Source organism: Lampris incognitus, chromosome 1, assembly GCF_029633865.1.
Source record: "Lampris incognitus isolate fLamInc1 chromosome 1, fLamInc1.hap2, whole genome shotgun sequence".
NCBI classification, from domain to species: Eukaryota; Metazoa; Chordata; class Actinopteri; order Lampriformes; family Lampridae; genus Lampris; species Lampris incognitus.
Window position 1 is genome coordinate 25,486,377 of NC_079211.1, and position 140,607 is coordinate 25,626,983.

At 44.3% G+C, this 140,607-nt stretch overlaps 1 protein-coding gene and 1 long non-coding RNA gene across 2 annotated transcripts; one reads left to right on the top strand and one right to left on the bottom strand.

Annotated features, from left to right (window-relative positions):
* Positions 1 to 36,847: 36,847 nt before the first annotated feature.
* On the bottom strand, positions 36,848 to 49,499 carry LOC130121705 (uncharacterized). Its single transcript, XR_008811090.1, has 3 exons — positions 49,441 to 49,499; positions 37,150 to 37,286; positions 36,848 to 36,879 (listed from the first exon to the last, which is right to left on the bottom strand). It is a non-coding gene; the product is annotated as an uncharacterized LOC130121705 (long non-coding RNA).
* A 1,007-nt stretch (positions 49,500 to 50,506) lies between these two features.
* On the top strand, positions 50,507 to 117,989 carry LOC130109803 (dedicator of cytokinesis protein 2). The gene is made up of 24 exons (XM_056276781.1): positions 50,507 to 50,684; positions 52,018 to 52,101; positions 52,671 to 52,711; positions 58,891 to 58,946; positions 60,346 to 60,442; positions 61,581 to 61,729; positions 62,150 to 62,285; positions 62,824 to 62,981; positions 64,406 to 64,487; positions 64,808 to 64,943; positions 65,923 to 65,998; positions 66,396 to 66,472; positions 67,607 to 67,857; positions 68,277 to 68,375; positions 69,210 to 69,282; positions 73,167 to 73,270; positions 78,594 to 78,798; positions 95,441 to 95,538; positions 96,031 to 96,120; positions 96,597 to 96,697; positions 104,280 to 104,414; positions 109,238 to 109,346; positions 110,045 to 110,115; positions 117,875 to 117,989. The coding sequence occupies exons 1-24, from the start codon at positions 50,642 to 50,644 to the stop codon at positions 117,987 to 117,989; spliced, it is 2,586 nt and encodes an 861-aa protein (XP_056132756.1). The 5' UTR covers positions 50,507 to 50,641.
* Positions 117,990 to 140,607: the final 22,618 nt, after the last annotated feature.

Consider the following 140,607-nt stretch of genomic DNA (forward strand, 5'->3'; position numbering starts at 1 on the left):
AAATGAGCCAGAAAACTACCTGGATGCATCCGCGATCCCACCACTGGCATCTCACTGACTTGAAGGACCAATCCAACGTCCATGTCACCAAGGCACTCCCGCATGCTGACGACTGTTGGACCGATCACAGGCTGGTCATCTCCAAGCTCCATCTGTGACTCAAACTCAAGCCTAGACACCCTGTCATAACCATCCCGCTAAGGAAAATCAACGTCCGAAAGCTTGAAGATCTCAGCGTAAGAAGAAGCTTCCGGAATAAGGTCACGGAAGCCCTGAAGGATGTTGCCCTCATCGAAAACAACCCCATATCAAACTGGATAAACCTAAAAACGACCCTCCTCGCCGTAGCTGAAACAGAAATGTGTATTCTGAAAAGACATCACCAGGATTGGTTTGATAAGAACAACCAGGAAATGTTCAACCTGATCAGCACAAAGAATCAAGCTCGTCTTTCCTAGGAGAAAGATAGAACGTCCAAGACGAAAGAAGAGCACTAAAAGAAAGTGAAGTCAAACACCCAAGCTCAAATCCGCTCCATGAAGGATGCCTGGTGGCAAAGTAAAGCTCTTGAGATCCAGGGCTATGCAGACCAGAACCACCTCCATGACTTCTTCTCTGCTACCCGTGCCATCTACGGGCCCATCAAGACCGCACCAATACCAATGAAAGAAGAGGACAACGTAACAATTCTGAGTGACGACGTAGCCATCAGTCAACGATGGAAACAACACTTCCACCAGCTCCTCTGCAAACCGTCACAAGCGTCTCCGGACTGCCTTGATGGCTTACCTACTCTGCCACAAAACCGTGGATGTCGGCACCTCCTTCCACCGAGGAGCTTCAAACAGCGATCGCTCAGATGCACAACAACAAGTGGCTGGCCCCGACGGAATCCCTGCAGAACTGTACAAGTATGGAGGACTACCTGTTCAGACGCGACTGTAATCATCATGCAGATCTGGGAAACCCGGACCACTTCAGCTGATTTCAGAGACGCAAACACAATTACCGTTTTCAAAAAAGGGGACCGAGGAGTGTCCGGCAATTACAGAGGAATTTTCCTCCTCTCAACAGCTGGGAAAATTCTGTCGCGGATCCTTCTGAATCGTCTCACCACCCTGGCTGAAGAAGTTCTACCTGAATCCCAAAGCGGTTTTCGATCCCACAGAGGGACCACCGATATGATCTTTGCGGCACAACAGCTCATGGAGAAGGCAAGAGAACAACAGCAGACAATGTTTTTCATATTTTTGGACCTTGACAAAGCATTTGATTCTCTTCCGAGAGCCATTTTGTGGGACGTGCTATCCAAATCTGGATGCCCTGACCACTTCATCCAGCTAAATCGCGCCCTCCATGATGACATGAAAGGCTGTGTCTGTTTCCGTGGAACCCTTTCCGAGCCTTTCCCCATGGATTGTGGAGTAAAGCGAGGCTGTGTTCTAGAGCCTACGTTATTTTCCATATACCTTGCTGCTCTCTTGCAGAAGACAGATCGGTCACGTGATGGTAAAGTCAACATCCATTACCGCTTCGATGGCAACCTGTTCTTAGACTACAAGCCTCCAGCGCTTGAAGTCTAAGAACAAGACATCCACCAATGTCATCATTGAGCTTGAATATGCCGATGATCGACTGTATTGGTATTGGTGCCGATGATCGATATCGACGGTAAAGTCGAGCAATGCAGTCTCTGACGATGAAGAGCCTAATGCTAGTCTTGGGCAGCAGGAGTTGTTAGCTCAGGAAAAAGAGGATGAGGAGGAAAAGGAGGATGAGGGTGTACCTTGTGGCAACGAAGAAGGCACGGATTTACAATTTAACGTTAATGTTACCAGCAGCAGCAGCATACAAGACGAGCTAATGAGCCCAGCTAATCTTACTAACCTTACTAGCAAGGTGTAGCCAACTCTCGCAAGACAAATAAGCAACTGCAGCTTCAGAAACAAGCCCAAAACAAGCCCAATACCGCTATAGCCTGTCATGGCCACAACATATATTAGACTGAAACAATTTAGAGTTTGAAAAACAAAAATAGAATTTATTTTACCAACTCATCCAACAGCAACAAAGTATGCCTACATAGGGAAGTCAGACATTAATTAAATTCAATTCAAATTCTGACATGCCTATTTGTTTGGCAGATCAGAACATTTAAACACAACATTCACATTCAGAATACAAACAGAGCACGAATCTCTGCTTTACAGTACCTACATAAAGCCTTACTTTCATCACCAACCACAGGACGTGTCCAGTCTTAAAGTTCTTTGTCCTTCTCCCAGTCCTTGTTATATATTTTTTCCATACTTGGACCACTTTGTTGGCATTATGGAAATATGATCTCTGACTCTCAGCTGCCTCAGTCATTGACGATTGCAAGGTAAGCAATGGGTGAATTTTTTTTCCCCCTCAGTGAGGGGGGAAGGGGAGTAAGTCATTGGGGTTTGTGGGAGGGCCAACTGCACTGCACGGATTGTATGTGTCCACGTCGAATGTTCCGTGAGCCAACTGCGGACTGGGTAGCCTCGATGCGTAGGCTACGCGCAGGCTGCACCGTAGGCTATGTGAAGGTTCACGCAGAAGCCATGCTGTAAGCAGAGAGTGTCAATCAATGCAGCTGGTGAAAATACACTCTGAATATAAAAACAAGGTCACTTATTATGTTTACAATCAAGTAACCATAGTTTTAAAAACAAGCCCAAAAAGCAACCCGCGACTCATGATTTTTTTCAAGCGACTTAAAAAAAAAAACCCAAAGTCGTGTATAAGCGGACTTGACAATGACTGGTAGGAAACAGTGAAAGACCCCGTTTTGTGGGGAGAAGGGAATGTCAGCAGCGTTCGGGTTCAGGATACTGTTCTTCAAAGACGAGCAGGCGCTTTTCAGAACCGAGCCTCGAAGTACCCAGCTTCGCAGCAGGATGCAGGCATTGGAAGTACAAGATCACTTAAAAATGACCTTGTTAAATACTGTTATTTGATGGCGCCCTTACTCATTGTATTACGGTACATTAGATGCGACGTCGCCACGTTCTCAGTGTGCGACAGTGTGTGTTGTATGAGCTGGTAGGAGAGAGCTAAGACCTGCTGTATTTGCCTGAATAAATATGCCTAACATTAAGGGCTAAAGAGAAGACAGTTAAGCTTTGCTTATCCTCCATACACAAGGAGAAGATTGTGCACCCCAGCTCAACAGGTTATGGGCCCAGGCAGAGTTGGACACAAGCTAGCATTTCGGAAGAAGTTTAACGCTAAGTATTACATGGAACTTCTACAGGCTATGTGGGCCAGCTTGGAGATAAGTGAACTTTTATATCACAGAGTTTCTTAATCTGTGTTTATATTCTCGGAAGAAGTTTTACACGACGTATTATGCGTTAGCCAATTAAGCTAACAAGCTAGCTTAGCAAAGAAAAAGTATAGCAAGCTAGTAGGCCACGGTAAAATTAGCGTGTTGGCAAAATGGCAAGCAGAGCAACAGGAGTCTGCTGATTGCTATCCTGAGCTAATAAGACTGATAGATGATAAAAGCCTATCGCTGATAAGACATGAAGCCGCTGATGATGGCAGGAAGGCTCGGAGACTACTGAAAGAACATTATTCCGGAAAAAGCAAGCCGCGGATAATACATTTATACACGTCGTTGACCAAGCTACGCATGGCGGACAACAAGAGTGTTACCGACTACATAATAAGGGCGGAGAACCTCATTACGGCTCTGAGAGATACAGGCGAGACCATGAGTGATGGACTGACCATAGCCATGATACTAGGCGGGCTACCAGACTCTTTTAAGCCGCTAGCTGTTCACATAACACAAAACGAAGATAACGTTACGTTCTCAGACTTTAAACGAAGACTACGGGTCTATGAAGAGGCGGAGAAAATGAACACGGCAAGATCTACGGATAATGTGATGAAAACACGTGCAAGGCAAGGCCGAGGCCCCACCAAGTGTGGTGTTAAAGGGCACAAGGCAAGAAAATATTTCGAAAAGTGTGGTGCAGTTACTGCAAAAATAATACACACCAAGAATCCCTGTGCAAGAAAAAGGGGGAACAAGATGGTGTCAGAAAAGTCACGGAGGAACAAAATAGAGACCAAGACCATCTCTTCAAGGCCAAGCACACAAAGAACGAGAGACCACCAGACAACGTGAAGATGAAAAGCATCATGGTGGATGCAGGAGCAACATCCCACATCGTGGACGACATCAGCAAGTTTAAAAGATTTGACAACTCATTCCAGCCTGACACCCATTCAGTGGAGTTAGCCAATGGCACCAAGTGCAGTGGAATAGCACGACGAAGAGGAACGGCGATAATATGTCTACTAGACAGCGCCGGATGACAGCACAGCTACAGGATACACTGTACATGCCTTCATACCCACATGACATCTTTTCAGTGGAAAGAGCAACAAACGGAGGGGTGACAAACACTTTCAAGAAAGGGGACAGTCGCATGGTTACCAAGGATGGTAGCAGGTTTGACATCCACGAGAGTGGAATTTTGTATTACTTGCCAACTGTTGAGGAGAGTGTTGACCAATATAAAGGGTGTCATGACATGCAAACTTGGCATGAAATTTTGGGTCATTGTAACTATGAAGATGTACAAAAGTTACAAGGTGTAGTGAAAGAGAGGCAGCAGGAAGTTTAATTTACTTGTCCACATGCACTCGACCAGATATAAGTTCCATGGTCAGTAAACTATCTCAGCACTTTGCTGAACCAACAGAAGACTGGGACACTGTAAAACACATGTTCAGATACCTCAAAGGTACAGCAGAACAGGAGTTATGCTTCAAGAGAAACCACACTAGGTCTAAGAGTGTATAGTGACGCTGACTGGGCATCAGATGCAACAGACAGACGTAGTACATCAGGCTATTGTGTCAGTCTAAGTGAAGGAAGCTCTTTGATCTCATGGAAGACAAGAAAACAACTGACAGTAGCATTATCTACTTGCGAAGCAGAGTACATGTCCTTAGCATCAGCCATACAGGAATGTATCTACCTAGAACAGCTACTCAGAGGTATAGACAAATACCAGTATGCACAAACAAAGGTGTACGAAGACAACCAAGGTACTATAGCCCTAGCCAGAAACCCAGTAAACAGGCAGAGGTGCAAGCCCATTGATATCAAGTACCACTTCATAAGGGAAACTGTAAATAATGGAAAGGTAATCTTGGAATACTGTCCTACTGAGCAAATTATCACTAATGTAATGACAAAGCCAGCCACCAAACTAAAGCTAAAGAGGTTTGCTCAAGACATGTTTGGCACTTAGAAGTGCAAAGAGTGTGTTCTCATTGTCAGGGTAAAGAAGAAGCCTTATTTTTGTTGTTTTTTTTTCCAGGTAATCCAATGAGCTAAGAGCGAGTGGGGGTGTTAAGTACTGTTATTTGATGGCGCCCTTACTCGTTGTATTACGGTACATTCAGATGTGACGTCGCCACGTTCTCAGTGTGCGACAGTGTGTGTTGCAAGTGTGTGACACTGTGTGTTGTATGAGTCGGTAGTAGAGAGCTAAGACCTGCTGTATTTGCCTGAACAAACATGCCTAACATTAAAGGCTAAAGAGAAAACAGTTAAGCTTTGCTTATCCTCCATACGCAAGGAGAAGATTGCGCATCCCAGCTCAACAGACCTCCTTAGTTGGAAGCTACCTAATGGAGAGACTGCTCAGCGTGAGTGGGTGATGTACTCTCAATCTACAGGCAACATTTACTGTTTTGCCTGCAAGTTATTTGGTACTTCCAAAAATTCCTTTGTCGAGGGGTTCTGTGATTGGAAACACTCGGAGCGCATTGGGGAGCACGAGAGGTCGAAAGATCATGTTGTCTGTGTACTGATTCTAATGAGACGGATGAAGGGGATGGGTACTGTGGATTCAGCTCTAGTCTAAGAGATGCAGAGTCAGACGCAGTACTGGAAGGAGGTGTTGAGGCATGTGGTGTCTGTTATCAAATTCATATCAGAAAGAGTCTTGGCTTTTAGGGGTGACAACGAGTTGCTGGGATCAGCACATAACAGAAACTTTCTTGGTATATTGGGGGTTACTTTCCCAATACGATCCTTTCCTGGAAGAGCACATCCAGACACATGGACAAAAAGGGAGAAGCAGTACATCCTATTTGTCCTCCACTATATGCAATGAACTCATTGAAATAATGGGACAGTAAAAGAGATAATAGCAAAAGATATTAAAGATGCCAAATATTTCTCTGTTATCATTGACTCGACACCAGACTTGGTGCATGTTGATCAACTGACCTTCATTTTTTGATTCGTAAATAGAAAGGGTGGGGTGGTTGAGTGCTTTTTGGGTTTTCAGCCTATAGAGAACCACACAGGCAAGGGCCTGGCAGAGAGTGTCAAGGCTGTGGTAAAAGATCTAGGATTGGATCTGTTAAATGGTCGTGGGCAGTCTTACGATAATGCCAGCAACATGTCCCGCAGATATAATGGCCTGCAAGCTCACTTTAAAATAGAGAATCCTGTTATGCACTACATCCCATGTGTGGCACATTCACTAAATTTAGTGGGGGTGAACACAATCGAACACAGCAGCCCACATGCTGGACAGTTTTTTGACTTGCTTCAGTCACTTTATACTTTTTGTTCTGCATCAACTCACCGTTGGGCAAACGTGTTCAGAAACTCTGACGTCACAGTGAGTACCACACTGAAGTCGCTGTCCAACACTCGCTGGAGTTGTCGCACCAATTCAACCAGAGCATTAAGACAAAATTACTCAAAAATCATAGAAGGATTGGGGATGCTTGCTGCTGATGACAGAGAGAAGAGAGCAACACGGCATGAAGCAGAGGCACTGTGCTCAAAGTTAAACCAACTTGAGACTGCTTTTCTGGTGCATTTTTGGGACACAATCCTGTTGTGAAGAGTTTGCGCCTTATGCTTACATTGTAGCAATTAAGAGTGCAACATATGCCTCATGTTTATATTGTAGCGTTGAGAGTGCAACAAAGTCTGACATAGCAGCAAACTCTAAGCTTATGATTAAATTCATTGTTTCATTGTGTACAGTTAAACAAATGTGCAAGCTAGAATGCCCATATTAAAAAATAATTAAACACATAGTTTTACTAAAATATGCCCATATTTCACTAAATTATTTGCTCTGAAACAAACATTTATTTTCTGCTGGTAAGCCGTTGTAAGTGGGAAGAATGCTTCGCAATATGTTTGCGATGCTGTGAGCTGCTAGTCTCACCTCTGTTTGTTTTGTGATTCAAAATTGTGTTGTACTTTGTAGTCGCCATCCGAATCCCATGCAGATTGGCATAGCGTCGACTACCATGTTGGGTATTTGCATTAATTTTACATTTAACAGTGTTTAGTACTGTTTGCGTAGCCTATCTGATGGGGCGGGGGGCCCAATGGATGTGCATGCCCTGGGGCCCCCTGGTGGGTTAATCCGGCCACAATCATGGTGGGATCCTTCAAACATAATATTGGCGACGAAGAATTGGCTGATATTTCTCTTCCACCACCTGCCCCCTTTCTGGCATTGCCTAGCGAGCCTCCCATACCCTGGACTCGCTGGTTACAGTCCTTTGAAACTTACCTCATAGCCTCGGTGCTGAGCTAAGTGAGCGTGGCTCAGAATAAGGCTCTGTTACAGCACTGCTTGGGAGCTGAAGGTCAGCGTGTGCTCAGGACGCTAGGGACCATCACTAACTATGACACAGCTGTGGAGCTTCTGAGCCCCCATTTCGCTGCTCCACAAAGTGCCCGCCTTCAGCGATTTTTATTCCGACAGTGATACCAATTGCCCGGTGAGTCTGTGCAGCAGTATGTAGCGAATGTGTGAGGGCTGGCTAGCTCGTGCAAGTTTGGCGCACTGCAGGGCGAGATGGTCCATGACCAGCTGATTGAACACACCAACAGTGCGAAGATGCATGAGACATTTTCACTTGAACCAGATGATCTATCGCTGTCTAGAGCAATTACCATTGCATTGCAAGTGGAGAGTGCAGCTGAGTGTGCAGCTATGCTAACTACACAGCAAGTGGCCACCCCGAGTCAAGCTGCCCCCTCAGATTGCTCTCTTTACTCAAAGACTTTCCCCCGGGGTGCTTCCCAGCCACAGCGAAGCAGACCCCGACTCCTCGAATGTCATGCACGACAGCGTTCTCAGCCCCGCCCACAACAGCCCTGCAGTAACTGTGGATCTCTGTCTCACACCTCAAGGGCCCAGAACTGTCCAGCCCGTGGCCAGACATGCCATAGCTGCAGTAAGAAAAATAATTTTGTCTAACGTCTGTCGCTCTTCCCCAGCTAGGTCAGAGAGCCACGCCTCCCAGTCTGCACCCGCCATTATTCACAATGTGAGCCCTGGGCCAGTGCCATTCAAATCATGCACAGTCAACCTCAATGATGTGTGCATTCCTCTGCTGTTGAACATCGGCGCCAGCGTGTCGCTTCTGAATGTTGATACTTACAGATAATTTTCAGTTCACTACTGCTGTCTGCACCCTCAGCTGCCCTCTGCGGCTATGGTGACTCCAGAATCGATCTAGTCGGCTCTCTCCAAGTGACTGTCCGCTATGGAACCTAGCTTGTGCCCAGTGTTGTCTTTCATGTTGCCCGCTGAGGGGCCAACCTGATGGGCCTGGACCTGTTCTCTGCTCTGGGGTTCTCCCTCTTCGACACTGGGGGGTCAGTAATCTGACTGTCGCCACAACATGGCAACAAAAATGGCAATCACTGTTTGAGGGTCTGGGCTGCCTCTCTGCCATCGCCAATCAACCTCTCCTCGATCCTTCTGTGGAACCCGTCATTTAGCTACTGCGCTGCATCCCGCTGGCTCTCCATGATGGGGTCTCGGCCGAGCTGCAACAACTGCTGGAAGCTGGCATCATTGAACCAGTGGACGCTTCACCCTGGGTCTCAAACCTTGTGGTGGCTAAGAAGAAGTCAGGGGCCCTGCGTGTCTGTGTCGATCTACATGCAGTGAATAAGGCAGCGATCCCTGGCAAGTATCCACTACACAGCTCAGTTCTATGGCTCTATGGTGTTCTCCAAGCTCGACCTCAGACAGGGATACTTACAGGTGCCTCTCCACCCCAGCAGCAGAAACCTCACAGCCTTCGTGACACATGCAGGAGTGCTTCACTACACCAGGATGCCATTTGGCCTCAGCTCCACCTTGCTTCCAGAAAGTCATGGTCTCTGTGCTTGCTGGCATACTGGGCATAGCCGTATATCTGGACGATAAAGTGCTTTTCTCTACTATTGACCGACTTATTAATCCACCATCTCCAAACCCATCAGAGATGCTGTCCACTGAAAAATGTGAGCAATTCACTACTTTCTTCAACAACAAAATTACTGCCATTAGACAGAACATTTGTGCCTCAAGATCCAGTAATGAACCTACCCTCCAGTTTTCCAGAAATATCACTGGCGCCATGTCTCACTTTGACACTCTAGACCTTAAAAGTCTAGACAATATTGTTAAGCAGGTCAGGTCGTCCACCTGCTGCTTGGATCCTCTCCCCACCACGTTTTTTAAAAATGTTTTTAATTGCTTAGCACATGACATTTTGGAAATTATTAACTACTCTCTTCAGGCAGGTATATTTCCTGCAGCACTTAAGACAGCTGTCGTTAAACCACTTCTGAAAAAGAGTAATCTTGATGCGACAGTTATTGCCAACGACAGGCCGCCTGGGGCGCATGAGGGTGCATGAGGGCCACCTGGGCATTGTGAAGCTAAAACAGCTGCTGCATAAGGAGGAGCCTTGGGTGTGGTCTCAGGCATGCAGTGATGCCGTGCGTGACCTCAAAATGTAACTGACTTCACCACCAGTGTTGGCTCACTTTGACATCTCCAGCCCCACCCTCGTGATCTGTAATGCGTCAGCCACAGCAATAGGGACTGTGCTGTCAGAAAAGCCCATCGCCTTCGTCTCCTGTGCCCTTAACCAGACCGAGCAGCGGTACTCTGTGGGTGAGCATGAGGCATTAGCCTGCATCTGGGCCTGTGAAAAGTGGCACCTATACCTCTATGGCCGCCCCTTCACTCTCTGGACAGATCACCAGGCACTGGCAGCACAGCTGTCCACATCTGGAACAGGCCACAGACACCTAAGGCTACATTGCTGGTCTGACCGCCTCCACCAGTACAACTTTAGCCTGCAGTTCGCCCCAGGCAGAGACAATGTGGCTGACCTGCTCTCTCACACGGTCTCTGCCCCAGCCCTAAACACGGGCACTGACTGTGGAGTAGGACATTATTCAAATACTACACACACCCCTTCAGGCCCCTGTCTCTCTGCAGGAGCTGAAGGAAGCCTCCGAACAGGACCCTGTCCTCTCTCAGCTCTGCACCTACATCCAGAATGGCTGGCCTCACAAGGTCCCAGAGGAGCTGGCTGCATTCTCCTGAGTCAGACAGGAGCTCTCCTGCTGGAACGACATCTGTGTGGCACACAGGCTTTGCACAGTGGTCCCAGGTGCTCTGTGTGCGTGTGTTGACCATGGTGCATGAGGGCCACATGGGCATTGTCAAGCTAAAACAGCGCTGCCAACACCTGGTGTGGTGGCCAGGGATAGACAGAGACATTGAGGCCCTGGTCAAGGACTGCTCTGCCTGCCTCGTGAGTGGCAAGACTGGCCACCAGGCTCCCCCGACCCTGCAACCTCTTGCCTGGCCCCTCTCAGCCGTGGGAACACCTGCAGCTGGACACCTGCGGAGAGATCCATGGGGTTCCCCACCACCAACACGTCTTGGTGGTTGCCTACAACCAACACTCAAAATGGCCTGAGCTCACCACTACTGGCTCTGTGACCTTTCAGGTCATCATCAACTTCCTGGACTCTATCTTCTTCTCCTCTCAGTCATAAATGCCTCAGACTGAGTCAGGGTCCGTAGGCCCCACCGGGACAATAAAATGGCCTCATACTGGTCCTCTCCTCTCCAACTCATCCATCAGCTGGGCTCAGCCACCTATCTCCTCAACGATGGCACTCAGTGGCACTCGAGCCGCCTCCAGAAGGTGCCAGCTGTGCCACACACAGCTGGTGACACCCAAAATCATATCCTCAGCATGGCAGGATGCCCTGGGGCCTCAGGCAGCTCCTACACAGGCCCCAGACATTCCTGGGTCTCAGCTGCCCCTGCCTTCTGTCTCCTCGCCTTGGCCTGCTCAGCCTCATGCCTCCCCGTGACCTGTTCACACATGTTCATCCCCTGGCCACCTAGAGGACTTTGTGTCAACCTTTTCACGTTTGAAACCCTGCCGGGGGGGGGGGGTTATGTCTGCACACTGGGTCATCAGTGCTGCATTTGGGTTAGCACTGTTCTATTGTGCTGCAATCGCTATGTGATGCCTTTATGGTTGTTCTTGAATTGATTGGTTGAGTCTGCAGTAAGAGGTTTTGAAATGGAGAGTAAAACGAACATTGCGTTGATGCTAATATTGTGTCATGGTGTGATCCTTCAAACATAATGCAGAGATTACCCCCAACTTAATTCCGAACCCCCACCTTTAATTCTGCTCCCCCAGTAAGGAGCATGTTTATTCACAATATGAAAAAAGTTATCATTGAAGAATTTTCAGGCTGTGTCCACATCGGGGATGAGTTCAATCCTACACCAATCGAAGCAAAATAAATCCCAGAGTAAACCCTGTTCAACAAAATGTTTTAAATTTCACTTGTGAATCAGGCGCAGTTTTGTCTTTGGGATCTTAGTATTTCTCATGGCAATAACTATATAATGATCACTGAGGTCATTACAAAAAATACCAGCAGCAGAACATTTATGGGAAGCATTAGTCAGGACCAAATCGATGTCGATTTATCAGGGCATTTAAGGTTAGCCCAGGTGGTCGAAGTAATCGGTAAATGAAGAAAACTACATCAACGAAGCCACCACACTGAAATTAATCATCCCTTACTTAGGTATTCCTGGTCACCTGTGTTCAGAGCCTTAGTTTGGTTGGATGGTGTAATATGCGTGGAGGATCTGAAAGGCACTACACTACTGGCCGCCTTACCCTCAGTTTCTTTGACTGGAGCTGTTGTTGATCAAAACACAAGGTATTATTTTCTTCAAGCACCCATTCTGGTATTTTTGTCCCATTGAATAAGCATTTAATGAATGTGAAGCCAGTAGGTAAACATGAAAGGCAAGTGCATGCAAACCGTCTTAACTGTAGAAATTGTACAGTATCATAATATCATCCTTTCTGGAAATCATAGTCAGGCTCACCTTCACATGGTGATATATTCTTGCTTGCACTGGCACTGCTGACGTTGTTTTTGACCAAGCAGGTAAGCTGTCCAGACAGACCTTTCTCCAGAGTAGTACTGCTGTTCTCTCTGTTTCCACAGGGGAGCATGGTGTCCATCAGTTCGTGCCCATCCAGAGTCCAGCTGTAACAGAGGCTGTCTCCTTCAGAGTAACAGGACACCTTCATTTCTCCTTGGGACAGACACTCAGAGGACAGACTGGGAGAGGACACGGGGGCTGCAGGAAATCGACATAAGTAGGAATTAGCATCACTGGACTTTTTGTCAGTCTTTAAAATTTGTTTGGTTAATATGATAGAGCAGCGGTCCACAACCACCGGGCCACGGACTGGCACTGGGCTGCAAATCATTTGCTACCGGGCCATGGAGAAATATGATTCAGGAAAAGAAAAAAAAACCTGAATGATAAACATATAATTGAATATGTTATGAAAAATGTGAAAACATAAAATATGTGCTGTTTAATATCCAAACGTTACTTAAATTTTATGATGCTATCGACTTATAAACCTAACCTATATTCCAGTCTCTGGACAGTCAGTAAGAACATTGTCGGTCCACTGTAAAAAAAAAAAAGGTGGGGACCTGCATAATGGAGGTTCTGCATAATGGAGGTTAATATGACAGAGCAGCAGTGCACAACCACCGGGCCATGGACTGGCACCGGGCCATGGGGAAATGATATGATTCAGAAAAAAAAACCTTGAATGATAAACATATAATTGAATATGTTATGAAAAATATGAAAACATAAAATATGTGCTGTGTTTAATATCCAAACGTTAAGTAAATGTTATGATGCTATCGACTTATAAACCTAACCTATATTCCAGTCTTTGGACAGTCAGTAAGAACATTGTCAGTATTAAAAAAAAAAAAGGTTGGGGACCCGCATGATGGAGGTTGTGGTTCAGGTGTAGTTTTAAGTCCATCATGGCAGTTCTGCTCTGTGGTATTTGTAATGTTTAAACTTCAACCCCTATCCTATAGCAGGAATGTAATGTTTACTTTCTTGGGACTGTTGGAGGGATGTGATGTTCAGTATTAGGGGAATAAACCTTTAAGGACACAGGGAGTTATGGGATAGTAAACAGAGCAGCCACGGGAGCGGGAAGGTAGACGAGAGTCAGTCGAATTATGTGCACGTTATGCATGGAGCGAAATAAACATGCCGAAGTTCCACGGCTAATTCAGAAACGGTGTTATCATCTGTGAGAGTGAAAAGTAGGTCATTACAGTATTATCCATAGTGTTGATTTACTGGTGTCTCTTTTTGTGATAAATATTGAGATGGATAAAGAACTTGTAGCAGCAAACGTACTTCTGCAGATTAACTCATACAAGTTATCAGTGACTAAAAGACTAATGGCTAAGTGAGCTGGAGACCCATACTCCTTTCCACAACATTGATAGCTGGGCGAAGTCATGGTGCACATCAATTTCCATTTATGTTAAAATTTCAGTGTACATCACTATTAAAAAAAAAAGTAAGAAGAAAGAAAGCCACTTTATTTTGGCATTGTGTTCTTACAACAAAAGTGGTTCTCTGCATTTAACCCATCTTATTGTATCGGAGCAGTGGACAGATGCAGCGCCCGCGGACCAACTCCAGTTCTTCTTTCCATTGCCTTGCTCAGGGGCACAGGCAGGAGTATTAACCCTAACATGCATTTCTTTATGATTAAATTTATTTAATCCATTGTTTGTCTCTTGTGAGTATAATTATAAACCAAGAATGAGCCTAAATTTCCTCTGATTTTTAATGATATTAAAAGGTAGCTACTAAATAAGAGTATGTGGGCATTACATTATTACCCTTTTCTCAACCGTTAATTAAAGTCATTTACCTTGGATGAACATCTGTAGTAGTTGTATTTTCACTTCTTTCCCAGTTTATTTATCAAAAACATGACGGTAGTAATCACCGCTGTCATTCCTCATAATGTTACTCAACCTAAATGTTCCATTACTGAGAGTAAAGGACGATCTGTTTTTCAGATCAGTATGAATAATATGGTTATTTTTCACAATAAGTATTGTGAAGCCCATTTTATTCCATTTGTAGAAATGTGTTTGATTGGGTTCAGCCATCAGCCGCAGAACCACCGTCCCTCCCAGGGCTCCATAACACTGAACTGGGCCCTGCCTCACGTCACAGTACATCTCCACACCTGGACATTTTGAAGACAACAAAATTATAACGATGGTCTCAGCCCCGTTCCCATTTACCTTCAGTAAAGTAATGACCAATCTAACATTTTAGGAGCATGGACATTGTTACGGCCACGGGCGTGGCTGTGTCCGTATAGTTGTGTTGTGTTTTGTGTTCCCTTCGGTAGCTAACCCTCACCCTCATTCTACATTCAGGTATCCGCCATGTGCTCATCGCCTAATCAAGCAGTCAACCAATTTCCATCAGCTGTGCAGTCTACTATTTAAACCCCCATATGTCTTAAATTCCCCAGCCAACTAGTTTAGTTTGTGTGTGATTGTAGTTTGTGTTCTGTAGCGACCTTTTGTTGATGTCTTTGTGTCTGTAGCTACTTGTGTTTGTAAAGTCTGGCAAGTTTTCAGTTAAGTTTTGCAGTGTTTCAGTTATGAGTACTTTGAGTTACGTTTAGCCTTTAGTTTGTTTAGTTCTTTTGGGCAAGGGGGTCACGGTAAGATGCCCATGGGCATACACCCCATCACGTAGCTTACCTCCTGTTATACACACTAGGTTAGGAGCGGTTGCCACCCTCTGTATTTAGGTTTGGTGCTTTTGAGCACTGTCAAGTGAGGGGGGGGGGGTTACTTTTATTAGTAGTTTGTTGTTTTGGCAACCATTTGATCCCCTTGTCCTGTCATGGTGTTTAAGTTAATAAATATTTATACACGTTTACTTGTCTCACTGTACACCCTCACCTCACTGTTACCCAGTGCACTAGTTGTTGTCCCTCACCAGACTGAGGGATGTAACAGAAATATACAGATGCTAAATATGAACCTATGGATAAAATAACTATAAATTATTGCTGGATTTGTTGTAACTCTTGGCTTTCCTTGAATGACATGTGACCAGTGACAGCCAATAAGGTTCCAGCGTGGGCACAGTAAACTGCTGTACAAACTTCAAGGGGACAGAAGAAGTCACCAATCTTTGACTACAGGCACAGTCAAGGCACAGTTAACAGAGGTTTTGCTAAACCTCAGCTTAGAATGACAAAGCATCTCCTCACATTCCTATTGTTGGTACATGAATACATATCGATTAAAGACAATTTTGTTTTTCACGTAAACCAACTCAAAATACAGTAAGGAGGAAAGAACTTCCTCTCCCCATGAGGGGAGGAAGTTTAGAAGTTTTTATCATGAATTGTACATTATTTATGGTTTATCAAAATTATGTAAAACTGACATGTTTTTTTCTGTTTTATGTATTATATGATCTTGTTCTTGTTTTTAAAAAAAATTTATTGGGTTTTTAAAGGCAAAATGTAACAAACAAGAACGGAGGGCGCATATAACAGTTCCCCCCCCCATCACATCCCCTTCCCTCCCAACACAGCCCCTTGAAAATAAATAAACACATAAAAATACAAATACAAATAAAAAATACACAGACAACATCAGGAGAAAAAGAGAAAAGAAAAAAAGGGAAGGTACAGACGAGAAAAAGTAAATGAGGCTTGGTCTAAATTAATATAAATGAGAAATTAAAATTTATTTTCAAAATCATTGCTGGTCGTCGGAGGGGAGCCTCTGCAGAGCGGCGAATTATGAAATGAGGGGCTGCCACCTCACAGTAAATTTGTGGGCGCAGCCCCTGAGCCAGAACTTGATTTTTTCAAGTTTTAAAAAGTGGATCACATCACTTAGCCATAGGAAGACCGGGGGGTGACTTCCAGTGAAGAAGAAACCTGCGCCGCGCTAATAAGGATGTGATAGCCACCACGTCCGCATGCTTAGGGGTTAGGGATAAGACATCTTCTGGGATACCGATCTTATCCTTTTTTAACTTTTCTTAACTTATCTTATGGACACACATATTACACAAGCTACAGATGATCTTTCGTACCACTACCATCTTCAGTGTGATTTTTTTGTGATTTAAATTATCTTTTGGTGTTGTGACTGTGCTCTGCTTGACTAGAAATACCTATAGAAATATCATTAATTTAAATGTTTTGTCCCCACAAAGGAGTCAACATTACAGAAATTCAGACATTTCTTTCCAAACATTCGATCCAGCATCAAGCATCATCTATGTGTTGATCTGTATTTATGGTCAAAATGAGTCTTCATATTTATCAATTCAATATGACTTAGTGGTTCAAAACAATACAGCTTATTTCCACACTATACACTCTTAGATAATAGTATGACAAAAAGGGAAACAGCTCACCATTAGTCACTCTAAGTAGGACCACCAACAAACCAAATACAGCTTCCATGTCCTCTAACTGCTCACCCACATGTGGCCCTGTCACCCCTTTCAGACAAAATCCTCTGTTTCTGCTCAGTGGAGAATAACACAACTCTGTCTACATTAATATCAAATGTCTTCTCTTTCATCATCAATGCCAGTGAGAACTAGCATTGCCTGTCCAATGGCTGAATATGCAGAAGTGGTCTATCTGTAGCTGCAGAGGTGAGAAAAGAAGAAGAGTTTCACTTCCCTTTTAATGTACAGCCTAATGATCTATATTTGGTTATGAGATGAATTAAGTGGCATGGGGCACTGTTGTTGAAAGTAGGAAAAAGAGTATTTGTGGTGCGCAGCTTCATCTTCAAAGATGCTACTGTGCTCTTATTTGGAAACAGTAGTTAAACCAGTAGGATCTGCATGTTGGATACGTGGACTACAACAAAATCCCAAAAACCACAACAGTTATTTTGAAAGTATTAATATAGGTTGTTTCTATTTTGTTGACGATGTCCAAAGAGATGCAGACCTTATAAACACAAAGTTTTAGTCAACAGAGGGTTTCGGTAAAGTGACTTTGGCAATAATGTATTGTAGCGAATTCGGGGGGCAGCCCGGCCAGACTGTGAACCCGTGGCTCCTGCACCACGGGCAACAACGTTAACTAGTCGACTAAAAGGTCCGACCCGTTAGCCAAGGGCTACCGAGCCTATTCAGCCGTGATTGTTACATTGGAAAAACTGGAACCGGATGAAACCATGGTATCCTACGACGTGACCTCGTTATTCACCTGCATCCCAACTATGGAGGCAACGTGAGGCAACATTTGCTACGGGACGACAGTCTCCACGATAGGACCAACCTCAGCCCAGACCAGATTTGCCAACTACTGGACCTTTGCCTGAACACTACATATTTCCAATTCAGGGCCCAGTTTTACAGACAGAAACACGGCTGTGCAATGGGCTCACCAGTATCACCCATTGTGGCCAACTTATAGTATATGGAAGAGGTAGAACACAGGGCCCTGAACTCCTTCAGAGGAACACCTCCGAACCACTGGTTCAAATATGTGGACGACACATGGGTCAAAATCCAAACACAAGAGGTGCAAGCGTTTACCAAACACATCAACTAAGTGGACAAGAACATTAAGTTCACAAGGGAAGACGTAAAGAACAATAGTTTGCCCTTCTTGGACCGTGACGTCCACATTGGGGAAGACAGGAGCCTCCACATTCGGGTTTACAGGAAACCTACACACACAGACCAATATCTACTTTTCGACTCACACCACCCACTGGAACACAAACTGAGCGTCATCAGAACTTTGCAACACAGAGCTGACAATGTGCCCAGCAGCACTCAGGCCCAACGAGAAGAACACAAACACCTGAGGGGAGCTTTAAAAACCTGCGGCTACCCCAGTTGGACCTTTGTGAAAACTGCAACACGTTCCAGAAAGACCAACCAGGTGAGCGACGAGGAGAAAAGGAACAGAGGGAATAGCACAGTCATCCCGTATGTTTCTGGGGTCTCCGAGAAACTCAGGAGAATTTCCAACAAACACCGCATCCCGGTATACTTCAAACCCAGCAACACACTCCGACAAAGACTGGTTCATCCCAAAGACCGTGTACCACACACCCGGAAAAGCAATCTGGTGTATGCCGTACAACGCAATGAGGATTGCACTGACCTATACATAGGAGAAACCAAAGAACCACTACACAAACGGATGGCACAACACAGAAGGCCAAACTCCTCAGGACAAGACTCAGCAGTGTATCTACACCTAAAGGAGAAGACACACTCCTTCGAGGACAGCAACATACACATTTTGGACAGAGAAGATAGATGGTTTGAAAGAGGGGTGAAGGAAGCCATCTTTGCGAAACTGGAAAATCCTTCCCTCAATAGAGGAGGAGGTCTGCGACACCACCTATCTCCCACTTACAATGCTGTCTGTAATATATGATGTGGTGGAAGCCATGTCTGGTCAGTCAACGATGTTTCTTATTCTGTGGTCTCAATACAAACACAGTAACACAACAGCAAAGTTACAGTGCCGCCTAGCAGTCACACCGAGTAATGCACTTCTTATTCAAATACACTACATCTCCCTTTCTCAAGTTTTTTTTTCTAATACAGATAATGCCTTGGCACTCTAACAAGCCTTCCACAGCGTGTTGTTCTCACAGGACTGTTTGTGGATACAGTATTGTCAGTCACTACTCTTGGACTATGCGGTACAGTGGAACAGTCTGGAGTAGGGCTGGGTGGATCAGCACTTGGCAGAGTGTCTTGCTCCACATGATATGAGTGCTCTGGTGTGATGTCATCACGTGTCCCTGGGAATGAAGTCTCTCTTGTTTTGAGCAGGTGTCTGCGATTTCTCCTGTACATTTATCCACTTGTGGGTTTAACAATGTATGATCTCGGCTGTATATGTTTCTGTACCACAGAGGCTGGTTCCCACTTGTTGCCTTGTCTAATCCTCACATTTTCACCATCTTGGAGGTCAGACAGTGTCCTGGTTCCATGGTCAAAGTATTGTTTCTGTCTTTGTTGTCTATACACGAGGTTGCTCCTGGCATTTTTATAGACAGCTGGCTGCAACAATGTCTTTGTCACAGGTAACTTTGATTTGAGCCTTCTTCCCATGAGCATCTGAGCAGGTGAGAGGCCAACCCTACTCAGTGGCGTGTTCCTGTATTCAAGCAGTGCTAGGTACGGGTCACCAGCGCTGTCCTGTGCTTTTCTCAGCAGGTTTTTTATTGTCTGAACTGTCCCCTCAACTTGCCCATTTGACTGCGGGAAGTTGGGACTTGAGGTGGTGTGTTTGAAACCCCACTCAGCACTGAAGTCCACCATCTCTTGGCTAACTAGCTGTCTGCCATTGTCGGAGAATAACTCATCTGGCACACCATGCCTTGCAAATATAGACTTCAACCCAATGATGACGTGTTTGCTTGTGGTTCCATTCAGTTTGATGATCTCAGGAAACTTTGAAAAGTAATCCACACACAGTAAGTACTCTGCATCATTGAAGTGAAACACACCTATCTTTGCCCATGCTCTCTAAGGCACTGGATGTGACATAAGTGGCTCTCTGGGATTATTGTTCTTGCGTGTGTTACATACAACACACCGATCCATGACTCCTTCTATCTGTTTGGCCTTGCCCGGCCAGTACAGTACATCACGGGCTCGCTCCTTGCACTTAACCATGCCCATATGTGACTCGTGGATTTTCCTGAGCATTTCACTTCTCAATGTGTGTGGTACTACTAACCTTGAGTTCTTGAATATGAGTCCGTCTACATATGACAGCTCTTCCCTAAATGTCCAATACTGTTTGATTTTGTCTGGAAGCTGTCTCTTTTTATCTGGCCATCCTCTCTGAATTGCATTTGCAACCAATATCAACTCAGCATCTTCTTTTGTTGCTTCTTTGAACTCCTGCAACTTTTCCTCTGATACTGGGAGTTGGTGATTTACAAAGTTGACTTCCAGCTCTTCATCAAGGAGTTTCTCATGGTGCTCTTTTAGAAATACTCTGCTTAGAGCATCAGCAATATGCATCTCCTTGCCTGGCTTGTACTTGACCTCAAGTCTGTACTTTTGTAGTCTCATGAGCATTCTTTGTAGTCTGGCTGGCGCGCTGAGGAGCGATTTTTTGAATATCACTTCCAGTGGCTTGTGATCACTTTCTACATGGACATGTCTTCCATATAGATACTGATGGAATTTTTCACAGCCGAACACGGTTGCAAGCAATTCTTTTTCGATTTGTGCATATCGTTTTTGACAGTCAGTTAATGCCCTGGATGCTACCACTATGCTACTGGCTGCCCATCTTGAAGTAGCACTGCTCCCAGACCCTCAGAGCTTGCATCAACAGATAAGGTAACTGGCTGGCTGACATCATAGTACTTGAGTACTGGTGCTTGGCTGATGAGAGCTTTTAGTTTTTCAAAACTCTGTTGTTGCTCTGATCCCCAATGCCATTCCACATTTCCTTCCAACTTCCTCAGAGGAGCACTCAAGTCTGAGAGGTTGGGGATGAATTTAGAGAGGTATTGCAGTAACCCTGTGAACCTCTGGAGGGCGGCTTTGTCCTCTGGTGCAGGCATGTTTTGTATGGCTCTGACCGTGTCAGGATCAGGCTTGAGTCCTTTCTCACTGAGCACATGACCAATGTAACTGATTTCTGTCATCCTTATCTTACATTTACTTTTGTTCAGTTTCAGATTGATGCTTCTCAGGCGGTCCAGCAGTTGTCTCAAATGACGATCATGCTGCTCTATGCTCTCTCCCCAGACCCAGATGTCATCTATTACATTGACTACACCCTCTATCCCTTCTAGATGTCTGACTATGCACCTCTGGAACACTTCAGGTGCTGACGATATACCAAACGGAAGTCTTTTAAACCTGTATCTCCCAAATGGTGTGTTGAATGTACACAGGTGAGAGCTTTCTTCATCCAGTTGGATTTGCCAAAATCCGTGGTTAGCATCTACAACTGAAAAGAATCTGGCATTTGGCATTTCAGCTACCACTTCTTCTACTGTGTGCAGCAGATAATGTTCTCTTTTGATGGCTGTATTCAGGTCCTTTGGGTCGATGCAGATCCGAACTTTGTTAGGTTTTGTTACAGTCACCATACTATTCACCCAATCCGTAGGCTCTGTCTGTTTGGTTATCACACCCAAGTTTTCCATTCTTTTCAGCTCTGTTTCAATTTTGTCTTTTAGGGCAACAGGCACTTTTCTGGGAGCATGAACTACTGGAGTGACATCTGAATTTGTCTCAATGTGGTACACTCCCGGTATGCAACCTAATCCAGTGAATAAATCCTCATATTCACTTAGAATGTCGCTCTGTTTTAAGCACATGCAGTCTTTTGACAAGCCCCATTTCTTCACATGCCTCTCCTCGTAGAATTGCAGGTGCATTGTTCTTTATGACCTCAAACTCCACATCATACTTTTTATCTTTGTACTGACATGTCAACATGATTTTGCCTTTAGCTGGAATGTGGTGGCCTGCATAAGCAACAAGCTTGGGGTGAGATTCGCTCACCTTTTTATCCAATCTCAGTTTTCTGAGGTCTTTCATGGAAATGACGTTGCAATCAGCTCCAATATCCAGCCTGACTTTCAAAATTTTCTTGTTGACAATCAGATCTTCATGCCATTTTTCTTTCTTTGCATCCACCGCATTGATTTGTGAGACCGAGTGGTCTTGTTTTTCTGCTTGGATTGAGCCAATAAAGAATTCTTGATCATCTGCCTCTGCCTTGTTTATATGCTGCACCTTATGGTTGTTTGTGTGCTTACGTGAGTTGCACATTTTTTGCATAATGATTTTTCCTGTGGCAGGCTTTGCACACTTGTCCATAGGCAGGACACTTACACTCACTGGCCACTTTATTAGGTACACCTTGCTAGTACCGGGTTGGACCCCCTTTTGCCTTCAGAACTGCCTTAATCCTTCGTGGCATAGATTCAACAAGGTACTGGAAACATTCCTCAGAGAGTTTGGTCCATATTGACATGATAGCATCACGCAGTTGCTGCAGATTTGTCGCAGCACATCCATGATGCGAATCTCCCGGTCCACCACATCCCAAAGGGGCTCTATTGGATTGAGATCTGGTGACTGTGGAGGCCATTTGAGTACAGTGAATTCATTGTCATGTTCAAGAAACCAATCTGAGATGATTCGAGCTTTATGACATGACGCGTTATCCTGCTGGAAGTAGCCATCAGAAGATGGGAACACTGTGGTCATAAAGGGATGGACATGGTCAGCAACAATACTCAGGTAGGCTGTGGCGTTGACACGATGCTCAATTGGTACTAAGGGGCCCAAAGTGTGCCAAAAAAATATCCCCCACACCATTACACCACCACCACCAGCCTGAACCATTGATACAAGGCAGGATGGATCCATGCTTTCATGTTGTTGATGCCAAATTCTGACCCTACCATCCGAATGTCGCAGCAGAAATTGAGACTCATCAGACCAGGCAACGTTTTTCCAATCTTCTATTGTCCAATTTTGGTGAGCCTGTGCGAATTGTAGCCTCAGTTTCCTGTTCTTAGCTGACAGGAGCGGCACCCGGTGTGGTCTTCTGCTGCTGTAGCCCATCTGCCTCAAGGTTCGATGTGTTGTGCGTTCAGAGATGCTCTTCTGCATACCTCGGTTGTAATGAGTGGTTATTTGAGTTACTGTTGCCTTTCTGTCAGCTCGAACCAGTCTGGCCATTCTCCTCTGACCTCTGGCATCAACAAGGCATTTTTGCCCACAGAACTGCCGCTCACTGGATATTTTCTCTTTTTCGGACCATTCTCTGTAAACCCTAGAGATGGTTGTGCGTGAAAATCCCAGTAGATCAGCAGTTTCTGAAATACTCAGACCAGCCCGTCTGGCACCAACAACCATGCCACGTTCAAAGTCACTTAAATCACCTTTCTTCCCCATTCTGATGCTCGGTTTGAACTGCAGCAGATCGTCTTGACCATGTCTACATGCCTAAATGCATTGAGTTGCTGCCATGTGATTGGCTGATTAGAAATTTGCGTTAACGAGCAGTTGGACAGGTGTGCCTAATAAAGTGGCCGGTGAGTGTATTTGGCTCATGCCAAATACACTCAAATAAACTGCACAAGATGCTCACGCATCTTGTGCAGTTTCCTTGATTTCTCATCTTTACCCTCTGTGCTGTGGCACCACTGTCTTTCTATTTGTCACGTTGTTTTTTCTTGGGGACTTTATTAACAGGAATTTCAACCTCCTCATGTAGACTTTTTAGCTGACTCCGACTCAACTCACTGGCTCTGCAAATGTCTATTGCTTTGTTTAGCGTGAGGTCCGGTTCTCTCAGTAGTCGTCCTCTCACTTGGTCATCCGTGATTCCACACACGATTCTATCTCGTATCAGTGAGTCGGTAAGGTACTCAAACTCGCAGTCTTTCGCTTTATTCTTTAAATCAGTCACATATGCATCAACAGATTCTGATTTTCCTTGCACTCGAGTGAAGAACAAGTGCCTCAAATATGTCACATTTTTCCTTGGCTCACAATGTTGGCGGAATAGCTCTTTCAATATATCATAGTCATCTATGTCTTCATCGAAGTCAAGCGTGTTATATACCTTAATTGCTTCGTCTCCGGCCACATGTAGGAACGTGGCTCTTTTCACTGCATCGGACTTTTCGTCAATTCCGCTGGCGACAAGGAACAGTTCGAATCTCTGGATCCAGACTCTCCAATTTTCCGCTAGATTTCCTTCTAGACTTAATGAGGTCGGAGGTTTCATCTGCTCCATTTTCTTCCTTTCTTTGGTTTCTTCAAGTTTTATTCTGACACCATGTACTATATGATGTGGTGGAAGCCATGTCTAGTCAGTCAACGACGTTTTTTATTCTGTGGTCTCAATACAAACACAGTAACACAACAGCAAAGTTACAGTGCCGCCTAGCAGTCACACCGAGTAATGCACTTCTTATTCAAATACACTACACCGTCCTTTCATCTCTACCCAGGAGACTCAAGAAGCCTAGCCTCCAAGAACAACAGTCGGTCACTAACGGCTCCAACGACTCTCATGACCACTGAACAATGAAGTCGAAACTAACATCCCCCAACGACCGTCGCTGCTAAACAAATGCAAATCAATAGCTCCGATGGCGACGGGCCCGGCTGGACATCGGAGCACAGGAGAGCCACGCATATCAATAGCTCCGATGACGACGGGCGCGGCCATAACATCGGTACACAAAAAAAGCCACGCATATGTATGGCTCTGTTACCGACGGGCGTTGGTAAACATCGGATGACAAAGAGCCATGCATATCAATATCTCCGACAACGACTCCTAGAGGATAAATTCTGAGTCTCATCACCAGCCAGTCAGACTAGCTTGGTCTAGTCAGAAAGGCACGAACTGAGGAAGCCTCTTGGATGAGAGGCGAAACGTCTTCACGGATATATACCAAGTCCAGTTGCACTTGATTCAACTCCTCTGGATAACCATGACCTGGATGAATGAGAACATTCACAGATACATTGCCCCTTCTTTCGGAAAGGGGGTCCCTGCCGGACCTTCGCAGCCGGGGCGAGAACTCGTGTATTCTGCACCGCGGGCGACTACGTTAACCAGTCGACTAAAGGGTCCGACTCGTAAGCCAAGGGCTACCGAGCCTATTCATCCGTGATCGTTACTTTGCCCCCTTCCTTCGGGCCGTCACAGCCATGACGCGAACCTGGGGCTCACGCACCGCAAACGACAACCGCAAGCGACAATCCCACTTCTGACACCAATGTAGCGAATTCGGGGAGGCAGCCCGGCCAGACCGTCACAGCCGGGACGTGAACCCGTAGCTTCCGCACCACGGTCGACAACGTTAACCAGTTGACTAAAGGGTCCGACCCGTTAGCCAAGGGCTATCGAGCCTATTCACCCGTGATCGTTACATTATTGATGATGATCAATCAATGGTCATTTCACTTTATGCACTTGCATACATGAAATGAAACGAAATGCCATTGCCCCCAGCCCACAGTACAACACAAAGACAAAAACACATCCAAAAACTACAAGAACACACATACCCAAACTCACACATACCGAAAAATAAATAAATCAGTCTGGGAACGAACGCCAGCCAGGATGATTGTCGGAACCGCCGGTCTGCATAGGTTAGCAGTTAGCTTAGCCCGCCCTGCTTCCGCGTCCTGTCAGACAGCCCTCAGCGTTTCCTCTTCGAGCGCAGCTCCAGGCAGGGGCCGTGGTCCCCGGGCCACCAAACGAAAAACACCAAGCTCTCCCAGCCGATCCAGCGCCAGCTCCCCCAGCCGGACACCCTCGATACACCTCCCCGCACTCCTCACCACGACATCGAAAACACCAGTCAACGCCGCGTTATTCTAAATCCCACGGCACGTCTAGGCAAGACACGCCCTCGGTGTTATTGGAACTGCCGGTCTGCATGGGCTAGCAGTTAGCTTAGCCTGCCCCGCTTACTCAGCCAATCCAGCACCAGCTCCCCCTGCCATCAAACGAAGACAAAACTTAGACGCAGACTCAGTGCTCGAACTGAGTGACCAGTTATGGGGGGGGGTCCCCTATTTGCAGATGGGAGGGTGTTAAAACGCTAAAATTATGCAGTCTTTTGAAAGGTCTTTTGCCTCAATGCAACCATTTTGTAAATCTGGGAGGAGAGGTGAATATCAGCGTATTTACTCTTCAATATAAGACAGTATGAATGAATGAATGAATGAATGAATGAATGAATGAATGAATGAATGAATGAATGCTCCTTGCACCAGTAGAGAGTGTCTGACTCGCTGGAGTCAGACACTCCTTTCATTTTTGAATCTGAGATAGGAACATGTCCCATATCCCACATTACTAGCATCCGAGAAGTGGTGCAGTTCCATATTGACAGTTTTGCCGAAGTCTTGTGGGAGGTAGCATCTCGGTATTGAGACTTCCTTCAGCTTCTGGAGACCGTTCTTCCATTCCTCCCACCGTGAGTTCAAGTCCTCAGGAAGTGGGTCATGCTATCCGACACCTCTACGGCACAGCTCCTGAAGGATGCACTTTCCGCTTAGGGTGAATGAAGCGACAAACCCCAGTGGATCGTACAAGGAAGCGTTGACTGACAAGATACCACGGTGTGTTGAGGGCCTATCCGTTAAGTCGACATTGAAGCTGAAGGTGTCATGTTCTAGTGACCACTGGATACTGAGTGCACGTTCTGCTGGTGTAGCATTCAGGCCAAGATTGAGTGGTCACTGCTCTTTCTGATGGGTCCACGGAGTTCAGGACTTCTCTTTCATTCAAGTTGAATTTGTGAAGGCGTAGACCTCCTCTTTTGCACAACTCTTGTGCCTAATGACCAGCTTCTTGGCCACTTCTATTGAGGGGACACTTGTTAGACCATCGTCCATGTAGAAGTTCTTCTCAATAAAGGCTGATGCTGTTGGATAGTTCTCTTTGTATTGTCGAGCTAGGTACTTCAGGCCAAAGTTGGCACATCCAGGGGATGAAGCAGCACCCAAAAGGTGGACAGCCATCTGAAACTCTTGTGGTTCTCCTTCCAAATATCTGGTCTCCCACCAGAGGAACTTTAGGTAGTTCTGTAATCCAGGAGAGACAGAGAATTCATGGAACATCTTCTCGATGTCACAGATCACAGCTACAGCTTCTTTCCTGAAGCGATAGAGCACTCCCAATGGGGAGTTGATCAGGTCAGGGCCTGTCAGCAGCAGGTCATTTAAAGAGACACCGTGGAACTTCGCTGAACAATCAAACACGACCCTTATCTTTTCTGGCTTCTTGTGGTGGTACACCCCATGGTGGGGTGTGTACCACACAGTCTGCCCTTCAGGTGTTTTAGGGGGTGGCTCCACATCACCTTTGATCATCACGTCCTCCACACCCGGTGTACTGTCACCCATGAAGGCGGTGAACACAGATGGAAGTCACCGACTTCTCTGTACTAAACTTGAAGTACATAATAAGATAACAGAAGCGAAGCGGACTTTCATTGTGCTGTGATCCGACTTTATTCCAGAGAGAGAGTGCAGAATAAGACGACCTGGAAACAGTGATGCCCAATATATAAACATTGGCGCCCTCTAACGGCACCCTAGGGAAGTGTCCAGAGCAGACACACAAAATACATCACATCTCCTCTCCACTTATTTAGCTCGGAGTTCCCCAAAAAACCTGGATGCTTATTTATATCTCCTGAATAACACCCGAATATTCCTGCAAGAACAACACGGAATACTTTAAAACAGATAACATAACTCAAAACATCCTACTAACACTTGCATTAAAAAAACAGGACTTACACATGTTACACAACCTGGGTGAGCGGTGGTAAACTCACTAACTAACCTAGTGTGGCGAGTGCCCCTTTAACTCAAAGTCCATTACAGATTGAGGCGGTCTGGGGGTTTTCTTTTCTGTGTAGGGTACCTCCTAACAGTTTCTGAGGGAACAGTCTCTGGGGGATCCAAAGGAATTGAATCAAGTGCAACTGGACTTGATTATATATCTGTGAAGACGTTTTGCCTCTCATCCAAGAGGCTTCATCAGTTCGTGCCTTTCTGACTGGACCAAGCTAGTCTGACTGTCTGGTGATGAAACTCAGATATTTAGCCTCTTTGGAGTCGTTATCAGAGCTATTGATGTCAATGGCTCTTTTGTGTTCCGATGTTTAGCAACGACAGTCGTTGGAAGTGTTAGTTTCGATTTCGTTAGTGCTCCGTTCACATTCAAGTCCAGCTGCTCTTGATTCAATTCCTTTGGATAACTATGACCTGGATGAATGAGAACATTCACAGACACGTCTCTGGTGGAGCATCAGCCTCAACTGATACTTCTGTTGGCCCTGGCTGCGTTTGTGGGACTGAGTGACTTTTTGGAGGGGGATCCTGCCTACCCGCTGGCGAAATTGGCACTGGATCTTTTGTGGGGGCAGTAGCAGTTTGCTCCAATGAGGCGGGTTGTGATGGCTCTCCAGGCGTGAGCATTTCCGGGTCACAGGCCCTCATCTGATCTGTGTGGCGTTTCCAGTGTAGCCCTGACCTGACATCTACCATATAGGACACTGGCCCCGCCTGAGACACCACCACACCCACATCCACTTCTCCTCACCCCCGTCTATAATCATGCACCATAACAGGGTTCCCAGGCATGATGTCTTTGTCCTTGGCAAATGGGGCCCTGCGACCCTGCCTGACCCACCACGGCCGCCACACTTGGCTTGATGAGGTCGATCCGGGAGTGGAGCCAACGGCAAAGGAAGAGCATGGCCGGAGACTCATCCGTTGTGGCATGGGGAGCATTTCTATAGCTGAGCAGGAATAAATCCAGTCGATGTCGCATCATGGTCTGCCCCCTGGAAGCTTTCAACGACCGTTTAAGTGTCTGCACAAAACGTTCCGCCAATCCATTTGTGGCTGGGTGAAAGGGTGCAGAGTGCATGTGTGTTACCCCATTCACTTTGAGAAAATCCGCAAAATCACTCGAGGTCAGCTGCGGACCATTGTCACTGACCAAAACCTCAGGCAGGCCATGACAGCTGAACAACTCCCTTAAAGCCTGAACAGTCTTTGAGCTTATGGTGGAATCCAACAGCTCCACTTCCGGCCACTTTGAGTGATCGACCACCACTAGCAACATATGCCCCTCCACCTGCCCAGCAAAATCCACATGTACCCTCTGCTATGGCATGCACGGCCACGAGTAATGACACACTTTGGCCTGCTGTTCAATTTGGGCGTCAATCCCCGGCCACCAGAAGTAGCTGCGAGCAATGCCTTTCATTTTAACCACTCCCAGGTGCCCCGCATGCAGCTCTTTCAGCAGTTGTGCTCTCAACTTTGGGGGTACAATAACCCGATGGCCCCACAGAAGGCACCCTAGAACCATGGTGATCCTCTCTCCTTGAGCAATAGGGCATCAGTGCATCGTCCCATTCCTTGACTACTGGAAACTGCCCTGACAAGACCATGTCCATCACGTGAGAGAGCACCGGGTCATACCTTGTTTCTTTGCGAATTATCTGTGCTGCACACAGGCAGGGAGTCCAGGTGGTGTAACAGCACGGTATCCACAGAACCTGGTTTGTCCTCATGATCCACCTGCAATGGCAGGCGTGAGTGGCCATCTGCATTTCCATGTTCAGCTGCACATTTCCATGTTCAGCTGTCGAACAGAATGCTTTTTCATGCTCTGGGGACCACTCCCACTGTGCCCCTGCATGCAGTAGTTTGCGCAGGGGGCTGAGTGTTGTTGCCATGTTTGGGACGAATCTGCCATAATAATTTATCAGTCCTAGAAAGGGGCAGAGTTGGCTTACATTTGTTGGGGCAGGGGCCTCGGCAATAGCGCTGAGTTTTTCTGGGGATTTGTGGAGGCCTGTGGCGTCGATGATGTGTTCCAGATATCCCAGTGAGTTCCTGAAAAACCTGCACCCGGAGGCCAAAGTTCTCCAAGCGACTCAGCACTGTCTCCAAGTTTTTTAGATGATCAGCATCGTCCCGTGCAGTCACTAAAATGTCTTCCAGAAAACAGTGCACATTGGGAAGCCCCTGAAGAACTTGGTCCATTACTCTTTGGAAGATCGATGGTGCTGACGTTGTTCCAAGTGATGATGGTAAGGCAACTGTGAGAGCCCTCCTGAACCGGCACCTGCAGGTAAGCATGGGAGAGATCCAGTTTGCTGAAACGCTGCCCCCCCCCCGCTAGGGAAACAAACAGATGATGACTGGTTTTTGACTTTTATTTTGTGCTAGACGAGCCTCTGTGAACTCAGTCAGACGTTGGAAAGTGGTATCATCCAGACGCGACCTTAGTCTCTGTAGGATCTGCTCCTCTTTGGCTTTCAAAGCGTCGATGGTAAAATTAGTTTGTCTCAGTCATTCGTTCGACAGCTTTCTCTCTGCATTCTGGAGGATCTTGCTAGCTTGGGGGACCTTGACAGCAGATTTCATTTGCAGGTTTTTATGTGTAGTCCCGCTCTGTTTGCACCTGAGGCTGAATCTGAGGTAGTTCCTTTAGTCTGCCATTTTACGCGCCGTTTGCTGTACTCACGTACAAGTTTAAGGCAATCCTTGCCGAAATTAGTCAAAATTTCTTGACGCATGCACAATAATCTAGGTAAGGAAATCACAGAAAGTTGAATCAGTTTTTCTGGACACAAAGTTTAGTGGGAGAAACGTTTCTTCCGTCATCCAAGTACCAACTGACTGCAGGTATCCCCACCCTTCAGCACAGTTGTTGCATAACGACCGAAACCAACGATCGGTTTCATATGCAAATTTCCGTGGGTCGTGCCGTAATTGTCACGGCAATTTGAATATGAAACAGATCGTTGGCACTCTGTGCTGTCTTTTGTATTATACAGTATGTGCTCCCCGCAATGTCCTCATCTGGGTTTTTTTCCTGCCAAAGTTTTGATATTTTCTTTTTGATTAGTGCTTTGCCTCCCCCTTTTCAGGAAGGTGTGTCAATTATATGCCTCATATTTGGTGATCTTTTAGCCATCCTGTGTGCAAATTCATTGCCCTTTGCTCCTGTAATGGAACGGTTTCCTTTAATTTTGGAGCCTCCCTGCCACTAGGGGCATAGTTCAATTATCTTTAGAGTCTTGCCTTCTAGTGGCATAGTTAAGTGCTGCAGTTTCAGCTACTACCTTTTCCTGTGACAACAAAGAAAATGGTGTATCTGCACTGCAGCTATATTCATGTTCCATCTCATTAGCCATCACCTAGTTTCTACCCCTTTGAGTGGCAATATCTGTAAGTAAAGCTATTATCCATCATTGCTAGAATCTTTATTTTGAAGTATTTTTTACATATTTGCTACAGTTTGTATACTTTTGGTAACATGTATGACAGCACATTTTAATGATGGCATTCAGGCTATACTTTTGATGCTAGTGTAAATACAGTGTTCAATGCAATACCTGATTAGTTACAACTTACATTTTATTCCTGCAAAGAAAAATGTTAGTTTTATACTTACCTTTGTTTCCTGAAAAATAGAGGATTAGTTATCCTAACTCTAACTCTAGATTGAGTAAGCTATTTTGTATCATATACTGATGTATGCTTTTCTGTATGTTTATTTTCAGTTTCATACTTCCTTGTTATTAAATCCCGTCCATATACAACACTGGTCTGTTCCTTGGAGGATATGATGCAAGGGAGAGTTTAGCTGGTTGTAAAAACCTAATATAGGACAAGAGTCGCATTGGGTGTAGCAGTACAGCTCCCACATGAGCAGGTATCCGGTGCCTCTCTTGACCATACTTGTTTAAATACAACTTATTAGGTTAATCGAAAGGCATTTTCTGTCCTTTGGGAAAGCGAATTTAACATGTATTGTCTACTATTCCGTGCACTGTTCCTCTTTCAAATTATTTCGACATTTTGAGTACAAACTTAAAAAAAACACTTATTTTTGGATGACAACAGGTTTTAATTAATGCTGAACATGAGAACTTCCTAATTATAAAGAAAATCTGCTGTACAAACACTTTTGGAGCTCAGCGTTCACCTTTGCTACTCTGTTCTTCATAAACTCGATATTCATTTGTTAATATCCATTTTCAGCACAGCTTTTTCCTCTCCTTTTTATCTAGCGCACGCACGCACGCACGCACGCACGCACGCACGCACACACACACACACACACACACACACACACACACACACACACACACACACACAATGTGCCATTTCCCCTTCTTAAACCCTCCACCATTAACCCCAGAGAGTTGATCCGCTCATCTGGCCACAACGTTTATTGAGAGAAACGTTTCATCACTCATCTAAGTGACCTCTTTAGTCTCAACTGACTGCAGGTATCCCCCACCCTTATAAACAATAAGTTTCATAACGACCGAAAACAACAATCGGTTTCATATGCAAATTGCTGTGACCATTACCTAAAGTTACAAGGGCCATGTGTACTATTCACAGAGGGTCAAAGTCAAGTCAAGTATCTCTATTGTCCCTTACAGGGATATTAGTTTGCAGCCAGTATAGTGTATAAAACTCTCACACAAACAAAACATACAAACACCAAGGCAAAATTGACACATCACTGATGGACAACAAAAAAACAACAGGGCATAGCGAGCAAGGAGAACCAAAAGAGTTCAACTATACAGACCATGGAAACAAGCGATCTGCAGACAACAGGTGACCATTTAACAATTGAATGGCGGTGGGGACAAAGGAGGCCTTGTATATCTCTTAGTCCTAATACAGGGCATCCTCAGCCGACGACCTGAGGGTAACAGCTCAAACTCTGGCCGAAGGGGCGTGTCCTTGACACTCCAGAAGGGAAGTAGCCTATCTGAACACCTTCCTATTATAAAGGTCGTTAAACTGGGCTTAACGTCTCCCTGAAATCTTACTAGCCCATTTGATGAGTCTATCAAGCCTTTTTTATTGGCCAGAGTCAAATTACCAAACCAAGCGATAACACAGTGCATTCAAGCTGTTTCAGTAAAACTTCTATAAAAGAGAGTCATCATTTGGAGCGGGGACATTAAATGTACTTCCCTCAGCGAAAAAGAAAAGTCTTTGTTGGACCTTCTTTGATGTGGAAGCAACATGAGTTTCTAGCACAGTTTGTTTCCGAGAACAACCCCCAGATATTGGTAGCTGTCCACAAGCTCAATGTTAGCACCTTTAATGCTGGTTGGTACAGGACTAAGAGGAGTCTTTCTAAAGCTGATTATCATGTCTTTAGTTTTGTATTAAGTCTGCAGTGTATATTTACCACCAGTTGATAGTCTTTCTCTTTCTTACCGTCTTCCTGTCCATCATGTCTGGCCGCCTCTCTTTGTTTGTCTCTCACTCGCCTATTTTATTTGTTTGTGTTTGTTTTTGTGTGTTTGTGTATCATTCTTACTTCCTTTCTTTCTCACCTCCTTCATTCCTTAATCATTTACTACCATCGCGTCTGTTTCGCTCTCTGAAGGCCTCGCAGCCATTTTAATATTTTGACAGGTGTTTTTTCAGGATGGTGTCTGCTTTGCCTGGCTTTAATTCACCCCATTTGCAGCCGTAGAGATTGAGCTGTCTGTCTGTCGATCTGTCCGTGTATGGGGCAGAAGGAACCTGACAGAAAATGTCAGTATTCTAGCAGTGCCCTATATGGTTAACTGTACTAGTGTAAAAAATAATGAGGAGGCCCATTTTAATAAGCATCAGAAGAGAACTGCTGATTGATGTTCATAAAGTTTTATACATTACATTTACATTTGTGCAATGAGAACTACCTGGTGCAGTGGGGCAGCAAGGGTTTCCCCAAGTAGATTGACATGCTCAGCAACCTGAAGGTTGTCGTTACAGTAAGACACCACTAGAGTGCAATGTCACGTTGGTTGTACGTGCGTTAGACAAAGAGTGGACTGTATTGCTTGTTGCCATACATTGCATTAAAATTGCTTGGTGCCCTCGTAAAATGTTCACTGTCTCCTGTTAATCTTTTACAATCCACATCTTTCGTTAAGCCTGCCCCACTATTCTGTCTAGAAGTTAGAAGTCTCCGATTAGGGACACTGGCTTTCTCTTATAATCTGTTGAGATGAAAGTCAAATAAATCTCAACCTCTCCAATAAAAAAAACCACACACACATACTCCCTCTCACTCACTCACACACAAGTGTAAACTGCATAGATCTTTTTTCTGGATAATGACTTTGGTTAAGGGCAGCATGGTGGCGCAGTGGTTACTGTGGTCACCTCACAGCAAGAAGGTCCTGGGTTCAAGCCAGGGGTAATCCAACCTTGGGAGTCATCCCGGGTCGTCCTCTGTGTGGAATTTGCATGTTCTCCCCGTGTCTGCATGGGTTTCTTCCAGGTGCTCCGGTTTCCTCCCACAGTCCAAAGACATGTAGGTCAGGTGAATCGGCCATACTAAATATTTCCTTGGTGTGAATATGTGTGTTTGTCGGCCCTATGATGGACTGGTGGCCTGTCCAGGGTGTCTCTCCGCCTGCTGCCCAATGACTGGTGGGATAGGCTCCAGCATCCCTGCAACCCAGAGTAGGATAAGCGGTTTGGATAATGGATGGACTTTGGTGAATAACATTGGGTATTGTGGTCTTTGTCGCACAAACATCTTAGCATATCCCTTATCACAGTTATTGAGAACTGAAATGTCTTTCCACCCAATCTTTCCTTTGTTCCATGATAATAATTTTTCTGTATATAATCAACCCTTGTGCATATATCTGAAGATTGTTGTGTTGTAGTGTTGTTATTCTATGTTAAGCACACCGAGAGAGCCACAAAACTAGTCCTACATGGGCAGTAAACATGATTCTGATCAAATTAATAAGAACCGGGGGGGGGGGTCAAAAATGCCATCTATGTGAAGAGGAAACAACCATCCCTGATCTGGGAGTGGGGTGAGTCAGGTGCAATGGTCCGAGAATCGAACCTCGGCGTACCCACACATTATAATCACTTTGTCCCAAGAAAAGTATCCAATAAACACAAAGAACTGCCTGTCCTGTAGGTATGTTCTAAACTAGTTGAGAACTGGGTGAGAGAGTCCGACCCATTTTTCTAATCTCTCTAGCAAAAAGTCATGATCAAAAGTGTTGAAGGCGGCACTGAGATCCTGGAGCACAAGTACAGATCCAGGAGCAGAAGAACAGAGCGATATTGGATGTATCTAATATAAGTGGAAATAAAAGCTGTTGAGGAGCAGATACTGACAGACAACTCTGTGTGATACCTGGCAGTATATAAGCCACGGCCTTCAGTCAATGTCGTAGTGTGTATGTGTGTTTACACCTGAGCCATCACAGCTGGCAACACTGAGGTGGATGTGGAATCATGCCTTTACCCTTTTAAATACATATCTTTATTTGTATTTAGTCTGCAGTGTATATTTACCACCAGTTGATGGTCTTTCTCTTTCTTACCGTCTTCCTGTCAGTTGTGTCTGGTGGCCTCTCCTTGTTTGTCTCTCACTCATGTATTTTATTTGTTTGCGTTTGTTTTTGTCTGTTTGTGTATCATCCATATTTCCTTTCTTGCTCCCTTCATCCCTTATCCATTTACTACCTTCATGTCTGTTTCGCTCCCTGGAGGCCTCGCAGCCATTTGAATATTTTGACAGGTGTTTTTTTCAGGATGGTGTCTCCTTTGCCTGGCTTTGATTCACCCCATTTGCAGCCGTAGAGATTGAGCTGTCTGTCTGTCGATCTGTCCGTGTGTGGAGCAGAAGGAACCTGACAGAATATTTCAGTATTCTAGCAGTGCCCTATGTGGTTAACTGTACTAGTGTAACAGACATAATGAGGGGGCCCATTTTAATAATCATCAGAAGATGACTGTTGATTGATGTTCATAAAGTGTATACATTACATTTACATTTGTGCAGTGAGAACTACCTAGTGCGGTGGGGCAGCAAAGGTTTCCCCAAGGAGATTGACGTGCTCAACCTGAAGGTTGTCGTTACAGTAAGTCACCACTAGAGGGCATTGTCACGTTGGTTGTACGTGTGTTCGACAAAACGAGTGGACTGGCCCTGTGATGGACTTGCGGCCTGTCCAGGGTGTGCCCCCCGCCCAGTGACTGCTGGGATAGGCTCCAGCATCCCCGCGACCCTGAGAGCAGGATAAGTGGTTTGGTTAATGGATGGATGGATGTATTGCTTGTTGCCATAAATTGCATTAAATTGGCTTGTTGTACTCATAACATTTTCACTGTCTCCTGTTAATTTTCTACAATCCACACCTTTCGTTAAGCCTGCCCCACCATTCTGTCTAGCAGTTAAAAGTCTCCGATAAATGACCCCGGCTCTCTTATCATCTGTCGAGGGGGTTAAATAAATCTATTAAATAAATCTATCTACACACACACACACACACACACACACACACACACACACACACACACACACGCACACAAACAAACGTGTACTCTCTCTTTCTCCCTCACACTCACTCACATATACTTACAATAGGTTTTCATTTGAGATTATAGAGAGAGAATTTACAAAAATTGAGAAATTGTGTTCATCAAGGTGATCGGCTATAATTATCAAGGGCGAGAGTAAAGCTATTGCATGAGGCGGCATACTTTGATGAGCCAGTCATGGCTTTATACCATTCTTTATTATAACAAAACTTTTGATAAACATCTCATGTAAATACAGACTGCAAAAACAGACGCACTCTAATAATTACTTGAGGACAAAGGATCTCCCAGATTTCTTTTCAAAATTATAAACAGAAATTATAAACGCGTAAGATAAACACGTAATATCTATGTGGATGGACAATGTTTTGTTCCCTCTAAGCAGTGGCAGCTGCTGACCAAAAGTTTTGGTGCAGCAACCACCCAATCAACCTCCCCATTATACTTTTAAAAAATCCATCACCATATGTGTAAAAACAACAAATCATTAAGTAGATAAATCCCAGCATATTAGTCAAAAGGCATGCCTGACATAACAATCTCTGTTCTTTGATGTAGGCATTTCCATTTGACACAATAATTTAAAAAACAGTCAATCAAACAGACGTTTCAGGTTAGGAGTTACTTGGACTTCTGACAGTAGTGGAATATCTGACAGGGAGGACAGCACAAGGAAGGGTCTGCTGGTCTTCTGGCGCTTCTGTGCTGCAAATAGAGACATAAAACCTATAGATTAGTTCAAGTAGACAACTCTTCATCTTAGATAGATTAGAAGCATAATAAAATTAAGTCACCCTGATGAAGGCCAGTGCTGCCGCAATGCTTTGCTGTGTTTTGTACATTTTCACTTGAATCATGCATTAGCACATTAATAAAGGCTTTTTAATTTTTTCTCCCTCAAGAGTGCCTTGGTCACTTCTTTCTTTTTTTCTTTTGCATAATACAATTAATTTGAATTAATAATACTTACCAATGGTAAGAGCTGTTGGTTCTCTGCTAGGATAATGCTGAGAGCAATGGGAGGGGACTGAGCTGGTCTTGACGTTTGTTTCACATGAGATTGGAGGGCTGAGCTGGACTGGACTGTACTGCAAACAGAAGTGTAGCCTGAAAAACATAAACCCCACATATGTTCATGACATTTTATTCAAAATATGTGACTAATATAACAGTCTCTGTCCAAATAGGCATTTCTATTTGATGCAACAATTAAAAACACAAACAAAAACAGACATTTCAGGTTAATGGACAAGGACTTGGACTTCTGACAGCAGTGAATTATCTGACAGGGAGCAGGGCAGAGGAAAGGGTCTGCTATTTTCTGGTGATTCTGTGCTGGAAATGGAGACATAAAACACAGATTAGTTCAAGTGAACAAATATCCAAGTTTGAATATTTGAAGCATAATAAAATGAATTTGAAACAATAATACTTACCAATGGTCTTGCTTTCACGGACTTGAGAGAGCCTAGTATGACAGAAGAGGGTAAAGCTGGCTGGACATGAGAGAGCTGGGCATGACAGAGGAAGGCAAATCTGGCTGGACATGAGAGAGCTGGGCATGACAGAGGAGGGCTGTGCTGGCTGGACATGAGCGAGCTGGGCATGACGGAGGGCTGTGCTGTCTGGACATGAGAGAGCTGGGCATGACAGAGGAGGGCTGTGCTAGCTGGACATGAGAGAGCTGGGCATGACAGAGGAGGGCTGTGCTGGCTGGACATGAGCGAGCTGGGCATGACGGAGGGCTGTGCTGTCTGGACATGAGAGAGCTGGGCATGACAGAGGAGGGCTGTGCTGACTGGACATGAGAGAGCTGGGCATGACAGAGAAGAGCTGTGCTGACTGGACATGAGACAGCTTGGTATGACAGGAGGGCTGACTTGGACCTTACCGTGCTGCAGAACAAATCCAATATACACTTTCTTTCTCTCCCTATTCACTTTCCAATCCCGACGCTGTCTCATCTCCGAATGGCATCCTTTCTCACCGATGTTTTTCCTTATCATCCTGAAGATCAGTCTTATTTACTACTACTACTACTTTCGGCTGCTCCCGTTAGGGGTCGCCACAGCGGATCATCCGTTTCCATTTCTTCCTGTCTTCTGCGTCTTCCTCTGTCACACCAGCCACCTGCATGTCTTCCCTCACCACATCCATAAACCTCCTCTTTGGCCTTCCTCTTCTCCTCTTCCCTGGCAGCTCCATATTCAGCATCCTTCTCCCAATATACTCAGCATCTCTCCTCCACACATGTCCAAGCCATCTCAATCTTGCCTCTCTTGCTTTGTATCAGTCTTATTTACTACAAAATGGAAAATACAGAAAATCTAATTAATACAGTAATAAAGGAAAGCTAGTCTCAACTGACCTGGAACACACCTATAGGAAAAATTTTTGGTCTTTAAACTTGTTTCATCTCTCATCAAAACTCAGGTAGTTGTAGTTATATGTAATAACTGCAATGAATTTTAAATAGTCATACTTATCAATTAAAATAGGGATCGTTTGGCCGCTAAATTGGGAGAAAAAGGGAAAAATCAGGAATAAATTTAGAAAAAAAATAGTCATACTTATCAAGAAATACAAAATCAGAATAGCATACAAGCAATTACATGAAATCTCACTCTCACCTTGTAGATGAATTCTATCCTCCTGTTTTTCTTGGTGAAGTGGTCAATCACTCTGTCATACCAGCAAGGATTTTTTTTCCATTGACTTGATTATGCTCCTTTCAATTGCTAGCACTGCTAAATTTTGAAGTCAGTTTTGAAGTCATTCCTGTCATTTTCTGTCTCAATGAATTTACCAACCACTGTTCTGCCAACGAGATTATTGAGTATAGATTACAGAGTATAGATTATGACTAATTGATGACTTAATTGATTATGGCTAATGACTATTGCAAACTGTTCTCTTCTCTAACATGTCTTTTCTCTCTCTCTCTGAATGATGTCTTCTCCTTTCTCTTTTTCTGTGTTTGAATGGTGTAATGTGAGTCTCTCTTGCATGCATGTGCAGTTGGTTCTCCTTCCAGGTCTTCGTGGTGATGGTGGTCGCCATTTGGATGCTGCCTGCCCTTTCTCTCCTCACATAAGTTTTTCTTTTTTTACATGATGATGCTGGTTGCGTGGCTTGGGTCCTGGACTGTTCCGTTGGCATGTGGACACTGCTTGGCATCCTGTGCATCATGTTCTTCATAAATTTTATGTCCATTATAATTCTGGTATCCTCTTTCAATGTTGTATTATGTAAATTGCATGAACACAACATCCATTGCACGCTGTCCGTCTTGGGAGAGAGATCCCTCCTCTGTTGCTCTCCCTGAGGTGTTTTCCTATTTTTTCTCCCTGTTAAAGGGGTTTTTTAGGGAGTTGTTCCTTATCCGATGAGAGGGTCTAAGGACAAGATGTTGTGTTGCTGTTAAGCCCACTGAGGCAAATTTGTAATTTGTGATATTGGGCTATACAAATAAAATTGATTTGATTTGATTTGATTCCTGTCCCATGGTATTCCTTGTGTATGTCTTTAGATGCTTCAGAAATGAAAAGCTCATCTCCACATCAGCTGATGTTACTCCAATTGTTGCAATTAAGCACATGAGCTGATAAGCCTGTGGCATTGCCCTGTCCAGCTCAGTAGTTTAAAAAAAATGCTGTGAGGTCACAGCTTGCCTTTGTTGGTATGAAGGTCCCTGTCTGAGTACAGAACTTGCAATTCTTCCTTCAACCTGTCTGAATAAAAGAAATGCCCATAGCCTTTCTTTAGACACTCAAATGGGAAATCTCTCGCCATGTCATCCAACTTCACTGGATCGAGCAGCTCAAGGAAGTGTGTCTTATTCATGTTTAACATAACGCTGGGTGAGCTGGTCAATCAAGTTGTTCAAGACAGCTGTATACACATCCCTAGAATGCTGTCTGGGCTCTTGAGCATTCCCTCTACGTCATCTTTTCCTGGGATGATGCTCTGGCTCCTCTGTCATGCCAGCAGCTTTTGCACAGATGGCTTGGAATGATGCCTCAGACTTCTTCTCCTTTTCAAAGGAGAGAAGAGACTCAATCCTTGATTTGTAAAAAGACAACATCTGCTGCTTTCTGTTGCACAATATCAAAAACCACAGCTGTCTAACAAAAAATCTGCTCATATGTCAGCAGCATGAAAACAAAATCGAAATCTTCCAAGGTTCTGATGAACCCATTTGCAGCACTGGTTGTTTCCTCATCTGTCACTCTGTCCGATTCAAGCATGCTCTCTTTAACTGCCATAAATATTATTTATAGGCTCAAGGGAGCCTATAAGAAGGTTTGTGGATTTTCTATGCAGTCGTGAATCTGCCATGGCTCACAATGAGAGTCTAAATGTTCTCAATGATGGCATTGAGAATCAGAAACTGACTGCCAAACTACCTGACTGGTTGAGTACCAGATGGAACCAAAATGCCACGATATACCAACTGGAATACCGGAGGTTCCCAAACTTCAGCTATTTTGTGACGTTCCTAACAATGGAAGCTAGTATTGTGTGTAATCCCATAACATCCTACCATGCACTACGGCAAAGTGAACCTGACAAAGCCAAAATGAGCCAAAATGTAGTTGTCTCCAAGAAACAAACTGTAGGTGCCAAGATCTTCACGATCAACACCAGTGAACGGAACATAGTCATATGTGCGTTTTGTAAGAAGATAGGACATCCCTTGCACAAGTGTCACAAATTCATTGAAAAGCCAGTTGCTGACCGAGTCAAGTTTATTCAGAGTGAGAAACTGTGTTTCAGCTGTTTGAGTCCTGGCCATCATTCCAAGAGTTGTGGTAACCGGATGGTCTGTGACACCTGCTCAAAGTGTCACCCCACATGCCTACATGAAAATCGCTCAAAACCAGAACAAGAACCAAAAAGAGAACAATCTAAGGAAATACGTAACAGTAAGTAAAGAAAGCCAAAGTCAACGCTACAACAGGATGTCACCAATGAAACCACATCCAACAGAGTTGTACAAGATGGCAATAATACTCAGACTTCGACAATAATACCTGTCTATGTTTCAACTCAGAGTGATTCAAGCAAGGAAGTACTTGTCTACGCTCTACTAGATTCACAAAGCAACTCCTCATTCAGTGGCAGATGCTTTAGACACAAACACAGAAGAAGTAAAGCTGAAACTGTCAACAATGTCATCAAAAAGGACGATTGTACACTGCAAAAGACTCAAAGGCCTACAAATAGGAGGGCTATTCTCTAAGAAGATCACAGTGCCGACAGTTTACACTCGTGAATACATCCCTGCTAATCGGACACACATCCCAACTCCAGAGACTGCAAGGCATGGGCTCATTTGGAGCATCTAGCAGAACACATTGCTCCACAAATGGAATGTGAGATTGGTCTGCTGATTGGGTATTATTGCCCACAAGCTCTAATGCCTTGAGAGGTTGTGTGTGGGGAGGAAACCCAACCCTTTGCCCAGAAAACTGATTTAGGTTGGAGCATAGTGAGTTATGGTGACCCATGTGGACATGAAGGTGATGCAACTTGAAGTAAGTCATCGCATCATTGTAAGGCAAGTCACACCTAGAACCAAACCACCAGTCAAGCTCAAAGGTGAAGTTCACTACGTCTGCAAGACTCGGATCAAAGAAATGTTCTCTCCAGATGAGATAATCAAGCTGCTGGAATCCGATTTCAGTGAAAGAGTTGGAGAAGAGATGACTATCTCTCAGGAAGATCTCCACTTCTTGACCAAGCTGATAGATGGGATAAACACAAAGAAGATGGTCATTATGAAATGCCCTTACCTTTCAAACAAGACAGACCAAATCTACCCAATAATAAGTCATGCGCTTTTCAGCATCTAAAGGGCTTGGAACGCAAATTCAAGAGAGACCAGAAATACTATTCAGACTATGAGAACTTCATGGAAGACATTATCGCCCGTGGCGATGCAGAGAAGGTCCCAGATGAGGAACTTAACAATCAACCAGTCTGGTACATTCCCCATCATGGGGTATACCACCCACAAAAGCCTGGGAAGATACGTGTTGTCTTCGATTGTTCAGCAAGGTTCCAAGACGCATCATTAAATGACCACCTTCTCACTGGGCCAGAGCTCACAAACACCTTGGTGGGAGTTCTTCGTAGATTTCGCATGGGCCCAGTTCCCCTAAGAAGTTGACAGGTGTAAGAGGTTTTATACTCATTTTAAGGTCGGGAGTTTTTATTTTTGTGTTCATTCCTTCGAAGATTTTATTTATTTTTACTTAAGTGGACTCATTCCCTCGAGGTTGGTGCAGCCAGCGAGGTATGTTTATTTGTATTTTTGTTCGCCATCGTGCATATTTATGTTTGTTTTACAGCTTGTACTATGTGATAGTAATATGTTGTTGTTCTGTGCATTTTGTATGTTTAAAGTTTGACGGTGGATGAAAAGCGGCGGATTTAAGGACGAAAGCGGTGTAGACAAATAAATCCATCTGTGGCAAAGAACTCATGGTCTGGTCTAATTCCTGGAGGTAGTGACACTCAAAAATTCTAAGGAGCTTTTCATGATTGTGCTGACAATGCGTGACAAGAAGTTCCAGCGTTTGGGGGCGTTTTTTGGAAGTCTGGAGCAATCACTTTCCTCCAAATAAGTAATTCTCTTTGTTGATTTGCTGAAAAATGTTACAAACCCTGACAAAGTAGCAAAAAAAAAAAAAAATCTTTGCCTCCGGTATACATTTTGCTCCTTGACTCATTACGAGATTGAGCAGATGCGAATAGCAATGAACAAACTCAGTGCAACTTGTTTCATTTTTGCCTGAAGCCTGTTCAGTGAAGATGCCACCACAGCCGCGCCATCATATGGTTGACTAACAAGTTTCTGTTTGTAATCGTAACTAGCCATCTCTCTATCAATGAAATTAAAGACTGACTCAGCATCATTGCCTCCTGAGACGTCAAAGAACCCAATGAAACGTTCCTGTATTATTCCCGCAGCATCGATATAGCGCACAATTATGGACAACTGGGCTTTGCATGATATATCGGTCGTCTCATCGGTCTGCCTTGCAAAAACTGTGTCGATATGCTTTGCCAACTGGAGACTCTTGCCTTCATCAATCAGAGTTTCAATTCTCACAGTTCCCAGCAGACTTAATTGCACGGCTACACTGACATGCTCCTTCGATTTTTCACGAAGCTTAACAGATCTGTCAAATTTTCGTAGATCCTCAAATCCATCTCTTGCAAACTTTGAAGAACATCCATCTCCTGCAGCAGCACACTTGAACATCACGCAAGGCCAGCAATACAAGCGGTTTGTTAGCACACTCCCCGTTAGCCACTCCACCTTGTCACACTTTAGAACACTACAAACTCCCGACTTACCGAGCCCACTCTCTGCACCAGCTTGATGGGGGGCTTTGGTGTCTGTGGTGTATTGGTAAATGTTCTATCATTCACTGTGGATATGGAACTACTTATTGTTTACATGTTGTTGACCGGATGTAACCCCGCCCAGAAAGGATATAAATATTAGGTGCAAAAGCGCCAAAACCCAGAACTGCGCTCTCCAATGCCTTGACAGTCAGGTGGACATGTACAGCCGAGAGATATGAATAAAAGCTTCTTTACATAAAGTCATCTCCGGGTACTTTGTCCATGAGAACACAACACTGGCGACGAGGGGGATTCGTTTTTCCACGAAAACTTTGTCTTCTGAGACGGAAAAAAAGGTGTGAGAGAAGAGAGAGCTAACCGGAGCAACGCGCTAACTAGCAAGCAAAGGAGCAACTAGCAACTTCAGTAACGAAATGGCTGTGTTTAGCAGTGAGTCGGGTTTGTGCTTCAACGAGGCTAACGAAAGCTTCAGCACGTACGAGGATCGTTTTGCACAGTTTATCGAAGCCAACGGGACTGAGGAGGGGACGCAACGGGCTGTGTTCCTATCCGTGGTGGGTGCAAAGATTTTCCCTTTACTGACTGACTTGGTAACGCCAAAGAAGCCATCGGAAACGCAATTAGCTGATATTTTTAAAGCATTGAGGGACTTTTATGTGCCAAAGAAGAATGTCCTGAGCGAACGTTATAGCTTCCGTGCCCGCAAGCAACAAAGTGGTGAGTCTCTAGCCGAGTATGTTGCCGCGCTAAAAGGGTTAGCAGCCTCTTGCGCATATGGCGCGACGCTAGAAGAACAACTGAGAGATCAGCTAATATATGGTATCAGTAGTAAAGAGTTGAGAACTAAGCTGTTGAGTGCTGCTTATGGACAAGAGCTAAACTGGGCTAAAGTGATGGACACGGTGAACAATTTTGAGTGCACATCCACGAGTCTTAGAGCGTTCCAGCAAGCTCCGCTGAGAACAGACATTGTGAGAGCCAGCAGCTACAAAAGGGAGCGCCAGGGCGCGCGGAAACGCGGCACACGACAGGAAAAATGGCGCCAGGGACACGGCGTGCTACCGGTGCCTCGGAGAGGGACATCAAGCAGCGACATGCAGGTACAAAGAGTTCCAGTGCAGAGCCTGCAACCGGAAGGGCCATCTGGAGAGGGCGTGCAGGTCCACTGCATCATCGGAGTCAGAGACGGCCAACCACGGGGGCAGCTCCAGACGGGGACCTAGGACGAGCAGGAGGGCCACTCCTGCAGAGAGGCAGACTCGCTACATCACCAGGAAGGAGTCTCCCCACGAGCAGCAAAGTGCATCGGAGGAAGAGACTGATTATGAGGACTACAGGGCCTCCAACAAAACCCACAAGCTGACCATCATCGAGGTAACAGGGACTGAAAAAGACTTGGGGTTGTTTTCCGTTACCGGTAGGCCTAAAAATGATAATGAATATGTCAGACCATTTATGGTCATGGTGAGATGTAATGGTGTAAAGATCAAAATGGAGGTAGATACAGGCGCAGCCATGAGTATCATAAATGAGAAACTGTACAGACAGAGGTTTAGCAAGTGTCAACTAATGCCATGTGGTGTAAGTTTAAAAACTTATTCTTCAGAGCCGATTCCATTGTTGGGTAAATTCCAAGTGAAAGTACAGTGTGGGGAGCAAACAGAACAGCTATCTTTGTTAGTGTGTAAGGGACATGGGCCAACACTGATGGGTAGAAACTGGATCCAGTTCTTAAAGTTAGACTGGTCTAGAGTGAACCATGTACCGGTGGTAGTAGATCCACTGACTGAGATGTATCAGAAATACTTCCAGGTGTTTGAGAGAGACAAGGGGGTCATTTCAGGAGTAAAAGCAAGGTTACAGGTGGTTAGCGACACCACGCCCAAGTTTTGCAAAGCAAGATCAGTGCCTTATGCACTGACTACAGCAGTAGAACAGCAGCTAGACAGACTGCAAGAAAAAGGAGTATGGACCCCGGTAGAATATAGTGAATGGGCTACTCCCATAGTATGTATCCCCAAAACAAACGGAGAAGTCCGAATATGCGGGGATTATAAAGTGACAATAAACCCATGGCTAGAGGTAGACAAATATCCTCTGCCAAAGACACAAGACCTGTTTGCTAAACTAGCAGGTGGCAGGTATTTCACCAAGTTAGACCTCACACAAGCATATCAGCAAGTAATGCTGGATGATGAATCCAAGCAGTACCTAACTATAAACACGCCTAAGGGGCTGTATCGTCTAAACAGGTTGCCATATGGAGTAGCAAGCTCCCCAGCAATATTCCAACGCATCATGGATCAGGTATTACAGGGGCTGCCAAGGGTGGTGTGCTATTTAGATGATATACTCATCACAGGGACAACAAAAGCCGAACACTGGGAAAAGGTAGAACGAGTGCTGGAGCGGTTACAAGACAGAGGTGTAAGGGTGAACAAAGACAAGTGTGCCTTCTGCCAGCCAAGTGTTACATATTTAGGGCACAAAATAGACAAGGAAGGGTTACACCCCATAGAAGAGAAGGTAACAGCCATAGCAAATGCTCCCACCCCAAAGAATGTCACAGAAATGAGAGCATTCTTAGCCCTACTGACATATTATGGGAAGTTTATGGACAACTTATCCACTATCATAAAGCCTATGACTGAGTTGTTACAGAAAGACAAGCCATGGGTATGGTCTACTAAGTGCCAGGAAGCCTTTGAGAAGGCCAAGAGCCAGTTAACATCAGACACAGTGCTGACTCACTTTGACCCCCAGCTACCACTATTACTAGCGTGTGATGCAAGTGCCTATGGGTTAGGAGCAGTGATAGCACATAGAATGGCAGATGGTAGTGAACGTCCAATCGCATATGCCTCACGCACGTGTAGCAAGACTGAGATCAACTACTCTCAAATTGAGAAAGAAGCACTAGGCATCATTTTTGGGATACAAAAATTTAGGGACTACTTATATGGAAGGAAATTCATATTAGTGATGGATCATAAGCCTTTAGTAAAGATTCTAGGGCCAACAACAGGGGTGCCAGCGTTAGCCGCTGCCCGCCTGCAGAGATGGGCATTACTCCTCTCTTCCTATCAGTATGACATAGTCTACAAACCCTCCTTACAGCATGCAAATGCAGATGGTCTGTCCAGGCTCCCAGTACAGGGAGAAGCACCAACGAGTAACCCAGAGTACGGAGTGTCTTGGTTAGAAGCAATGCCAGTCTCAGCCAAAGATATTAAAATCCAAACAGATGAAGACAGGGTGCTCACAAAAGTTAGGCATTTTATACAGACAGGATGGCCTAAACATGTAGCAGATGAAGAATTAAAGCCATACTGGAACAGACGTGGTGAGCTCACAGTGGAAGCCAACTGTGTGTTATGGGGTTTACGGGTAATCATACCCATGACACTGAGACCTACACTCTTGAAAGAGTTGCATGCAGAGCATTTGGGCATTGTGAAGACAAAAGCAGTAGCCAGAAGCCATTTTTGGTGGCCACGCTTAGATCAGGAAATAGAAAATATGGTAAACAATTGTATTTTATGCCAAGCAAACAGACACCTGCCCACCAAAGCGCCCGTACACCCATGGAAATGGCCAGAGCAGCCATGGGAACGAATCCACATCGATTTTGCATAAAAAGGGAAACAGCAGTTTCTTTTGGTCAGTGATGCATACTCGCGCTGGCCAGAGGTCAAGCTTATGACCAGGACTACAGCTACAGCCCTAGTAGATGCAATGAGGGGCCTCTTTGCAGCGTGGGGGCTCCCCCAAGTGGTCGTTTCAGATAATGGCCCACAGCTAGTGTCAAGGGAGTTTGAAACCTTCTTAGACCAAAATGGTGTCAAACACATCAAGTCCGCTCCTTACAATCCAGCTTCCAATGGACAGGCAGAAAGGTTGGTCCAGACTTTTAAAGAGTCTTTAGAGAAGCAGAAGGAATATGGGTATCCAGTGCAACAGTGCATTGATAGTTTTTTGTTTAGTTATAGGAACACTCCATCAACAACCACAGGGAAAACCCCAGCTGAGCTCTTTCTGAAAAGACAGGTTCGAACCAGGTTGTCGCTGATAAAGCCAAAATTCTCAGCACAGATGCAAGAGAAACACACAAAGGTTACAGGCAGTCCTAGAACCCTCCAGCCCAATCAAAAGGTGAAGGTTAGGGATTTTCGGGGAGGGGATGGGAAGAAATGGAAACCAGGGGTGATAGAGCGAGCTCTAGGGCCAGTGACTTACTTAGTCAAGGTAGAGGGGCAAACCCTCAAGAAACACATTGACCAGTTGATCACAGGTAAGACCACAGACAACACAGGAGACCCAGAATTTGACATTGCAGAACATGTGTTTGTCAGGGCTCCAGAAACAGAGGTGGTACCCAGTGGTGAACTGGAAAGAGATGAAGCATATGCCGCTACGGAAGCACCACGCACCAGACCACAGCGAAACAGGCGAGCACCTGATAGGTTAACTTTATAATCTGCTTAGGAGAAACATTGATTGTAAACAACTGTTCATTGAGTGTTGACTGTAATAGGAAAAAGAATGTCACTGCTGTGGGTGGAAAACGGGTTTTATTTTTGTTGTTGTTGTTCAGATGAAAATATGAGAGGTTTAAAGTTTCTGGGGAGAAATGTGGTGTATTGATAAATGTTCTATCATTCACTGTGGATACAGAACTACTTATTGTTTACATGTAATCCCGCCCAGAAAGGATATAAATATTAGGTGCAAAAGCGCCAAAACCCAGAACTGCGCTCTCCAATGCCTTGACAGTCAGGTGGACATGTACAGCCGAGAGATATGAATAAAAGCTCCTTTACATAAAGTCATCTCCGGGTACTTTGTCCATAAGAATACAACAGTGTCCCCTGTGCCTTCACTTCTAGTTTTGCCTCACGAGAAAGTGTGAAAAAAAATCCCGTTGGATCTGGTCAATTATATTTGCATCCACCATAATGCTTCTTTGCAAAAATTGTGAAAGACATGACAGGAGCTAGCTAAGCTAGTAGCTGGCTAGCTAAGCTAGTTAAAAAACTAATGTTAGCCTACAGTACAGGGCTACTGCACGATGTCAAGATCAAAAATGCAAATATAAAGATGAACAATAAAGTTGAACAATAAAGATCTGAACATATTAATTCATTATAATATTTACCATATATATATATACAAGAACCACCAAAAACTACTATAGTAATCACTAATTTATCTTAAGCTAATCGTTTTTTCTTATCTAATCTTTTACCGTGCTTCAAATACCAAAAGGTATGATGAGGATTGGAGAACAAGTCAAGCATAGGATCGGTCGGAAAGGCTAAACTGGTGTTCTCTGATTGGTTAGACGGTTGTCAATCATTTTCAGGTCGAGGAAAGACGAGGTGACGCACTGCTTCACGGGGTGGGCATTAAAACGCGTCATAAACCATAACTGTCCAATCAACAACGTGTAAGTTACCATTTCAACTTAAATTCACTTACATTGGGTTAGTGAAACAGAACACTCCCCTGTGTCACCTGAAGAGGACGCTGTGTTGTACAATACCCACGACACATTTTTTTTAACAGTGACACTTTTTTTGCTTGATTCACAGAGGAAATTGTTATTATAATGAAATGTTGGCATCGAAAAAGGTGTTTTATGTGATACGTGTGTTATGTTTTTTGTTTGTTTGTTTTTTGGTGAAGCACCGCTTCACCTGTTGTCTTATAGAAACTTCCTCTGCCTGTAAGTCAAAGAGATGAGAGGAAAGGAGTGGTGTGTTGAGGTTGTCACTCCAGATGCCATATTGTTTCTTCTTAGCAGTCCTCTCTTCACTCAACACAACTTTCCAAAAATGGAAGTGGCTAAAAAGTGACTCTAAAGTGAGGGGAGGTGATTACTCACCGCTTCGGTGTGGGATGATGATGGCGCGAACTAACATTTGCAGCGACCTCATCCAGTACCAGTGTGGGAAGATGGCGGCGTGAACTTAACGTTACTTCTGCGTGTGTGTTCGTTTGATGGCTGGATCGTCTGGGACAGCTTGGTCCGCTTCCTCCTGTGAGCCCAGGGACCATGGCCCTGCCCGGAGCTGCACACGAAGAGGAAACACCGAGGGCGGTCTGACAGGATGCGGAACAGGCTAAGCTAACTGCTAGCCAATGCAAAACTGCAGTTCCGACAGTCATCCTGGCTGGCGTTCGTTCTCTTGGAAAGTGATTTTTTTGTTTTTTTTTGCTTAGTTTGAATATATGTGTTTAGTTTGGAGTTTGAATATACATGTTCTTAATTTGGATATATGTGTTCATAGTTTGGCTATGTGTGTTCTAGTTTAGGTATATGTGTTCTTGTACTTTTTGGATATGTGTTTTTGTCTTTGTGTTGCACTGCTGTGGGCTGGGGGAAACGATATTTCGTTTCATTTCATGTACGCAAGTACATGAAGTGAAATGACTAGAGCATTTCTGATTCCTGATGTGATAGACAACAGTGGATGACAGCAGGCAATTAATTCAAGCCACATTTCTACCTGCAACAGTGGAATGCTACTGTATATTAATCAGTGTCCAAGTTTGACAAGTGGGTATTAAGAAGGTACTCAGATATGCTTTCAACACACTTCTGTAGCATCCTCAGTTAATAAACAGATAGGCATATTGATCTAATTTTGTGCTCCGTTATCCAGTAATCACCTATGTATCAGTGCAAGTCATCTAATTGCCTTTTTTCATGCAACAAATTCTAGCACGTGCCATCATCTTTTTGCCCTACGTCAACTGAAGTCAGTGATTGGCTACTTCATCTCCTCTTTATTTCAGGCGATATGATTGACTGTAGCTGAACCGCTGAGTTTAGGGGAAAGAATGGAAACTTCGGAGGCCTTTCTGCTGTGTAGGACCGCACCCTGCACTGCTTCAACCACTTCCCCTTAGCCCCATTTAGTGAGGAAGAGAGGACAGACAGAAGAGGAAGGAACGAGGAGGAGGGGCTTTTGCTTTCAAATTGAAAGAAAAAACATAAATGTGAAGTCACACAGACATCCTTAGAAAGAAGTAAAGACAGGAGGAGACAATCAGAGAGTGTGTGGATTGGACTACATGCAATCATGGGTCCTTGGACAAGGACCATTACTGAACGGTATGGTGTGGGTAAGTCACTTTCGCTCACTTGCATCAGTGTGTGTTCCTGGTATGTGTTGGTGTGTGTGTTGATGTGTTTGCGATAGAAAATTACCCTAACTGCAGACAGTTATAGACAAATGTAGAGCGAAATCAAGATTGCCCATCACTTCCTGCTTTGCAGGATGTGGATAGGTGCAGTAACGGCCTGGTAGGTCTTCAATATCGACTCGTCAGATCTCATGACACTGAGGGGTTAAATTTTGCATGTGTATCCTATATTTGACATTGATCCATTTGTACTTCTAAAACTTCGTGATTAGGTATTGCACTGTCAATCTGTGCCACAATGTGATGTTGACATGAGTGGCGGCTGATACGCACCAGACGTACTCGATACTTTTCATGCAAAGGGTGCAAATAGCAGCTACACCATGAGAAATTCAGTGATTTGACAGCTAGAGATATCAAGTCACTCGTTTTGCGTAAGGAGGGTAGAGAGGGTAAAGATTGTTTAACAAGCCAGCCAAAATAACTTGTCTGTTATATAACATGGTGGACAAATATAAACGGGCCTCAGTATGTTTTGCTGTCAGAGAAAAATGGAAATCCGACTTGTATTTTGCAGAGGTTCTGATGCAGAAAATCTGTCGATTTGTAATGATTATTCTTTATACACTGTATAGTACCCACTGTATCTTGTTTCTGGATAATGACGTTGGTGAATAACATCAGGTATTGTGGACCTCATTGCACAAACATCTTAGCATAACCCTTATCACAGTTATTAAGAACTGAAATTGAGATTCACATTCACATGAAAGTCTGATAATCACTGGAAGGCTGCTGATCTTTCAAGGCTGCATAGCTCCTTTGGACCGGGTTAGATTGACAAGACAGGAAATGGAGGAGGGAGGAAGTCAGTGTGAGGTTCATTCTGTGCATATGAACACTGTTGAAGCTACCTAAGTGACTACGAAGCAGAGAAAAGGACACATGTTAAGCTATGAAACCATTGTTTTATTGACAAAAAAATGTCTACTGATAAATGTCAACTGAAATGGAACATCTGAATTTTATATTTCAAAATAGGATATAATGACATTTAAGAACATTTCTCTAATTTTCTGATGTAGTCTCGGCGATGTAGTTTTATGCGTAGAAGACACATGAAACCCTACTATTGATCCCACGTTAGTTTAATAATGATGCAAAACGAGTAAGCATCTGCATGAAAGCTGCACCATCAAAAGTTTGTGATGCATTCACTAAGAAATTCTAAAATATACTCAGAGACTTGTTGCTGTACAACTGGCCCTCTTCAGTAAATAGCCCTTCCTCTGTCTTCTAACTTTTTGTGCAGTAAAATGGAATTTTGTTGGCCAAGGGGAGAAACAGCTGTCACTGGAGGTAGGAGACATGGTCCACATCCAGGAGGCCTGCGATGGTGAGAAACATCTGATAAATAAACCATTTCCTTTATCGCTAAACAAAAGTTGTATTGTACTAACACATGTAAAGTCTTGCTTGTAGAGGACAATTCTGTCTAGCAGTTAAAAGTCTTAACTGGTGAGGGGTTGAAGTCGATGGGGAGGAGTTGGTTGTTAGGTGTGATCTCTCGCTCTTTATCTCTCTCTCCATGTCTATCTATTAATCTATCTATGTATCTATTGGTCTATCCACATTTTAGACACACGTGAAACCTTTGCATTTCCTGTAGAGTCCGAATCAGACCCATAATTTTACAATACGTTGTGCTCAATAAGAAAGTGGGCTTTGTTTTGTATATTTCAAAACCAGGTTTGGATCCAACTAATGTAATTAACTATTCTAAATACATTTCATCATCAAATACAACAAATGCATATATATTTGACCTACACCCCTGTGATATGGCTTGCCATTTTACTTTGAAATTTTGGCATCTGGACAGGAGAAGATCTGATCACCACAGAACCAAAGTTTTGGTGTTTTTCATTGTGTTTGTTTTAGCAAATTGAATATTTTGTCTTTCAGGATGGTACAAAGGCTATCTGTCCAGGAACAAGGCCCAACAGGTAGGGGTGAACACTCCTGATATACTAGTTTAGACTCAAATCTCACTTCAATATGAAACAAAAGAATGGTAAAACCAATTATCCCAGAAAGTTGAATCAGTTAATCTGGACATAACGTTTAGTGGGAGAAATGTTTCATCACTCATCTAAGTGACCTCTTCGGTCTCAACTTAAGAGATGTTACCGAGTTAACTGGCTGTAATGGCACACCCTGTTTATGTGTCTTAGGTAAACCATACAGACTAGGTGTAGCTTCCCCTGGGTATAATCTCTGGTACAGTATATAAGGAATCTGTCAATAGCATTGTCCTGTTGTAACAGTTTCAGACAATATATCACCTTTTTACGTCATAACTTTCTCATGATAGTCTGTCTGTCCCGTAAAAGTCTCACATGCAGAGACTTTTGGTAGATTCTGAAATCTACAGATGCCCCTGAAGGCATTACAGTGCAGGCTCGGGCAGTCGCAAGTGATGCGGCTGCACAGAGAAGCTCAGTCTCCCCTCAGCGCTATAGCGAACACAACTCCGTTTGTAGATGCAAGGGGGAAAAAAAGCGAGCTAAGACCCTAATATCAGAGTTGCATTGGTTGAGGCCAAGCTGGATGTTGCTGGAGAGGAAACTACTGGCGGAGTGGAGATTTTCGGTGTAGCTTCGGTGTAAGAGCTATCTGGTGAGTTAGCTGTTTAGCATTACTGGGTTTAGTTTAGTTTATTGTTTATTTGACAGGGACAACGCACAATTTTACAATTGCACCAGAGTTAGCCGGCAGCTAATTTGCATCTGCAGTCCCTGGGCAGGCAAACAAACAACAATTAATACAGAAGTAAAAACATAACCATACATAAGAAAACTATTGAACAGAGTTGTTGCAAAAATTATTCATTGCGTGCTAAATTGGTTGAAATATGTGTGTGAAGCTAAAAACCGGTCAGGACATGTTGTTTGCAATGTGAAGAGAACACGGCTGATGGTATTAAGCCTTTTAGCTGCTAATTAATGTCTGCTTAATTGGGGCCTTAATGCTAGGCTAAACGTAGCATGCATAGCTGCACTTATTGCCTGGGCAGCACGCGTTGCAGGTAATACATGTTGCAGTGTGTTAAGCTGCCAGTAATGCATGTTTGGAACATGTTTAAGCTCGTGCATGTGGGAAAAAGTTAAAAGGGTCAATAAGTGCGTTCAGAGAAATTTGTATTTTAAAATAGGAAAAGGGGACAATTTTTTCGTTTAATATGATATACAATTAAAAAAAGAATTCAGACTGCTTGATAACTGCTCTACAGACTTGTGTGCAGGCAGATTTTTTTTTTTTAATGAAGAATAAGGGAAGTATATTTACAAAGGTAACATCCATTCCATTATCCAAACCGCTTATCCTGCTCTCAGGGTCGCGGGGATGCTGGAGCCTATCCCAGCAGTCACTGGGCGGCAGGCGGGGAGACACCCTGGATAAGCCGCCAGACCATCACAGGGCGCACACACACACACACACTTCACTAGTACTGTAATAACATCTGAACTAAATTGTCCCCTTTTCCTATTTTACAATATGAATTTCCCTGGACACACTTATTGACCCTTTAACTTTTTCCCCACATGCACATGAGTTTAAACATGTTCCAAATATGCATTACTGAACACACTGCAACAAGTATTACCTGCAACGCGTGCTTCCCAGGCACGAGCAGCTACGCATGCTACGTTTAGCCTAGCATCAAGGCCGCAAGACATTAATTAACAGCTAAAAGGCTATTATTATTATGATATTATTTTGATTTGGTTGTTTCTTCTGGTAGCCTGTGCTCACCCTACACACAGCTGTGTGGTGTATGCGTGCGTGCGTAGGCCTAGGCTTTATGGGTGTTGGTGGTTGTCATGTCTGTGTTTTGTTTTTTTGGGGGGGGGGGCGGTGAGCGATGGTTGCTCCCCGGCCCAGAATAGCATAGGACCGGCCCTGAACACAACCATCATTGGCCTTATCTGGGATGGTGATGAGTCTGCATATGGACAGGAGGTTGATCAGCTGGCCTTCTGGTGCAGCCATAATAACCTGGAGCTGAAAACGCTCAAAACAGTGGAGATGACAGTGGACTTCAGGAGGAGTCCCCCAACACTGCCCCCCCCCCACCTTACTCAACACTACAGTGTCTATGGTGAAAATGTACAGATTTCTGAGCCCCACAATCTTCCAGGACCTAAGGTGGGCATCCAACATAGACACAATCCTCAAAAAGGCCCAGCAGAGGATGCACTTTCTCCACCAGCTCAAGAAATTCAACCTGCCTCGGTAACTGTTGATTCAGTTCTACACTGCAATAATCCAATCTATCCTCTGCATATCCACCCCTGTCTGGTTTGGTTTAGCCACCAATAAGGACTTTGACAGACTACAATGGACAGTTAAGTCTGCAGAGAAAATCATTGGGGCCAACCTGCCCTCCATTCAGGACTTGTACATATCCAGACTCAGGAAACGGGCAAGCAACATCACTGCAGACCCATCATACCCTGGTCACAACCTGTTCCAACTCCTCCCCTCTGGTAGGTGCTACAGAGCAATGCACCCCAAAACAAGCAGATATAAAAACAGTTTCTTTCTGCGGGCTGTCATTCAAATGAACATTTAACACTATCAAATAAATCCAACCATTTTGTATATACTGAACTGTACATTGTGCTGGTATGCTCTGTCATGTCCATCTACCTCAGGCATGTATGTAAGTAGCCTGCTAACATCTATTTCAACATCTCTGATATATTCTCTGCACCATTGCACTTTATCACTGCTTATTTTGCCCGTATAAGTCAATCTACTACTATTACTTTCAGCTGCTCCTGTTAGGGTCGCCACAGCAGATCATCCGTTTCCATTTCTTCCTGTCTTCTGCATCTTCCTCTATCACACCAGCCACCTGCATGTCCTCCCTCACCACATCCATATATACCCACCTCTTTGGCCTTCTTCTTTTCGTCTTCCCTGGCAGCTCCATATTCGGCATCCTTCCCCCGATATAACCAGCATCTCTCCTCCACACATGTCCAAGCCATCTCAATCTTACCTCTCTTGCTTTGTCTCCAAGCCGTCCAACTTGAGCGGTCCCTCTAATATAATCATTCCTAATCCTGTCCTTCTTCGTCACTCCCAGTGAAAATCTTAGCCTCTTCAACTCTGCCACCTCCAGCTCCACCTCCTGTCTTTTCGTCAGTGCCACTGTCTCCAAACCATATAACATAACTGGTCTCACAACCATCTTGTAAACCTTCCCTTTCACTCTTGCTGGTACCCTTCTGTCGTAAATCACTCCTGACACTCTTTTCCACCCACTCCACCCTGCCTACACTCTCTCCTGCACTCCCCGTTACTTTGGACAGTTGACCCCAAGTATTTAAACTCATATGCCTTCGTCACCTCCACTCCTTGCATGCTGAACATTCCACTGTCCTCTCTCTCATTCATGCATAGGTATTCCGTCTTGCTCCTACTGACTTTCATTCCTCCACCTCTCCAGGCTCTCCTCAACCTGCACCCTACTCTCGCTACAGATCACAATGTCATCCGCGAACATCATCATCCATGGAGACTCCTGCCTGATCTTGTCCGTCAACCTGTCCATCACCATTGCAAACAAGAAAGAACTCAGAGCCAATCCTTGATGTAATCCCACCTCCACCTTGAACCCATCTGTCATTCCAACCGCAAACCTCACCATTGTCATACTCATACATATCCTGCACCACTCCTACATACTTCTCTGCAACTCCCGACTTCCTCATACAATACCACACCTCCTCTCTCGGCACCCGGTCATATGCTTTCTCTAAATATACAAAGACACAATGTAACTCCTTCTGGCCTTCTCTATACTTCTTGATCAACATTCTCAAAGCAAACATCACATCTGTGGTGCTCTTTCGTGGCATGAGACCATACTGCTGCTCGCTAATCATCACCTCTCCTCTTAACCTAGCTTCTGTTACTCTTTCTCATATCTTCATGCTGTGGCTGATCATTTTATACCTCTGTAGTTGCTACAGTTCTGCACATCACCCTTGTTCTTGAAAATCGGTACCAGTATGCTTCTTCTCCACTCCTCAGGCATCCTCTCATTTTCCAAAAATTGTGTTAAACAATCTAGTTAAAAAACCCACTGCCATCTCTCCTAAACATCTCCATACCTCCACAAGTATGTCATCAGGACCAACTGCCTTTCCACTCTTCATCCTCTTCATAGCTGCCCTCACTTCCTCCTTGCTAATCCACTGCACTTCCTGATTCACTATCCCTACATCATCCAACCTTCTCTCTCTCTCTCATTTTCTTCATTCATCAGCCACTCAAAGTACTCCTTCCACCTTCTCAGCGCAGTCTCCTCGCTTGTCAGCACATTTCTGACTCTATCCTTGATCACCCTAACTTGCTGCACATCCTTCGCAGCTCAGTCCCTCTGTCTAGCCAGTTGATATAAGTCCTTTTCTCCTTCCTTAGTGTCTAACCTCTCATACAACTCGCCATATGCCTTTTCCTTTGCCTTTGCCACCTCTCTCTTTGCTTTACACTGTGTCTCCTCGTACTCCTGTCTACTTTCTTCATCTCACTGACTATCCCATTTCTTCTTTGCCAACCTCCACCTCTGTATAATTTGCTGTACTTCCTCATTCTACCACCAAGTCTCCTTGTCTTCTTTCCTCTGTCCTGATGACACACCAAGTACCTTCCTAGCTGTCTCCCTCACTATTTCTGCAGCGCTTGCCCAGCCATCCGGCAACTCTGAACTACCACCTAGTGCCTGTCTTAACTCTACAAAACAGTCTTCCTTCTTCAACTTCCACCATTTGATCTTCGGCTCTGCTTTCACTCGCTTCCTCTTCTAGGTCTCCGAAGTCATCCTACAGACCACCATCCTATGATGCCTAGCTATGTTCTCCCCTGTCACCACCTTGCAGTCTCCAATCCCTTTTAGATCACGCCTTCTACATAAGATATAGTCCACCTGTGTGCACTTTCCTCCACTCTTGTACATCACCCTGTGTTCCTCCCTGTTCTTGAAATATGTATTCACCACAGCCGTATGTGTGCCTGTTAAAGTCAATCCTTGTGTATACGTATATCTGCAGATTGTTGTGTTGTAGTGTTGTTATTCTATGTTAAGTATACTGAGAGAGCCACGAAACTGGAATCAAATTCCATGCATGTGCAAACCTACATGGCCAATAAACATGATTTTGATTCTCATTATGTAGACACTCATCTGCTGGCCAGTGGCAGGAGTGTTGGAACAGTTGAGATGCGTATTTTCCAAACACCGCGTCTCAGTTGATTTCAACCCCCAAAACATGCAGCACCAGAGGTTGGTCCACCCCAAGGATCGGATCCCCTGGCACAAACGGAGCAATATACTGTACGCAGTTAAGTGCCAGGAGGATCGCTGTGACTTGTACATTGGTGAAACTAAACGGACGCTGGCCAACAGAATGGCACAACGCAGGAGAGCTAACACATCAGGCCAGGACTCTACAGTCTATACCCATCTACAGACCAGTAGCCACTCTTTCAAGGATGAGGATGTGCACATCCTTGATAGGGAGGGATGCTGGTTTGAACGGGGAGTCAAAGAGGCCATCTATGTGAAGAGGGAACGACCATCCCTGAACCGGGGCGGGGGGCTAAGAGTACATCTGTTACCATCTTACAATGCTGTGACTGTAACTATTCCCCAGTCCTCTGTGAATAGTACACATAGCCATTGAAACTCTACTTAATGGTAACGTCAATGTGCACATCAAACCGATCACTGGTTTCGGTCATTATGCCAATGTATTGTTGATAAGGGTGGGGGATACCTGCAGTCACTTTAGACTGAAGAGGTCACTTAGATGAGTGATGAAAAGTTTCTCTCAATAAACATTTCCAGATGATGGAATTAGAAACAAGGTTTATTAAGTCAGACAGAGAACTGGAAATAGTAATGCAGGAAAGATGCAAATAAATATGGCTAAAATGTCAGATGCTTTTATAACAGCCACCTTCATGTGGTGTTGAAATGCTGTAATTTCATCTCGTAAAATCCCATTTTACAATCAGAGCTAAGTATTGACAGCTGCTATTGTAGGCTATGAGAAATGCTGCAGATATATTCTTGAAATCTAACGTCCCCATTCCTTCTCTCCATCCCTAGGGAGCTTTCCCAGCCAGCTATGTGCACCTGAAAGAGGTCATACTTGAAAAACGGGGGTGAGCATGGAAGATAGATTTTACTTGTCTTCAAAGGTAAACTTAATTGTCACTTGTTATTTTGATGTACACTCACTGGCCACTTTATTAGGTACACCTTGCTAGTACCGGGTTGGACCCCCTTTTGCCTTCAGAACTGCCTTAATCCTTCGTGGCATAGATTCAACAAGGTACTGGAAACATTCCTCAGAGAGTTTGATCCATATTGACATGATAGCATCACGCAGTTGCTGCAGATTTGTCGGCTGCACATCCATGATGCGAATCTCCCGGTCCACCACATCCCAAAGGTGCTCTATTGGATTGAGATCTGGTGACTGTGGAGGCCATTTGAGTACAGTGAATTCATTGTCATGTTCAAGAAACCAATCTGAGATGATTCGAGCTTTATGACATGGCGCGTTATCCTGCTGGAAGTAGCCATCAGAAGATGGGAACACTGTGGTCATAAAGGGATGGACATGGTCAGCAACAATACTCAGGTCGGCTGTGGCGTTGACATGATGCTCAATTGGTACTAAGGGGCCCAAAGTGTGCCAAGAAAATATCCCCCACACCATTACACCACCACCACCAGCCTGAACCGTTGATACAAGGCAGGATGGATCCATGCTTTCATGTTGTTGACGCCAAATTCTGACCCTACCATCCGAATGTCGCAGCAGAAATCGAGACTCATCAGACCAGGCAACGTTTTTCCAATCTTCTATTGTCCAATTTTGGTGAGCCTGTGCGAACTGTAGCCTCAGTTTCCTGTTCTTAGCTGACAGGAGTGGCACCCGGTGTGGTCTTCTGCTGCTGTAGCCCATCTGCCTCAAGGTTCGACGTGTTGTGCGTTCAGAGATGCTCTTCTGCATACCTCGGTTGTAATGAGTGGTTATTTGAGTTACTGTTGCCTTTCTATCAGCTCGAAACAGTCTGGCCATTCTCCTCTGACCTCTGGCATCAACAAGGCATTTTCGCCCACAGAACTGCCGCTCACTGGATATTTTCTCTTTTTCGGACCATTCTCTGTAAACCCTAGAGATGGTTGTGCGTGAAAATCCCAGTAGATCAGCAGTTTCTGAAATACTCAGACCAGCCCGTCTGGCACCAACAACCATGCCACGTTCAAAGTCACTTAAATCACCTTTCTTCCCCATTCTGATGCTCGGTTTGAACTGCAGCAGATCGTCTTGACCATGTCTACATGCCTAAATGCATTGAGTTGTTGCCATGTGATTGGCTGATTAGAAATTTGCGTTAACGAGCAGTTGGACAGGTGTGCCTAATAAAGTGGCCGGTGAGTGTATATTTCCCATAGGTTTGGTGTTAACAGGTGGAGTGTGTGTGTGTGTGTGTGTGTGTGTGTGTGTGTGTGTGTGTGTGTGTGTGTGTGTGTGTGTGTGTGTGTCCACAGGGATGAAGAGGTGGTGATGTCTTCAGAGATGCCCTTGGTAAAGGAGGTGACCACCACTCTGAGAGAATGGGGAAGCATGTGGAAACAGCTCTTTGTGGTAAGAATTAAGTGTGTGCATATGTGTGTTCATCTGCACTCATGCACTTTTTTGTATTAGAATGAATATTGCAAGCATACAGTATGTGTGTGTGCTTTTTTTGTCTGTGTGAGAGTGATTGCATTAACACATGTATGTGTGTGAATGCATGTGCTTATGTGTGTGTGTGTGTGTGTGTGTGTGTGTGTGTGTGTGTGTGTGTGTGTGTGTGTGCGCGCGCGTGCGCACGCATGTGTAATGTCTCTTCTCCAATGAGAATACCATCTCTCCAAAGAGAGGGGTCATAAACTTAATGTTCAGGAATCAGAAATTATTTATTTGTCATTTCTATATACTACGTACACAAAAGAAACAAAATTCTGTTTCCCCCAGCTCACGGCAGTGCAACACAAAAGACAAAAACACATATCCAAAAACATACAAAAAAAACCCCCCACCAAAAACAAAAGCCAACAACACAGTCACCCAGTACAACACAGTCCAAAAACTCCACCATCCAGAGGATGAACGCCAGCCAGGATGACCGTCGGAACTGCCGGTCTGCGTGGGCTAGCAGTTAGCCTAGCCCGCCCCGCTTCCACGTCCTGTCAGACAGTGTTTCCTCCACAGGCACAGCTCCAGGCACGGTCGTGGTCTCCGGGCCCATCGGATGCAGCAGACCAGGCTCCCCCAGCCAATCCAATGCCAGCTCTCCAGCCAAACACCTTTGACACACCTACCCCGTATGCCACACGATGACACAGATGCAGACGCAGACAAAAACATTGCAAAGTTGACACTAGGTGAGGCTGCTGCCAGACCGCCTCAGTGTTCCCTCTCGGGCAGGGCCGTGGGTTAGCAGTTAGCTTAGCCTGCCCCGCTTCCGCATCCTGTCAGACTGCCCTCAGTGTTTCCTCCTCTGGTCACAGAAGACCAAGCTCTCCCAGCCAAGAGAAATCGACAACCAAAATAAAAACTTCACCCAATGACACAAACTTAAGATGCAGACGTAGATGTGGACAAAGATACTACATAATCGGTACTGGGTGAGGCCACTGCAAATGCAAGTCCGCACCGCCATCTCCCCAGACCGGAAGCGGTGAATAAAAAATTGTTAACAAATTTGTGTGTGTTTGTGCATCTCTGTTTATTTCATCAGGCCAACAAAGATGCTCGTGTCAAGCAAGTCCGGGGGTTAATGTGGGAACTAATAGAATGGCGTTCCCAGCTCCTCTCTGGCACGTTACCCACCGACGAGTTTAAGGAGCTGAAGCAGAAAGTAACCTCCAAGATTGACTACGGAAACAAGTAAGGCAACTCACCAATGCAACGACACCTTCATCAGTAAAACACCAGCACTGTTTAATGACTACCCAGTGCACCATGCATGCTCGGTGGCTCTACTGGCCTGGTCAGTTACATCAAATTGTTCTTTTCACCCTCACCTCTGCTCATTTTTCTTTACTTCTCCTCTCTGCCTTCTCCATCTGAATGGGTACTTGCTCCTTCGATCCTCTACCCTCCTCATCTTCTTCTTCTTCTACCTCTACTTCCTCCCCCTCTATGAATTCTTCCACCTACTGCCTTACTTGTCATCCTCCCTACCTTATTGATAATCTCCTCTTCCTCCTTCTCCTCCCACTTTCTGTTTTCATCCCCTCCTTCTTCTGCACCTGCCCTCTCTCCCTTCATCCTTACTCTGTTCTCTCTACCTGACCCTGTCTTCAGGATCCTGGAGCTGGACCAGGTGGTGCGGGACAGGGATGGGAACATCCTGGAGCCCGAGCGGGCCAGTGTCATTAGCCTGTTCCGCGCGCACGAGGAGGCCACGGCCAAGATCAATGAGCGCATTAAAGAGGAGCAGGTATGGGGGAGGAGAGATGGGGAGATGATGGACGGAGAGAGAGAGATTCACTCCGTAATGATAGTAATTCCCACCCAGTGGTCTCATTGTTAATTTTAAATAAGGTCGTTTTCAAGAAAAGAGAACAAATAACCCCATTTGAAATCTGAGCAGAATCCAGTTACTTCATGACTAATAGCCATCATTTTAGCCGATTTTCTTTCGCTGCTCAACATCCATTCATGACATCAGTGAACAGGAATTGATAAATTCCCAATGATCCACCTATTTAATAATTTCCTTGGCCATTACAAATGGATATTATCAGAGCTGGACTACTACATAACTTGGTTGTTTCCCTGGCTGTAATGTTTGCTGTTTTCACAAAAGAAAAAAGAAAAAATCAGCCAGCCACATCACAGCTGTATTTCAAAAGAGAATGACACAACCTCCCAATAATTCATTGCGAAGCTGCCAGACCCATTACTGTACTGCTAAATTTGCCCAGCATTCATCATGCAAATACTAAACTGGTGCTCGTTCTCCGTGTCTCTCCCAGTCCAATGTCCAGATGGACCGCTCTGGGATCTCTGCACGGATCCTGTCCTCTCCCACTCACAGCCTCTACGTGTTTGTCAGAAACTTTGTGTGCCGCATCGGAGAGGACTCGGAGCTTTTCATGTCCCTCTATGACCCCATCAAACAGGCCATCATCAGGTGTCACCACTCACATCTTCCTCTTTTTCTAATTTGTTTATTTTGGGTCTAATGTGGTGAGCACCATAAGTATTTTTCACATATGTCTTTATGCATGCTCAGTAATCCAATAATAATCTAACCATGCTCAATAATAAAATGGCGACAGATGAACTCTTAGCCCCCCCCCCCTCAGTTCAGGGATGGAGATGGGTCATGAAGAGGGAACAACCATCCCTGAACCAGTGGGGTGGGGGGCTGAGAGTATCTCTGTCACCATCTGACAATGTTGCGATTGCAAGCATTCCCCTATCTTCTGTGAATAGTACACATGGCCATTGTAACCCTAGCTAATGGTCACGGCAATTTGCATATGAAACTGATCATTGGTTTCAGTTGTTATGCAACTGTATTGTTCATAAGGGCAGACTCACCTGCAGACTCGCCTGCAGTCAGTTGAGACTGAAGACTGATTCAAATTTCTGGGATTCCCTTACCTGGATTATTGAGCATGCATAAAGACCACCATTAAATGCCTTTTATCTCATTTTAACGAATGCATTTTAGAGCAATATTGGATATATCTAATATAAGTGGAAATAAAAGCTGTTGAGGAGCAGATACTGACGAACAGCTCTATGTGATACCTGGCAGTATTTAAGCCACGGCTTCAGTCAATGTCATATTGTGTATGTGTGTTTACACCTGAGCCATCACTCATATGTATTTTTACCCTTTGAAATACATATCTTTATTTGTATTAAGTGTGCAGTGTATATTTACCCCCTGTTGATAGTCTTTCTCTTTCTTACTGTCTTCCTGCCCGTCATGTCTGTCCGCCTCTCGTTGCTTGTCTCTCACTCTCCTATTTTATTTGTTTGTGTTTGTTTTTGTGTGCTCTGCGACATGGTGGCCCAGTGGTTAGCACTGTTGCCTCACAGCAAGAAGGTCATGGGTTTGAACCCCAGGCCATCCCAGGTCCTTTCTGTGTGGAGTTCTCCCCTTGTCTGTGTGGGTTTCCTCCGGGTGCTCCGGTTTCCTCCCACCATCAAAAAGACATGCATGTTAGGGTTAATACTCCTGTCTGTGCTCCTGAGCAAGGCAATGGAAAGAAGAACTGGAGTTGGTCCCCAGGCACTGCAGCTGCCCACCCACCTATACATAGGATGGGTTAAATGCAGAGAACAAATTCGTTATTAGAATACAATGACAAAATAAAGCAGCTTTCTTCTTTTTGTGTGTTTGTGTATCATTCTTACTTCCTGTCTTTCTCACTCCCTTCATTCTTTATCCATTTACTACCTTCACATCTGTTTCTGCCCTATGTGGTTAACCGTACTAGTGTAACAGAAATAATGAGGAGGCCCATTTTAATAATAATAATCAGAAGATGACTGTTGATTGATGTTCATAAAGTTTCATACATTACTTTTACATTTGTGCAGTGAGAACTACCTGGTGCGCTGGGGCAGCAGAGGTTTCCCCAAGGAGATTGACATGCTAAACAACCTGAAGGTTGTCTTTACAGTAAGTCACCACTAGAGGACACTGTCACATTGTTTATACGTGTTAGACAAAAGAGAGAGTGGACTGTATTGCTTGTCGAGATGAATTGAATTAAAATGGCTTGCTGCACTCATAAAATGTTCACTGTCTCCTGTTAAGTTTTTACGATCCACAGCTTTTGTTAAGCCCCCAACACCACCCCTCCATCCACTAGTAATTTTCTCTATTCCTCTTTTTTCCTCCGTCCTCTCCAACCGATTCCTCCTGTTCCATCCCTTCACATCTTCATCTCCTCCCCAACCCGCGTCCCTCGCTTCTGTCTTTATTTGTGTCTGAACCAGGATTTGGGGAACAAGGACCTGAACAGGGAGAAGATTTATCTGATCTGTCAGATAGTGAGGGTGGGCAGGATGGACCTGAAGGAGACCAACATTAAAAAGTTAACCCAGGGCCTGAGACGGCCTTTTGGGGTGGCAGGTATGAGGAATGGAACCCATAAGCAATAACTTTTCACTGTTTCACCGGTGTTAAGGACGCTCTCTAGTTAGCAGATGTTAGCATGTAAGTAATTGTTCCTCATTCTCACCCTTTAGGTCAAACATGCTTTATTGCTGTATATTGATAACAATTTAAGATTATCTATTCAGCAATTTTAACTACTGTATGACATTTTAACTTTTCTAAAGGTCAGTGAAACAGATTTAAAAGCTGCCAAGGGGGGTGTCCAGGTAGTGTAGCAGTCTATTCTGTTGCCTACCAACACGGGGATCGCCAATTCGAATCCCTGTGTTAGATCCGGCTTGGTCGGGCGTCCCTACAGACACAATTGGCTGTGTCTGCAGGTGGGAAGCTGGATGTGGTATGTTTTCCTGGTCACTGCACTAGCGCCTCCTCTGGTCAGCCGGGGCGCCTGTTCGGGGCGGGGGAAAGGGAACTGGGGGGAATAGTGTGATCCTCCCATGTGCTACATCCCCCTGGTGAAGATCCTCACTGTCAGGTGAAAAGAAGCGGCTGGCGACTGCACATGTAGCGGAGGAGGCATGTGGTGGTCTGCAGCCCTCCCTGGATTGGCAGAGGGGGTGGAGCAGCGACTGGGATGGCGAGGTAGAGAGGGATAATTGGCTGGATACAACTGGGGAGAATAGGGGCAAAAAGAAACCTCATGGGTGTCATTACTGGCTAATACTTATTAAGCAGGAAGGACTGTGAGGGAGTCATAGTAAGTGTTTACACATTTTGGATTTCTATGGGTGTCAGTTTACATTGTGTGTGTGTGTGTGTGTGTGTGTGTGTGTGTGTGTGTGTAATATAGACAAATATGTAATTCACAGTTTCTGAAATGAGATATGCTTTCAGAGGAAGTTGTCATTGACAGCATGAGCTCACATTAGAAATTGTGACATTTTCTTTGATATTTACATTATGAAACCCTGCTTTGTTTTGGTCTCATCTGCAGTGATGGACATCAGTGACATTATCAAAGGAAAGATTGAGTGTGATGAGGAGAAGCAGTATTTCATCCCCTTTCATCCGTATGTCCTCTTTCTGTTCATTTCTTCCTCCTTCCCATGCCCTCCCCAACTCACCCCATCCTTTCCTTCACCTTCATCTTTCTTGAAAGTGTGCTCTGCTGCTCTTGATATATATAAGCTTATATCTGCTGACAAGCTTATATATCAGTAGCAAACATTCACTTTAACAACATTATATAGCTGCAACACACTTTATATTTAAACAACATCATGTATTTTTGTCACAACTTCCTTCAAACGACATCAGTGCAAATTTGTGAGCACGACATTTTGAGCCACTAAAAATCATCCTTTAATTGATTACATTCTCTGTGTGTGTGTGTGTGTGTTTGTGTGAGTGTGCGTGCGTGCATGCGTGCGTGCGTGCGTGCGTGTCTCTCCATGTATTTGGCTGCAGGGTGGTTGCTGAGAATGACTTCCTCCACACTTTGCTGAACAAAGTGACATCGTCTCGAGGAGACAGCGGAGGCCAAGGTACTGTACCTCAGCCGACGCTCATTGGCTCAGCATCAAAACCCAGTTATGCAGTATGACTGTGAGATCAACAGCGCCAAGTTTGTGGCTCCTCCTTGGGGTTATGCCACTCATCTATTTAAAAACATCCACCAAATGCAAGGTTTTGCTCCAAATGATCCCCTCGACTATGGTCAGATGCAACGCCCAATTCCCTGTTGCCCCCTTATTTAGTCTCCCTGTCTACTCTTTTCTATGTGGGTGACAATGAAGGATGTTACACTGTTCATTAATATGTGTCCTTGAAGGGTATGGTCTCATTACACTTCCCTTTATTTCTCCCCCACTGGCCTCCCCTTTTGCCAATACCTTATGTTTATGGCTGACTATGACAGACCTAATAGGTGACTCTGACTTGTGATACATAGGGTGACCTGATAGCTGGGACCTTGCCGTCGGATCGCTTAGCCTTTATCTCCCCTCTCCTTCTCCTCTCCTCCCTCTTCTCTGTCCTGATGTGCTAGTCTGGGATGGAGACCACATATGGAAGGTGCGCCTCGAGCAGTATTGTCACAATAAGCCACCAGGACATCCCCTCTTCACATTTCACATTGCTCACCTTTAATCTCCTCTCTCTCTCTCTCCTTTTGTCATCTGTACCACACACACACACACACACACACACACACACACACACACACACACACACACACATAAGGCATTCGTTTGTGAGATGGTCCTCATGCCCTATCCTCTTTCCATCACACACACACACACACACACACACACACACACACACACACACACACAGACACACACACACACACACACACACACACACACACAAAGCATTAGGTTGTCAGGTGGTCCACATAACCTATCTATCTTATATCCATCGTTTCACTTGCTTTCTTCATTCGTTCCCCTTAATTTTCACTGTCACCTGCTCTTTCTCTCCTCATTTCCACTTTTACTTCTTTTTTGGGTCTCCAGGTTATCATGACTTCCTCAGTCTCATAATCCTAGCATTAATTCTTGGCTTTTATCCGAGACATATAATTCTGTCTGTCTGTCTGTCTGTCTGTCTGTCTGTCTGTCTGTCTGTCTGTCTGTCTGTCTGTCTGTCTGTCTGTCTGTCTGTCTCTCGACCCGCAGGTCTGTGGGTGACCATGAAGGCCCTGGTAGGGGACATAGTTCAGATCCGTAAAGAGTACCCCCACCTGGTGGACCGCAGCACGGTGGTGGCCCGAAAACTGGGCTTCCCCGAGATCATAATGCCGGGGGACGTCCGCAATGACATCTACCTCACCCTGCAGGGTGGGGACTTTGACAAGTACAACAAGACCACACAGAAAAACGTGGAGGTCATCATGTGGGTGTGTGACGAGGAGGGCAAGGTCGTGCCGGTAAGCTGGGGAGTATGTGCGTGTTTTCTGTTATGGTGTGTGAAGAGGTGGGGGACAGGATATTTGGGGCTTCAGAGGTATTTGTGTGAATTTTTTTTTTTTTTGTGAGGCTTTAAAGGAAGGTGTGTGAAAATTGGAAGGTGTCTGTGTGTGTGTGTTTATGTGCAGTGTTTGAGAGATTGAGGCCACGTGGGCCAGTGGGCAAGCATGATAGAGATCAAGTGCTTACGAGCCCTCTCGTAGTCTGGTGGAAACACTTTGGCTTCATAACGATGTGAAAATCCTTCTCAATCCTTCTCAGTGCAAATACATGTGCACTCACTTACATGCATGTGCATACACATGCATAACATGTAGGCAGAAATCCCCTTGCCCAGTATAACACTTATATCCTTTTTGTCTCTCTCCTTCTTTTCTAGAACTCCATCTGTCTGGGAGCAGGGGATAAGGCGGTCAGTGAGTACAGATCTGTCATCTACTACCAGATCAAACAGCCCCGCTGGATGGAGACATTTAAGGTGTGTGTGTGTGTGTGTGTGTGTGTGTGTGTGTGTGTGTGTGTGTGTGTGTGTGTGTGTGTGTGTGTGTGTGTGCGTGCGTGTGTGTGCATGCAGGCGCAAGAGCCTGTGACAATATGAGTTTGCCAGAAATCGTTAGTCAAACCTTAGCTTCTTCATTTCTCTTCACCAGACACTAATAGCCGTCAGGTTATGTAATATTGTTTTGTTAATATCAATTCATCCCAGTGTCCAGGTAGCGTAGTGGTCTATTCCGTTGCCTACTAACACGGGGATTGGCGGTTCGAATCCCCGTGTTACCTCCAGCTTGGTCGGGCATCCCTAGAGACACAATTAGCTGTGTCTGCGGGTGGGAAGCCGGATGTGGGTATGTGTCCTGGTCGCTGCACTAGCGCCTCCTCTGGTCGGTCGGGGCGCCTGTTCTGGGGGGAGGGGGAACTGGGGGGGAATAGCGTGATCCTCCCATGTGCTATGTCCCCCTGGCGAAACTCCTCACTGTCAGTTGATCAGTTGAAAAGAAGTGGCTCGTGACTCCACATGTATTGAAGGAGGCATGTGGTAGGTGGCGCAGCAACCAGGATGGCTCGGAAGAGTAGGGTAATTGGCAGGATACAATTGGGGAGAAAAAGGGGAAAATATTTCAATTTAATCCCTAAATTAAACCACAGGTAAGAGGGAATGAAAAAGAAATGTTGTTGAAGGAGAGTAAGAAATGAAACATCACGATGTCTGAGTATCCATTTATCAGCAGTGACAATATGTATTCTAATGCCCTTTGTTTTTAAGGAAAAGATGCTCTTTAAATATTCTGTAATTACATAAAATGTACCCTAGGTGGCGATCCCTCTGGAAGAAATGCAGAGAATCCATTTGCGCTTCATGTTCCGACATCGCTCTTCCCAGGAGTGTGAGTCCCAAACACTGTTCATCTCCTTCTCCTCTCTTCCTCCATTAATGCTCTCAATGCTCTCATCTCATTCACGGAATATAATCCCTCCCTGAAAGGGCAGAATGACCAGGGGGATTTGGAGAGATGACCCAAGGTGTCACAATATACACTTCATTATGTTGGCTTAGTTATATGTTTCTCTCCCTTTTGTCAGCAGACCTGCTCGGTGGTGAGATCTGAAGATGATGCTTCATGTGCTTTTACATGCAGCACTCTCCCAGCATCCAGTAGTAACCCCCATCATAAGGCTGACGTAACCATGTTATAAACATATCATGACGGATGGCATATGCTGTTCTGACTTATCATGGCAGTTTGATAATAATAATAACCTGTTATTATTATTATTATTTCTTTCATCTTACCTGTTTTACATCCTGTAGAGCCAGGTCCAAACTATGTGCCTGAGGCACTATAGGGCAGATGTCACTTGATTGACAGTACTCGTCATAATATGTGGGCTGTTCCGAGTTGGGTGATCTTCTGGACTGCACAGTTGTTGATGTTGCCTGGGATATGGTTGATGAACTTTTCCCTTCCCTTCTTCATGAGTCCTAGAGCTCCGATGACCACTGGTGTTGTTTCAGTCTTCATACCCCACATCCTGTTGATTTCAATCTCCAGGTCTTTGTACTTGGTCAGCTTCTCTGTGACTTTCACTGAGGTGTTTTTTTTTCGGATGGTATTGCCATGTGGATGAGCATGCACCTCTTTTGCTTCCTGTCCTTGATAACGATGTCGGGCTTGTTGGCTTTTATCTCTCTGTCAGTGTGGATGGGCATACCCAGAGGATGGTGACATCATTGTTTTCAGTGACCGTTTTTGGCTGATGTTTGTACCACTTCTCAGTCGTCTTGATCTTGTAACTCCTGCAGATCTTCCAGTGCAGGTATGCTGCTGCCTTGTTGTGTCTTTATATGTACTCGGTCTTTGCCAGTTCTGGGCAGCCTGAGACAATGTGGTCGATGGTTTCTTCATACATTCCACAGGTTCTGCATTTTGGGTCTGTTCCATCTTTGATGAAGCGATGGTGATAGGATCTGGTTGCCAGGCTCTGGTCCTGTGCAGCGATTATCAGGCCTCCGCCTCTGCTTTCAGTCCGGCGCTCCTCAGCCACTGGTTTGTCTTTTGTTGGTCCACGTCTGCGTCTTTCATTCTTTTTGGGTACTTCCCGTGCATTGCTTTGTCCTCCCAGGTTTTTTGCAGTTGCCGTTGGCCATGGTGTTTTGCCATCTGCTTCACTTGTTTGGCGTAGATGGTAGTTGCCTCATTTTCTGTTGGTGGGGTTTCTGGGACATCAAGGTCTTTCTTGAATTGTGCAGCTTCTTTATTGACGGAGAAGATCTAATGTTTTATTATTCGGAGGAGTGGGTCTTCTGGTTTTGTCAGGGATGCATCCAGCCCGATAGTGGTAGTCTTGAAGGTCAGTTCGAGTTATTATTATTATTATTATCATTATTATTAACCCAGCCACTGAGGATTGTGGTTGCCAGTGATAGAGAACTTGCAAAAAAACTCAATGAGACGAGGATCCTTCAAAATAAGACTTGTTTGTCACTCTAGTCACATGAAATGACGGATACCCACATGTGCCCTTACATACTACCATAGGATGCACAAGCCATTATTATTATTATTTTAACTGTTATTGTAATTATTATTTTTATTTGTCACCTTTTATCCAGGAAATGCTGCTCAACATGCTTTACATAAAAACAATCACAAACAAAAATAACGCAATAAAAAGTTGGTGTAAATGTGTTTTACAATCAGAATAAAGATTAAAAACAATTAATGAATATATAAGATGATAAAAAGTTTACATATGACACAATAACAATAACCAATGGCTAATGATATCATTATAATTTTCATTGTTGTTATTATTATCATTATTATTATTTCATGTTATCATTATTTTTAATAAGACAACAACACATTCGATGACTCGACTGCTTATAAAATGCAATTTTTTGCTAATTGTACACTAATTAGCTTTTTTATGGTATGGCAGTTGTTTAATACAACCGCGATACTGTTTGATGACATGACATCTTATATCCCATGATAATTTAATAATGGTACTCTAATAGGCATGTGTGTTGAGAGATGTCATGACAGGTCATTCATGACAGCTTTCATTTGCAAAATGTTGCAAAAATTGTAATTTAGCTTCAGCAAGTTACAGCTGTTTTATTTCACACAACTTGTATATCAGATCCTCTTCTGCTCTCCAACGCACTACACCATTGGCCCGCTTGACTACCATGGGGACTAAAACCTTCAGTCTTTCTGCCCCCCACCTATGGAACTCTCTCCCACAAGACATTCGCAACATTGACTCTCTTTCAACCTTCAAATCCCATCTCAAAACGCACCTTTTCAAACTGGCATCTTCAGTCTGAGCCACGCTCCATTGAGTTTGATGATTTTATACTTATCGGTTATATTAACTTTTTATTGTCTACCCTGCTTTGTTTTGATTTTATGCTGTCTGATACAGTGCTGCTTGTTTTTTTTACTGTGTTCTGTAAGGTGTCCTTGAGTGCTCTGAAAGGCACCCACAAATAAAATGTATTCTTCTTATTATTATAAGCTGCCATACATTAGTGACATCCGTCATATGCCCATGACATGTTCTTGCCTGGCTCATAACGTCAAGAAATACTCATCTTGACACCTGTCAAAACACATGCTGACTAGAGTACATTTAGTGAAATACAGCATGGGACATGAGCTGTCATGTCATTAAATGTTGTGTCAGCTGTCATGAATTTCACCACCAGTGGTCACACTGTTGTGGCGTTGGCCATTAACTGCATGACAAGCCAGGACAGCACATGACACCTGCCATGACATGTTTATGGGATGGTTATGTCAGTCTTATGATGAAGGGTTCAAGTAAAGTGTTACCGAGTTTCTTATTTACCTTGTGCTTGGCCGTGCTTCATTTTCACTAAGCCCAGTCATGAAGTGTTTTCAGTAAGAGTTTTATTTCTTCATTTTTCACTGTGTCCACTCTGGAAGAGGGGCCCCTCGTTTTCAATGCTCTTCCTGAGGTTTTCCTCATATTTATTTTTCATTTTTTCATAGTTTTCCCTCGTTTGGGTAGCATCGTGGTCTATTCCGTTGTCTACCAACACGGGGATCAGCCGTTTGAATCCCTGTGTTACGTCCAGCTTGGTCGAGCATCCCTACAGACACAACTGGCCGTGTCTGCGGAAGGGAAGCCAGATGTCGGTATGTATCCTGGTCACTGCACTAGCACCTGCTCTGGTCAGTCGGGCCACCTGTTCGGGGGTGAGGGGGAACTGGGGGGAATAGCGTGATCCTGCCATGCGCTACGTTCCCCAGGAGAAACTCCTCACAGTCAGGTGAAAAGAAGCGACTGGTGGCTCCACATGTATCAGAAGAGGCATGTGGTAGTCTGCAGCCCTCCCCGGATCGGCAGAGGGGGCAGAACAGCGACCGGGATGGCTCAGAAAAATAGGGTAATTGGCTGGACACAATTGGCCAGAAGAAAAAAAAAAAAGGGGGGGGGGTCCAAAAAAAAAGTTTTATTTCCTCTTAATTTTTTACCGTTTCCACTCTGGAAAAGGGGCCCCTCCTTTTCAATGCTCTTCCTAAGTTCTTCCTGAGCGTTTCCTTTTTTCTTTTTTTTTCCACACAGTTTTCCCTCATCAGAAAGAAGAGTCTAGGGTGTTCTTTACTGTATCTACCTGTTTTTACGATAAAGCCCTCTGAGACTTGTAACTGGGAGTGAGGACCATATCAATAAGCTCGTATTGACTTTTATCAACGCCCACATTCATCGCTTTTTCCTTCCCTTTCTCTCTCTCTAGCCAAGGACAAGAGTGAGAAAAACTTCGCCATGTCCTTTGTGCGTCTTATGAAGGAGGATGGGACAGTTCTGCAGGACGGGCCTCACGACCTAGTGGTCTTTAAGGTCAGAACCAGGAGCACAAGTCACGACACACTCATGAACAAACCTGCTGCGCGTGTGTAGAATCCACTCTGGAGTTAACAAATGCTGCATTAATCCAGCCAACTCCAGGTTATTTAAGACCTGATTTATTTAAGAGCTCAGCTAGAACTTATTCGCCATCACCTCGATCTCATCCCTAGAACTCCCAAATGTCTGATTAATAGCATTATACTGCTGGATAGAGAGAATCACCACACAAGGGTTTCACCGACTCACAGAGAGGCAATTCAATTTGACTTTCAGCATTTGATCAAGGGAGGTCTGCAGTGGAAGACCTGGCAGGCCTTCTAGAATATGAAGAGGTCAACGCTGACTGAAAGTTATCTCCATTACGCCAAACAGTTACATTCTGAACAATGTAATTTCATTTTAAGACATCATATTAGATAATGTTTGAGGTCCCAAGGCCATAAAATGAGTTTTGCTGCAGTATTTTTTGTCTCGTTCATCTGGATACAAAGTTTATAGACAGATATGTTTCATCACTCAACTAAGTGACATAATTAGTTGAGTGATGAAACATATATGTCAGTAAACTTTGTATCCAGATGAACTGATTCAACCTTCTTTGATTTTCTTACCTGGATTATTGAGCATGCATCAAGTCACTGGCCACAGACAAATGATATGCATATCATGCAAGAAAACAATCTCACATATATATTATAAAGTGTTGTATTTACCTTGCATAACACTTAATTCCACAACTTGCTCAGCTGTCTTTGTTTGGGGACACAAATAATTTAATTTTTACCGCTTATAATCTGCATGTCGAATCAGTGCTAGTAGTCTATCTAGTCTTTTAAAACTATAATTGCTTCAATGCAGTTTGTTTTGACAGAGATATCTGTTGTACATTGCCTACAGGCACAATCTCAGTTTCCACTGTTATGCAGATGGCACAACTGTGTGCCATCTGCACAGACCCAAGCAATCTAAAATGAAATTGATGCACTCCATCACTGTTTTCATGACCTTCAGAAATGCCAAAAAACATTTTGCAATTAAAATATGAAAATATGAGATACTTATAATTAGTTCTGGTAGTCTTAATATGAAAGTTAATGATCAACTTAGCATGTTGACCCAAAATGTGACCTCACATTGTCAACGACTTGCTGTTATCATTGACAAAAAGCTGAAGCTTGGGGTGTCCGGGTAGTGTAGCGGTCTATTCCGTTGCCTATCAACACGGGGATTGCCGGTTCGAATCCCCGTGTTACCTCCGACTTGGTCGGGCGTCTCTACAAACACAATTGGCTGTGTCTGCGGGTGGGAAGTTGGATGTGGGTATATGTCCTGGTTGCTGCACTAACACCTCCTCTGGTCAGTTGGGGCGCCTGTTCGGGGGGGAGGGGAAACTGGGGGAATAGCATGATCCTCCCATGCGCTACGTCCCCCTGGTGAAACTCCTCACTGTCAGGTGAAAAGAAGCAGCTGGCGACTCCACATGCATCAGAGGAGGCATGTGGTAGTCTGCAGCCCTCCCCGGATCGGAAGAGGAGGTGGAGTAGCGACTGGGACGAAGAGTTGGGTAATTGGCTGGATACAATCAGGGAGAAAGGGGGGGGGGCTGAAGCTTAGAGAAGCATGTTAAGCATGTAAGAATGTTACAGGTGTATTGTTTTTTATCAACTTAGGAAAATCTCAAACAATATTAGTTATTATGACATGTGCCGGTGTGATTATTATTACATGAGTGAGAGTTTCTCAACAGAAAACAAACATCTCAACCAATCGGCTTTGTTGTTCTCCCTCACAACCTTGCTATACGTACCTGATACCACTGCTATGATTAACATGTGGAAATAAGTTAAATATGATTAACACGTGGAAATAAGCACTCCCCGGGTGCTGCACTAGCAGCTGCCCACTGCTCCTAGCTACACAGCTAGGATGGGTTAAATGCAGAGAAAGAATTGCCCCACGGGGATTGATAAAAAATAGTAAACAAAGTTTGAAAATCAATGAAATTCCCCTTCAATGTTGCACCTTCTAAAGTCAGTGCAAATTTAATATTCCATTTGTGAGGATAACAAGCAGTAACTCCAATCTCTCTCTCTCACACACACATACTCATTCCTCTGATGCTCAGCCCTGGTTCTTTGACATCTCCACTGCTTTCATATTATAGAACAAGCGATATTATAGCACAAGCAATAGATAGGTAAATCAACTTTTATAAGTAAATAAAGGTAGACACCTTGTAAAAAAGGTGTTTACCAAGGTAAGATTTTGACGATATCTGCCCACCTGTAATTTCTGCTCTAAGCAGACCCATACAGTATGTGTAATGTGCCTGGATGGGAGATTATTGCCATCCAGACAGGTAGAGTGAAACCAAATAGATTTCCTGCCAAATGAGCCAGAGCTAAGATTGAATCGCTCAATTGATTAAATGCCAAATGAAATGAAGATTAATCACTCGTGATTTACTCAGAGCCTGTAGGGACGGTTGCCTTCTGCCCCTTTTTTCCCCACATTACCCCTTGTCCTTCCATCCCTCCTGATCTCCATGCTTCTCGTGGCCTCCCTCTCTCACTATCAGTATTTTCCACCCTTCCTCAGCTGGTGTTGGAGAGGATAAGGTGAGGAAGGTCAAGCCAGGCTGATACTAAGATGTGAGAGTGTGATCTGAATACAGTGATGACTGCAGAGGGTCATACAGGGGATGGTCAAATAAACAACTTTTATTAGAAGTAGCTTATGAGAAAGGAATAAGCAAATATTAACTTTTTCTTTAAGTTTGCCCTATCTCTCCCTTTTTAACCCTTAGTCACTTGCTTTTCCTCCTTCCCTATCTCTTTATATATGTCATTTCCTGTTCTCTTTTCCCTCCACAGACTCTGCACCTTCTCAGCATTTGTGTGATTGCAAAAACTTGTAGAAATACTTGCTCTTTACTCACCCTCCACAGTCTCTCTCTCGCTCTCTCTCTCACTCTTACTCGCTCTCTCTCTCAAATTCATATTCAAATAGCTTTATTGGCATGAACAAAAAATATGTTGTTACCAAAGCAGTTTGCAGAAGATTCAAACATTACATCACATATTAAATACACATTAAATTCACATTACATCACATATTAAATACAAAGGTGTCATCACACAAGCAGGTTCCATATTTTTGCCTACTGAAGCAGTCAATTCTTTTTTGTTGCCATATAGTACAGTGCAATAAATGTTGTACAGTTTAATACAATGACTTAATAGCATATAATTTTGGGGATCTCACAGTGGTTGTGAGTCCCACATGCTGTGGCAGGCAGATACATATTTAGCTGCCAGAGACCTGTTGTTCCTTCACCCAGTAGAACTGCCAGTTTCTCCTCTGGGGTTAACAGTAGGAAGTTTGGTACTTTCTTGGCCATTTTCCCAAAGTGGAAGTCTCTTACTGAAGAAAACTTCTCACAGTGGAGGAGGAAGTGCATCTCTGTTTCTACCTCCCCTGTCCAACAATGACCACATATACGCTCCTCTCTGGGTAGCCATGTTTGTCTGTGTCTTCCTGTTTCTATAGCCGGTTGGTGGTCACTGAGCCTGTATTTCTCTCTCTTTCTCTCTCGCTCTCTCTCTCTTTCTCTCACTTACTCTCCTCTCCCCCTCTCTCTCTTTCTGTCTCTTTCTCACTCACTCTCTTTCTCACTCGCTCTCTCTTTCTCTCACTCACTTTCCTCTCTCTCTCTTTCACTCTCTTTGTCTCTCTCACTTTTTCTCTCGCACACCCACTTTGCAAAGTTAAGAGTTTACATAATTAGCACAATGAAAGAGAGGTGAATCAGTTCATCTGCATACAACATTTATTGAGAGAAACGTTTCATCAATTATCTAAGTGACCTCTTCAGTCTAAACTGACTGCAGGTATCCCCACCCTTATAAACTACCGTGGCATAACAACTGAAAACAACGATCAGTTTCACATGGAAATTGCCGTGACAATTCATATGCAAATTACCATGACAATTAACTAGAGTTACAGTGGCCATGTGTACCATTCACAGAGGATTGGGGAATAGTTGCAATCACAGCATTGTAAGATGGCTGTGATTGCAACCATTCCCAATCCTCAGTGAATAGTACACACGGCCATTGTAACTCTCGGTAATGGTCACGACAATTTGCATATGAAACCCATACGCTGTTTTCGGTTGCTATGCCACTGTATTGTTTATAAGGGTGAGGGATACCTGCAGGCAGTTGAGACTGAGGAGGTCACTTAGATGAAGTGATGAAATGTTTCTCTCTCAATAAACGTTGTGTCCAGATGAACTGATTCAACTTTCTGTGGTTTTCTTACCTGCATTATTGAGCATGCATCAAGACAGAATTAACACAAGTTGAAAAGCTTAATGGGTCCACAAGAGACCCATGCTCTTGGGCGCCGGTTCAGTCCCTGCACTGTGCTTTCCTTCTGTCCTCCTGCTACCATGCTGAAATTGAGTCAAAGTCTCAAAATTCATCAAACATTTTAACTGATCACAGGAAACAGTGCCAACACTGGGTCCACAGCTGCCAAATATCCATCCATTCAGTGACTGTGTTTCATCATTGGTGTGTTTAACTTAAAGGTCCCATCATTTAGAGCGCAGCAAACTTCTACAATTTTACTTACAACCAAATGAAATCGAACTGTCAGGTTGGTTTTTATGAGGGGAGGGACATTCATTTGATTGACAGCCAATAACAGCTGAGGTATTTTAGAAGAATAAAGCCATTGATATGCTATTGACTATATTCGATTTAGTGGTAGGACATCACTTGTCTTCTCTTAATCTCGCTCTCTCTTTTTTGTGCACGCCTGCAAGTGAGATTACTAAAAGAATTATTGTATATGTCAGGAAATGAAAACCGTTATTCTTCTTTTTGTGAATTACAACAACATAGTTTTGAATAGTTGTAAATTAAAGCTGAATCGCAGCATGTTCCATGTAAACAAACACATTTCCATTCCTAATTTCACTCAAGCAGATGGTAGAGTATGTTGTTAGACCCAATTGGTGATGTTGACAAAAGTTTTAACTGCAATTATTTCTACAACGTTTACATTGCAAGACTCTAGTGTTTGCATCCAGATTCCAGCACAGCGGCTGGTGGAGTAAGTTAATGTGTCTGTTATGTTACGGTGACCCACTTTGCTCAGTAGCACTACTAGCGGCCAAAAACTCAGCATTTCACCTTTAAGGGCATTTTAAAGAGGTGACAAGAACGAAGACGCATTTTTCTTTTCCTAGGACCATGAATAAAGACACCCCGTGCCTACTCTCTCCTTTTCCCCACCATATCAGGGTGATAGTAAGCGCATGGAGGATGTGAACTGCTACCTGTCACTGCCCTCGACCCGCCACCACCATGGCGATGCCCACAAGGGGACAACTATGAGCCGCAGCTCAAGTACCTTGTCCGGGATGGGGGGTGGAGTCCTGTCAGTCAGCTCCAGGGACAGCTTCACCATCTCCACCCTGGTCTGCTCCACTAAACTCACCCAGAATGGTAAGTGGATGGGGGCTTGCACGAGGCTTATGTTTGCTTGTGCACATTTTGGAGAGTATTACTGGAAGTTTGTTTGTGATGTTGTGTTGACACCAACGGATCAAAAATTCTTGGAGGGGCAAAGTATGAAAATGGTAAACAGACACTTTGAGGCATTTAAAGTTGGGCCCAAAAAAATAAGTCTTCTCAATGACCATCATTCAAAGTCAAAATGCCATAATGTTTAAATTAGCTTGAGTTTGATGCCATGCCATGGTTTTAAATGAAATCCGTATATTATATATAGCGGCCTGTCCTGAGTGTCTCCTCACCTGCCACCCAATGACTGCTGGGATAGGCTCCAGCATCCCCTCTACCCTGAGAGCAGGATAAGTGGTTCGGATAATGGATGGATATACACTGCTCAAAAAAATAAAGGGAACACATAAGCAATGCAATGTAGCTCCAAGTCAATCACACTTTTGAGATATCAACCTGTCCAGTTAGGAAGCAACACTGATTTGTGAATCAATTTCACCTGTTGGTAAATTGTCTAATTTCCACCAGGTGAAAATTAGACAATTTGCAAGACAACCCCTATAAAAGGAATGGATTTGCAGGTGGTGGCCACAGACCATTTGCCTGTCCTCATCTTTTCTGGCCGATCTTTGGTTAGTTTTTCATTTTGCTAGTGCCCTCACCACTAGAGGTGGCATGAGGCGGTATCTGCAACCTACAGAAGTTGCTCAGGTAGTGCAGCTCATCCAGGATGGCACATCAATGCGTGCTGTGGCAAGAAGATTTGATGTGTCTCCCAGCACAGTGTCCAGAGCATGGAGGAGGTACCAGGAGACAGGCCAGTACACCAGGAGACGTGGAGGGGGCCGCAGGAGGACAACAACCCCGCAGCAGGACCGCTATCTGGTCCTTTGTGCAAGGAGGAACAGGAGGAGCACTGCCGGAGCCCTACAAAACGACCTTCAACAGGCCACTAATGTGCAGGTTTCTGCTCAAACAGTGAGAAACAGAATGCATGAGGATGGTATGAGGGCCCGACGTCCACAATTGGGGCCTGTGCTCACAGCCCAACACCGTGCAGCCCGATTGACCTTTGCCAGAGAACATCTTGGTTGGCAGATTCGCCATTGGCGCCCTGTGCTCTTCACAGATGAGAGCAGGTTCACACTGAACACATGTGACAGACGTGAGAGAGTCTGGAGACGCTGTGGAGAACGTTCTGCTGCCTGAAACATCCTCCAGCATGACCGGTTTGGCGGTGGGTCAGTGATGGTCTGGGGAGGCATATCCTTGGAGGGCCGCACAGACCTCTACGTGCTAGCCAGAGGTACCATGACTGCCATTAGGTACCGGGATGAGATCCTCAGACCCATTGTCACACCATATGCTGGTGCAGTGGGCCCTGGGTTCCTGCTCATGCATGACAATGCTCGTCCTCATGTGGCCAGAGTGTGTCAGCAGTTCCTGTATGTCGAGGGCATTGATGCTATGGACTGGCCTGCACGTTCCCCAGACCTGAATCCAATCGAGCACCTCTGGGACATCATGTCTCGTACCATCCGCCAACGCGATGTCGCACCACAGACTGTCCAGGAGTTGACCGATGCCCTGATCCAGGTCTGGGAGGAGATCCCTCAGGAGACCATCCGTCGTCTCATCAGGAGCATGCCCAGACGTTGTAGGGAGTGCATACAGGCACGTGGAGGCCACACACACTACTGAGCCTCATTTTGAATCGTCTTGAAGAATTTCCACAGAAGTTGGATCAGCCTATGTTCTCATTTTCCACTTTGATTTTGAGTATGATTCTGAATCCAGACCTTAATGGGCTAATGATTTTGATTTCCATTGATCATTCTTAGGTTATTTTGCTCTAAACACATTCCTCTGTCTAATAAATAAAGATTTTCAGCTGAAATATTTCATTCATCGAGGTCTATATTGTGTTTTTAGGTGTTCCCTTTATTTTTTTGAGCAGTATACACTACCGTTCAAAAGTTTTGAACGGTAGTGTATATATATATATATAGATGTAGGAAATGTTTTTTTATATACATAGCAGTACAAGCTTGTTTCGTGTGTCGTGCACTCATCAGTTGCTAATGTGATTCAACAAAGAAAACACACAGTATAGTTTTCCCTGCGTCACACCCCTTATTTCGGTGGACAGCAACCAATCAGAGAAGAAAACATTTGAACTATTACAACCAATGGGGTAGGTAGTTACGATGCACAGCAACCAATGGTGGGGTAGAAAACATTATAACCAATGGGGAAAGGGGTGGGGCTTGTTTTGAAAAATTATTTAAATGACCAGGGCACTGTTGAAATAGCATACATGTAGAATATAACAAGGTAACATCAAATGGGGTAATTTATGTAAATCATATAGTGGGGTGGTGTTAAAAAATACAACATCTAATAAATGTCACATGTGCATCATCAAATGGGGGAGGGGAATAATAAAGACATAATTTTACTTGTTATTACAAAGGAGGTATTTTTTTCGGTGTCTACAGCTGGTGGCCAATTCGTTTCTACTATTCAAGGTGGACAAGCACAGGTTACATCTTTTACCACTAATTGAATAAGCCTGGCTCTTTGTAAGGATTTTCCATGTTATAGAGTAACTGATATTCTTGTCTACCAATGACCAAATGTGGCGGCTGAAAGCTGTTGCATTTCTTGCATGCTCATTTCTGAAGCTACTCATATGGGCGTTAAACCTAAGTTTAAAATTAGGTTTAACACCCATATGAGTAGCTTCTTGTAGTTGTAGTTGAGACAACAAGTACAAGTGCTTGTACTTGTTGTCTCAACTACAGGTCCTAGACATCAACGTCGGGCTATATATGTTGTGACTTATTTGGTCACATGATTGAGTTGAATAGTAGTTCAATAATTAGTTCATGAAAATAAGTGAATTATATTGTTTATTTGATTGATTGATTGATTGATTGATTATTCTATTGAATACATGATTAGAGATATGATTGATTACTATATGTGATACATGATTACAGAAATATTATTTGTGGTGTTAAAAAGAATAGATCGAATGTTCAGATCGCACAGTTCATATTAGAAAAGCCTACTGTATTTCGTAATGTAAAACTCAAACTCCCAGCAGCCTTAGCGACAAGGAAACAGGAAGTTGATTCGGTTGACAGTCGAGACTCGTGCGAGAGCAGTGCGCTCAGAGATTAGCAAGAAAAACGTTACCATTAGCTTTGTCGAATGTATGTCTGCAACCATTTTCATATAAAAAAGCTTCGTTTTATAATCTGGTTTTTGTGGTCTTTGCTGTTCGAGAAGGGAATATAATTCCTACAATATAGAAACGATGGACTGGCAGTCTGCAACAAACCGGCAAGAGAAGTCGAGAGAATATAAAAGAAAATGTTAAGTATTGTCGCGGTTTTTCTATAGCCCGGATAACTATGGATGGAGGCGGGGACTTATAGGTGCGACAAACCGGGCTTCACCACCGTTAGCTAGATAGCTGCGCCAATGCTAGGGCTAGCCTGCTAGTTAGCTAGTTAGCCGTGTGCTAATGGGTTAGCAAGCTCACCTTGGGACCAGGGCTGGTGATGGAACAGGGCGGCTGAGCTCTAGGCGGGGCGGGAGATGGATGGCTGCTCTCCGGGGTGCGTGTCTCTCTCTCTCTCTGTACTCTGGCTCCGGTGTGACCGGGTGAATGTCTCTCTCAGTCTCTGTACTCTGGCTCCGGTGTGACCGGGTGAATGTCTCTCTCAGTCTCTCTGGGGAAGCTCTCGGGGGTAGTCAGCTAGCTACAGGTACCGAGGCAGTCTGCTGCTAACACTACCACTGCTAGCCACCGTATCTACTGTCTAGCCCAGGATACGCTAGGTTTCCCTGCTCTATCCCACGCTAAGGTGACAGTCTACGATATGGTTACTAAACAGTTCTGGCGCTTTGTCTCTCCCGCGGTGTCTAATATAGTTGCGTCTGTGACAGCGCGAGCTAACCTGTGATTGGTCCTCTAGCTGCACGAGCCCAGTGCAACATTCCAAGTACACCCCCAGGCATTTCCCACTACACTGCCCCCCTCCAGCACTGTTGAGTCCCTTCAACATAAATGAACAACAGACTACAAAGATCAGTCTGATTAATCTAACACGATAAACGGGACAGAACACCCGCGAAATGAACTAGGCCCGGAACAAAGGGCGTCAAACAAATGTGGGTGGTCGCTATCCATACTGGACTCTTGTGACTAGCCTAGTAACCCCCAAGTCAACTAGTCACGTCCGTCAAAGTTAGTCTAGGAGCCAGGCGGGCCTCCGGACTGGCCGGCCCCGTCTGGTGGTGTACGGGAGATGGGACTCAGCGGCGTCGGCTTCGTCTCCTTCTGGGTCAGGGGCGTTGGACTGCCCGCCCGGAGCACAGGCTGCTGTCCCACGACGTTGGGCGATTGTCGACTCGCCTGAAGAGTAGCTGGCAGCAGTGGGTTGGAGCGCTGGAACCGAGCCGGGGAGCCTGGTGTGCTGGGTCCTCCATCGTCGTTTGCGTGGAACAGGTCCTCCAGCCGGAGATCAAGGTCTTCATCGATCTCCTCCTGCTCTGTCACTCCTTCGTACTCCTCTGTTCTCTGCGCCCCCGGCTCCTCCATGTCAGCAGCAGGAGGACCTCCTTCAGGTGTTTCCTGCGGCCCTATGGCTGGTGCTGGAGCAGACAACAGAGCATGGCGCCTGTCATCTGTGCCCCAGATCTTCACCAGGCAGTCATCTGAGCCCGTGAAAATGCGTCGCCCGGTGCGGTCGAAGGTGACACAGTAGACAGAGGAGAGATGTCCCAGAATCCTCTTGTGCATCTTCATGTGCTGGTAGACAGCTGTAGGCAGTAGCTGGCGTAGACGGTAGGAGCCATTGAGCCGACGCCCATTGCTCGTCTCCACGATATTTGGTGGACTCCCATAGATAATAGGAGGCTCTGGGGGTCGTCCACAGTGCAGAGCAGCCAGCGCTGAGCCCTTCCACACAAAATGCTTGCAGCTCTTGTTGGTACGCAGGAGGTTCTGCCTGCCGGCTCCCAGGATGCTGTGGAGACCAGGCACGCTGGCAGGAACCTCTTTCTCCAGCAGTGGACATACTCTAGAACACACTTGGAGTAGGTGGTCTGGGCTGATGTGCCTGTGCAACTTCACCTTGTTAATGTTGTCGATGCCACTGGCCAGGGTCTTGAGCTCGGGGGTGCTCATGCTGTCTCCTACCGGCGGAGGACTTGGAGAGCTATCGCGACGCCGCTCGCCTTCCCATGCTACTCGCCGGATTCTCCCTTTTCCTTCAACCTCTCGCCCCAGCGTCGCTTTAAAGTCATACTCGCGTGCCTCAACCTTCCTGATTGCTTCAGCTAGTGTTTTGGGTTCTTCCCCCAGGACTTCATACGCGATGTTTTGGTTCTTCAGCCCGCGCAGAAAGGCTTCTGCAGCGTAGGCCTCCTGCAGTGTAACACCAACCTGCGGGTATGCCAGTGTGACAAGTCTCCTCACTTCCTCGCCAAACTCATAGAGGGTCATCTCTCTGGCCTGCTTAACCTCGCTGAGTTTACGGCGCGCAGTTCCCTCAGGCAGCTCTTTACCGTAGCGGCGGCGTAACTGGGTGATGAGCGCGTGGTAGTCATCTTTTATCGGAGCCGGCTGCGCGATGACAAAAGACATGGCGTTGTCCCTCAGTCGGAGATACAAGGCGTCCAAACAGGTCTCGTCGGTCCAGCCCCTCTTTCTCGCCATCCGTTCGAATGGTCCAACGAAACTATCCCAGTCGCCCTTACCATCGAAAGTGGCGAGGAGCTTGATGTCATTTTCGTGTCCTCGGTCGGGACCTTGTGAGCTTCGGTTGCCGCTCCGACTTTGAAGGTCTCCTGTCTGGCTCTGTTGACCTCTAGAGGAACCTGCCTGCCCTCCAACGCTGTCATCCAGCAGGTTTCGGCCGCCGTTGCTGTCCAGGGACATTTGGCCACCCTGCATTCCGTCGGGGGTGGTACTGCAGTCGCTCCATTTTTTCCACCATGACCGATCGGAGTGCTGGTAAGTGGTGCGGGCTCACTGGGTCCATTTCCTGTATAGCGCAGGGCAGCTGGGGCCGCTTTGCTGCTCGGCCTGGCTGGCGTCTCCTCGTTGCGCCGGTCGCTCAAGTTAGCCACTGCGGCCATAGCTGCTGGCAACAGGTGATCAGCGCCGTCTCGCTGTCTGGCCCCTGGGTTCTCCCGGGCCGGGGTGAACTGCGAGAGTAGGCTCATGTCTTGCACCGTTCTGCTAGTTCGTTCTCCGAGCACAGCCCCTGCCGACCCTACACCACTATCGCTTTGAGGGCTACTAGGAGAAACCCCTTGCTTCACTACTTGAGCGATGGGCGACAAACCGGGAGGCTCACCTTGGATATCTGAACGATGACGGGCCCAATCGGTGCGCTGAATGGGAGGTGTGGGGGGACGAGATCGCTTAGCCACCGCTTCCGCTAGTCCATCGATACGCGTTGTGAGGGCCTCCATCTGCATCTCTATCTGGCGTTGCATCTTAACCTGGGTCTGGCGTTCCATGTTTTCCATCTGGCGTTGCATCTGAACCTGCGTCTGGTTCATGGTTTCCATCTGCGCCAGGAGGAGCTTCATCCAGGCGTGCTCTCTGGGGTCTTCTGTCCCCACACCAGCACCATCCAGACTCAACTCAGACTGTTCTTTTACATTTTCTTTGTCCTGTGACATTTTTATTTTTCCACTGATTTACGTGACTACTGAAGAAATTACAGTGCTTCACAAAATGGCTTCTTGCTAGCTGGGTTAGCTCACAGTGTGCAGGCTGAATTATGCCGCCATGTGACCGGGGCAGGATCCTCCGGTGTTGAGATTATGGCGAATCCCAACCTTTTATCCCACTTCTGACACCACTTGTCGCGGTTTTTCTATAGCCCGGATAACTATGTATGGAGGCGGGGACTTTTAGGTGCGACAAACCGGGCTTCACCACCGTTAGCTAGATAGCTGCGCCAATGCTAGGGCTAGCCTGCTAGTTAGCTAGTTAGCCGTGTGCTAATGGGTTAGCAAGCTCACCTTGGGACCAGGGCTGGTGATGGAACAGGGCGGCTGAGCTCTAGGCGGGGCGGGAGATGGATGGCTGCTCTCCGGGGTGCGTGTCTCTCTCTCTCTCTGTACTCTGGCTCCGGTGTGACCGGGTGAATGTCTCTCTCAGTCTCTGTACTCTGGCTCCGGTGTGACCGGGTGAATGTCTCTCTCAGTCTCTCTGGGGAAGCTCTCGGGGGTAGTCAGCTAGCTACAGGTACCGAGGCAGTCTGCTGCTAACACTACCACTGCTAGCCACCGTATCTACTGTCTAGCCCAGGATACGCTAGGTTTCCCTGCTCCATCCCACGCTAAGGTGACAGTCTACGATATGGTTACTAAACAGTTCTGGCGCTTTGTCTCTCCCGCAGTGTCTAATATAGTTGCGTCTGTGACAGCGCGAGCTAACCTGTGATTGGTCCTCTAGCTGCACGAGCCCAGTGCAACATTCCAAGTACACCCCCAGGCATTTCCCACTACAGTATATTCACAAGCATGGACTAAACATTTCAATTGAGGCTATCAAAAACCAAATTTACTTCCTCGACGCCTCATTAGGCCTTAAAAACGGTACATACAGGCCATACATGAAGCCCAATAATATACTGCAATACATCGACAGAGAAAGCGATCATCCACCCTCTATCTTGAAAAATATCCCAGTGAGCATAAATAAGAGACTCTCATGTTTATCGTCTAGTGGAGGCATCTTTAATGAAGCAGCCCCCCATACCAAGAAGCCTTTCAAAAATGTGGATATGATTTCAGTACAATCCACTATCAATTGGTGACAGCCAGCAAAAAAAAAAAAAACGCAGCAGAAGGCGGGACATCGCCTGGTGTAATCCACCCTACAGCGACACTGTGGCCTCTAATATTGGAAAACAATTTTTCAAGCTTTTGGATGAGTGCTTTACCCCAGACCATCAACTGAGAAAAATATTCAACAGAAACACTGTCAAAATGAGCTACAGCTGCATGCCAAATGTTCAGCAGGTTTTTCATCCCATAACAAAAGCATCATGGCCAAGGCACATACCCCCTCACCGCAACCGAGCACCTCCAACTGCAAATGCCGCGTTAAGACATCGTGTCCTCTAGAAGGAAAATGCCAGATAGAGGGAGTCATCTACCAGGCATTGGTGACAAGAGAAGACAATTGCAATGTGGACACTTACGTTTGATTAACAGAAGTCCCTTTTGAAATTAGGTTTAATGCCCATAAGAGTAACTTCAGAAATGAGCACGCGAAAAATGCAACGGCCTTAAGCCGCCACATTTGGTCATTGGTAGACAAGAACATCGGTTACTCTATATCGTGGAAAATCCTTACAAAGAGCAATGCATATTCAGTTAGAGGTAAAAGATGTAACCTGTGCTTGGCAGAAAAGTATTTTATTATTTGCAGACCTGATATGTCCACCTTGAATAGTAGAAACGAATTGGCCACCAGCTGTAGACACCGAAAAAAATATCTCCTTTGTAATTACAAGTAAAACGTCTTTATTATTCCCCTCCCCCATTTGATGATGCACATGTGACATTTATTAGATGTTGTATTTTTTTATATTTTAACTGCCTGCCCTTCCAACTGTGCCCCAACACCACTCCACTGTATCTACTACTACTACTTTCGGCTGCTCCCGTTAGGGGTCGCCACAGCGGATCATCCGTTTCCATTTCTTCCTGTCTTCTGCGTCTTCCTCTGTCACACCAGCCACCTGCATGTCTTCCCTCACCACATCCATAAACCTCCTCTTTGGCCTTCCTCTTCTCCTCTTCCCTGGCAGCTCCATATTCAGCATCCTTCTCCCAATATACTCGGCATCTCTCCTCCACACATGTCCAAGCCATCTCAATCTTGCCTCTCTTGCTTTGTCCCCAAACCGTCCAACCTGAGCGGTCCCTCTAATATACTCGCTCCTAATCCTGTCCTTCTTCGTTACTCCCAGTGAAAATCTTAGCATCTTCAACTCTGCCACCTCCAGCTCCGCCTCCTGTCTTTTCGTCAGTGCCACTGTCTCCAAACCATATAACATAGCTGGTCTCACAACCATCTTGTAAACTTTCCCTTTAACTCTTGCTGATACCCTTCTGTCGCAAATCACTCCTGACACACTTCTCCACCCACTCCAACCTGCCTGCACTCTCTTTTTCAGCTCTCTACTGCACTCCCCGTTACTTTGGACAGTTGACCCCAAGTATTTAAACTCAAATGCCTTTGTCACCTCCACTCCTTGCATCCTGACCATTCCTCTGTCCTCTCTCTCATTCACGCATAGGTATTCTGTCTTGCTCCTACTGACTTTCATTCCTCTTCTCTCCAGTGCATACCTCCACCTCTCCAGGCTCTCCTCAACCTGCACCCTACTCTCGCTACAGATCACAATGTCATCCGCGAACATCATCGTCCATGGAGACTCCTGCCTGATCTTGTCCGTCAACCTGTCCATCACCATTGCAAACAAGAAAGGGCTAAGAGCCGATCCTTGATGTAATCCCACCTCCACCTTGAACCCATCTGTCATTCCAACCGCACACCTCACCATTGTCACACTTCCCTCATACGTATCCTGCACCACTCCTACATACTTCTCTGCAACTCCTGACTTCCTCATACAATACCACACCTCCTCTCTCGGCACTCTGTCATAAGCTTTCTCTAAATCTACAAAGACACAATGCAACTCTTTCTGGCCTTCTCTATACTTCTCAATCAACATTCTCAAAGCAAACATCGCATCTGTGGTGCTCTTTCGTGGCATGAAACCATACTGCTGCTCGCTGATCGTCACCTCTCCTCTTAACCTAGCTTCTATTACTCTTTCCCAAATCTTCATGCTGTGGCTGATCAACTTTATACCTCTGTAGTTGTTACAGTTCTGCACATCGCCCTTGTTCTTGAAAATCGGTACCAGTATGCTTCTTCTCCACTCCTCAAGCATCCTCTCACTTTCCAGGATTGTGTTAAACAATCTAGTTAAAAACTCCACTGCCATCTCTCCTAAACATCGCCATGCCTCCACAGGTATGTCATCAGGACCAACTGCCTTTCCATTCTTCATCCTCTTCATAGCTGCCCTCACTTCCTCCTTGCTAATCCGCTGAACTTCCTGATTCACTATCCCTACATCATCCAACCTTCTCTCTCTCTCATTTTCTTCATTCACCAGCCCCTCAAAGTATTCCTTCCACCTTCTTAGCACACTCTCCTCACTTGTCAGCACATTTCCATCTCTATCCTTGATCGCCCTAACTTGCTGCACATCCTTTGCAGCTCAGTCCCTCTGTCTAGCCAATCGGTACAAGTCCTTTTCTCCTTCCTTAGTGTCTAATCTGTCATACAACTCACCATATGCCTTTTCCTTTGCCTTTGCCACCTCTCTCTTTGCTTTACGCTGCATCTCCTTGTACTCCTGTCTACTTTCTTCATCTCTCTGACTATCCCACTTCTTCTTTGCCAACCTTTTCCTCTGTATAATTTGCTGTACTTCCTCATTCCACCAAGTCTCCTTTTCTTCCTTCCTCTGTCCTGATGACACACCAAGTACCTTCCTAGCTGTCTCCCTAACTATTTCTGCAGTGGTTTTCCAGCCATCTGGCAACTCTTCACTACCACCCAGTGCCTGTCTTAACTCCTGCCTGAACTCCACACAACAGTCTTCCTTCTTCAACTTCCACCATTTGATCTTCGGCTGTGTCTTCACTCGCTTCCTCTTCTTGGTCTCCAAAGTCATCCTACAGACCACCATCCGATGCTGCCTAGCTACGCTCTCCCCTGTCACCACCTTGCAGTCTCCAATCCCTTTTAGATGGCGCCTTCTACATAAGATATAGTCCACCTGTGTGCACTTTCTTCCACTCTTGTACGTCACCCTGTGTTCCTCCCTCTTCTTGAAATATGTATTCACCACAGCCATTTCCATCCTTTTCGCAAAATCGACCACCATCTGTCCTTCCACATTTCTCTTCTTGACTCCATACCTTCCCATCACCTCCTCATCACCTCTGTTCCCTTCACCAACATGTCCATTGAAGTCCGCTCCAATCACCACTCTCTCCTCCTTGGGTACCCTCTCCACCATGTCGTCCAACTCATTCCAGAATTCTTCTTTTTCATCCATCTCACACCCAACTTGCGGGGCATATGCGCTGATAACATTCAGCAATAAACCTTCAATTTCCAGCTTCATACTCATCACTCTGTCTGACACTCTCTTCACCTCCAGCACGCTCTTGACATACTCTTCCTTCAGAATTACCCCTACCCCATTTCTCCTCCCATTCACACCATGGTAGAAGAGTTTGAACCCACCTCCGATACTCCTGGCCTTACTCCCCTTCCACCTGGTCTCTTGCACACACAGTATGCCTACCTTTCTTCTTTCCATCATGTCAGCCAGCTCTCTCCCTTTACCAGTCATAGTGCCAACATTCAAAGTTCCAACTCTCACCTCCACATGCCTACCCTTCCTCCTCTCTAGCTGCCTCTGGACATGCTTTCCCCCTCTCCTTCTCCTTCGCCCAACAGTAGCATAGTTTCCACCGACACCCTGCTGGTTAACAGTACCGGTGGCGGTCGTTGGTAACCCGGGCCTCGACCGATCCGGTATGTAAGTCTTATTTATGATCCGCATATTTGATTTGGCAAAGATTTTACGCCGGATGCCCTTCCTGACGCAACCCTCCCCATTTGTCCGGGCTTGGGACCGGCACTAAGGATGCACTGGCTTGTGCATCCTCAGTGGCTGGGTTACCACTCCACTGTATGATTTATATAAATTACCCCATTTGATGTTACCTTGTAAAATTCTAAATGTATGCTCTTTCAATAGTGCCCTGGTCATTTAAATGCTTTTTCAAAACAAGCCCCAACCCCATACCCCTTTGGTTGTAATGTTTTCTACCCCACCATTGGTTGCTGTGCATCGTAACTACCTACCCCATGGTTGTAGTAGTTCAAATGTTTTCTCCTCTGATTGGTTGCTGTCCACCAAAATAAGGGGCGTGACATGGAGAAACATATACTATGTGTTTTCTTTGTTGAATCCCATTGGCAGCTGATGAGTGCATGATGCACGAAACAAGCTTGTACTGCTATGTATTAAAAAAACAAGTCCTATATCTATATTGATATTCCGCTCCTCATTAGTTGAGCATTCTTATCAACACCATTGACGGTTTCTGGAAAAAAAAATGCCATATATATAAAACTTTGTTAAAAGAAATACTCAATGATAGGAAAAGTGCTCAACAAATAAATAGCAAAAAAATCCAGTGATTCAAGTAAATTCGTTGAGAAAGTACAAGCCTGTTTCATGCCATAAGCAATCATCAGCTGTCAATAAAGTTACACGGGAAAGAACATACCATTTATTGTTTCGTCATACACATCATGTACACAACGTCCAATGGGGAAGGGAGCAGTGCGACATTCAAAAATTCAAAAACACGTGATCGCTAACAGTCCAACTGGGGAGGGGGGGGTGATATTTGTCTATTGGCATGATTTATTTATAATTACAATATAGGCATTTATATCTGTGTCTGCAACTGCTGGCCAATTCATTCCTGTTATTCAATGTGGACATTTCTGGTTTGGAAATTATAAAATATTTTTCAGTTAGACATAGATTGCACATTTTACTACTGGTGGCTGAATATGCTTTGTTCTTTGAGAGGATTTTCCAGGTGGTTGAATAGTTAATGTTTCTGTCCGCCAATGACCAAACTTAATGGCTTAAAGATGTTACATTCTTTAAACGGTTGTTTCTAAAGCTACACGTGTGTAGCTACACGTGTGTACATTAAACCTCTTTTTGAATGTTCCCTCTGTTAGACCGACATATGTCTCTATTTTGCCGTTGTCATTTCTCGTCACCGTAGCTTGGTAGATAACGCCTTTCGTCAGGCATTTTCTTTCAAGGGGGCATGAGTCATTCACATGGCAGTTGCAGCTGGGGGTGTCCATTTGTGATAAAGGTGTCATTGATTTGTTCATGATTCTTGTGTTGTGGGTGATATTATTTGTTGAATGTTAGGCATGCAGCTGTAACTAATGTTTTTTTTGTTTTTTTTTAATGTTCCCCCTTTTTCTCCCCAACTGCACTTGGCCAATTACCCCGCTCCTCCGAGCCATCCCGGTCACTGCTCCACCCCCTGTGTCAATCCAGGGAGGGCTGCAGACTACCACATGCCTCCTCCGATACATGTGCAGTCGTCAGCCACTTCTTTTCACCTGACAGTGAGGAGTTTCACCAGGGGGGTGTAGCGCATGGGAGGATCACACTATCCCCCCAGTTGCCTCTCCCCCCGAACAGGCACCCCAACTGGCCAGAGGAGGTGCTAGTGCAGCGACCAGGACACATACCCACATCCGGCTTCCCACCTGCAGACACAGCAAATTGTGTCTGTTGGGACGCCCAACCAAGCTGGAGGTACCACGGGGATTCAAACTGGGAACCCCCGTGACAGCTGTAACTAATTTTGATGGTGTTCTTATTGAATATCTTCCTCAGTTGATAAAGCACTTATCCAAAAGTTCAAAAAAGTGCTTACCAATGTTTGTGAAAAGGCCCTGCCACCAGCTGAATTCTTTTTAACTTGGGGTACAGACAGGAGCCCTGTATTTTGAGCTCAAGATGGATTGTTCACTTTAAGGAGATCAGACTGGTATGTTGGGGCAAGCCCATTTAGGATTTTATAAGTCAGCAGAAGCACCTTGAATTCGATCTAACATGGATAAGAAGCCAATGAAGGGAGGCAAGAATTGGTGTAATATAGTCAAGTTTTCTAATTTTAAGATTCTAGCTGCAACATTTTGAACCATCTGAAGAATTTTAGTATTAGCATGTGGTAGACTTGAAAACAGTATATTACAGTAATCAAGTCTAGATGAAACAAATGCATGTGTTAGAGTCTCTGCATCAGTCATGGACAGGAAAGACCAAATTTTAACGTTGTTACATAAGTGAAAAAAGGAAGTCTTGGAGATTTCTTTAATATTATCAAAGGAAAGGCTGGGATCAAATGTAACACCAAGATTGTTGGCTGCCATACTTTGTGAAATCAGAGTTTTCGAGCGATACTGTTACTTGATCACATTGGTATCCATGTCTAGCAGGGCCGACAACCAGTATCTCAGTTTTATCCGAATTTAAAAGTAGGAAATTTAGTGACATCCATTATTTCACAGCAGCCAAGCCAGCCTCTAAATTAGTCATTTGAGTACTATCATCAGCCCTTATAAGCACACACAGCTGAGTATCATCCACATAGCAATGGAAATGTATTGCATGGCTGCGTATAATTTGGCCAAGAGGTGATATATATAAATAGAAAAAATTAGAGGGCCAAGTTCTGAGCCCTGAGGTATGCAATATTTAATGTCAGAGAATTTCGATATGATATTATTATTATCACAGACGCACTGTGTTCTTCCAGATAAGTAGGACTTAATCCAAGCGAGAGCTAAACCGGAGACCCAAAATAACAGTTTATTCTGTCTAATAGTATACAGTGATCAATAGTGTCAAAGGCTGCACTGAGGTCCAGTAGTAGAAACACAGAAGTGGAATCAGAGTCCATAGCAAGTAGAAGATCATTCCCTACTCTGTTCAGGGCAGTTTCAGTGGAGTGACAGGCCCTGAAAGCCAATCGAAAAGGTTCATATAGATAGTTTTCTTCTATATGGGTCCAAAGTTGTTGATACAACTTTCTCTAGGACTTTAGAAAAGAATGGAACTGGTTGGAACACTGGTTGATAGTTAAGAGACCCTGGATTGTGGTGCATTTTCTTAAGTAGTGGTTTGACCACAGCTGTCATAAAACTGCTGTGAACAGTGCCAGTAGTAAGTGGTAAATTAACAATGTCCAGCGCTGTAGGTCCCAGGAAAGGCCAGAGGTCTTTAAAAAGTTTTGCTGGTAAAGAGTCAAGTAGAGAAGTAGTTGGTTTAGAAGCTGACACAAGCTTAGTCAAAGTATCAAGAGAGATAGTCTCAAAAGCTGTAATAACAGGGACTATCAGTGACTCATTGTATAGATATGAATTTGATAAGACAGGATATGCAGTAGTAGCCGTAGCTGAAGAACTAATTTTGTTTCGAATCTGATCAACCTTGTTGCAGAAAAAGTCTAGAAACTCGTGGGCCGTGAATGGTGACTAGCTAATAGATGGCTGCTTTTCAGCAAATTTACATGGCTACATGGTTACATTATTTACATGGTTACATTTAAAGTTAGGGTTAGGTGAAGGTCTAATTTGGATGGAAAAACGTTCGGCATTTATTAATGTTGAATCAACAGAATTGAGTTAGCAGATCTTTCCTCAAAGCATTTACAAATAGGGGTTATTGATCACAGACAGGAGGAGGGTAGGAGCTGAGAAAATAATCGGTTATATTAATGGCGGATTTTAGCATTCTCTTTCTCTCCCTCACACACACACACACACACACACACACGCACACACATGCACACACACACCAGACAGTGAAGATTGTTGGGCACAGGTGCAGGGTAACAGCTGTTATTGTGGAGTCCAACTCATCACTTTAATGAATATTATCCTGCACTATTAATCACCTGTACACCTACAACACACACACACACACACACACACACACACACACACACACACACACACACATAATGTGATGCTTGGAAATTTTAGCCACCTGGCAAGATTTGGCATTGGACCTCTGTCAACCTGATATGTTTAACTTAATAAAATAGCACCTTGTCTCCTTGAAGGAATCCAGCCTGAAAACCCCTGTAAGTACTCCCTCTATTCCCCCTACTAGTGATGTCCCTGTGAGCAATACACACACACACACACACGCACACACACACACACACACACAAACACACACACACGCGCGCGCACACACACACACACACACACACACACACACACACACACACACCTGTGTGACTGCTGAGCCGATGTATGGGGCCACCCACCAGATGTGCGGCTTGGCCGGTTGAGGGAGATATTATTGGACGAGGACGGCAGTGAACTGTAACCAGGCAGCACCACAGAGCCACGGCAATCTGTCCCATGTCAAAGCGGGAAAGAATAATGGCTGAGGCTGTGGGTTTAAATGTTTGAATAAGGATGTCAAGAAACAAGGGCATGGTGACTTTGGCCATAATGAATCACTGATTATATCACTTTGTTTTTGCTTATCACTTAGTGAAAGACCTAGCTGTTGTATTTGCATGTAAATGTTAAATTCTGGATTTTTTTGTTTTCAATTTTAATGGACTTCCTTTTCTAAACAAGTGGTTTTATTTTAGTCTGTGCTAATTTGCAAGTATATCGAAATATAACGAACCTGATAGATTGGGTGAGATTTAACCGTGTAAATATTTCAACACGGAGTAATATTTCATTCATAAATGTTCTAGGTATACAGGGGCCAGTCAGAAACTCAGAATTCTGTGAAAACTAAACAGATTTTATGAAAGCAAAAGCTAGCTAGATAGACTGACAGACACATAGAAGGTATTAACCATGGGTATTCTCTACACGTCTGTCTCTGACATTTTTGCCTGTCCTTATCAGTGGGCTTGCTGGGTCTGCTCAAGTGGAGAACCAGACCTGAACTTCTTAGAGAGAACCTGGAGAAACTGAAAATCATTGATGGAGAAGAGGTGGTCAAGGTCAGTCCAGTCAGGACAAATCACGTCTTGGGGCGAAAAAAGCATATTGTTACTGCCATGTGACTTTTAGCTTTGGGAACGAATGGATCTGCTTATATGTACTGACTGTACCCAGAGTGCACCAAATATATCAAAAACACAGAGCACAGATATTCATGCAGTACATAGAGGCAGATTCAAACAGGTGGAATTGGCACAGCAATGTAGAAATCAATGGGGAGCACAAACTGGTTTCCTTCAGTTAAATAGCCCATCATTAACTTTGTAAGCAGTTGGCAAGAGTTTCTGGACTGAACCTGCTCCACCCATCTGATTGCCTTGTGTGTGTGTGTGTGTGTGTGTGTGTGTGTGTGTGTGCCTGCGTGCGTGCGTGCGTGCGTGCGTGCGTGCGTGCGTGCGTGCCAGCGTGCGTGCGTCTGCGGACAAATGTATGTGTAGTATCATTGGTGTATCCTCTCACTGGTCCTCTGTTTTCTGTTGCTGGGTGTGTAGTTTTTGCAGGACACTCTCGATGCCTTGTTCAACATCATGATGGAGCATTCTCAGACTGACGACTATGACATTCTGGTCTTTGATGCCTTGGTGAGTGAGTGAGTGAGTGAGTGTGTGTGTGTGTGTGTGTGTGTGTGTGTGTGTGTGTGTGTGTGTGTGTGTGTGTGTGTGTGTGTGTGTGTGTGTGTTTGTGTGTTTGTGTGTGTGTGTGTGTGTGTGTGTGTGTGTGTGTGTGTGTGTGTGTGTGTGTGTGTTCGTTTATCCTCCAAAGGCTTGTGTGCCTGACTGTGAGCGTGTGTGTGTCTTTGCCTTTCAACAAATGCACCCACTATCAACTGTTTTCTTGTCAGTCTGTCTCTGCATGTGGCCCAGCTGACAGTTTTCTATCTGCCTGTCCATCTATCTGTTCATCTCCCTCCATGTAAACACGTCTACCTGTCTATTATAAAATCCAGCTTACTCCTTATCTGCTTTGTAGATGTCTACCTCTATTTTAATGTCTAACCTCCTATGTGTGTCTGTCTGTCTGCCCGCCCCCACCCCTCTGTCCCTCATCTGTCTGCCAGATCTACATCATAGGTCTTATTGCTGACAGAAAGTTCCAGCATTTTAACACGGTGTTGGAGGCCTACATCAAGCAACACTTCAGCGCCACACTGGCCTACAAGTAGGTTACTTCCCTACCCAAATCTATTTCCTCCTATCTGACTTAAAGACTGGAAAGAATGGGGCGTCTGGGTAGCGTAGTGGTTTATTCGGTTGCCTACCAACATGGGGATTGCTGGTTCGAATCCTCGTGTTACCTCTGGCTTGGTCGGGTGTCCCTACAGACACAATTGGTGGTGTCTGCGGGTGGGAAGCCGGATATGGGTATGTGTCCTGGTCGCTGCACTAGTGCCTCCTCTGGTCTGTCAGGGCACCTGTTTGGGGGGGGGGACTGGGGGGAATAGCGTGATCCTCCCACGTGCTACGCCCCCCCTGGCGAAACCCCTCACTGTCAGGTGAGAAGAAGCGGCTGGCGACTCCACATGTATCGGAGGAGGCATGTGGTAGTCTGCAGCCCTCCCCGGATCGGCAGAGGGGGTTGGAGCAGTGACCGGAATGGATCGGAAGAGTGGGATAATTGGCTGGATACAATTGGGGAGAAAAGGGGGGGGGGATAAAAAAAAAGACTTGAAAGAATGAAGTGATCGACTAGGCTCCTTTTTATAGTTCAGGGTTCAAGATTCAATAATTTATTGCCATGTCAACTTTACCGTTGATTTGGAATTTGTTTCGGTGTGCCCAATGATAACAACAGTAAACATATGACCACACAATATGTACAAGGAGTGTCCACAAAAACATACGGTTACAATTCTAATTCAGTTAATGCAACCATATTTCTCATGCCCACAAAGTGACAAATTAAAGTTCATGTGCTTAGGAGTCTATCTACACTTGTACAATCAGTGAAGCATTTGGAATGCAGATTGCTGCAGGGTAAGTGCTGTTGTGGAAGCGAGATGTTCTGGTCTTGATACTGAGGAGATGATTGAATAGGGGTCTTTATGCATGCTCAATAATTTAGGTGAGAAAATCACAGAAAGATGAATCAGTTCATCTGGACACAACGTTTATTGAGAGAGAAACGTTTCAAGTCAAGTAGGTTTTATTTGTTCCCAGAGGGGCAATTGTTGTGTAGCAGTGGCAACATTTAAACACACAAACACGTCACAGAACACATAAGGCAAATAAATACAAGTAAATACTACATGTAGTGTGGAGAACAAAGCCAATGAAAAGTAATGCAACAGTAAAGAGTGTTAACAGTGTTTATCAAGGTGGAGCTGGTATTACCTCTTACTTTTGGAGTTTAGCAGTGAAATGGCTGAAGGAATGAAGGAGTGTGTGTATCTATTGGTTTTTACGACAGGGTATTTGAAGTGGGGACCAGAAGGCAAGGTCTGAAACTCTCGGTGCAGGAGGTCGGTGCTGTCAGACAGGATGGGTTCTGCTTTCCTTAACATGCGCTTGTTATATAAACCAGACAGACTTTTCTGTTGTGATACTACTGCAGACCTTGATCACCTTCGTTAGTGCACTTTTCTGATTAAGATTGAGAGAGGGACACTAACTGATAAAAGAAAAAGCAATAACCAACTCAAAAGATCTGTAGAACAAAGCCATCAGGGGCCTGTCGACATCAAAATTAGCCAGCTTCCTCAGACAAAAAAGGCGCTGCTGGCTTTTTTTGCATAGCAAATTGGTATTACAATCAAAGTTCATCTTGTTATCAATTATAGTGCCCAACTACTTGTATGATTCAATAATTTCAACCTCCTGACCATTAAGCTTAGTGTTGACTGGGTTGGAGGGATTACGTTTAAAGTCAATACATATGTCTTTGGTTTTAGTCACATTTAATTCCAAAAAGGCTCCCCACCCTTATAAACAATACAGTTGGATAACAACCAAAAACAATGATCAGTTTTATATGCAAATGGCCGTGACCATTAACAGGAGTTTCAATGGCAATGTGTACTATTCACATAGGACTTGGGAAAGGTTGCCATCACAGCATTGTAAAATGGTGACAACAGATGTACTCTTACCCCCCCCCCCGGTTCAAATCAGGTCATGGTCATTCAAATCAGCATTCCTCTCTATCAAGGAGTAATGGGAACAGGGAGTCAAAGAGGCTATCTATGTGAAGAGGGAACGACCATCCCTGAACTGGGGGCTAAGAGTACATCTGTCACCATCTTACAATGCTGTGATTGCAACCATTCCCAAATCACCTGTGAATAGTACACATTGCCATTGAAACTCCTGTTAATGGTCACGGCAATTTGCATATGAAACTGATCGTTGTTTTCGGTCGTTATCCAAATGTATTGTTTATAAGGGTGGGGATACCTGCAGTCAGTTCAGACTTAAGACATCACTTAAAAAACAATGATCAGTGATGAAACATTTCTCTCTCAATAAACGTTGTGTCCAAATGAACTGATTCATCTTTCTGTGATTGAATAAGGGGGGTGGCTGGGTGTGAGGAGCCCTTTAAATTCTTTAAATCTTTCAGCTGAATGTGACTATGGTATAACTCAGTCATGGTGAGGAGTTCCCAGCCAATTATTTTTGAAGCTGTGCAAACGATTCTGTCCAACAGTTTTTTTCTCGTGGGTTGTAGAATTGCCACACCATACAGTTATTGAGGAAAAGGAGCACAGTTCCACTTACAGTTCCGCAACCCATGACACCAAATTTCCTAAGGTGCCTCAGAAAGAATAGTCTTTGGTGAGCTTTCTTCTGGATGTTGGTGAAGTTGTCTTCCCATTGCAGGGAGGAGGAGATTGTTGTCCCAAGGAATTTGAAATGATCCACTCCCTCTACCACCTGGTTGCTAATGGCCAGCGGTAGTAGCGCTCCCTGATTTTTATGGAAGTCAACCACAATTTCTTTAGTTTTGTTGATATTCAGTTCCGGATTGTAATTGCTACACCAGCTGACAAAAGAGGAGACCTCCATTCTATCAGCTGTCTCACCATTACAGGAAAGCAGTCGCACCAGTATTACATCATCAGTAAAAGCATTAAAGTGTGAAATACAGTCATTGGTGTATAATGAGTAGAGATCAATGAGTTTGAAAATGTATTGTTTAATTTGACAACCTCAGCCCTACCCAAATAAGAAGTCCAAGACCCAGAGACATAGAAACTGATGGAAACCTAGCTGCAAAAGTTTGCAATATAGTATTGTGGGTATTATTGTATTAAAAGCTGAGCTATTGTAAATGAATAGTACCTGAGCATAGGTGGCAGGTGCCTCTAGATGTTGCAAGATAGAGTGGAGACAGAGAGATACAGCATCATCCACTGACCTATTGGCCCTGTACACAAACTGATTTTGACAGATGTTTACATAGTATGCGTTCAAATACTTTCATTGCAACAGATGTTAAGGCAACGAGCCAGTAGTCATTTAAACAGCTAACAATGGGCTTCTTAGGCACAAGAATTATTACTGCAGATTTAAAGCATGCTGGTACTTTACATTGGTTGATAGACCAATTAAAAATTCAAGTCAGAACAGAAGCAAGTTCAGCAGCACACAATTTTAAAGCAGCTGAGGACACAAGATCAGGGCCTGCAGCTTCCCTGCTGTTCTGATTGCGCAGCAGACACCTGACCTCATGCTCTCCAATCACAAAAGGTGGACTCAGGGGGGCTTCCACTGTAGGCGGACTGTTGGTGGGTTGAGGTTTTATCAAAACGACAGTAGAATTCATTAAGTTCATTAGGGAGCTTGGGGTCATCATTAGAGGCTGAGTGTTTGGCCTTATAGTTGGTAACTTGCCACAGTCCTTGCCACACACCTCTGCTGTACTTGTCCTGGAGCTTGTTCTCCAGCATGCATTTGCAATTGCCTTACCCTCTCTCACTGCCTGCTCAAATTTGTATTTTGTGGATTTGTAGAGTTCTCTATTGCCCTTCTTGAATGCATTGTTTTTCTTCCTACATAACATTTCAACCTCTCCGCTGAACCATGGCTTGTTATTACTAAACACGGTCACTGTCTGGGATGGAATGCACACAGTTTCTAAAGAAAGGACATAAGACATAATAGTGTTGGTGTAATCATCTAAGTCATTGCATGACTCCTTAAAGACAGACCACTCTGTAATATCTAAACAAGTCACTAAGCCTCTCCATAGCCTGGGGAGACCATTGTTTCACCACCCTAGTACTTGGTTTTGTGTGTTTCAATTTTTGACCATACGTGGGGATTAGAAAAATCATGTGACGATCAGACTGTCTCATGGGTGCCCAAGCCTTGATTGCCTTGATTAACATTGATCTAGCCCTTGGTCATTATCTGGTGGTGACATGGATCTCCTGTTTGAACCATGGTAGAGTCTTTTTCAGGTTCACATTGTTAAAGTCACTGAGTATCAGCACCACCAAATTCGGGTGGACGTTTTTCAACATCTATAATGTGGCTTGATAACTTCTGGGCAGCAGCTGATGCCCCAGCTTGCGGTGGAATGTAAACAGCGATCAATCAGTATGATGGAGGAAAATTCCCCCCCCTGCTTCCTGTGCTGCAGATGTTGGTAGCTGTTGCTAATGCTGTCGCTTGACTTCACGTCTCTGGTAATAAAAAGTCACTTGAGGAGTATTCCAACTTGGTTGGAAGTTACTTATGGACTGTCAAATATGTACCAATTCAAGCCCATCATATTTGATTTGGTAGTCGACATGTTCAAGCCACAAAAACATAAAAAACAAACAGAAAGACAGGTAGAGCAGCATCATGTTGCCATAGTACAGCTCCACCTTACAGACGGGTTCTGTGTTCCATTAGACTCCAACAATCAAACAGCACCTCTAGTCCACTTTCTATGGATCTGACTATATCACATAATTTAAAACTACACATTTACAATGCCCAGCCAAGTTCCTATTCACATCAGCTTACAATAGGGTAGACATATTGCAACAGCCTGGGGATTTATAATACAACAATTGTATGTCATTAAGACATAATGTCTCAATAATCTCAAATATCTTTTTCCCTAAAGGAGAATTGTCTGGAGGAGCAGAATTGAGACAACTAGAAAAACTGCAAACTAACATTATACAACTAGTTGAAAAATTAAAATGCATTGGAAGGCACAACAAAAAGAAAGTAGTTGGCTATATTTGGGTTTAGCATTCAAAACAGCTGTCTTCCATTAGCTAATCTGCACGGTCATGGGCCAAAGCTGTCTAAATCTTGATTAAACAAAGCATAGACAGCCCCTCATTAAATCTGCCACAGGATCCTTCAATATTTGTTAAAACTCACCAAGAGAGCGAGGCTCTTTCAACCTTTAACCGGTTTCAGTTCCACAAAGGGGGAGCAGAGTATATAAAGCGCTCTCATCAGAGTCTGACCTCAGGGGTTTTGTAAGTGCTATGTAAGAGACACCAATTTCAATGCTTTAATATTGCATATAATGCGAGGTACTTTACAAGATATCTTAAGCAATTGCTTTAATCCAAATAGCCTCACATTAACATAAGTGTAACTTTAGCATGATTGGCCCTTGTGAACATTGAATCTCAAAGGGTGGTATCAAAGTGGGAGTAAGTGATCCTCAGCAGAAGTTAGAGAGAGCTAGCTATATTTTGAAATGCAAAATATGCCCCCTCACTTCTGCCCTAAGAGCTTTGTGAATGCGTGACCAACTGATTGATAGCAAGAAGGACCCAATGTAGATGCCAACTTGCAAAGACCTTTCCTGGTTGGCTGATGAGTGGGTTCAGAGAAACATTTTGACCAAACATAATAAAAAGTGTCCTCAGTCAAAATCGCCATCGCCACTACCATGCCCAGGAATTCACATGTGTAGTTAGCAAATGTCTTCTAAGCGTATCTGACCAGCAAATCATGTTGTCTGACAGTGGGTCAAACCCGTGCAGTGTGTCCCACTGCCAGCACTGGAGGTCAGCGCATGTGTAAGCCGAGCGAGGCGGGGCTGAGCAGGATTAAAGTCTGCTGCTTTCTGTTTGCCAGGCCAGAGAGAGTTTTAACTCTGCCCCTCCACAGAGCAACGGCCAGACACACACATCCTCCCCTTCATCCCCGCGTACCCATTCCCTCTCACTTTATTTCTTTCTCTCTGTTAATTCAGTCCACTTCGCTTCACTCAGATAGATTTAATGGCCCCGAGAGAAAACTTTTGTTAACCTCTATTCTGTTTCCTCCGATTTTTTCTCTCCCTCCTTGCTCTCCCCCACCTCCTTTTCCCTGCTATGCCCTGTTTGCTTCTCTTCTTCTCCTCCTTCTTTGACTGCTTTTCTCTCTACCTTTCTTTTCCTTCCCATTACCCCCATCCATGTTTAGCCGCCTCCATCCATCCATCCATCCATCCATCCATCCATCCATCCATCCATCCATCCATCCATCCATCCATCCCTCCCTCTCTCCATCCCAAGCTCTCTTGCCAGAGTCTGTTGGTGTTCAACCTCTTTAAGAGAGTCAGCCCAGCTTAACGCCTGTCAACCCAGAGGCTGTTATGTAAAACTCTCCAGCTCCCTCTCACTATATTTTCCACCCCCTATCTCTTGCGCTTAAAAAAAAAAATTAAAATAAAAAAATAATAAATAAAAACCTAAATCCTCCTGTTCTGGCCTTTCAGTCATGCATTAAAACAAAACCAGAGCAGGCTGAATGGTAATAATTTTGGTAATAATGTGGGGGCCACCCTGATGGCCGTAAGGCCAGATTAGAGTTCATTTTATAACCAGCGGAGCTTTTTTAAAGGGAATTTTATCATTTAAGAGGATTGGGTAGCTCTAAGCCAGTTAGGGGGTGAGCCCTAGTGGCCATTTCATGGAAACAGGACGACCACAAAGCCAAAAAGCTTAGCCGCCACTAGACCCACTGTTTTATACGACCATTATAATACTATCTGCCATTTAGATAATGCAGAGTTGGAGTGCAGGGGAGCAAATGAATGTTGTCTGATTATAAACGTGGACTGAACTCTGGTTGCAGCAGCATCAGTGCCTCTTAAATGCTTTGGTGCTCAAGAATACCCATTGAAATGTGCCCATAGAGATAGGCCCGGGGCATGCACAGAATGCAGAAGGAAAAGCAATGGCATGCATTAGAGGGTAAATAAAAATGTTCCTGAGGCGTGTGAAAGGAACATCTGTTTAAGTGTGAATTATTAATTTGTCATTCCTCCAACTACACCTCGCCACCACTCTTCCCGTCTCTCTTGGTTTGCTCTGTGAAAGTGAGAAATGCCATTTGTGATTCACTTTTAAAAGCTGAGGAAAATTGGCAACAGTGGGACTGCTGATTAGGTGGTATTCTGGCTGATGGCAATGAAACCTTTCTTTTCTTTCTTTCTTTCTTTCTTTCTTTCTTTCTTTCTTTCTTTCTTTCTTTCTTTCTTTCTTTCTTTCTTTCTTTCTTTCTTTCTTTCTTTCTTTCTTTCTTTCTTGTTTTCTCTCCCCTCTCTTTTTCTTTCTTTCTCCTCACTTTCTTTATCTTTCTTGTTCTCTTCCTCATTCTTTGCCTCTCTCTCTCTTTCTCTCTCAAGCTTTGAATCAATATGGGGTTCTGTGTTGGAAGATTAACTCCTGTTGTAGAAGTGTTCATGCCAAAGGAGGGATTTTGTTTGACATAGGCTAATAAGACGTGTCATTGTCAGTTTGTTCCCTGTTAAATAAGGAGCTGTTTTAAAATTCAAATTCTCTCTCTCCCTCACACAGGAAGCTGATGTCAGTGTTGAAGAGGTACCTGGATGTGTCAAGTCGTGGGGAACAGTGTGAGCCCATCCTCCGTACCCTGAAGGCTCTTGAGTACATCTTCAAATTCATCGTTCGCTCACGGATGCTCTACTCCCAGTGAGTGTGTGTGTGTGTGTGTGTGTGTGTGTGTGTGTGTGTGTGTGTGTGTGTGTGTGTGTGTGTGTGTGTGTGTGCACGCGCATGCATGCATGCTGGGCTGTTTATTTTTTATTTTTTTGTTCTCATGATTGCATGACTGCCATCTGCTACTGTGATTTCTGTTTTTGCCCCATTTCTCTTACACACACACACACATACACACACACACACACACACACACACACACACACACACACACACACACACACACACACACACACACACACACACACACACACACACAGAGTCCAGTATCAATGGCTGGGGTAATTCTTTCTGACAGCTCTGTGAAAAAAGCCTGCTGATTTTAGCACTAAGTTCACTAATAAGCATTGATGATGAAATGCAGCATCCCCATAAGGGATAATGACAAGGCAGGGCTGCTGAATAGGCAGCCGTCGATAGCCCAGACAGACACAAAGTTAAAGTGAGAGAGACGTATGACAAAGCCTCACCCAGCCAAGAGCTGCGCCACATAACTGTAAAATCCATTTATCACCGTGACATGTAATTTGATGCCAGCATGTCAGAAACATGACCCATGATTGGGTTACGGGTCTATACTATGGGGGCATGAGTGAGTTGGTGTGGATTGGCTGCTTAACTCGGCACTTTGGTTGTGTAGTTGTGTGGTGTCGATGTACAAGAGTGTGTATGGAAAAGGTCTTTGTGTGAGGAGAGTGTGCTTGTGTATGTGTGTGTGTGTTGAACTGATTGTTGGTGAATATTTGTCTATATTACATACACACACACACACACACACACACACACACACACACACACTGTGTGTGTGTGTTGAACTGATCGTTGGTGTGCGCCAGTAGGTGTTTGGGTATGAAAGTGCACATAGGAGAGTATGGGGGGGGCATTTTTGTTTTTTTTATCTGGTTGGGAAGATGAGTGTGTGTAGAATGTGGTGGTCTGTGTGTGTCTATATTCATTATGTACTGCCTTATGTTGTTTTAGGGTTCATTGGTCACTGATGTTTGTTTTTATTGTCCTGGAGGGCAGTGTGGGCCTAGTTTGTTTTGGAAATGTTTGTGCACATGTTTATTGTTATGATAGTGTGTTTATTCACCTATTCATTGTGTTTGCGTGTGTGTGCATGCGTGCCTGCATGCATGCATACGCACACACCCACAGTTGTAATTACACAAACAAATAAGTGAATGAGTCTGTGTGTACCGCCGATTATGGGAGTGTAGACTCATGTGTATGCATGCACCCACACACACAGGCATGAGTCTGCAGTGCACTCAACCATTTGTGTGTTTTTGTGCGTGGGGGTATTTGTTTGGGTCTCCGCATTATTGCTCCGCTGCCCCTGGATTGACTTTTATGGTCTAGTCGCCAACCCTGATGTGGGTGTCGGTGAAACGATACATCTTACTCTCCTCTTTCTTTCTTTTTTCAGTTTCTCACTTACTTTCCAGTTTCCATAAATAACTTTCCTCAGAGAACTTCAAGCCGCTCTGTATGCTCGGCTTTTTGTTTAAACACCTCTGCTTTATTAAAACTCGAGAGAATCCGGTATGCAGGAGGAGTGCGTGGCCCTGTAGGTGTGTGTCTGTATTGCTTTGCTGTCACGACTAGGTGTCGTTAATAGTTAAATGGCTGCCACAGAAGATTTATTAGCCTGTCAAGACAGCTTTATGTTCACGTAAAACTGTAGCGGGAGCAGTGGATGTTTACTCCTGAAATATGATATGCATCGTTTCTTGGTTTTTGTGTTTTGTTTTGTTTGTTTGTTTTTTGTTTTTTTTTGGGGGGGGGGTTGCAGCCTATTTCTCTCCTTAATGGCCTTTAACTGTCTGTACTTTCTGGTGATCTAGTTCTCCATTTGTTTCATAATATGGCTCTCTCTTTTTTCTTTTTTTTTCACTTCAAGCACATTTTATTTCTTCATGTCACTCAACAAACTTCTACTCCCTTTGTCCTCTTTCCCTCTCCTCATCTTCATTCTCCTCTTTGTCTCTGTTTTTTTCCTTTTCATACCTTCATTCCCTCTTACTCTTGTTTCTAAGTACTTTTTGTTGTCTTGCCCTTGCTATTTATCATTCACTGTCTGTCATTGCAATCTCAGCTGAACCACATTGCTCCACACCTCACCTCTTCTTCCTGTCTTTCTTCTTCGTCTTAGTTTCCATATCTGCCTCCTCCACGCCCCTCCTTAAGCTTGTTCCTTCTTTTTTCCAAACTCCTTCTCCTCTACTTTTAACCTCCATTTTCATTCCTGTACAATTTTTTGCTCTTTTTGTCTTCTGCTTTTCTTTTTTCTACTCTTGTTCATCTTTCCTTACTCTATCCCTCAACCTTGTGCTTCTATACTATTATTTTATCTTTCTCCTTCTCCTTAGTTCTCTCTCACTCCTCTCCATCTGCCTCTGGTGTTAGTTATCTGTACATATGTTGTGTGTGTGTGTGTGTGTGTGTGTGTGTGTGTGTGTGTGTGTGTGTGTGTGTGTGTGTGTGTGTGTGCATGTATGTGCTTGCATGTACATGCAATCAGTGGAGTAAGTTTCACTTGAACATTCGGGGGGACACATTTAGCGGGGAGTCAGGGGGTCCTCCCCTTGAAATTGTTGAGCATCACACATTTAATTTCCTGCATTCTGGTGAATTTGTATGCACCAATTTGCTCTTTTCCTACATCAATGTATTGTGGAAATGTCATATATGTAAAAGAAAACCAACTTTCAGATAGGCTAGCCTATCAGATATCTTCTGTTACTTTCCTCTTGCTCATGTTGACTCTGTGAATGAAAGTAGTAGATGCATTTGAACTAATACAATACCCTTGGCACAAATTGGTTTGTAGATGTACCTATTATGTTATCTCATGTGCTCGAAATTATCAGTTCAAGTTCATTTAAGCTAACATAAACGTCTAGGGGCTACTGTTAACAAGCGCTAGCTAGTTCGTGAGGGGGTCTGAACTGATAACCCCAAACACAAGTTATAAACTAGATAAGGCTATAATTCATCCGGAAATACGTAAGAAAATCTAACTCAGAAACCCCAAAGGTAAGAAAGGGTGGTGTACTGGGCTAGACAAGCAAGCTGGCTAGCTACGTTACTTACACTTGCTTACACGATCATTCTTGCTCCGGTCTCCTGGTCGTCAGGAGCAACTTCAAGACAGCAACAAGTTCGGCAATCCCAGTGGCAAGGTTAAAATGGTATGGTCCAAGCATAGGGGTGTATGAAATCGTTGGAAAACAAGTATGAATGACATTTTAAGTAGTTTGACTGTCTGTGTTGTTATTTTACCTTTTTTGGCGAGGGAGTTAACATTATCATTCATGATATATTTTTTGGGGGGGACAAATTCACCTCTTCTAAATATTGAGGGGGACACGTCCTCCCTGACCCCCCCATAAATTACGCCTGTACATGCAATAGAGCTTTGAGTGGCTGATGCAGCTAGAAAAGCTCAAAATAAAATGCAACTTGACATGACTGTGCATGCTTGTGTATGTGCGTGTGTACTTGCACACTGGTCCACACAACCTGGTGTTGTCGCTTCACCTCTGACCCTGACTCATCTGGATACTGTCTCTCTCTCTTTCTTTTTCTCGCTGTCTCTCTCACTCTCTCTCTCTCCATCCTCCCACAGACACACACATGCACACACAAGCACAATGCTGGTGGATTAAGCAGGACAATGCGTCTGTAATCATAACTGTACTCTACGAAGAGCCCTGTGATAATACCTCCGTGTGTCACCGCCTAATCCCTCCCCCCACATGCTAAATACCCCATGTGCCACATGCTAATCCTTCCCCCCAGCACTCATAACTCCCATTGTAATTAACGGCTGCAAAGCTCCACCGAATCACAGCGATAGAGAGGAGAGGCAGAAGGGAATGGGTGGAGAGAGAGATGAGTGAAGAGTTTGCCAGAGGTGGGAGCAGTAGGGATGATGCAGGGATATCTGGGTTTATGTGCTTGTATGTGATTAAAAATAGTCAATTCAAAGAAGTCCACTTTTTTTCCTTTTTAGTCAAAAGGAGATTCGTTTCAGTCATAACAGTTGGGGTTTTATAATTGTATGGTTTTACTTTGTGAACCTAATACTGCACTGAGTTACTGTCTGAGTGTGGTTGAATTTATTGTGTTGAATATGGACAATTTACAGATAGATTTGGGACAGTGACACCCTCTTTGCTTTGGTTTTATACTGTAATTGTGTCAATTGTGAAATAGGTCAGTGAAAGTAAAGTTAGGGAGAATTGTACACTTTGCATTAAGGGTATTTTCAGTCATATCTGTAGCAGCATAATTCTCTGGCTACAGCTTGCAAAGATCTGTAGCAGGAAGATGCAAGGTGCAAAGATGATTTTGGCCCAGCACTGGATATAGACATCAAATGTGGACAGTTTTTTTAATCATCGTTATGACTATCTGTCTCCTCATCGGTCCACTTTTCTGTCATATTGATTAAGCACAATTTTTGTCATTTGATCTTATCTTTCAGTTCCTTTATCTGTCTTGTCTCCATCTCCCCATTGAATCTCATGCCATGTTTTCTGACACGGTTTTGCACTTTCTTAGTCTCTCCTCTCTCTTGCCCCCCCCCCCCTCTCTCTCTGTGTGTCTCTCCCGCCTTCTCCCCAAGTTGTTTTGTAATTTTCTCCTTGCCCTGTCCTGTCTTTTGCTGTCTTTATCCCTGTCTAAATCTTTGTCTTGCTCTCTCTCTCTCTCTCTCTCTCTCTCTCTCTCTCTCTCTCTCTCTCTCTCTCTCTCTCTCTCTCTCTCTCTCTCTCCCTCCATTACCCCAGGCTGTATGAGGGGAAGGAACAGGGAGAGTTTGAGGAGTCACTGAGGAGGCTTTTTGAGTCCATTAACAATCTGATGAAGACTGACTACACCACCACTCTGCTGCTCAGGGTAAACCCACTCAATTTTCCTCTCCTTCTTCTCCACCACCATCTTCCTAGTCATCGTCATACTCCTCCTTCTCCTCTTCCTGCTTTTCCCTCTCCTCCTATACCTTTTACTTGCCTCCTTCATTATCTTCCTTTTCATCCCTCTTTCATTCCCCCCTTTGGCATTGAAAAACGGTTCCTTCTTCACCTGCTCCTCCTCCTCCTCCTCCTCTGTCTTGAACTGGATCATCTCTCTCATACTCATGGTAAATGTCTCCCTCCTCTCCCTTACTTCCAGCTGTCCATGATCTCTCAATTTCTGCCTCTGACTACATCAGTATTCCAGTGCTTAGGGTCTCCCTCTCTCCTTCTGCCACTGCATATACAACGATGTGTGCACACATACACACTGGCACACAGACAGACAGGTGGAACGGCTGCCAGACAACCCCAGAGACCAAGACAAAGGGGCCAACATAGACACGATGTACACACACACACACACACACACACACACACACACACACACACACACACACACACACACACACACACACACACAGTTATGAAGAAATATCTACTTGCTTATGATGACAACCTATTTGCTGACAAAGTTTCCTCACAATCACCAACTTCTATCAGGCTGCAACATGATAAAAGTAATGTTGAAGTGTGTGTGTGTCTGTGTGTATGTGCACCTGTCTATGTGTGTGTTTTCAGGTTGCTGCTCTGAAGTACCTTCCAACAGTCCTGCATGATGTTGAGAAAGTTTTTGACGCCAAACTCCTCAGGTGGGTTGTTGTGCTTATCACACAAATACATTAATGCCTCACACAAATATAGATCTGCCCCTCATGCAAAAAACACACACATTCACTCCCTGTCCCTGTATAGACCTATATCAGGGTCCTTGACAGATAGCATGTAGTGCAGCATGGCAACGCTTCATTTTTCAGGCAGCATTCAACAAAGTTTAAATTTCTGTTTTATCTGCAAGCTTTTCCTGAGCGACACTTGCTTTATTGCTCCTTTCAGTTACCCAGCCCACCAATCCCACCTTGGTTGTGTTTAACCAACCTCTTCTGGGAAATAAATATCTCATCAAACTGACAAGTCATCAATTTTATTTGCGTAGCCCAATATCACAAATTAAAAATTTGCCTCAGGGTGCTTTACAGCAATACAACATCCGGTCCTTAGACCCTCACACTGATAAGGAACAACTCCCTAAAAAAAACTTTAACAGGGAGAAAAAATAGGAAGAAACCTCAGGTAGAGCAATAGAGGAGGGATGTCTCTCCCAAGATGGACAGACGTGCAATGGATGGTGTGTGTACAGAATATAACACAATTTACAGAATACAACATTGGAGGAGGATAACAGAATTATAATGGAATTATAAAATATATGATGAATGTGATGAGGGGGATGCCAAGCAGTGTTCAGATATTAGTGGAACAGCCTAGGACCTGAGCCTCACGACCACCATCACCTTGTAGGCCTGGCAGGAGGACAGAGTACACATGCACACAGGGGAGACTCACATACACGGGAGAAGAGACAAGAAAAGAGATTAGTCAACCATCTGAGAGAGATAAGGATACATCATTGAAACAGGATAGCAAAATTGTAAGGTTTTATAAAACATATAAAGAGTGTAAGGAGGAGGATGCCAAGCTGCATCCAGATGGCGGCCACCGTCACCATAGAGAGCTAGCAGGAGAACAAATTGACTACACGTGCACACAGGGGAGATTTGCATCACACCGTTCACATATATGGGAGAAGAGACAGGAAAAGACATTCAGACAGAGAAAGACATGTGAAAGAGAAGAACAGTTGCAATAATCTATATAACCTCATCAGCAGGACAGTGCTTGGTAAATTCATTGAGACAGAAACCGAGCTGCCATGCAGTACAGGTCGTCAATTTAAAGGCAACTAATTGTAGGTTAAGGCAAAAAGATGAGTTTTAAGTTTGGATTTAACACCAGAACGACCGGGATTTCACTCCTACCTAAAATGACCATGGGCCGTCAAAATGATGGCCGGTTTTTAAACTCTATATTCTGTCAAGCTAAATACCCAATTGAGATATTAATGCATTGCTTAATGTGTTAGTATGTCTGTTAGGAAACGACTGACACCAAAATCAACATTTTAGCAACTATAATACTATTTTTAAACAATTTAAACTTCAGAGAGACATGGTCGAACTTGAATAGCAAAATTGAAAAAGTGAAAATATTACCCGAAAAACAAAACGGAAGGCACATATTGCTAATCTAACAAACGTAACAAGGCCTATAAAACATGTAAAAAAAGAACATGACATGTAAAAAAAGAACTGAAAATAAATATTGAAACAGTCCCAGCGACTGGAACTTAAAAACTACTAGAACGACCATGGGCTGTCAAAATGACAGCCTACGGTTTGGCAAGATCACAGTTGGCAAGATAAATACCAAATTGAGATATTAATGCATTGCATATGTTAGTATGTCTGTTAAAAAACGACTGACACCAAAATTAACATTTTAACAACTTTAATGCTATTTTTCAAACAATTTAAAATGGCCACTGTCCAACACCTGTAAATACTGCAACGCCGCGGTGGTAGTCATGGTGCGTCAGAAACGGCGTTTGTAACCAGACATGTTGGCAATAATCACAAATCAAGTTTAGACTATTACTCTGCACTGGAGAATGCTAGTATGTTTCTAGGACAGAGCAATGAACTTCGCGAAAGAAATGATGCGACCAACACATGTCATAAATAGGAACATGACGCACATGATCACGCGCTAATTATGAGCAGTCTTTTTGGTGGTTCATGGTCATTTTAGGTAGATCATATAACTTTTCTTTTTTTTTGCAATTGATCTAATACCCATTAAACTTTGAAAATCCAAAACGGTCAAAATGACGGCCTTGGTTGTTCTTGTTAAAGGCAACTACTTGTAGGTTAAAGCAAAAAGATGAGTTTTAAGTTTGGATTTAAAGGACTCAACAGACTTTGTCTGATGGCAGTAGGCAGTTTATTCCACAAGAACGGGGCCTGATAGGACAAGGCCCTGCCGCCTGCTGACTTCTTTTTAACTTTGGGTACACACAGGAGCCTGTATTTTGAGAGTGGAGAGCATGAGATGGACTATACAGATTAAGGAGATCAGACAGGTATGATGGGGCAAGCCCATTTGGGTTTTTATAAGTCAGCAGCAGCACCTTGAAATCTGATCTAACATGGATAGGAAGCCAATGGAATTGGTGTAATATGGTCAAATTTTCTCGTTTTTGGCGAGGATTCTAGCTGCAGCATTTCAAGAATAAAATAAAGAAAAGTAGCAGGCCAAGAACTGATCCCTGAGGTATGCTATATTTAACATCCTAGAATTTCGATGTAATATTATTATAGCAGACACACTCTATTCTTCCAGATAAGTAGAACTTAAACAATTAGAGAACTAGGCGAAAGACCAAAATTACAATTTGTTCTAACTAATAGTATACAGTGATCAGTGGTGTCAAAGGCTGCACTGAGGTCCAGTAGTAGAAGCACAGAGGGAGAATCAGAGTCCATAGCAAGTAGAAGATCGTTTAACACTCTGGTTAGAGCAGTTTCAATGGAGTGACAGGCCCTAAAAGGCAATTGAAAAGGTTCAAATTGATAGTTTTCTTCTATATGGGTCCAAAGTTGTTGATACACAACTCTCTCTAGCACTTTAGAAAAGAATGGAAGATTAGAGACTGGTCTATAGTTATTAAGAGACCCTGGATCGAGGTGCAGTTTCTTAAGTAGAGGTTTGGCCACATTTCTCTAAATACTGCTGGGAACAGTGCCAGTAGTAAGTGATAAATTAACAATGTCTAGCACTGCAGGTCCCGGAAACATTTTGCTGGTAAAGGGTCAAGTAGGCATGTAGTTGGTTTAGAAGCTGAAATGAGATTAGTCAAAGTATCGAGAGATAGTCTCAAAAACTGTAATCACATGGACTATTAGTGGCTCATTGTATAGTTATGAATTTGGTAAGACAGGATCTGCAGGAGTTGCTGGAGTTGAAGGACTAGTTTTGTTTATGATCTTATCGACTTTATTGCAGAAAGTCTAGACACTTATGGGCTGTGGATGGTGAGCAGGTAATAGAAGGCTGCTTTTTAGTAAATTTAGCTACAGTGTCAAAGAGAGGACAAGGAAGACAGAAGAAGCAATGGCTATGTAACATGAGAGTGAACAGGCCTTGACTTTGCCAGCTTACAGAGGGCAGTTGAGGACAGACAGAGATGACGAAGACTGGTTGCAGATTCAACAGCAGTGCCCCAACGGCCTCTCGAGAGGTTACGGGATAGGTGAGGTGAGGTGAGGAGGTCAAAGAGAAATCTGGGATTATGTTTATTAATATTGATTAAGCAAGAAGTATGCTTTTTTTGCAGCAGATAAAGCACGCTTGTATTTCAATAAACACTCATGCCAAGATAGGTAAAAACTTCTAGTTTTGATTTTCGCCATTTACATTCCAGTCTCCTGCAGTTCTGCTTATATTTCAATGAACACTCATGCCAAGATAGGTAAAAAAAACTTCAAATTTTGATTTTCGCTATTTACATTCCAAGCTCCTGCCGTTCCGATGTGTCTCATTGTTAAACCAGAGTGTAGACCTATTTAGTCACCTAGCTCTGGTAGTGATGGGTGCAGTTGAATCCAGGAGACTAGAGAGGGCCATGTTTAAGTCACTAGTGAGATTTTTAACAGAGTCAGTCACTACAGTGAAAGGAGCCAAGACTTCGGGCAATTGCTGGCCAAATGCCGTTACAGTGGACGGACCAATGTGGCGAGTGGCGATTACTCCTGTGCCAACATTAACAGGACAGGCCAACGTGGCTGGCAAGACAGTCAAATCAGAAATAGCTAACCCTTCAGATAAAACCAAATCCAGGGGGTTACCACTGCAATGAGTTGACTCTTGAACAAACTGAGCGAACTCAAAAGTATCAACAAGTGCCAGAAAGGCTTTACTTAGAGGATTACCAGCCTTATTCAGATAAATATTGAAATCACCATGAATTAGAATCTCATCAGAATGAGTAACAAGGCCTGAGATAAATTCTCCAAATTCTTCAAGAAATAGAGAGTAAAGGCCAGGACGTCGATAGGGTATTATAATCTGGACTAAGCGGAGTCTGTTCATGGCTGAAGGAGATGGACTTAGAATAAGAGCCTCAAAAGATTGAATTTGGTTTCAAGTTTAGAAGTTGAATTGAAATAGACTTATATATTAAGGTGACACCCCCACTTTGTTTATTTGCCTGAGCTACATGGGCATAAGTATAGTCAGGTGGGGAAGCTTCATTTAAGGGAGGGAAAACATTTGGTTTCAGCCATGTTTCACATAACCCAATCATATCGAAGCTATATTCAAGAATCAGATCATTGGGGGCGCCCCCGTTCAGAGCGCTTACTACATAAGACTGAGTCCTTACTGCAGCAGCCTGGGTTTGAATCCAGCCCAGTCCCTTTGCTGCATGTCATCCCCTCTCTCTCCCCTGCCTTTCCTGTCTCTCTCTCTCTCTGCTATCACTATCCAATAAAGGCAGAAAATACTAAAAAAAAAAGGAATCAGATCATTTATTAGCAAGGCTTTGATAAACAGTGATTTGATATTTATAAAACCAAATGTAAGCATCTCATTGAAGTGATCAGTAATAGTCAGAACTTTAGAGCTACTACTAGATGAAGTATAAATTGGAATTAGACACCTTGTATTATGAGGTGACAACATGAAGACCTACACATTGGACCAAATCCCTGCTCATTACCGTAACAAGCCAGCCAGCAGTTCACTGAGGTGAGCCTATGCATCTCATCATCATCATTATTACCGCTCACGGGTAAGGGACCAGAGACAATTAATCGATGCTGACTCATCTTTCTGGTCAACTCAAGGGTCCTCACTAGAGTTTCTTTTGTGATCTCTGATTGATTCATCCTAGCAAGCACATGTACACACACACACACACACACACACACACACACACACACACACACACACACACACACACACACACACACATACTGGTCATACCACCCCACCTTTCACCTCCTCTTTTCTGCACCAGAGTTCCAATAAGCACTCCTCAGCTAATGTGGGACACTTTCAAACACAACCCATTTTTGCCTGCTCTTAAACCCAGTTCTTCTTCTTTGGGATTGATTCCTGGCCCCGCACCTCAGTGCAAAAGGACTTGGAATAGTTTAATTTAACCTGTCCTTGACCCAGAATCTAACATACTGTCTAACAATTGACCCAGGTAATGATCATGGTGTATATACAGTACACTCCATCATTAAGGAGTTTGCAGACCGTATAAGGGACATTTTGGGCACATTATTTCTTATTTAGCAATTTCGCTGCCAACTAACGATCCATTGTCTCAAGATGACCTTATTAATCTGTTGAAAGAGAATTTTGATTAACGCTTTTTTTTTCAAGCTGTAAGGTTTGGTTTCAAACACCATGCCACTCATAATTTTTGTCCTTTCTTTAACCTATGTGCTTCTTCTCTACATGTGTGGTCATTAGTATTGTATGTGTGTGTGTGTGTGTGTGTGTGTGTGTGTGTGTGTGTGTGTGTGTGTGTGTGTGTGTGTGTGTGTGTGTGTGTGTGTGTGTGTGTGTGTGTTTGTGTGTGTGTGTGTGTGTGTTTGTGTGTGTGTGTGTCCACATCTACCGGTGTTCAGGTCCCAGATGGATCTGTTAAAACATTTTCACCATGGTGCTACCTGTAACGCTTGCCACACACACACTTAGGTATGGATACACAAACACAGAGAGAGAGAAAGAGAGAAACGGTGTTTTTAAATTACTACACATGCTCCGGCTCCCTGTCATTTTCTTTCTTTTCCCCGCTTACACACATACATTCTCACGCTGCCTGTCTCTTCCTGGCTGTTCCTCCCTCTTTGTTTTCACAGTCTCACTCTGTCTCTCTCTCTCACACACACACACACACACACACACACACACACACACACACACACACACACACACACACACACACACACACACACACAGAAATATGCGGTAGTAGCGACCTGAGCCTGAGCATAAAATCCCCATTGCATTGCTGATCAGAGTTGCCTCTGGCACTGTTTCTAAGTTAGCTGTGTGAATCCCAATCACTCTTCATGAGTTGGACACCAAGGCTTTGTCTCATCCCCTACAGTCACATCAGAAAGACTTGTAAACTCACCTGCAGTGTGATGTACGGGGCAAAACAAGCAGAGCCACAGTCAGCTCTGCATGTATTTTATTTGTGCTGTTTGTCCTTTCAGGGTCCACAGGGTACGAGTTGACATTTTCAAATTTTAATCAGATGACATCCGTGTCACACAATCATAGTGTCCCTGATTAATCTCCTCTGCATCTCCATGCACCCTTGTGTCTGCATATGCACATCAAAAGTTATGTACGCCCTCTTTGTATTAGTCAGTGTGGGAAAATGGGGGGTGCATTTCCATGTTTTTAACCAACTAATAGACATGCTGCTCGGGTTGATGTGGCGATGTGTAAAGAAGATGGAGAGACAAAGACACACAGAAAGCGAATATCAAGAGGAGCTCTCCATCATCCGTACATCGTGCATTTAATCTCACTAAGAGGTTTGGGTGCTTTTAACCAGCCTGTTTAATAATTCCGGTATTTAATTTGCAGCAGAGTATGACTCAAACTTGTGTCTTCATTAAAGCGTGCTCAGGGTTCGGCCTCATTTATTTTCATGAGGCATGCTCCGCTCTGCTCTGCTCAGGTCTGCTCTGTGCTCACATATATGGTTCTGATTAATGTAATAAAAGATTTATTAGTGGTACGCTCTGTTGAGGGGAGATGACATAAATTGTACACTAATCTCTGGTAAACACTTTTTAAATATGTGCTGTAATGAATTCGTCATCAAAACAAAAAACAAAACAAAACAACAACAACAACAAAAACCCTGTGCTGCCATTGTGTAATGATGGCAATGATTAGCGGGGCAGGCTAAGCTAACTGCTAGCCCATGCAGACCGGCAGTTCTGGCAGTCATACTGGCTGGCGTGCTTGCCCTTGGACAGTGATTCTTTTTTTTTCTTTCTTATTTTTAGTTTGGATATATATGTTAGTTTAGATATATGTGTTAGTATGTGTATTTTTGAAGTTCTTTTAGTTTTTGGATATGTGTTTTTGTCTTTGTGTTGCATTGCTGTGGGCTGGAGGAAGTACATGAAATGAAATTACAAATAAAGTGTTGCTGACTTCTGATTCCTGATTCATATTTTTTGCCCCTCTCGTCTTTCTCCCTCTTTTTTTCTTTTTCCCTCTGACGCTGCCTTTCTTACCCTCCATTTTCTCGGACCACATCCTAATTACCTCTCTCTCTACCCTTTATGTCTTCTCTACTGCTTCATCATGCCTCTCATCCTCCCTTCCTCTCTCATCCCCCTCTACCTCCCTCCCTCCTGCTCCTCTCACACCACCAACCTTTCATTGACTTTCTCTCTCCATCTCCCTCTACAGTCAGTTATTGCATGACTTCTACAGCTGCATCCCCCCTGAGAAACTCCAGAAACAGAAGGTGGCCTCCATGACCGAAATTGTCAGCAGCCAAATCTTCCAGAGACAAGGTGTGTAAATTCCACTAAATAGAGAGGCATCAGTTCTGAGAAAAGGACAAATGGCTTACGGTATTGTACGGTTGTCCAACCATAAACGCTAGTGCCGAGTACCTGACATAAAGTCCATTCATTCTTTGTGACATTGCACAAAGCAATAGCAGTGTTTCAATTAAGGTTTTACGATCCCACTAGGGCGTTTTCATGTTGGGTACGATTGCTTCATACCATGCCTGAGTGCGATTGCCCCCCCCCACTCCCCCGTCGCTCAGCTTTGTTCCATACCTGAGTACACTTGCATATGTACACATGAGATCAGCACGTGCTGCGTGCATACGCAGATTTCAGAGGACACAGGTGGCGTTGAGAAATGCCTTTGTAACATAGCAGTCCACTTCCGTCTTTTGGTACAGTTGTTTTCACACCTGATGCAAACCGTACCCGAGTACACATGAACCGTACCCGAGACCATCCTTTCAAGTGGACTTTGGGGTCAAGTGTACTCAGATCCGGGGCTGGGTCTGTTGTACGAATGTACCCTAAAATGACTATTAAACATTGTGTAGCTTCAGGCAAGCACTGAGACTGGTTAGATAGCATCTTCAAGTCTATTTAATAACTTTCAAGTGTGTCCTTTACCATATGAACAAGTTTTTAAAGACATAGATGTTAGGGTCAATACTTCTGCCTGTGCCCCTGAGCAAGGCAATGGAAAGAAGAACTGGAGTTGGTCCTCGGATGCTGCAGCTGCCCACTGCTTCTATACAGTAGAATGGGTTAAATACAGAAAACAAATTTCATTGTAACCTGTACAATGACAAAATAAAGTGGCTTTCATCTCTCTTCTTCTGCTTACTTTATATAGCTCAACAGGCAAAGTGAGCAGGAGCAGTGCTGGTATCATTTCCATAACAAAAATGCATGAGCACATTGTTAATAGGGCGGTTTTGATAAAAAAAACATCCACCAAATGGGAATTTTCCCCCCTCTTTTCTCCCCAATTGTATTCGGCCAATTACCCCACTCTTCCAAATCATTCCGGTCACTGCACCACCCTCTCCGCAAATCCGGGGAGGGCTGCAGACTACCACATGCCTCCTCCGATACATGTTGAGTCGCCAGCCGCTTCTTTTCACCTGACAGTGAGGAGTTCTGCCAGGGGGACGTAGTGCATGGGAGGATCACGCTATTCCCTCCAGTTCCCCCAAACAGTTGCCCTGACCAACCAGAGGAGGCGCTAGTGCAGCAACCAGGACACATACCTACATCCAGCTTCCCACCTGCATACACGGCCAGTTGTGTCTGTAGGGATGCCCGACCAAGCCAGAGGTAACACGGAGATTCAAATCGGCAATCCCCATGTTGGTAGGCAACGGAATAGACCGGCATGCCACCAAGGCGCCCCGCCCCCTAAATGGGAATTTTAAGCCTTTTTCTTTTTTCTTTTTTTTAACTCTCTTTGCTTTGCGTTGTTGATACTGAATATACTTGGGTCACACAGAGCAACATCATAATAAAGAAATCCTGTTACTGTTGTAACATGTCAACAATTGCTATTATCTGTACTTAACATATTTACCAGTGCTGATATTAAACACTGTGAAATGGACCACAGCCGGTCATGTATTTATTATAATCAGCATAAGTGGTAGCTGTTAATGTGCAAACTTCCCTTGAGGGATTAGATCTTGTGTCTAGTCTTTCTATATCCTGTAATTAATGTGGCGATCTCCTTTCCTGAGGCTGTATTGACATCAGCCGAAAGAGAAACTCATTGAGATAGAAAGTTCTAAGACCGGGTTGTTTTCTTTCAGTTGACTCAGAAAAACAAATGAATAAAAAAACTCACGGCGAGGGATTGAGCTGCTGTTATGTTGACATTCCACGACCGTCCAGACTGAAAGATTTTTTTTAAAACATCAATGCCATGAACCTTGTGTGCAAAATGGGTCAGAAAGTTACCATGCCATTCACGCTTGGTTTACTGTTACTGGTGACTCTGCAGCAAGAAAGGTTACTGCAAAAATAATGTCACAGGTGATACCGGCTGTCTACCAAAAAGAAAAGAGGGGGAAATTATCCTTGCACTTTTGGCGAATGACACAGGAAAACGATGTCAGAACGCCACAAATCCACCGTCATCGTCGTCTCTCATTTCGCACTATGCCAACTCTACACTCAAATAATATTCACCACATTAGACCTAATAGCTCGGAAAATGCGGTTTTGACTGGATAATACCTTTTAAGTGCACTACACATGAGTGATCAAGCACCCTCCATCAATCCCAAACCACCCAACGTCCACCCTCCTCATCCCTGTTCAGCCCTGTTATGGCTGTCTAATTAGCTTGTAGTGGGCTGATAAGTGGTGGTTTTACCCTTGCAGTGGGCCACACGCTGTGATGGATAGAGAGGCCTATTGCTGTGCTGGTGTGTAATAAGGAGTGTGATAAGAGGGCTCCCTTAGCGGGTCTCCACAGTGCTGAAGGTGGACTGGCAGTACACTGACTGAGTGCAGTAGACGGGCGTTTGGTTTGAGACAGATACCTGAATAAATTGCTTCCAGACGAGGTATTTCCTTGGCAACCAGACAGATGCACACTCATTCTCAGGAATTACATCGATGTGTTCCCCTCGATGTTTGCGTGTGTCTGTGCAGGCCTATGTGTGTATGTACATGTTCATCTGCCTGCGTATGTGTGTGCATACTTTGAAGGGATGTGTATCGGCTGTGCCGTTGATGGTTATTGATGTTATTTTGCTCGGCGTAGCTGTGGGTCTCCTCATCAGTCAGTCGCTGCCTAAGCAGCAAGGCAGTCAGTAGCCGGTCTGGGGCTCCATCCTGCCCTATTGATCCTGGCTCGGGTGATTGATTCCTCGGGGACCAAGGCGGTGTGCTCGTTGTGGCGTCTGGCTGTCACCACACTTCACATTCTGTCACCAAGGAGGGAAGGTGGAGGAGGAGAGGAGAAATGTAAAGAGGGAGCAACCTAGGGCAGGGAAATAAAAGAGAAGTGGAGGAAAAAATTATGGTAGGAAAGAGAATTGAAGGGTGTTAAATTAACGTAATTCTGCCCACAAAATACAACCATTTTTTAAAGAAAGGTCTTAAAATGGCCCCGCTTCCTGTCAGACCAACTTTAATAGTTCCATTTGGGAACTATTAAAGTTCCATTTGGGAACTTTAATACCTCTTTTTTTTTGCCCCTTTTTCTCCCCAGTTGTACCCCACTCTTCTGAGCCGCCGGTCTCTGCTGATCCAGGGAGGGCTGCAGACTACCACATGCCTCCTGCGATACATGTGGAGTTGCTAGCTGCTTCTTTTCACCTGACAGTGAGTTTCACCAGGGGGACGTAGCCTTCGGGAGGATCACACTATTCCCCCAGTTCCCCCTACCCCCGAACGGGTGCCCCAACAGACCAGAGGAGGCGCTAGCGCAGCAACCAGGACACATATCCACATCTGGCTTCCCACCGGCAGACATGGCCAGTTGTGTCTGTAGGGATGGCCAACCAAGCCGGAGATAACACAAGGATTCAAACTAGTGACCCCCATGTTAATAGGCAACGGAATAGACCGCTACGCCACCCGGACGCCCCTAATAGTACCTATCTTACCAACTTGCAAAAACTGCCATTCCATCTCAACTAATCTGTTAATTTGCAAACATTTAAATCATTTCTCACAAGTTTGTGTCTGTGTTTTGTTCATTGTTTTTTGTTCTTGGGTTAAATTTGTGCTGTCGCTTTCTTCATCACTGGTTTGGGTGCTTGCTTACGCGTCTGTTGTTTTTTTTAATCCTGTAGCCAGCGTTCTGGTTAAAACATTTTTGTCCTATATACTGTACATACTCTCCTACTTGCAACTTGTATTCTGATTCAGGAAGAATAAATAAAGGATTTGGGTGAGACAAAGACAAAAAAATATTAGCGGTGGGTGATGACGGTGAGGAGGAAGGTAAAATAGCCCTGGGGGGAGAGATAAAATGAGAAAGACACACACACACACACACACACACACACACACACACACACACACACACACACACACACACACACACACACACACACACACACGGACAGACAGACAAAACTGTAGAAAAAAGACTGACAGACAGATGGATAGACAGATAAATATTATCTTTGTTTTGCTAACAACTTGAATGGTAATGAAGTTTGAGCCCAAGTCAGAAATTTTCCAAGCTGACCTCTGCTTCAGCACTGGTCAATAGCCCCAGTGACAATACATTCCCTTTTACCCCCTTACCCTCCTCTCCTATGCATATTTATCTATCCATTTATTTATATGTTCACCCGTTCCATCTCACTTCTAGCCTTGCCAAACGAGGGCTGACGCTCAGCATAATTGAGATTCATTTTAGCATTGGCATGCTAATCAGAGTCATGTTTGCCTGGATGCCATTCACTCAGCAAACTGAAATATGCAGGAGAGCAAAATCATACATTTATAACCGTTAATGGCCCCTGGTGTCCTATCACTGCAGACCAATACATATTTAATAGCCCCAAACCTGTGTGTGTGTGTGTGTGTGTGTGTGTGTGTGTGTGTGTGTGTGTGTGTGTGTGTGTGTGTGTGTGTGTGTGTGTGTGTCTCACTGTCTGTCTGTCTCTATCTGTCTGTTGTGTGTTTCTCTGTCTCTCTGTGTTTCTCTGTCTGTCTGTCTGTCTGTCTGTCTGTGTCCCTCTGTCTCTGTCTGTCTGTGTTTCTCTGTCTGTCTGTCTGTGTCCCTGTCTCTGTCTCTCTGTGTTTCTCTGTCTGTCTGTCTGTGTTCCTCTGTCTCTGTCTGTCTGTGTGTCTCTGTCTGTGTATCTGTCTGTCTGTCTGTCTGTCTGTCTGTCTGTCTGTCTGTCTGTCTGTCTGCCTGTCTGTCTCTCTGGCTTGCTGTCTGTCTGTCTGTGTGTGTGTGTGTGTGTATATAATATGTGTGTGTATATAATAATGCATTTTATTTGTGGGCACCCTTCAAAACACTCAAGGACTCCTTAGAACACAGTAAAAAAAACAAAAAAAAAAAAACAAGCAGCATAGTATCAGACAGGGTAAAATCAAAATAAGGCAGGGTAGACAATAAAAAGTTAACACAACAGATAAGTATAAAATCAACATCTGCACAAAACTCAATGAAGCATGGCTCAGATTGAATATGCCAGTTTGAAAAGGTGCGTTTTGAGATGGGATTTGAAGGTTGAAAGAGAGTCAATGTTGTGAATGTCCTGTGGGAGAGCGTTCCATAGGCAGGGGGCCAGAATGACTGAAGGCTCTAGTCCCCATGGTAGTCAAGCGGGCCGATGGTGTAGTGAGTTGGAGAGGAGAGGAGGATCTGAGAGCGTGGGAGGGCGTGCGGATATGAAGGAGTTCAGAAAGATATGAAGGAGCTAGGTTATTAAGGGCCTTAAAGGTGAGGAGCATTTGTGTCTATGTAAGGTAGTAAAAGAGTAAACTTGAGTTTATGGACTGTCACAGGTTTTTTTCGAGCAGCAACTGGGGAGGATTCCTTTAACATGGTATTGGTAATGTAATAGTAACTAGTAATGAGTAATATTTTGTACTGGTAAATGTTAGTGTTATTAGTAATTACTTGAGTTAATCACTGATCAGTGCCATTAAATCACTTTGATTAGAGCTGATCACAACCGACTACTCCATTACTGTTCAGTGAACCATTACCGTCCATTCCTGGGTTGACTTTAGTTCTAAAAGACCATGTGTGTTTTTGTCCAGGTGTTACGGTGCTTACAATATGTTTGCATGCCTGTGTTATATTATACTAGATATAGTACAATATGGCATAGTGTTGTTTGCATGTTGTGTGTGTTTGTATGCATGTATCTACTTCTCTGTACACTGATGAGCCAGAACGTTATGACCACTCACAGGTGAACCGAATAATGTTGGTTATCTCCAAACAAGTGCACATGTCAAGGTCTGGGTAGATTAGATGGCCAGCGAACAATCAGTTCTCGTAGTCAACATGTTGGATGCAGAAGAAATGGTCAGGAGGAAAGCCCTAATGGACTTTGACAAGGACCAAATTGTTATTACCAGATGAATGGGTCAGAGCATCTCTGAAATGGCAAAGCTTGTGGGGTACTCCCAGTCAACAGTGGTCTCTTCCCAACAACAATGGCCCAAGGGGGGACAAACCACAAATGGGCGACAGGGTGTTGGGCCCCCAAGGCTCATTGATGCCTGAGGGCAATAAAGGCTATCCCATCTGGTCCGAATCGACAGAAGGTCTACTGTGGCACAAGTCACAGAAAAATTTAAGGACGGTTATGGGTATGGAAGTTTTTTTTGGCATTTTCAAATTGCATGACCAAATTGCACATTGAATTGCCAATTACAAAATGCATTACAATTTGAATAAAGAAGCCAAAAAAACTTCCATATACAGGAGGAATCTGTCACAATACACAGTGCATTGCACCTTGTTTCGTATGAGACTGCGTAGCTGCAGATTGGTCAGAGTGCCCATGATGACCCTTGTCCACCATTGAAAGTACTTACAATTGGTACCTGAGCATCAGAACTGGACCTTGGAGTGGTGAAAGAAGGTCGCCTGGTCCAATGAGTCCCGTTCACTTTTCAATCACGTGGATGGCCATGTACATGTGCGCCGTTTACCTGGGGAAGTAGTAGCACTAGGATGCACTGTGGGAAGACGACAGGCAGGTGGAAGGAGTGTGATGCTCTGGGTAATGTTCTGCTGGCAAACCCTGCATCCAGCTATTCATGTGGATGTCAGTTTGACTCATGCCACCTAGTATCTAAACACCGTTGCAGACCAGGTACACCCACCCCTTCATGGCAATGGTATTCCCTGATGACAGTAGCCTCTTTCTGCAGGGTAATTCTCCCTACCCCACTGTACACATTATTCGGAAATGGTTGGAGGAACATGAAGTGCTCAAGGTGTTGCCCTGGCCTCCAAATTCTCCAGATCTCAACCCAACTTGAACTTGAAGGATCTACTACTAATGTTTTGGTGCCATATACCAGAGGACACCTTCAGGCATCTTATAGAGTCCATACCTCAGCGGGTCAGCGCTGTTTTGGTGGCACATGGAGGGCCAACAGCATATTAGGCAGGTGGTTATAATGTTTTGGCTCACCAGAGTATATGTGACCAGCTTACCAGATTGGCCTGCTCAAGTGCTTGGCTTTCTCATAACTGGTTGCATCCAGGGGCAGTGTTTGAGGGGATTGGATTTTTTCCTCCTTTAAAAACATTCCTCTGATTCATTCAGCATACGCTGCAGGGATTATGGGTCTTGGCATGCGCAATGCGAACACACACACACACACACACACACACACACACACACACACACACACACACACGTGCACCTAGTATATGAGTTGATCTGGTTTTGAAGCAAAATTAAATTTGGTTGGAGAATTATGGCTCAATTTACACAAATTATCGTACTGTCAGGCAATCACTATGACAGACTGAGAGCATCAATACTGACAGTAAAGGATAGATTAGGGAGAGCAAAGGGGCAGATAGATGAGTCTGTCTGTTTTGTTTGCCCTCTCATTTTCCAAAGCTGGTCAAAAAAGATCTTGATGCTCTCCGCTATCCATCTCCTTTCTTTTCATCTAGCCCTTCAATTCTCCCCCTTTTCCCACTCCTACATCTCTACAGCTGGTGAAAACACTCCAGTTGTGTCTCCTGTCTTGTGTAATACATAAAAGAGATTGAGAGGAAACCCATGAATTTAAAACCCTTCTAAGATAGTTTTCTAGCTACCTTTATGACATAACCTGAAAATGTCCCACTAAAACACATTAAAAAAGACACATTCCGATTTGAAATAAAAACTTTAATTGAAATGCTACCTTTTATGCGCACTTGAAAAAAAATGCTGTCGATATATGATGCATGAGATTTATATTTGTTTTCAGTATATCATTCTTATTTCTTATCTATCCATTATCCAAGCCACTTATCCAAATACGGGTCGCAGGGGTGCTGGAGCCTATCCCAGCAGTCATTTGGCGGCAGGCAGGTAGACACCCTGGACAGGCCAGCAAGCCATCACAGAGCCCGCCCACACACACATTCACACCGAGGGACAATTTAGTATGGCTGATTAACCTGACCTACGTGTCTTTGGACTGTGGGAGGAAACTGGAGCACCTGGAGGAAACCTATGCAGACACGAGGAGAACATGCAAACTCCACACGGAGGAGGACCCCTAAGGTTGGACTACCCAGGGGTTTGAACCCAGGACCTTCTTGCTGTGAGGCGACCGAGCTAACCACTGCGCCACCATGCCGCCTTTATATTTTAGATATGAACAGATATTTACAGATTGCTCGCATCAGCTGAAAAATCTTTAAATTTCTCAGTTTATTTATACATTTCTTGTTTTTTACCCATTTACAAACATCTATGAATACTTATGCAATCCCATTCCCGTATGTAAACTATTGCATATCAATTAATTCAGTGATCCCTTAAGGGTGATTCATTTGAATATAGAAGGGGCACAACAACAAATTCGATCATATTATGGCAACCTGGTGTACTTTTGTACACTTTCCCCCATCTTAAAGTACTTCGCATTCATGGACAGGTTAGAAACTATGTGTGTTCCTAACTCTCTGGAGTCAAATGGATATACAAAAAAATGGTTCCTGGCATCTGTATTCTTTGCCTGCAATGTATTCTATCCCTCCATCAGTAAGAATGTTTTCAACCAAAACCACCCTTTTCCTAATTCTTATGCAGGAATTTCTCCTTGACGTTTTGACAATTGCCCATCCATGAACAGCATTTTAAATTGGTGTATTTCTCCCCCGATGGACTGTGGTACCGGCCCATCTGTATGTTCCATCCGATATGCTTTAGCTGTTTGTGCACAAAGATTATAACTAGAGTTGGCATCATCCATTTCAGACGACCTGCGGATCTCTTGACTCTTCCTGACTTGATGGATCACTTGACTTGACTCGACTACATTTTAGTGAGCTCAGAATATTGTCCCCCCCCCCCCCCCCCCACTTGCGGTGTGGGAAGATGGTGGCATGAATTCACGTTTGCGGTGGCCTCGTCCAGTACCATCCATGCAGCGTCTTTGTCCATGGCTGCATCTAAGTTTGTCTTCATTTGATGGCTGGGAGAGCTGGCGCTGGATCAGCTGGGAGAGCTTGATCTGCTGCATCCTGTGGGCCCAGGGACCATGGCCCTGCCTGGAGCTGCGACTGAGGAGGTAACACCGAGGGCGGTCTGACAGGAAGCGGGGCAGGCTAAGCTAACTGCTAGCCCACGCAGACCAGCAGTTCCAATAACACCGAGAGTGGTCTGGCAGTGGCTTCGTCTGGCGTTAACTGTGGTGTTTTTGGTGTGGAGTAGGAGGAGGTGTGTCGAGGGTGTCTGGCTGGGAGAACTGGCATTGGATTGGCTGGGGGAGCTTGGTCTGCTGCGTCCTGTGGGTCCAAGGACCACAAGCCCTGCCTGGAACTGTGCCCAAGGAGGGGAAGCACCGAGGGCAGTCTGACAGGACACGGAACTGCTAGCCCATACAGACCGGCATTTCCGAAAGTAATCCAGGCTGGCGTTCATTCCCGTGGACAATGATTTCTTTTTCTCTTTTTTTTTAGTTTTGATATATGTGTTAGTTTGGATATGTGTGTTCTTGAAGTTCTTTTAGATTTTTTGGATATGTGTTTTTTTATTTGTGTTGCATTGCTGTGGGAAACAATATTTCAAATGAAGGGTTCCTGATTCCTGATTCCTGATTGTTTAAGGATGAACGACCTTGCAAACTCATCATCGGTTTCATTTGTTGAACACTTTGGCTGTTTTTATGGGCAGGAATTTTTAGTTTACAATATACATGGTCTTGTGCATCTTAGTGGGGGTGTAGAAAATGCATGGCAATGTGGATGTTGTTTCAGTTTTTTTCCATTTGAACATTTCTAAGGACAGCTTAAAAAACTGGTTAGGGGGCTACGGGAGGCCCTGACTCAAGTGATCCGCAGGTTATTCCTTATCCATCCATCTAAAAATGCTAAATCTAATTATGTAAATTGCTTATGCTTCAAAGCATCACATTATACTGCATTGTTGGCATTATTAATGCCCACCACTGTATATTCCCTCACCGGGATTATATAACAGATGCACGTAAATGGGAGATGAATATGCATCACTGATGTGCTGTTCAGTTATCACCAGAATTTAATCAATGTGGAGTGATCTTGGCGGCTCCCATGTTCCATGCAATCATCATTAGGGACAGGTGACTGGGCCTCCTGCTGCACGGAATGCATTTCCCCCCACATGCGGCTTCCAAGCTAGCTTTTATTCTTAAAGAGACATATATTTCAACCATGCCACCAGGCCGGGTCGGGCTCTGCATCACGTTTTGATTTGAGAGATTTATACCAGTGCAAAACTGGATTGGTTTTGGATTTCTTCTTTTCAGCAAATCTTGCCATGCAACTTGTGAAAAGTAATGTTTTTGTGTAGCAGATGTTAAGTCATTGTTTTTGCATCCACCATAAGGGAATTGACTTTATCAATATGGGTATCCCCATCTCCTTTCAAAATGAATGGTTGAGCTGTAATTTTCAAGCTGTCAGCTTTACATCTGCTCGAAGTGTGTGTGTATATGTACGATTTTGTGTGTGTGTGTGTGTGTGTGTGTGTGTGTGTGTGTGTGTGTGTGTGTGTGTGTGTGTGTGTGTGTGTGTGTGTGCCTAACAGTTTGCCTGTGGTCCGGGAAGAAATCATATAATGGAGCCCCAGTTAAATCTGTATTTATCTTAGGATATTAGGCATCAGTCACACAAATATGAATTAAAAAAAAACGAAACAACAAAAAAAACCATTGCCAACAACCCCTAAACAAGATCATCACTGCTGCGCTGTCCCCTCAGGTTGTTCTGTTCATTTATACTCAGCTCCTTTGTGTTGTGTTGTGCTGTTTACGGTTCTGTTCTGTCCTTTAGCATTCTTGTCTATTATGGTTATATTATTTATTCATATCTTTTACTGTTATGTTATTTCATCTCATCTGCTTTCTTTTTATCTCCTGCCCTGCTGCATTTTTTTATATGCAATTATGCATGATTTTATGTTGTTTGTTATATATATATATATATATATATATATATATATATATATACATACAGTGCATCCAGAAAGTATTCACACCCCTTCACTTTCCCCACATTTTGTTATGTTACAGCCTTATTCCAAAATGGATTAAATTCCTTTTTTTCTCATCAATCTACATACAATGCCCCATAATGACAAAGTGAAAAAGGTTTTGTAGAAATTTTTGCAAATTTATTTAAAATAAAAAACTGAAATATTGCATGTACATAAGTATTCACACCCTTTACTCAGTACTTGGTTGAGGCACCCTTGGCAACGATTACAGCCTCAAGTCTTCTTGGGTATGAAGCTACAAGCTTGGCACACCTATATGTGGGGTATTTCTCCCATTCTTCTCCGCAGAGCCTCTCGAGCTCTGTAAGGTTAGATGGGGAGCGTCGCTGCACAGCTAATTTCAGGTCTTTCCAGAGATGTTCAATGGGGTTCAAGTCTGGGCTCTGGCTGGGCCACTCAAGGACATTCACAGACTTGTCCCGAATCCACTCCTTCGTTGTCTTGGCTGTGTGCTTAGGGTCGTTGTCATGTTGAAAGGTAAACCTTCGCCCCAGTCTGAGGTCCTGAGCGCTCTGGAGCAGGTTTTCATCAAGGATCTCTCTGTACTTTGCTCCATTCATCTTTCCCTGGATCCTGACTAGTCTCCCAGTTCCTGCCGCTGAAAAACATCCCCACAGCATGATGCTGCCACCACCATGCTTCACTGTAGGGATGCTATTAGCAAGGTGATGAGAGGTGCCTGGTTTCCTCCAGACGTGACGTTTGGCATTCAGGCCAAAGAGTTCAATCTTGGTTTCATCAGACCAGAGAATCTTGTTTCTCATGGTCTGAGAGTCCTTTAGGTGCTTTCTGGCAAACTCCAAGCGGGCTGTCATGTGCCTTTTACTGAGCAGAGGCTTCCGTCTGGCCACTCTGCCATAAAGGCCTGATTGGTGGAGTGCTGCAGAGATGGTTGTCCTTCTGGAAGGTTCTCCCATCTCCACAGAGGAATACTGGAACTCTGTCAGAGTGCCCATCGGGTTCTTGGTCACCTCCCTGACCAAGGCCCTTCTCCCTCGATTGCTCAGTTTGGCTGGGAAGAGTCCTGGTGGATCCAAACTTCTTCCATTTACGAATGATGGAGACCACTGTGCTCTTCGGGACCTTCAAAGCTGTAGAAAATTTTTTGTACCCTTCCCCAGATCTGTGCCTCAATACAATCCTGTCTCGGAGGTCCACAGACAATTCCTTTGACTTCATGGCTTGGTTTCTGCTCTGACATCTACTGTCGACAGTAGGACCTTATATAGACAGGTGTGTGCCTTTCCAAATCATGTTCAATCCATTGAATTTACTACAGGTGGACTCCAGTCAAGATGTAGAAACATCTCAAGGATGATCAGTGGAAACAGGAGGAACCTGAGCTCAATTTTGAGTGTCACAGCAAAAGGTGTGAATACTTATGTATACATGCAATATTTCAGTTTTTTATTTTTAATAAATTTGCGAAAGTGTCTACAAAACCTTTTTCACTTTGTCATTATGGGGTATTGTGTGTAGATTGATGAGAACAAAAAGGAATTTAATCCATTTTGGAATAAGGCTAACATAACAAAATGTGGGAAAGTGAAGGGGTGTGAATACTTTCCGGGTGCACTGTATATATACACTACCGTTCAAAAGTTTGGGATCACATTGAAATGTCCATATTTTTGAAGGAAAAGCACTGTACTTTTCAATGAAGATAACTTTAAACTAGTCTTAACTTTAAAGAAATACACTCTATACATTGCTAATGTGGTAAATGACTATTCTAGCTGCAAATGTCTGGTTTTTGGTGCAATATCTACATAGGTGTATAGAGGCCCATTTCAAGCAACTATCATTCCAGTGTTCTAATAGTACAATGTGTTTGCTCATTGGCTCAGAAGGCTAATTGATGATTAGAAAACCCTTGTGCAATCATGTTCACACATCTGAAAACAGTTTAGCTCGTTACAGAAGCTACAAAACTGACCTTCCTTTGAGCAGATTGAGTTTCTGGAGCATCACATTTGTGGGGTCAATTAAACGCTCAAAATGGCCAGAAAAAGAGAACTTTCATCTGAAACTCGACAGTCTATTCTTGTTCTTAGAAATGAAGGCTATTCCATGCGAGAAATTGCTAAGAAATTGAAGATTTCCTACACCGGTGTGTACTACTCCCTTCAGAGGACAGCACAAACAGGCTCTAACCAGAGTAGAAAAAGAAGTGGGAGGCCGCGTTGCACAACTGAGCAAGAAGATAAGTACATTAGAGTCTCTAGTTTGAGAAACAGACGCCTCACAGGTCCCCAACTGGCATCTTCATTAAATAGTACCCGCAAAACACCAGTGTCAACATCTACAATGAAGAGGCGGCTGCGGGATTCTGGGCTTCAGGGCAGAGTGGCAAAGAAAAAGCCATATCTGAGACTGACCAATAAAAGAAAAAGATTAAGATGGGCAAAAGAACACAGACATTGGACAGAGGAAGACTGGAAAAAAGTGTTGTGGACGGATGAATCCAAGTTTGAGGTGTTTGGATCACAAAGAAGAACGTTTGTGAGACGCAGAACAAATGAAAAGATGCTGGAAGAATGCCTGACGCCATCTGTTAAGCATGGTGGAGGTAATGTGATGGTCTGGGGTTGCTTTGGTGCTGGTAAGGTGGGAGATTTGTACAGGGTAAAAGGGATTCTGAATAAGGAAGGCTATCACTCCATTTTGCAACGCCATGCCATACCCAGTGGACAGCGCTTGATTGGAGCCAATTTCATCCTACAACAGGACAATGACCCTAAACACACCTCCAAATTGTGCAAGAACTATTTAGAGCAGAAGCAGGCAGCTGGTATTCTATCGGTAATGGAGTGGCCAGCGCAGTCACCAGATCTGAACCCCATTGAGCTGTTGTGGGAGCAGCTTGACCGTATGGTACGCAAGAAGTGCCCATCCAACCAATCCAACTTGTGGGAGCTGCTTCTGGAAGCGTGGGGTGCAATTTCTCCAGATTACCTCAACAAATTAACAGCTAGAATGCCAAAGGTCTGCAATGCTGTAATTGCTGCAAATGGAGGATTCTTTGACGAAAGCAAAGTTTGATGTAAAAAAAATCTTATTTCAAATACAAATCATTATTTCTAACCTTGTCAATGTCTTGACTCTATTTTCTATTCATTTCACAACATATGGTGGTGAATAAGTGTGACTTTTCATGGAAAACACGAAATTGTTTGGGTGATCCCAAACTTTTGAACGGTAGTGTATATATATATATATATGGATATCTCTGTCTCCTTTCAAATTGTAGCAAAGTCGGAGGGCAGCTCGCCCGGACCATCACAGCCGGGACGCGAACCCCGTCTCCTTTCAAATATTTTTTTTTCTTCCCCAAAACCGTCAGTGGTGTTGTGAGTGCTTAACTAATGAGGAGCGGAATATCAATACAGATAGAGGAAAAAACATTTTAATGCATAGCAGTACAGGCCTGTTTCGTGCATCATGCACTCATCAGCTGCTAATGTTTTTTTCACAAAGATTCATACAGTTACGTTGTCCGGTGTCACACCCCTAATTTTGGTTGGACAGCGACCAATCAGATGGGGACACATTCAAATTATAACAACCAATGGGGTAGGTACTTATGATGCACAGCAACCAATGGAGGGGTAGAAAACATTATAACCAATGGGACTGGGGTTTGTTTTGAAAAGCATTTAAGGGCCAGGGTACTGTTGAAATGGCGTGCATTAAAGATATAACAAGGTAATTTATGTTTGTATATTGGGGTGGTGTTGGAGCCCAGTTGGAGGGACAGGCAGTTAAAATATTTAAAAAATCTATTAAAAAAACCAATAAATGTCATATGTGTATCATCTAATGGGGGGGGCATAATAAAGACATTTTACCTATAGCTACAATTGTCCAACCGAAATTAGGAGCGTGATGCTGGGCAACGTAAACTGTATGATTCTTTGTGAAAAAAGAATAGCAGCTGATGAGTGCGAGACGCACGAAGCAGGCCTTTACCTCTATGCATTAAAATCTTTTTTCTTGTATCTGTGTTGAGATATATATATATATATATATATATATATATATACACACATACATACATATATATGTGTGTGTGTGTGTGTGTGTGTGTGTGCATGCATGTGTGCAGGTCTGGTTCTGGGACTGACAGTAAAGGAGACATCTGCCTCAGATCATGTTTGACTGGTGTTGGGCATCCCTACCCAAAAGGGAGGTGGTGACTGACTTTGGAGACGTGGGTTGATGACTCCAGAAGGTTAATACGGGAGGGTGAGATAGACACATTGTGGAAAAAGAGAGACAGGCTGAATAGATGTTGTCATTCTGTGTCTGCAGATGCCACAGTTTGAGAGGTTGTGGATTAAAGGTTGGGAAAATAGCGGGATGGATGGGACTAATGGAGCAAAGTGAATGGAGTTAAATCATTTTGGTAAATGCCTCTTTCTCCCTCCCTCTCTATCCCATTTATATTCTGTCCCATCCTTTTGTCTGTGGGGGGGATCTAGACAGACAGTGTATTCAGACAAGGACAGCACAGGGACATATTGGTGAGTCTATCAGTAAAATTGCCTGTGCATTTGTGTACCCATGTGGGCCTGGATGAATAGAAGTATAGTTAAGGTGGATTATGTCTCCTGTAGAGCCAGCCAGGCCTGCAAACATTACAGGCATGAGAAATTATTACCGTGATGACACTAAGCGGTCCCTCTGGCCCGTCTCATGTTACATCTCAACCCCAGCGTTTCTCAGTTGACACCTGAGATAGAGATAGCTAATTTTCTTCTTAGATTTTAAAAAAGCAGAGCAAAGGGACCAGGGAAGACTACATGGAACTGTGTCTTCCTGAGCTTCTGCGGTACAATAGACACCTCAGTGATGCACAACGCACTGTGTGTGCTTTAGGTTGGATGTACACTCAAAGCTTGATCTGGATGAAAAATGTAATTTAATATGACTCAAATGTCTTTCCAAAGCCCATTGACGTCAAACTAGTGTGTTGGCTTTTTTAATGTATCTGATGTATTGAGTTTCATCCTCAAATATTGTAAGAACTTAAGTGGCTCGGGAGGGGCTCCCTAGGACAATGCCTGATGGATTTCCCGACTGACGGGAGGAGAGGGGCATGGTTATTTCTCCTGGGGTCTAATCAAAGCTGGTGAGCTCACAGATTTCCACCGTGGTACCTACATCGTCTCTGGTCAACACAATTTCATTTTTTATATTTGTCGTTTTTCTATTCAAGTAAAAGCGAGAAGTCCTTGAGTATTTGCTCTACCAAGGCCGGCAGCTTCTTCGACGTATCACAAGTTCTGTTCAGGAGTTCAGCAAATGCAATTGCCCATCGAATCCCGTGATGTTCTTCTGCCATTAATATACCAGGGTTGAATTGACAACGAATCTGTAGCAACTAATGTGACCAATAGACTTTATTAATTTATCATTTACTGTATGAGCACTCAAGTAGAAGAGTGGGTGTGAGTAGAGAGAGGGGGAGAGGGAGAGACAGACAGTGAGCGAGAGAGAGCGACAGTGAGAGAGAGAGAGAGAGAGAGAGAGAGAGAGAGAGAGAGAGAGAGAGAGAGAGAGAGAGAGAGAGAGAGAGAGAGGGAGAGAGAGAGAGCGTAGCAACAGGCTCGTCTGAGAGACATATGACACATTGCTTAATGAAGAGGAAACATGGCCAAGTAAATATCAAGTCAATTTTATTTGCATAGCTCTAAATCATGTAAATATAGGTTGTAAAAATGAAACATGAATCTGAAAGTTACAAATAAACATCTAGCATACTGAATAAAGCAGTACCCACAACATATTAACACAATTCTGCTTATATAGACAACATGACAAGTAAAATGAATTCAACCAGACGTGAGAAGCAATGATTAATTACTCCTGACTGGCTGTTGTACTATGGCTAGTTTAAATCAGAGACGTTAACCACACTGATCGCTAATCTGCACTGCTCCTCATGTAGGTAGCTATTCAGAGATACATCCTGTTTTGTCTTTTTTGTTTTACTACAGATGTATTTAATGTGTCTTTGGACAAAACTTTTCAGACAGCACACATTAGTAACATTTCAAAAGGAGCCATCATGCCCAAGAGCCCATTTTCACTGTTCCTATGGGAGTCTTGCAGCCAGCAGTATTTGGCTGTGCTCAGTCTCTGCAGCATCATTGTCATACCTGTTGTGTAACAACGTTTCACTCACTTGGAAAGTGTCCACAGAGAGCCTGGGTTGGACACACACGTAAGAGTTTTGGTTTTTGATTTTTGGATCCCCCCCCCCCCTTTATCTCCTAAATTGTATCCAGCCTATTACCCCACTCTTCCAAGCCATCCCGGTCGTTGCTCCACCTCCTCTGCTGATCCGGGGAGGGCTGCAGACTACCACATGCCTCCTCCGATACATGTTGAGTTGCTAGCCGCTTCTTTTCACCTGACAGTGAGGAGTTTCTCCGTAGTGCATGGGTGGATCACGCTACTCCCCCTAGTTCCCCCTCCCCCCCTGAACAGGTGCCCCGACCGGCCAGAGGTGGCGCTAGTGCAGCGACCAGGACACATACCCACCTCTGGCTCCCCACCTGCAGACACGGTCAGTGTGTCTGTAGGGATGCCCGACCAACCCAGAGGTAACACGGGGATTTGAACCGGTAATCCCCACATTGGTAGGCAACGGAATAGACCGCTACTCTACCTGGACACCCAAGAGTTTTGTTTTTATTTCGACAATTGTTTACCAGCTACCCATCAGCTTCTGCTTTTGAGCTCATAATATGTCCGCCTCACCATTCTGGCTGGGTATTAGCTCACTGTTTGCAGTCTCCCTCTGCATCAATTTCTAACCTCACTGCCAAGTTTAAAGCACATTGTTAAACATGCATTCACGCACATGAATGCTTAGTTCTGTCACTGCCGGGGGGTCAGTCGAGTCACTTGCAGAATCTGCCTCCAGCCGACGCACAAAGCCAGACCCAACTGGCACAGTCTCAACTTGTACCAGCCAAGAACACATTCTCTGGTATTATTATGACTAGTCACAATTATTCTTTGTTAATATCCCGGCCAATCATTGTTGCATGGCATCACCGAGTTCATAGTGCAATGTTTTCTGTATTTTATGTTTGTCATCATTTCTCATTAGCACCCTTTCACGGCTAGCATACTGAAAATGTCTGGTCGCTGCAGCAGCGGGAACGGCATTTATGTAGACAGGTGCACAGAATAGGATGAAGAGGTTGAAAGAGAGACTACTGACCAGAACGGACTGGAAATACAAAAGGCAGGGTTTGGCTTGATGGGGTCCGAGTTGTATACAGACAGCAGAGAAGATGAGGAACTTTAAATTCAACTGAGGATTGGAGGATGGGAGTCGAAGATAAATGGAGAGGGGATAAAGATACTATATATTCGATAGAGCAAAAAGAGAGACGGATGGAGAGAGAGAAATAAGGGAGACACACGGAGACACAGATTGATGAAGTGGCTGCTGAGAGAGACATTTAGCTATCAACAAGCAGGGAGGCAGTTGGCATTGCCCCAGCGCATCTCCACTTCACTCGCTTCTGCTCCTCATTACCCTCACCCGTCCTCCCCCCTGCCCTGACCGCGAGCAAGGGATGACAACCAGGAAGGATGGCGGAGAGAGGGATGTGCAGAAGTGAGACAAGCCCCTGATTTAGATGGCTTGCGGTAATTCAAATGGCATCTTATTACCATGGGCAATTGTTTATCGTGCTGGCCGTCAAAAGAGAAACATAACCGAGTGGCTGTGAGCTGGCTGCTGGGACAGCACCGCTGCTCTCTTCACAGCAGCTTTCTGTTACTGATAGCCGTCTTCTCTAACTGTCTTTGTAACATGCATGCGCACACACGCACACACACACACACACAGAGGTAGTGAACAAACAAACAAATACACATACATATAATATACACAAACACAAGACACACACTAGGTAGACACCCTCAGATACCTGCTCTCATGTATTCTATGATAAGACAGCACCAACCCAAACACAAAAAAACCCCATGAAAACAAGACACACACATTCTCTCTCTCTCTCTCTCTCTCTCTCTCTCTCTCTCTCTCTCTCTCTCTCTCTCTCTCTCTCTCTCTCTCACTCACTCTCACAAAGTTAGCAAACAAACAAATAAGCAAAAATTAACACACATAACACATACAAGGCAGACACTAAGAAAGATACCCGCTCTTGCGCACTGTACGATAAGAAAACACACCACACACACACACACACACACACACACACACACACACACACACGCACACACACACACAGAGTCAATGAGAGAGATTACAGCGTAGAGTAAACAGACATTTGGAATTGAGTATAGTTTAGCACTTGAAGCTCCATTGTTGTGTATTCTGCATCTGTGCGCCGGTTTGTTCATGTGTCCGCCTGTGTGTATACTGATATGCTCGCGTAGTGGGGACTAGATTGGAAAATTTTCAACAGCATCCCATTGTCTGCCCCAAGCCAGTGATTTCCACCTGTCTGTCGTTCCCTCTGGAGCCAATCTTTCCTCCACAGCATAGAAGAATTGGCACAACACATTGGGCTGTGACCCATACATTCTAAACATACACCTGAACTACACACACACACACACACACACACACACACACACACACATCTGTGTTTGGGGAAAGCTTGGCTGCATACATCATCAGTGTTGATTCCAGCAGCAGATCAGGGTTTTGTTTTTCCAAAAAGGAAAGGCTTATTTCTTTTCACAATGTAGCCAAACTTTTTTTTAATTGTAATACAAATCCATTTAATATTTATTTTGGAAAATTAATATCTAGTTATTTCTCTTTCTTGATGTCCTATTTCTTATTTGTCCTTGGTGTTTTTATTTGCTGCAAAGGGACTTCTCATTGTTTCCACTATCACCGAGAAGTGCATAAGAGGTTGTTTAAGGAGAGAGAAAGAATCACAAAATGTGTGATGTGTGTATGCTATTTCCCGTAAGGTTAGACACAATCTAAATACAATGGGAACAGCTATGTTATGCGAATTGAATTTTCCAACTACCCCCCCCCCCCACCTGTGCTCAATTCTACTCTCGCTCTACTGATCCTCCGACACCAACGAATATCAACTGGGTTCATTCATTTCTCGGATCAATAGAAATAAACAAGCAGGTGGCGTTGGGGTCGTTTCATAGGGGAATGAAGTTGGCCAGAGGTTTAATTGCGTAGCAGACTACTGTACGGCAAGAAGCTTGGACCAGTTCCCAGTTAGGGATAAACAAAAGTATCGCTGTAGAGAAAGGTAAAAAAAAAAAACCCATTGTTTACTCCAGCTGAAAGCATGACAGATCAGCAATTTGTGCTTCAATGGAGATTTAAATGCGTAATCCCCCCCCCACCCCTTTTTTCTCTACAATTTGGATAATTCCCCCACTCTTCTGAGCCATCGCGGTCACTGCTCCACTCCCTCTGCTGATCCGAGGAGGACTGCAGACTACCACATGCCTCCTCCGATACATGTGGAGTCGCCAGCCGCTTCTTTTCACCTGACAGTGAGGTGTTTTGCCAGGGGGACGTAGCGTGTGGGATCACACTATTCCCCCCAGTTCCTCATCCCCCCTGAACAGGTGCCCCGACTGACCAAAGGAGGCGCTAGTGCAGCGACCAGGACACATACCCACATCCGGCTTCCCACCTGCAGACACAGCCAATTGTGTCCGTAGGGACGCCCGACCAAGCCGCAGGAAGCACGGGCACTTGATACGGTAATCCTCGTGTTGGTAGGCGACGGAATAGACCGCCACACCACCCGGACGCCCAGTGCATAAATATACTAATACAAAAGCCTTCAGCATCCAGCATACCCTCCTTACCTTGCCCAGAGGCATTGTGGGTAAACAGAAAGCTATCGAAATGTGAGCACTGCATTTCTTACCTACACTGGTTATTGGTTAGAAATTAACATCTTGTTTTGTTTTTGTTTTTTTCTAAACATTGGGTTCCCTGAGAAATCTGTTGAATGAATTGTTTTCTTCCTGTTTGATCTCTCTTATATTGTGGTCTGATATTGCCTCGTTAGATCACGGTGCTTCGCCACTTTTTTTTTCTACTGTCTGTCATCCAGTCACCCCCCCACCATCTCTAACACGTTATCCTCCTTCCTCTATACCGCCCCTCTCCTTATCCTTGAGCCTTTCTTTCTTCTTTCTCAACCTTTATCGTTCCTGTCTCCGCCTCTTCTCGCTGTCTTCCTCCCTTCATCTCCCTTTGTGCATCTGAGATTGTGTGCTGCTATGACTCATGCTTCTCTCTCTCTCTCTCTCTCTCTCTCTCTCTCTCTCTCTCTCTCTCTCTCTCTCTCTCTCTCTCTCTCTCTCTCTCTCTCTCTCTCTCTCTCTCTCTCTCTCTATATATATATATATATATATCTAAATCAGTGGTATAATGATGTAATTTGTTCAGTGATGAATGATGAATTCATTTTTAGTGACTTTTTCAGATGTTATTTCTGTGAGTCTTTGTTTCAAAGCTGCTGTTAATGTGTGACAATGTATTAAAGTTGTTTTTTTTAAAAGTCAAAAAGTCTCTCTCTCTCTCTCTCACTATTTCTCCATCTCTCCATAGTGATGGAGTGTCCTGTGACTCATGCACTCTCTCTCTCTCTCTCTCTCTCTCTCTCTCTCTCACTCACTCTCGCTCTCGCGCTCTCTGATGAAGTAAAAGTTGTGATGATGGTATACTCAACAGGCCTACTACCCCTTGGCTCAGTTAATAATGGAACTAACGAGCATGAGCCCAAATGAGCTTTTAACGGGCTCTGTCTACCTGCAGCTATAAAAAGAGGGGGGTAAGAAGGAGAGATGAGAATGGAAAGTGGTGAAGGGAGGGAGGAGTGGGTGGGGAAAGAATGGGCGGGCGAGGACAGGTAAGAGTAATGTGTGGGAAAAGAAGAGTGCGCAGAGAGAATAATGAATAAAATAATTAACTGAAAACTAAATGAATAAATAAGCGACATGAAATAGGGAGAGGGAAAGGGAATAAAAAGTGGAGAGGAGGTGTTTGATTTGTTGACTGGGTGACAGAGTAACACACATAGGAGGTTCTGTAAGTTTGGTGTGGATTTATAATTCCCCATTACGTTGTTTGCAGCTTTGATTTAGGTGCTTTAGACTACGTTTCTTCTTCGCTGTGCAGCAGCATCGTTACTCGTGGCAGTGTCGTTATGATTTTCAGTACATCTCCATGGGTAGAGCACTGACATATGTAGGTCCCATAAGTTTTAGAAAAGTGAATCAATGATGGGATCTATAAGCTGTTAGCTGAAATACTCTTGTAAACTTTCCTCCCTGAATTCATTCTTCTGCTTTTTATCACTAGATTGGGAAAACTAGCCACTTTTACTCGCAATGAACAAAAATGTCAACCTTTATACATATCTGTGACATGTCTCATGCCACG

Coding starts and splice junctions, on each gene's coding strand:
- LOC130109803 (XM_056276781.1), top strand. CDS start 50,642: ATGGGTCCTTGGACAAGGACCATTACTGAACGGTATGGTGTGG. Junction 52,712..58,890: donor CCAGGAACAAGGCCCAACAG/GTAGGGGTGAAC, acceptor CTCCATCCCTAG/GGAGCTTTCCCAGCCAGCTA. Junction 109,347..110,044: donor CCACCACTCTGCTGCTCAGG/GTAAACCCACTC, acceptor GTGTGTTTTCAG/GTTGCTGCTCTGAAGTACCT.